Below are 121418 nucleotides of genomic sequence, written 5' to 3' on the forward strand. Positions count from 1 at the left end.
ACCGGAAAGGGAGAGATAGGAGGGATGAACCATCAGCAACACCTAAGCTGAAGTGCCATTTACAATGACCTCATCGCAGAACAACAGTCTCTTCTCACTCATCCCTAATGGGTGAGACACCGATGGCATGAGTGGAAGAAACACCACAAGGAAATAATACTTACAAATCTCAGGCATGCGCTCGTCAAAACCAGAACGTCCAGTCTGAAGGAGAGGGCGATGATGCCGTCGTGGCGCGTTCTACGACATCTGTTCTCCGCAGCCCTGCTTTGCACGTCTGTATCCACATTAAAGAACTACTAATCAACTCCTGGCTCCTGCTGTTTGATGCACAGCAATAATGTGACCATTTAGGTCTTCGTGTGGAAAAGTGAAGGCAGGGTCTAATGGTACACAGCCTGATGACTCTTGGGAATGGATCTGACAAAACACAATCCATTTGCCATTTAGAAAGCAATATAGATAGCACCATTAGGAAAGGCGTACATGCAGCTCGTAAGTGAATTTGATACTAATGGGATTTCTATAATGGTGCACCAGTTCTAATTAAATAAAGATACAATCAATGGCGATAATCAGACAAACAACTTTGATGAGTTGTTTCCATAATGACATCTTCCCAATATTTTATTGGTTAGACAGGACTCAAAATTTGCCTCCCCAGGATGTCAAACAGTAATGTCACGACTTTCATCTACGGCAGAATTAGAGCCCGTGAGGATTATTAACTTATGGGTTTGGGTTCTCTCCTACAAGACAGGGTCATCTTTTTTATAGGAAGATGAAAATTACACAATTTGAGTCATGATCAATGTGTTCAAAAGTGGACAACATTGGGTTATGGACAGGTGACACACGACATGCTCCTTGCCCACTGATTCACATCGTCTGTGTGGTGGGTAGTTAGTTTGCACTATGACCAGTCTGTCATTTGTATTTAAAGAATGATAACCTTTTATAAAACAAATCTTTATTAGATGAAAAGTATCTTCTGTGAGGTCAAGTATGAAATAGAATATACAAATACTTTACATATCCCGCTTTTCATTGAAAATGATAACAAGACAACCACACAAAATCAAAACAAAGAAATCGAACAGGGGTTGACTCATTTACAACATGGGAAATGGAAGAATCTAATCATGTTCTGTATGATGGAGGCTTAAGTGACACTGTACAGTGGCAGTTGTAAGGGTCACACAGAGAGGTACACTGAGGACCCAGAATCACAGTGACACAGTGTTACACACCCTCAAACCTTGACCTTTCACCCCTGACCAATCACAAACCTGGATTGAGACACTTAGCCTGTTGAACAGATACGCTACCACCAGCGACAAATCAAAAAATCACCAGAAGTAGATTCAGGAGTAGTGATCTTGAAAGCATAAAGGCTCAGCCAATTAAAGGCTCCAGTGAGCAGAGGCAGTGCTGAATAGTGGAGATGTTCTTGCCTATGTAACCTTTTTGCCACAAAAGCTTATCAGCTAGTGTATAAAAAAGGTATATCAAGATAATTGGTTCAGGACTGCCACAGGGCAACATTCATTTCCAGCCCCAGCCAACTAGGTGAGTAGACAGCTGGATTTTCTCTTTTACGGAGGTTGAATTTGGGTTAATATTGCAGTCATTGGACTCACCGGCTCAGTCACCACTTCTGAAGGTACTCATAAGGTATGGAGAGAAACCATACACCATAGGAAAAAAGGAACATGTGAAATTGAGGAAATTCTGAAATCTAATGAGACACATTCAGGAGTCTAGTCTTTCTGCTGGTAGCAACATGTACCCCATAGAATGGAGAGGAAAAAGAGGAAGTCAGAGTACAATATCGGTTTAGCTGCAGGCTTCGATTAGCCGTTTTCAAACTCTTTGGCATTTCTGACCAACGAATTTAATAATTTTTTGGAACTTGTATAAAAGTTGTCATAGAAAAGCAAATCCATGTAAAAACGAAATTATCAAATTTGATGTCTGACGTTTTATCGCGCGATAAAATGTCAACACTAAAGTGTTTCATGTCAATAATTTCTATATCAAACCTAAAAATTATCTAGCTCTACATGTACACACCATCTGCTGCTAGGGGACTCGTTTTTTTTGTTTGTACGACACATTCACTTTGTTACAGCACACATTCATACCGCATACTAACTACACACACACATTCCCAAAGCACACAGAGATAAGAGTTAGGATCCACAGGTACCACATATTCAAGGGGCTCGCTGGGATCATTCCCGTCAACTGTGGGTCACCGAGTCTCTCTCTACAACACGTCCTCCGCGTCACATGAAGTCATTGAGCTCTGCCTCCAGGGCGGCCGCCATCTCGTCTGCCTCGGAGCTGCTGCCCTCCTCCTCGTTGGAGTCCTTGGTGGACTCGTCCACCGAGTCGCCCGCCTCCTCTTCTCCTTTGGCCTCGTCAAGCTTTCGTTTGTGTCCCCTGGAGAAATAAAGAACCCAGCGGTTAAAAAAGGGGAATCGTCACCTTGCCAACTGACGTCGTTCATTATGTTACAGCAGTATTTGGGGTGTGAAAATAAAGAAATGGTGGCCACATCTGTGTGAATGTTCTGGTGTGAATCCAGGCAACCGGTTATGCATTAATCACACATAAAACAGCCCAGACTCAGGAACTGTGTTTTTTACATTTTTAATCAAAGCAGTCAGCGTCAACCTTCAGAAGAACAAAGTGTTGAGCGAGAAACTCTGAAGCAGGAGCCTGCAGTACACTTCAGTGAAGTTATGAGAAAGAAAAACCATCTAACAACCAGACAAGGTCCTAGCTGAACACGCTTAGGGAGGGGCTCATCACAACAGCCTTCAGACAGAACTGAGCTGCCTGGAAATCCTGGCGTTCTACAGGAACATGTTGGATTGGCAGTCTCCCAATCCAACATGAGAAGGATTTCACCCCAAGAAAAACCCTCATGACTGTGGCCTGCAGGGTCCCCCTCCCCCCCTCTGGAGAACAGTGAGATGAACTGAGCAGAGCTCTGTTCTACACACACAATGTCCTGGTGCGCTTCTGTTCTCCTCCTCCTCCGACACCATTCATGAAAGGCAGACAGAGATGGGAGGCCTCTCTTCCCTGTTGAAAGAGTCAAACAAAGTGCCATGGTGATGAGGGAGGGAAAAAAAGGACAAAGAGCTGGCAGAGCTGAAGAAGTGAAATGAAGAAGAGAAATGGCATTAAAGGCGGTGGCGGAGGGGGATTGAGCTCAAACCAGATAGTAGGAAAGAGGATGAGTTAGTCAATGAATCAGTGGCTCGGGAGGCCCCCCCCAGCCCCCCCCCCCCCCCAGCCGTGCCCAGACCGGGCTATTAAAGGTCAGGTGTCAGGCACCACGGGGCTAATGGAAGGGTAGCGCGGTGAGAGGCCCCCAGATCGCAGAGTCTTTCACAGTCTCTCTCTGAGAGTAACAGCACAACTGGGAACCTGAAGTGACCGTGGAAGGTGTCTCTCACAGGTAGCTTCATGTAGAAGGAGGACCAGAACTCTCTAGTGCATTTTCAAACCCGTGCAGCCAACTTATTAGCAGTTTATAAGGTCGCGTGATCTGAGATTGACACTTTATGAAATTAGTTATTTAGCTCTGTTAAAACTGCAGGTGCATGTGTATGCAAGGGAAAAGCACATCCAGTGTGTGTAGCCTCCTAACATGAACCAAGTGGGAACAGCAGTGAGTCCATCACTTCCTCACTAATCTCAGACGCAAGAAGGTCCGTGTATTAATGACACACACGCACGCACGCACACAGCTTTCTTTCTACACGAACATCAGTCTGACAGAAAACATCAACTTGATCACGTTCTATCAGACAATCTGAAGAGACTGGGCTATCAATTATAGTGGAGTATTTGCCTGCCTTGTTATCTGGTAAAGGGGAAAAGACTGTATACACGTGTTTAAAAAAAAAGTATATTGTCTGCCATTTCAACCCCCCTCCCCCAGGGCCACTTGGGACTTGCCCTTTTCAGACTCTCCCACTAGTCTTTGGGGAACTCAAACAGTGGTGGTGAGCTGCTTGAGATTGCCGGTGGGGAAGATAAGGTGTTCTGCTTAGTTGACGGCACCTCACCAAAGGTCAGGAGCTAAACTACCGTCGGTTCCTCGGAGGTGGAAACTCCAGTCAGGACAAGCAGAGAAGAGTTAACTCAAGGTCATATCTGAGAGTTCAGCAACAAATCTACAAAGACCAACAAATAAATGGGGATGTTCATCAACACAGATGAGCGGATTCTACCAACAACTTTGGAAAGTCGTAGGAGCCGAAGGAGGAGAGACACCAAGACTGGTGGAACCACGCAGGCAACACTTCACAGCCGTCACACGTCACACATTGAGAGCACTTAGGGAAACGCACTAAGAAATATTAGGATATCACATGATCAAATGATTCTTTCGGAGACAGATGTGAGCATTCTGATGACCGAGGCCCACAGAAGAAAACGAGTACTTCATTAGCATACACTCGTTAGCGCTTGGGGGTCAGCCAATGGCAGAGCCCGACTAGCCTAATTGGATTGTGCTGCGGGTGCCTTCATCAGGGAGGGAGGAATTCACAGAAACGGCTTCAAAAGAGCCAAATACTAGACGCTGGAGAATTCACTGTGCAATGCAGCAAAACAAATGGACTCATATCTCTTCATAAACGCAGACAGTGGGTTCTGTATTCTTCACTGAGAGGAATTGAGTGTGGTAGCACTAGCGGGCATTGTTGCCCCCCCGACAAAGAGAGGGGGATTGCGAGAAAAACAGAAAGAGAAAAATTATATATTACAGTAGCCACAGGCCCCGTCGGTCTAATGAACACTTGAGTGGAATCATTACCATAGTCATTTTACTATTAAGTAACTATTACTTAACTATCACTATCTTACTCACTATCTTACTTAACTACAACTATCACTTCTCAAATGTGTTTCATTCTTACACGACCCTAAGGTCAACAGCATGGCTATTTGTCTCATAAATAACAGACAAATCACGCTAAGGAAAGAAGATCAATGAAGACTCGAGAAAAAAAAAAATCTAACCTAATTACACGTTGCTCCATTCTCGGGTAAATAAGACTTGTGGCACTCATTTATTTACTAATTAAATGTTAACATGTTTCTTTCAAAGACTAACTAACCAGGCAGAGGCTCATGGGGTAAGGTGGTGGAGCTGGGCCCGGAGAGAGAGCAGGAGAGCTTGTTGTGAGGGATGTGTTAGAGCTTTGGTTAGTCAGGCTGAAAACACAATCACACCTCCGATGGCGGCGCAGGGAAATGGAAAATACAGAAATGCAAAACCGATGCGACGACGACTAGGCCCTCTTCCCTGACACAATACATCTCCCCGCCACCTTCACACCGATTGGAGTTTAAAAAAAGAAAAAAGGACAAACTTCAACTGTTATCCTCCCTCGCCCAAACAATTTTTGTCTCCACCGAGGCGAAATAACCAAAGGAGTTTAAAACTGCTGACTTTGTGTTCCGGGAGCTGTGTGTGAGTCAGTCACAGCACTGTGTGTCACACCAGTGTGAATCAGGGTGTCACCGTCACTTAGATCTCTTTCCTGCTGCCCCCCTCTGTGTCACTGTCTCAGAGAGCGACATCTGATGAAAGCTCCCTGACTTATCTTCATATGGCCTGGATCCCTTCTCTTGCCCCCTGGTAGAGCGAGCCTAGCCCGAGGCCAGGGAGGCTCAGGGAAGTTCTGAGCCGGCGCTAAAGGATATGGTGCTTGTCTTTTCCGGGACGCGAGCCAACAGGGCTGAGAGCTAGACCGATAGGCTGATGGGGGTTGAGAAGTGGAAACCAATTTCTTTTACTTAACTTGAAATTACAAATATGAAGCTCATTGATTTAGCCTTTAACACACTCAGTCGTCGAGGCTTAGAGGAGGATAGGGCACCCAGGGGGAAATGCCTGTATGCTTTACTGTTTATCAGGAGGAACGCTTGACACAGCACAGAGACATTTGTATACATTTGTCAGCTCAGAGTCGTCACCTTGACCAATTAATTTTTTATCGTTTCGGTTTGGAGATTTTTGATTTAGAGTTACATGGCCCAAGAATATGCATACAAATGCCCATATTTCCACTATCTGCTTGACTGTGAGAATCGTTATTTAATTCTGCACTGGAGCAATTACTGCTGTAAATAGGCTATGTACACAATAAAATCACATTGACCAAGCTATTAATGGGGTAGTTATCCTATAATGTAGCACACAATACAGTGTGGTTTCTGCTTTGTTCAAAGGGTCTTTGTTCCATCACAAAAACAACACAAAGCAAGATGCTCTCCTCAAACAATCAGCCTTACCCACAAACCCCAGGAAACGAAATGAATAAACAACATTGTTCATTGTACACAAAGATTGCATTCGCTCAATGTTACACGCACAATTCACCCCCTCATGAGCGCCGATCAGGACAGACATCAATAGTCGAGTGTAGATGTAATTACACTGAAACATTTTTAATCTCCCCCTTTCTTTCTCTCCCTCTGGAGTTCAGCAAGCCAATCGAACCTGGAGCTTCTGAAACCAGCTGTGTTAACACAGCCCTGATGCACAGGCCTACCCTGGGCATTAGGCTTCATCATCCTGGGGGAGCAGTGCTGGGGGGGGGGGGGCGTGGACACAACGCATCAGACACTCTCAGACTCTTCTTCTGAACTAATGAACTAATAGGTGAGCAGGTGGACGAGCCTAACTTCTTCTTACCCCCAGCCTACCCCCCCAGTACCTTGTGAGGGGCAAGGAAACCCCTTCCTGTCAGCTGGGGAGAGACCCACTGCCGGTATATGATATGCAGACTGACCCCATGCTGCCTCTCAGCAGCATGGGGTCCCTGAGAGTGAAGGACAGCCTAGGGTCCAAACAGCAGGCTTCCGCTTGGGCCCAGCCAGGGAGCCCTCCCCCACTGACCTGTGGCAGGCTGCATGCAGGGAGGCAGCGAGAACAGCAAGGGCGCCGGAGCGCTTTGATCGCACATGAACGCAAGAGCCGCTTCCCCCTCCTGAAGCGCTGGAGGGGGAAAGGCGACGTGCCGCACGGATCTCACGAAGCTCCAGCGATCACCAGAGGGCTCGCATGGTCCCTGGCAGGGAGGGGGTTACAGTCTGGCGGAGCGTAACCGCAAGGGAGAACTCCGGTCAGGGCTGGAGACAGGATCCCTCCCTCACTCCGCCTTCCCCACTCCCCCCCAGACCTGGGATAAATGACTAGGAGTCTCCGAGCTCTCCTAGCTGTCCCTCCATGGTCAGCTAATTGCCTCTGAGTGATGGGACTGGCTCTAACGAGGCCCTGACAGGCCCTCCCCACACAGTAGGAGCCAATGCTCTGGTGGGCAGGCTGAGCGGTTATCTACCACTGCTCAGCTGTGGGGGAGCTCAGCAGCCCATGGTCCCTGTTACACACACACACTACTGGAACATCGGCGATTGAGTTGGTGGATGTGTGTGAGGGAGTGTGTTTGTTTGTACGTACGTACATGTGTTTGTGAGCGTGTCTACTTTCGCGTATATGTGTGTGTATGTTTGCGTGTGTGTCTGTGTAAGTTAATGTGTATCGGACCACAGGAAGTCAGCCTGCCTGCCAGACTGGGTCCTCCTGACTGTGCGCGCTGCACAGCAAGATCGTTGTAGGAGTACGAGGAGGAAACACCGAGCAAACGAAAACTGGGTCAGATAAACTTGCCGCTTTTCTTTTCCAGCCCCCCTCCCCCTCTTCTCCTTCATGTTTTCTTTTCTCTTCTGAAAAGCCTGAGTAAGCACCCCTCCCCGTCCGTCCGTCTGTCCGTCTGCACTGCAGCACTTCCTGTCTGTGGGCAGCCCCGGTCTGGTGAAGCTCTGGCCCCTCTCGCTTCATCGGAGACGGACGAGCCTGCTGTCCCGCTGCCCGGAGGCGTGCCACGCTCTTAATCGTCTCTCCCCCACGGGACGCCGTGTCTCGCACCGCTGGCAGGACCCCTCGTCACAAGTGTCAGGATCCGTTCTCAGCCGGACGGAGAGACGCCAGACGTCCTGCTGACGCCTCCCCGGGGCCAGGCGAACGCTTCCCCGGCCTGAGGTCTGACGAGATGCCGGACCGGCGCTGGGGGGGCGCTGCTCAGCGAGTTCACTCACGTCGTGCATGCAGAGATGCTCTTGACTGGTGCGCGCCGAGACAAGCACACACGCGGGCCATGGACTGACGGCTGACCTTATAAACCACCCGCCCTTCGCCTGAGGGAAGTGCTGTTCACCGGGCCGACAGCCGTACTAAATCAAGCATGGCGCCACGGGGCCACCGACGAGTGTTTGCACCTGACAAATCGCATCATCTCGCCTCGCGGCTCTCGCCGGCAGTTGGGCGCAGTCGACATACGGAGAGCAGATCGTGTGCGTTCACAGGCTGAGTCGTATCAGGCGTCGCAATCGCCACCGTTCTGCCAGGCAGACACGCAAGCATTTTTATTTGTTTCCGTTTTCAGCACTTGCATAATTATCCTTTTTACCGCCGAGCGTTGAATTAATCTCAGTAATGCCTCCCAGTCAAGGCGAGACAGGAGCCACAGCGAGATATGAGCGCTTCCTCCGCAGAAGAAAGAAAGCAACAGCAAATAAAAACACGGCCTTGAGACAATAAACCATCATGCTGTTTATCTTAGGAGCCAGAAAACAACTGCTTTCATAAGTGCTAATAGAATAATTTGCGCTCTTGTCAGAGAATTACAGTGCTATCACAGTGGCCTAAAGGGGGTGGGCCAGCTCTAAATACAATTACACACAAGTTGATAACACTCGGGCACGGTTATTGGAAGTGGTATTCTACTTGATATAACTTACATGCAGATGCTTAGCATATTTCCATACCATATGAAATCCCCCAGCAGACTTCAACTCCCTCCTCATCTCACTAAACATGCCACCATGTCTCAAAGCTTCTCTCTCAACAACCTTACTGGAAAGAAGCATACGGAGAACTAACGTTCACAAAGACTGCTAACGGTGTAAGGACTACGATCTGTCACATCCTCAGACCGCCATAGTGGTGTGTGTTGGTTGGGGGGGGGGACCACACACACCCTTACTGAGGAAGCATCAGGGGGAGCAGAACCGAATACTGCTCGGTAAAGAGATCACACGCAGCTGAGGGCCAGCACTGATTGGGTTAGGCTCTTCTAACACCCTTCTATGGTCCTCCATCGCACCGCCCGCCCGGGAGGGCATTGGGACTGACAAATTGGAGAAAGTCTGAAGGTTCCACCCACAAATCCGACCGTACAGATCCAAACTACCTACCCAGAGAACCCTCTCAACTAGGAGGAAACATAACCTTTAACTGCCGGTCCAACTTGTCCAATCTCAGAGCACCACTGATGGAAAACTCACACACCAGCAGAGCTGAGCACAGATCCTGATAATGACTTCATTCAGAAACACCCCCCGATGGGACATGAAACAGTTAAGACATGCCCTGAGCCATGTGCTCAAGCACAATGGCCACCCGGCAATTATATATCAGAAAACCCCCCGGAGGCAGTCAGATTTCACGTGTCAAAATGAAGGGATGAGGGAGAGAAAGTGAATGGAGCATTTTGGGTTTCGGCGACGTTCCCTGAGAACGTGTGGGCTCAGGAAGACTTGTGTGCTAATCCCTGATGCAGGCGGCAGGGTGCCAGGCAAGACACCATACTGTACCAGCAGCACTGCAGGGCAGATTAAGAAAAAGAGCGAGGGAGACAGAAGAAAGACAGAAGAAAGTGGAGAGGGGGAGAGAGAGAGAGAGAGAGGGAGGGGGAGAGAGAGAGAGAGAGAGAGAGAGAGAGAGAAGGTAGAGGGTGTGACAGAGAAAAAAAAAAAGAGAAAAGTAGAGATCCTGAGAAAGGAAGAGACCTGAGTTCTACAGGAAGAAAGATCGTGTTCACAGCGGGAACATTCTGGGAAACGTTTCAGACTCTTCTATCTAATTCAGATCTAGAGCCGACACCGTCTGACTTAAAGGCAACAAAAAACTTTGAGGGGGGGAAAAAAAGACAGTTCCTCCATGTGCTTCAGTCCACCTCCTCAGTTCCAGTTCTAGTACGACTAGGCTGGTTCTAGTACGGTTTTAGTTCTATACCATCTCTTTTATCTTTGTGCTCCAGTCCAAGTACGGCGGCATTTTCAGCCCGCCTCTAGTCCGAGTCCGGCTCTTGGGGGAAATCGAATGCTGCAACAGGATATGAATAATCAGATACCTCAGGAGTCCGATTCAAGCAAAAGGCATGAATACCCAACATTTCATTATGGGTGATGATGGTACATGAATCATTATCCCATGCTTTGTGTTAGGCTCTATTCATAAGCTCCGAAATATCCTTCGCTTCGGATGTAATTTTGATTACTAACCAATGCAGATGTAAAGGAATAATTGGGACAGCTATCCCCCCCCCCCAAAAAAAAATGCTGCATAACACATCCCAGCGTTACATAACACTCCAACGCCCCTGAGGAAACACCCGAGGCGTCTGGCAAAACCCCGCAGCTTAAAGCACCCTAAATAGAAGACAAAGCAGAACAGAAGAGAACAGGACAGAACACAAGGCTGGGCTCAGCGCGGTCCACCCCAGTCTTACTCTCTGATGAGCTCATTCTGTCAGGATATTCTTGTCATATTTGGCTTAGGGAAGAAAAAAAGTGAATAAATAAATACATAAATAAATCATCCTTATTCCTTGTTCTTCCTGCAGTGAAAACATGAGGAAAAACAGAGGATTAGAGGTACGGGTGATAGCCATCTTCAACATCCATCTTTCTGACAAGGTAGGTAATAACGGAGAGGATTCTTGCTCGCCGTTTCCCTGGGTCACTTGAGCTCTCGGTACTGACTCTTAGCGCCGACTCCCTGAACAACGCAGAGGGACTCGTTTAGCGGAGCGCTAGCCACGCCGAAGGGGCACCGTGACGGAGCTGTGAGACCCGTCAAGGCCTGGTCGCACGGACCCAGCGGTCGGTACTGTTCCGCACGCACACCTCTGTCAACCGAGTGAGAATACTTTTGAAGGGCAGATTATTGATTCAGCGTGGAGCGGAAGGGGCGCCGTGCTACGACAGAGAAATACCAAAACGGGAAGCCAGACAGGCCTCGCACACAGCGGGTCTAAAACGCTGTGACGGGAGCAACAATGCTCAAGGCCAGCGCAATTAGAAGAACGTCTTGGGTCTGGCGCAGAGAAAACACCCCCACTCACAAGTTAGGGGCGGTCTGACACCCTTCTCTTGGAGGCAGAGAAGTCCTGAAGAGACATCTCAAATTCTTCTAAAGTCCTGAAGAAGTCCATGATGAGAAGGGTTAGGGTGGAGGACAGGCTGGAGGAGCTTCAGAACGTGTATGGAGCAGAAGACAGAAGGCCCGTCTGCCCTGTCCTGCTGCACCAGCTCACACCACAGAGGAGAAGAGACCGGTCGGTATTGGCATGATTTGAAATGAAATGGCTTCGGCTTACCACAAACACGGGGGAATAGGCTTTTCGACAGCTAGGTGTAACTACAATACAATTCACTCCTACTGCAGTGCTAAGGATCAGTTAATCGTTTTTGATATCAAACACGCACCTGTAAGGCTTTCTGACTAGCTACCACAACACTAAGGATTACTGGTCTGTAAATGGCTTCACTCTCCGAGGCTCTGAAATGAGGTTGGCCTTTGGCGGCAGAGGGAAGGATGTCTGTGAGACAGCAGGTGTAGTCTGCAGGAGAACCAGCAGGAAGAGACAAGTGGGCATGTTGGAGCTTACTCGTCGCCGTGGCAACTCGTCGGCGCCTCGGACAGCTGGGATTGGAAACTTGGTGCACGTCACCTGACACCCTGCGAGTCGATGCACTGCATCTTCTGTTGGCGAGTCTGCTGAGTCACACACGCACGCACGCACGCACACACACACAGTGAGAGCTTTTTGAAACTGGAGATGCTGGAAAACAGAGCGGTAGCCTAACTCTTCTGCAGGCCTGGAGAGACCGCGGAGAGAAAGCCAGTGATGGTGAGAAATCTCAGCCCCTCTCTCTCAAACTTATCTGCAGGAGGGCGCTCACCACAACTCCACAATATCTAATGCCTCAGGGAACCAAATGCTGTCATAAATGTCCTTCTCGAGGATTTGTTTTATATCCCAGGACAATGACTAATGAACTGAAAGGAACTTCAAGCCACGTTTTCCATTTGTGTTCTAGTGTAGTTCTTGTTCCAGTGTGTGTATGTGTGTGTGTGTGTGTGTGTGTTTTAAGAGAAAGCAAGACGAGAGACTGGGTGAAACAGAAAGACAACGCAAGAGAAAGAGACTGAAGGGAGATCGGATGGAGGGAGAGCTGAGAGAGAAGGGCCACAGCTAAGAGCCATGGCTTCGGGGACCAGAGTCAATTATCCTGCATGCTTATTAGCCCGGTGTAGAATTCAGCTAAAACGAGCGCCTAAGTGCTCCTAACGGGGGAACCCTCCACTCTGCAGCTCTGTGCTAACGGGTCTCCAGCCAGGGCCTAGTCACATTCACACCCTCCCTGTGACACGTCGTACAGCCTTTGGTGTCAAACAAGTACCCCTCCTTCAAAATATGCTAACCATAAACCAGTGCACTCCAATCCTGCTCCAGCCCTATCCTGTGCCCTATGGCACACACTGATTCCTATTACTAAAAAGGTCGACAAGCTGAGTGCGATGAGTTAGGATTGCTGCGACTGTTGACGGGAACAGAGCTGGAGAGCCCAGCTCTACGACAATCTATATCCAGTTGAGAACAAGCCCATTAACAGGCCACATTCAACTCAGCGGAGAGCTGAGAAATATTGACCGACAACGTGAAACTCTTAACGTCCCCTCTAATGCATGTTTTAGAGAATAACCTCTGTGTGAACTCCCCCCTCTTGGCATCCGAGAGCACCAGTTAAACTCGGGCCTTTTACAGCAAACCTTTTCCCGTGTGGCTGCGAAAAATAATAACGAAACGCTTTTTCCACATGACGCTGTGGTTTGTGTTCCATTGAGCTGAGGTCTGCCGTGTCCACCTGACTCATATGCGTGAAACAACAGTGTCAATATCCATGAATGGGGGGGGGGGGGGAGAATAAATAACGGTCACGCCATAAAAGCGGTAGTGAGGGCAGAGGGAGGGACACTGTTAGTGTGGCAATTGCGGGCTGTGCAAATGACTGTGCAAATTCAGGACTGGGTTGAATAATCGTCAAGTGCCTGCCTCACACTGGGAACTAAATTGGACGTCTGTTTTTGAGATCAGCGAGGCGCCAAGGCCATGCAATGTCCCCTGCTCTGACTCCATACTGACTTGAACCCCACTTCTGTACACCAGTGTAAACACACTCAAACACAGTAGACACACACACACACACACACACACATCTTCCCATTTTTAAACACAACAAAAGAGTGGTTTTGATCAGAGCTACATCATTCTAACCCACTGCCTCTTATCTCTCAGCCAAAACCAATCTGAGAGGACTTGGAGGGGTGGGGGTGGGGGGGAGGAGGTTCATAGCGAGAGGCAAATGCATTATCAAAATGGAGCGCCATCATTATCTGTAACCTTCAAAAGGCCTGCCGGTCAGGCCCCGGGCCCCAGGAAAAAGCCCTAATGACTCCGGGGGAAGAAGAGAAAGCCACGTTCCACATCGAGTCCTCATTACCCGGATGCCTTCCGCCGCTCCCACTGCAGCTTGGCTGGAAGCTCTGCCAGACAGCCAGGCAGTCCTGTTCTCCAGACCTGCCACTAGAGACGACGCCCTGTCGGGGGGGGGGGGGGGGGGGGGGGGCGAGAGATGAATGATCCTTGAACTGCACGGGAGCTAGCTACCCTCTTCCCTGCGGTCCGCAAATACCGTGGCGTGGGAATCCACTGCCTTGATAGTGGAGGCTGATGGTGAACCCTCCTGTGCTGCTGAGAAGGTCTGTACGTGTGAAACCATGTGAGCGGAGAAACATGAGTAAAACGGAGGGGCAGGGAGAGAGCGCCTCGGTTGGCCCGGTGGGATTTTCTGTGATTCATTTTTAATTTCTCCTCATACTGTAACACACCTAGTGTGCTTTTGATATCAGCAAGCGGTCGATCCGGATGAAAGGGCGTTCGAATTCCAACATCTTGGCATCTCAGCTCTCCTGATCATGACCGCAGGCCCCTGCTTGGCCAAACAAGCTGGAACACAGAGCGAACATAGACTGCAACAAAAACATCTAGATCAAATATTGGTTTCACAAACGTAAAAAAACAAGAATCAAATCCTCTCAGGGTGCAAGAAATCATTGCTGCGGCCCCCTTTATGGTGGACCTCGCACGACAGCGTCTTGGTGTGTTTGAAATCTGTACGACGGTGCGCGTGGAGACGACGCCTCGGGAGACATGGCCGCGTTCTGCGTGTCCCTGATTGGAGTGTGGCGTGGTTGGACATGGGTGCCACTCGATCCCCTTATCTCCCCGTGGCTTCAAACACAGGGCCTGCTCAGCTCTAATGGGATTAGACAATCATCAGGCCCCAGCATGGTTCCACTCCTGGGCCAGGGGGCTCCTCAAGCCCGCTCACCAGCTAGTTCCATCCACCCAACACCTCTGCCTTCTTCCTTCCTGCCGTGGGTTGTGTAACGTCTTTCAGAGTGCGTACACAGGAACAGAGCGTCCAATTGTGTTTCGCTGGAGTGTTTTCCTAACGATTTTGTCTAAAGGTGTGTGTGTGTGTGTGAGGGGGGGGGCATACGTGTTGGTTGGGAGTGTGGCGATGATCCTGTGATGCTGTGAGGCAGCGCGGTGTGAAATCTGGGACGAGGGCCGGAAAATGTGGGAATTGCTGGTGGGGCCCGTTTACTGAGGCGACGTTGCCGTGATAAGAGCGCGCCAAAATCAGAGGCACGCGATCTGACAAGCGAAAATGACGGGAGGTGGTAATCAACTCCCCTTGTGTATCGAGTGTAGGCGCACACACCCACCCTACACACAAAGACAGACACACACACACTTCACCATCACAGTATCAGCATCTCACCAGATGGTAAAATCATTGTCCTTTTTCCTTCCCGGATTAAAACATCAGACATGTTGTGTGTAATCTACACAAATGTGAGGGTCTGATCTGCTCTTGTACAGCCTTTAAGCATGGCCCATCTTCCTTCAAACACATGCATAGGAAAGCCGTAACAGTGGAGTAACAGTAACGGAGGGAAGATTTGTGAAGAAAAAAAGAATTGTAGAAGTTTTTTGAATTCACACAAAGAACTTTAGGTGTGAATATGCGGATACATGAATAAAGCTTTAACACTTTCACACCAACTACAGCGACAGAGCCGCCATGTTAGGAGCTATACATAGACATCCTGTACAACTCAGTTTAGAGTAAAACAAAAAATGAAAATACATCCCTTCTGCCTTCTCCACTTCATCCCAGTTCTAATAATACACTCATTTAATGACTGTCCCCCAGTCCCACTTGGAGATAGAAACACTGAAGAGGTCCATAGAGAAGGAAAAGGAAATATAGCTGCAAGCAGCAATGGTGCGATTCCTACCCCAAAAAGGCAAATTCTTAAAAAATGGACTCAGTAGATGGTTAGGGTTAACCCCACCCTGACGGAGGAATCCTAAAAACATGTCTCTTTCCGGCAGAATCCAAAGTGAAGTCCTTAAGTTACAAGTTTCTGTCACTACCAATTGAGCTATGGCGACTGCTGTTCAGATTGAAGTTCTGTTTCTGTATTAAAAAAAAAGAAATAGTTTCTCCTAATGGCTAGCATTGTTAGCATTATTTGTTTGGGTCAAATGTGATCCAAGTTCACACAGTTCCCCCTACAGGAGGAATCCTAATGAGCATTTTAAAGGTTGAGGGTGAACATCACAAACAAACTTAATTCACTCTGATATGCCTTGCCACGATGATGAACAGCCATGTTCAACTCCATTGGTTCTATGACAAATGTGAGGCGAGAACTAAATAACTTGAATGGAATGAATATGCAAACTTAATTACAGTTTAAATGTCAACAACAACAGCTGCACCAGTTAAGTGACATTTTCAACAATTTACTGTACAGTAGGTACTGAAGGAACAGGAGCGAATATGCTGACTCGAGAGAGAAGGTCAGAATTTCCTTCTCAGCATGTGGAAATTAGGATTCAGGACAGACATAGGGAGAATCATAATAGCTAAGCTCATTTTTGTTTATGTGGCTTAAGAGAAATGAGTATAGTTCTGTCCTCAGCATGTAGGGTAATCTCAGCTCGAAGACTAAAACTCAAGCTAGAAATATATTAAGATGCTATAACCCTTCAAGACAAATCCATAAACATGGATTACTCAAAAAGGTACTACATTTGTAGCCAAACCAAAATGTTTGTACGTCAACTGACTCCTTAACAGCAAAACCGACTTAGTAAGAGGTTGCGCCACCTCCACTCAAACAGCTGCTTTGCTTCCGGAAGGTTCAGTCCAATATTGCTTCCTTTATCTACCCCATCAGCATCACAGGCAGGGGCAGCGTCAGGTCCATCTGGAACAAATCGCAGGTCTCCATCACAACCGGCCCAAAACACAGACCTGCTGAAGAAAACCTGATGTGGGGATTAAACCACTCCACATGAGAAGCCTGCCACAACAATGTCCTGGAGTGGAGGCTGATTGCAATCATGGAGGAATGAAAAGATGTGGGTTGTGGAGGTTAATGATGACGATAATGACGGGGGGGTGGAGGGTGTTGAAGTGGTGGGACTGACACGTCTACGCGAGCCCTCGCCCCATCCCTGCCGGCCAATGGCACCTCTTCCAATTGAACAGGTCGTCTCTTAAGGAAGCGGGGGGGGAAAACCCTGCTGCTCACCATTAATCACTATATCAATCACTGAGGAAGTGGAGCTAATGACCACCAACGCACCATCAGTGGGCTGAAACGGCAGCCTTAAGAGGTTTTTTTCTCATTTCTGACGCCATCCATATAACACGCAGGGTGACATTAATACACTTCAGTGTCAAGTGTCCAGAAAGCAGTGACGACTGACAGCAGCTCCAAGGTTTGGGGTTATTAGAGGTCAAAACTTTTTGATTGAAAACGGACCATCATTGAAATGTATCCCCTTTGCACAGTGGTTAATTAGAGAGCACAGTCACGTGGCTTAGTTCTTCTTCTCCACACTGAAGGCTGCCATGGAAACTGACCATGCAAAAAAGAAGAACTATGAAGCCTGTCTGTCAGCCATCAAGGTCAGGGAGAACAACATAAAAAGGAGGGTGAAGTAAAATGACTGAGATTAATAAATGAGCCTAGCTTGAATTGGCCCTGACATATCAAGGTATTTGAAATGAAAAGCAAAACAGGTAAAAAAAACAAAGAGAAAATCCTTCCATCCTTTTCCCTACAGTATCTAATGGAACAGAAACATCAGATGTCACACAACATTCTAGCTCCCCCAAGACAACCAGGAAGCAAGCGGGGCTGCAGCAGAAAACTGATGTTTTGAAGGGCTCAGAAAGAGAAGTGGTTTCCATGGAGCTGTGCATCTACTGTAGCTTAGCAACTGCTTTCTGTCAATGCTGGGTCTGAAGATGCGGAGGGGAGAAGGGAGCTATGGGATGGAGGAGAATTACTCCTAAATGAACTCCGGTCTCCAAAGAGCCATGTACGTGCAGTTACTTTTCATTATGGTTTACAGGTTACTATATTTACCAAGTTCTGTTAAGTGGAGGTTTGATTTTTTCCAGGGCTGAAAAGATGTTCACATGGATCTAGTTTTGGTACTAGAACCTTCCACTTCCCATTCACAACACCCACTTATCCCTGACATCCCTCCCACATACCGTCCCATCCTGCACTTATCTAATAACCCATACTAATAAGATACTACCATTTAATTACATGGCAATTCCTACAATGCGTACTTGATTAATGGTTGCTATGTAGTTACATGGTAATTGACTGAATGTTAACTTAATCTGAACAAATGGCAAACCCTGTATCCTGGTGTTCTTAAAAATACTTGGAATAGAAAGTAGCTTTAAATGAATCCTAAAGTGAAAGAAACAGAGACAAGGAGAGAAACGGAGTAATTCAGAGATTTGTGCAGATCGCAAACAAGGAAAGCTAATGCTACCAAGTCAAGCCGTTTCTCATTCCTCGTCTTTTAATGGATTTAATTGACATCCCCATCAGCAGGGAGGCTCTGTGGAAACAGTGACTGAGTAAACCACTGTTGTGTGTGCAGTGCCGTAAAGGGATAAATAGTTGGAAATTCAACTCATCCGTTCTGCATTTGCCTCTCTCCCTCAAACACAAACTGCGGTAGTTTGTAGAGGCAGATTTACTGAACTGAATTCAGAAACTGCGACATTTGAAAGGTACACAATGGAAACTTTATGCTCTCTGCTTCTGGTGCCTTTAACAACTGTGGCATGCATGGTATGCTTAAATGTGGACCCTACAGCATCATAAGTCCAAAACAAATTGTCGAGGGATGAGCATGAGCATTCAAAACGTTGTACATGGATGGAGCATCATGGTCAATAAACGTCAGGGACTTCTTAGGAAAGTATTACTGTAATAGTATAAAGAATGTATTCGTATGTCAGCTTTCAATGATTCAAACGCTTCCAGAAACCCACCAGGGGTTGGCTTTGACTCTGGATAGGTACGCAGCAAACACCTGGTGGTGTCGATCAGCTGCTGCTGGCTACCTACGAAACACAACATGTTCTCAGAGGGAGTGAAATTGAATTGACCAGGTGCTCACCAGACCACAGATGCCTGGTGGTGAGGAATAAATCCCCATGCCCTGGCGGAGTCCGCCTGACCAACAGCCCTCAGACCTCCTGGGCTGGACAGACGAGTGGGATGAAGAAGCGGATGTCCAGAAGAGGAGGAGGAGGCGGAGGAACATTAGGGCTACTGTCAAAGAGAAGTGAACAAGTGGGAGCCATTCTTTGTTAGGACTAACGGATGCTGTCAAGCTACCGCAAGGCTTTCAGCTGCCTCTTGCTCCACTCACTTGCTTTCTGTTCACAGACGGTGGTGATTGGCGAAGATCCAACCATTATACCACAAGGAATAGACAAAAGAACACCAAGCTAACATGAACCCGGACTAATGCCTACTGAAAAGAAAATCCTTTTCCAAACAACTGTGAGCCAGGTCTTCCAAAATATTTTTCCCTGTTTAATTTTCTCATCTAAAAGATGACCAGATGACAGAGGGGCTAGGTGCTTTCTACCCAGCCTGGCTGCTCTGTGCTGGGAAGAAAGAGCCCAGATGGAGGCATGTCCTCCACAGCCCCCTCCCTGGGCTCCAGACGGGGCCAGAGTCAGAGCTGGGGCATGCCAGACATCTGGGAGAGGGAGCTGGGCAGAAGAGACAGATTTCTGGGTGTCTAGCAGCCCAACCTGGCTTATCCGGGCCCCCGCCTGGCCCACTTCCAGCGCACTGGGACACTGGCGCAGGGCCATAACCCTCCGTCTGGTTGAATCCATGAGAGTCCATGGCGACGAACCAGGCCGACGAACCAGGCCAACCACTGTGTAGGACAAGAGGACTGAGTGGGGGTGGCAGTGAAACACTAGGGACCATGGAAGTGAAAACATGACGTCGCTTCATACTTCTGCGCCCCCATCTAGTCACTAACTAACGTTATATTGTCAGGAGTGCTAGTGTGTTGTGGGTACCTTGACACATTGTCTGCCGGGCTGCCCTCGCCGCTCCATCGTGTCTCCGTCCTCTCCTTGACGACGGTGCCGAGGGCCTGAGAGCCGTGCTGCTCTCCCTTCGGGGTTCTCGACGCGCCCACCTGTGACCGCTCTGCCTCCTCCTCTTCATCCTCCTCTTCGCCGAGCTTCTTCCCCCGCTCCTCGCTCTCATTATCGCTCTCCTCGCCCAGAATGTCGTCCACCTGTTGGAAGAGGGGAGAGTGTTGAGTGTATGCCTGCTCAAGGACTGAGTAGGACAAACACACACACACACACACATCTTCTCACTTCTGGGTTGGTTGTCTAGGACATCTGGCAACAGCCTGCTTTTGATGTGGCGTATCTGCAAATGAGGCTACATGCTAGCTCTTAACATACGGATCACTCTGGCCTGTAACTGAGCTTAATTACCCTCTCCCTCCAGGGAAAACCCATCAGATGACTTTCCCCCTCCATTATTTAGAGCAGGAAATGAAGCGGAGAGAGGGTAGGAATGGCATATTCCATAGGACTGAAATAGAATAGGCTACGGAGATAAATAAAAAATCCAGATTAATTTAATTATTTTAAACAGTAATTTGGGTGTTCCATTAAAATTTTACCAGAGGATGTCCCTGACACATCCTATTATGAAGTATAAAAATGAATGTGTGCTCAGGAAACACATTTCTTCAAGGCAGATTACCGCCAATGAGATGCCACAATCAACAAACCAAAACATTTCAGAAAGTAAGCTAAAAAGATGGAAAAATCTTGGACAAAATGCAAAAAAACTAGACAGTTGACATCTTTAGAACTTCAAGTCTCCTCTTTTACAATTCCCTATACCACTGGACCAATCCCAGTAGGCCTGCCTCCATAACACGAGAATGGGCAGAAATAAAGGCATCTAGGGTGTATCCCTCTTGATGTAGCACATACCTTCAGTATTACCTCAGTAAAACCAGCCAGAGGCAGGCCAAACCTGAAACAGTAAATCTGGGATAACATACTTTTTAAGATGAGCTCTTTCTTGGCCATCAGTAACTGTCCCCAGTAGATATTGCTAGTATTTGTGGGGAGTTCTACAGCCTACCTGCACTTTGGTATAGCAACCCCTGAGCAACTTATGATTCCCCCCCATCCCCTCTTTGAAGGGTCAACCATAATAACAGGATTTACTGGCTCTTAGTTTCAGTCAGAGCTTTTAAGTTAAAGAACTAAAACACTACATCGTATCTCACGAATGGTCTGCTAGCTAGGCCACCCTACATCACAAAACAACAGCTGGATATATTGGTTTGGCCTTCAACTACAGCATTCATCAGTATAGGTGACTCTGCTATGTATGGTTCCTGACCACAATACTTATTGATTATTACACTGTTTCAGCAATACATCTTGTGAAATCTAATTATTATGTAAGCAATATGCATGTCCGTCGGGATGGTCAACTTGACAAAATTCGTTCAATTCATTAAATCCAAGCCCTCCACGTCAATAAACATATCTTGTTGTGAAGTCCCTGGAAAGCAACACAGTTTGAGGACTTCTCACTGCATGAATTTGTTAAAATATAAACAAAACTCATCTCATTTGGGACATTTTAGGTTGTAGACATGTCAAATAAATTGGACAGGTACCCAATGAAATAACAAACATGGGCCTGTGTGAACAGTTTCAAAAAAATTAACTGAAATAGAAACACTCCAAGAGCAGCAACCATAATAGCTGATAGTTTCACAGTACTAACGTGTACTATATGTATCCTGTCCTCCCAGCATGAATCAAAGCTATTGCTCTCAGCGAGTGGCTAGCCGTGGATGAGAGATGAGGGCATTTGGGCCTTGCCTACCTCGTGATGGTCTCAAATCACTTACCCTCACCCAGCTAAACCACGGTTCACAAAGTCGAAACACTTATAGCCTTAAGCAGCGAGACAGTCCTCAACAGGCCCCCAGAAACAGCACGACTGCTTTCTTCAAGTTGCCGTTACTCGTCTTGAATAAGAGGCCAGGCAGACAGAGCCCAGCATGGGGGCCTCTCAGTCTGGTTAGAGCAGAGCTGGTCGGGAAGTTTGAAACATTGATGAGCCACGGGGATAAATAGAAAGTCCAGTTCAGTTCTTACTACTTACCACTATTTCGGAATATAGGAATTCGGTAACACGTTATATACAGGTGCTTGTAATAAGTGTTATTTAGTAGGTAATAAGGCCTTGATACAAGGCCGATTTTGTTTCTCTCAAATCGCTTTGAGGTAGTGGTTGCGGATCTACGTACACAACATGCAGATATGAGTGAGATTGCTTCATATCCACGTCACTATATATCCGGGAAGACGGACATGATAATTGACAGCAGGACATGAGAATCACTAAGGCAGACACACGCAGCTCTTTCTCCATCCTCTGACGCATGCTTCATGCTTTCCCTTTCATTCAATTCATTTCTGTCCGCTTTACTTCAAATGAAAGAGATGGATGTGAATCGTGTGCTGTTGAAACATGAGTAAAGTGGATTCCTCTATTGGAGAAACTATTGTCTGTTATCTGTGGTAAAGGAGCAAGACCAGCGGGAATGTATTTAATATGTTTGTTGAAAACATTTCTATCATCCGAGACTACAGGGCTTTGAGCAAAGTCTCAAAGCTTCTAAAAGTGATTCAGGGACTGGTCATATAACCAACCAATCAAAATGACTGACATGCAAAACCCAGACACACATGGCTGTCTAATCATTTTTAATAAAGAGCAAATACCTTAAACTAGAAGAAAAACAGCCCAGATTCCACGTCACTCCAAATCATGACCAACAGCATTAGCTTCACATTGAATTTGGAGGCATATTTTGGAGGCAAATCTTTACCTGAGGCAAAATGCCCATATCAGGTATTCTGTTCACAGGAAGTTTAAGAAAAGCTGACCTTGGCTGTAAACTCAATTACTATATCTTAAGGGTGGTCATATCATGCTTTCACATGGAATAATGGAATGAGTCCTTGTTCTAAACCAGGAACTTCAGGGACAATGTAATCTTATAACAATTACTGGTACCTTCCTACAATGGCTTGTTTAACAAATAGTTTGGCACGTTTTGTAACGGAGTGGTCTAAACACAGCCTCCTTGGGCCTCGTCACTCATGTCCTGTGAGAACAGAACAAACCTACCTCATCCCTCAAAACCCCAGAAAGGAAGGCGTTTGAGACAGCGACCTTAAGAAAGATTGGTTGAGCTCAAATCTGTTGTTTTCATAACAGTATACATGTATGAGTTAAAAATTGGTATTGAATGTAAAGATGTTAGTAGGAATAGAAGAGACAACCTTCAGCAAGATAGTTTGGAGCTTGAGCAGCCATGACGTGTCCTCTATAGACCTCAGTGGGTGCACAGTGTGCTAGACACTCAGTCACATATGATTGCTATTGCCAGACTTATTATCCATTTAGTGTCTCAGCAGTGGCAAGGGTCACCTACAATGAACACTAAGTCCATAGCAAAGGTATTTCTAAAGGGTTGTGTTTGAAATGGGGGACAACATAAATAAATGCTTTCAGAGCATATATGTTCATATATACTGTATATATAATACACAGTGTATGTGTATATACAGCAGTGTGTGTGTATTTATTTTTGTCTAGCAGGTCTTCTGAGGAAGAGGGGAGTTGTGAGTGAAATACAGTTGAAAGATAATTGGTCCGGACAAGGAGTTGGATGATCTCCCTGGACTGTGGGAGGAGATATCAACACGAGGTGGACTAAGGCAGGCTCAACCAGAAGCTGGCAGACTCCCTTCACACGAGGAGATCACAGGGTCAGTCAATAGAAGCTCACTCTCCTGACCTACTGCTGTTTGCTTAAAGTTATTGAAGAAAGAACTCCAGACGAGTCCACACCAAAATCCCACGAGGAATGGATTTGACACCCCTTATTGCCAACACCCATCTCTGACTGTGTTAGCCTGTCAGGAAATCATAGGTAGTCAGAGCATAGATTATGGCTTGAAGTTGTCGAGCGATGCAGGTTTATAGGCAATAATGGTTAAAAGCTTGTATTTGCAAAATAAACAAGTCTTGCTTGGGGGAGGTAATGATGTGTTTTAGAGCGTGTCTGTCCCTTTAATGAGGACAGCCGAATGAGAGCAGAGGGCAAATCAGCATGTGATCAACAAACACAGGGGGAAAACCGGTTGATAAACAAAACTACATCTGCTACTACCCCCCCCCCCCCCCCCCCCCAGATCAGTGGTTCCCAACCCTGGTCCTCAGGGCACCCTGTCCTGCCTGTTTTAGATGTCTCCCTGCTCCAACACACCTAGTTCAAATGAATGGTCATAAGCAGGCTTCTGCAGAGCTGGATAACGACCCATTCATTTGAATCAGGTGTGTTGGATCAGGGAACATCTAAAACATTCAGGATAGGGTGCCCCGAGGACCCGGGTTGGGAACCACTGATCTAGATAACAGGGGTACAACTATCTATACACACACACACACACACACACTTCAAACTTCAACCCTGACAGACATGGTGCACTTCTACTCAGCCATCATTGAGTCCATCCCCACCTCCTCCATCACCGTCTGGTACGCTGCTGCCACTGCCAAGGACAAGAGCAGACTGCAGCGTATCATCCGCACTGCTGAGAAGGTGATTGGCTGCAATCTGCCTACCCTCGAGGACCTGCACACCTCGAGGACCCTGAGGCGAGCGAGGAAGATTGTGGCCGACTCCTCCCACCCTGGACACTCCCTGTTTCAGTCACTCCCCTCCGGCAGAAGGCTGCGGTCCATCAGGACCAATACCTCACGCCACAAAAACAGTTTCTTCCCTTCCGCTGTTGGCCTCTTCAACAAGGCCAAGGGACCACACTGACTCTAATGACTTCTTGCTTAAAACACACTGCTTTTTGCACTGCATTACAAAATGGTATCTTGTACATTTGTATTTTTTGTAATATTTGTATTTTTATATTGTAATTTACGGCAACTTATATTTTATTTTATTGTATATTTAATTATATTCTAATCCCACTTAGTACTGCTAGTTTATGTACCCTTAGTATAGATAGTCCACATATTTAAATTTTAGGTATATGTTTATTGTATGCACCTTCCTGCCAAAGCAAATTCCTTGTCTGTGCAAACTTTCATGGCGAATAAATCCCATTCTGATTCTGACATGACAACTACTTGAGGTCGTGGAGGGAGAGAAGGAAAGAGAGGCTAAGTAACAGCCCCACAGCGGCGGCCTCTCGCATGCCACTTCCTTTCCAGCCTCCAAGCTCTCGCATTGAACTCAAGGGGCACGAGCCAGATCAAAGGCCGTATGCTTTCCAATGTGGCAGACCCCCGCCCTACCAGACTCTGCAGGCAAGCAATTACCCTGGAGGAAATGTGAAACTCATCATCAGGCACCCTTCAGAAGGAGCTCGTGGATGCCTCCTCTGGGGCACTACTGTACGAGTCCTCTCCTTAGCCTTCAGCTCTCAGGTACAGAATCAAAGAACATTTTAAGGGGGACAATCAAAGGACAAGTAATGGCAGGTACAATTTCCAGAAGAGCCTGAATGCGTGGATGTATGGATACACCCTCCTCCACGACATTGGCAACAATGCAACTGAGGTCATTGAACTACTGTTTCTTAAGGGTAGGGTTTTAAAGGTATATATATATATATATTTTTTTTTTTTTAAGGACATTTAAATAAAAAAAACTGTCTGGGAACCAACAATAACAATAACTTTGAACAAAACACCATGTGCTTTTAAAATAAAAATACATGTGGGTTTGTCGTTTCACTGAAGGTGGAAATCTGCACGTCCACTAATCAAATAATTGTTCCCATCCACCTCTTGTCCTTGATATAAAACACGGGGGAAAACGTGGAAACTGAGTAACACAACTCCAAATAGTTCCCCCACTCCTGGTGAGTTCCTCTGACAGTTTAAGGACTGAGTGTAATCCCTGTCAGGCTGCCAAGGACTGTGTGCTAATGTAAGGCTGATCAAGGGGAATATTCATTGGGCTCCAGGTTTGGGGACAGATGATAGTCAGGCTCAGGTGATGAACTGGCTGGTCCAGGGATAGTCCATTAGAGGCAGTGTCAAGGAGACCGCTCTGATGCCCTCTTCAAACTCGCAACAGAGAGACAGTAGGGACTGGAAGAGTACAACTAGTCTTTGTGCTCAGAAAAACCCTACAGGACAGTCAGTGTGTGCCATGCTTATACCCATGAGACTTGCTGAAGAGTGAACTTAAACCTTCATGTACATCAGACCGAGCTGCAAACTGGCAGCTAGGATGTGCCTGGATTCAGCACCATGGACAGCGCCACACAGTAGTGCAGCTGGTTCACATTATTATGACTGGACACACTGCTCCCTTCCGCAGCCTGAGAAAACGTAGAGGAGAAGCTGAGACGAAAGTGCTTTCAACGGTTCATGGGGGGACAAGTATTGGTAAAAAAAAGAAAAGCTGTCTGTCGCATAACAGGCCTTGTTTTTTTTGTTTTATTGTCCTTGTCAAATACGATACCATTCAGCAGACTCCAAAACCCTGACCTGGGGACACCAATTCAGTCGACTGCGCTGTACACGCCCAGACTCTAACCTCCCTGTGAATGGACGAGGTGGATGGGGTGAGCTCCTCTTGAGAGCTGTGTGCAGAGCGGGCGATGCCCAGGGCTGTTTGGGGCCTTCCCGGGTCAGGTGAGTCCTGTGTGAGGCAGGGGTGACGGCCTGCAGAGCTGTGACATTTCTGAACCCATCTCTGCAGCGATCCACTCTGACGGCCGCTTTCCACCAAAGGTCATTGTGGGAGACAGCCTGAGCTTGTCAGCTCTGTCAGGAAAGAGTGCAGCACGTGTTGGTGGTGGTGGTGTGGGGGGTTAGATGGTGCTGTAAAAAAAAGTTTTTACGGCTTCTGCTGGTTTCAAGTTATAAGTTGGAGAAAACTCCAAAGTGAAGATTAATAGCATACTTCTCGGCTACGCCATCATCAGCAATCCTTTTCTAAAGCTTAAGCTGCATGGCATTCATTCAGTGCACAGGAAACCAGAGGGCCGTTTTGGCTAGCCACAGTCCCAAACTCATTCGAAAGGAAACCCACTGATTATACCGAGTATACTGTAGCCTTCGGAATGACCAAAATATGGAAGCGCAGCTGCCCTTATCAGGCCTTGCAGCTGGGTCTGCACAGAGGGAGGCTCGGAAATCCAGAATGTACACTGAGCTTGTCTGATTACCGGCAACCACACAGATCCTTCTAGGGATCTAACATTCTCATCAGAGGGTCCTGCTCAGGACCATCTGTGGTTTGAGGAGGGGGGGGAAGTAAAGTTTTTTGTTGTTGCTGTGAGCCCTTACCCACCTTGCCTGGCACGGTGTCCAGCTCAAGGCCAGTACGCAGGATAGAGGGCCTTAATCACTGCCAGAGGTAGAGAGGGCTCAGAGTCTGGGACTGGGAGGACGGAGAGGACTCCCATCCAATCTGTCTGATGACAAAGATTACAGACAGAGCTGAACACAACCCATTTTTGAAAGAAGACATTCTGCCACACACCTTTTCAGCCTCTTTTCTAGAAGGGACATACTCAACTGAATCCTTTTCTGTCCCCTACTGGCTTTTGTCAAATGTGATAACGGTATGTTTTCCTCTAGCCTCGCTGTTCTTGGCACAGAGAAGATGGGATGAGAATAACAGGGGGTTCAACACATGGAATCTGGAGCAGGCCATCACAAACAAAGCATCTTTGGCACTCTGTTAAGCGGAGACTGAAAAGATACACACACAAGGCCAAACAAATAACGCTTGTCTCATTACTTTCCACTCTTCCACTACCGATTGGCTGCATCCAGTGGTGAGGATGTTGACAGCGATTTCTTTAGACTGCCTGTTGTATAGAGAGAGGCGAGATGAGACACAATAGAACTCCAATCTCAAAGATAAAGGGGTTTGGTTTGGCAAAGAGCCGGATGCTTTTCGAAAGTTGTCAGGGACCAGAGCTTTGGTCATGTTTGCCTACACTGCTCTCCCCGGTCGTGCTGAGCCTTTGTTGTTGAATTGAAAGCCGAGAGCAGAAAGCATGGCCGTCTATTAAAGCAACGATAATACCGTTAGAAAATCATTATCCCTTCCTTCGTCTGTTCATTGGTTTAATGGTGATTCTGTCACACTACAACAAGTAACAAAATACTCTGAACACAGTGCATCACACAGAGTAAGATCCCTGCCCTTCTGTATCCAAACAAACACTATTTCTATAGCAACAGCTCACCATATCACCACACAGTTAACATCACCATGCACATCCCACTCCAGGGTCAGGCCCAAGGACACACAGCACACTTAAGATCTATGAGATCAATGCAAAGGCCCTCTGGGCTGCATCAGTGTGACGGATGACCTGGCCAGATCCCCTGTGATCCAGGGCTTAATGAGCCGGGCCTCAGAGAGGGGGCCTTGCATCACACACGTTCGGTACAATCCCTGGCAATATCTTCATCAGCACCTTCCACCTGTTCCCAAGGCAGAAGGGAAGTTAAACTAACACAAGCAGAACTTATTACATCATCAATGTGCTTGATTAGCAGTATCCATTCCAAGAGGTAATGTGGCAGTTTATCTGGTGGAAACATGGGATGAGTAAAGAACACTGTGATGGGCCTCTACAACGACATCATTATGTTGTGTGTGAGAAGGACAGCACATGCAGAACATTAGAGTGCATTTAGCTGCCATGGAGTCAAGGAATCATGGTACAAGTTCAAGACGAGTCAACCTATAGGGTCACCAATACCTTCATCACCATCCAATCATCATGTTGGTCCTGTTGACTATAGGAGCAGAGCGATGTGTTGACGATGCTGTAAACGGGTTTTGAGTTTGAGGAGAAATAGGCGGATGGTTGTAAATCTAGAGGCCAAACAAAAAACAAACCAGGATCACCTTTTTTATTTTCCCTCTTCAGACTCTAAACCCCCCCCCCCACTCCCTCGCTGTGATATTTATGAACAGTCAGCTCCCGCTAATATAAATCTCTGGAGCGCAGCTTTAATGCTGATCCGTCCTGGCATGCCGAGTGAAAGTTATTGGGAGCAGAGCAAATTTACACCCCTGGGCCCTCCCTTTCATGATTTATTCAAGGAGGAGAGACTTTCTTTTGTATAGTAAAGGAAAAAGGGGGGGATGGGGGGTGGGCGAGGGCAGGGGAGGTCCATTAAAAGCATGGAATTGGAGCAAACTGAATAAATGAGGGTAAAAGAGGGAATTTTGGCCTAATCTGCCCTTCTCTTTAATGGTGGTCCAGAGCTTCTCATGATGCCGAGGGGCAGAGGGTCAGTTGGTGTCTGTCTACATTCTGCTGAGGTGTGACGGGCCGGAGAGAACCCTTGTGCTTGAGCTGAGAGGAGCACTGCCCAAACGCCTCGGCCTGACTAAGCAGGCAGCTCTTCCCCACCGCTGTACACAGGAGGAGATTCATTATACAGCAGGTCCAGTAGAGGCTAGGCCGTGTGATTAAAAGAACTCTGACTGATCTGACATCGTTCACAGATGGAAACCCCGTTGTCGTTCATGCTGCCGCGCAGCTGGGAGGGAAGGCTTCTCTACTGTGCTGACCCGATCCAGGGAACGCACTAACGAGCTCGCGTCGGAGTCTTACTGTACTCGCCGTTCGTTTGTACAGTTGAACGCCTTTGATGTGGCTGTGCTGAAAGCTTGAACAGGGAAAACCCTCGTGAGGATGTCAGAGGGAGAGGTGGAGCCCATGGAGACGTGGAGATCAGACTACCCACACAGACCCAACAGATGCTACACTGAGCATTGCTAACTGGGTAGAGTCATAGCTAGGAGTTCATGCAACACATGAGAAAGCGGTTTTAAATGGGTCGGCACCAACGGTTTATTGTTCACTGAATGCCAGCTACCACAGCCACGGGTTAGACAGCAGCAAGCCAGACCCAGGACCCGGCCCCAGGACTCGGCAATCGGACCCGGCCCCAGGACTCAGACTCTAAGGGCACTGGAGATCCTCATTTCTACAGGATGGTGGCTGGTAACACAGCGAGTGTTACCACTGATCCTGTGACAGAACATCCCTCTTCTGGTTTTTCCATATTGTTTCATGTCACAATGTTGTCTGGCAACCGAAGACAAATAAACATTGTTTTCTTGTTTTAAGATAACAAGGAGATACTGTGAGTTCTAGAGAAAAGAGTGGGTGGAAGGATGCGAAAAGTTCCCCTCTCGCAAAAAGGCGGATGGGTTCATAAAGTTGAATCCAGTTAAGACTTCATTCCTCTGACACAACCAGGCTTCTCTAAACATGTTGCTGCTGGTGATCTGACACTTACTACAATAGGTTGAAACCAGTTATGACATTTAAATGTGAGCCTGTCCACCTGACTGAGATAAGCCCTAGCCAATTAAGACAGATTCCCTTCTACACCCACAACTTTTGGATTGTTCAAGAATGTCACGACAGCCCTTTTAGCAGAGGCACACACAGTGGAGGGTGACATTTTAAAAACACACATTATCTACAGCGAACCGTCCTAGAAGTCATGCTGCTTCTCTTTCCTGGTGTTCTTCTCTGATTGGGTCACTCCTGCTGGATGTGTTCCGTCCTTCAACCATGGGCGGTTTCTCTCCGCTCCCTTAGGAAGCCGTAAGCCCCTACAGCGCTACAACACAATGCACCGAAACAAATCCTAAACAAACAAAATGTGTATTTTTAAGGATCCAAGAATAAACCCCACATCATCACACCGTTGAGCAAAAGCTGAAGACTTCATACAGTAAGATGAATTACAGCTCCTTAGCAACAACTACACAAAAAAGTCATCGGATATTGTTTTCAGGAACCTTTGGTTGTGTATACACACACAAATAAAACAGAGGATGAAGTGGTTTACGGTGCTAATGTCTCGTTAGCCCATCTACAATCCATATCTGAACTATCTGATCAGCCTGCTGTCTCAGAAAGGCCTTTCCACAGGATGGGTAATCAACCAAGCCCAGTGAGCCTGATGGTTCTGGATGCTCAGACCCAGATCTGATAACTGGACACCTCTGAATCTTGTGGCCAGCCAAAATGTCACATTTACACAACAAACGCTTCTGATCTTTGGGAACAATACGCTGATTCGACATTCCCCAGAGCATGAATGGACCATCAGCATAGACCATCTTTGAGAACACAAGAACTCCTTTAAGGTGGAGAGACGGGCCTCCGAGCTACAGAGGGAGTCTAATGGTGTGGATACTGGCACGAGCAATGATGCGATCCTTTTAACAGGCAAAAGGTCTAGACCACCGTGAAATACGTTGAAAAGACCGCAAACCCAAACACCGTTTCAAGGCCCAATCTGAGCATTGAAAGACAAGACACCAGCCCTGACCTTTAGCACACATGAAAGGACTCGCCTTCGTCTCTCGCGGGGGGAAAAAGCTAAGCAAATGGCAGCGCAAATGGCAGACACGACGTCCTGAACCCATGGATGTCAATTGTGTGCGCTACGGCTGGTCTTCATGTTCCAGACCCGGTGTGAATCTTCCCACTTTAGGTGGTGAAGGATGGTGGTAGATTGATCGACCAGTCTCTCTCAGTAGAAGCCCACTGAAGATGAGTAATGACCACATCAGCCGGGCCCTTCATCAACTTGTCTACAGCTGAGCACTAGTAGCACATGCGCCAGGCACACACATAATAAATGTGTGTGCCCCCCCACCTCGCTAGGAACTACAAGTGATGGTCATTTAGGCGATAGGGTTTCGAGAAATCATTACTATTTTGCATAACACAATCATTATTTGTGGACAGGCTCCAAATCTCAGCACAAAATATTGCCCGCGTTAATGAAAGCATGGGTAAATCTCCTGGTCCTGTCTGTGACGGTGAAACCCGCTGACGTATTGGCACACGTGTCCTGAATTGATTCAAGATGACGATATATAACCTTGCAACTCGCAAGTTGCAGGGTTATACGTCTGATGCAAATTGCATCCCTCTTTTCTAATGAAAGAAGGCAGCAGACCTACGCCAGTGCATTTCCCCTCTCCACAAGAACCAATCATCATGTGCAAGGCTCCTGATTAATAATAGAAACAATTTCTGCAGTCACAATGACATCTGACAGGAACATCAGGGGTGTGAACAGCAGCGGTGTTAGGAAGCATGGTAGATGCTTAAATACTGCACTCATATGGGCCACATTGATAAGAAAAGGGCTGGCAGCGCAGCCAGAAAGAGGTAGCCTACTGGGATGGGCGATGCTTTAATGGTCAGGAGACGTGGTAGAGAACACTGAAGAGTGAGAACGTGGGCCACCGCTGGTAGAGAACACTGAAGAGTGAGAACGTGGACCACCGCTGGTAGAGAACACTGAAGAGTGAGAACGTGGACCACCGCTGGTAGAGAACACTGAAGAGTGAGAACGTGGGCCACCGCTGGTAGAGAACACTGAAGAGTGAGAACGTGGGCCACCGCTGGTAGAGAACACTGAAGAGTGAGAATGTGGACCACCGCTGGTAGAGTACACTGAAGAGTGAGAACGTGGGCCACCGCTGGTAGAGAACACTGAAGAGTGAGAACGTGGGCCACCGCTGGTAGAGAACACTGAAGAGTGAGAACGTGGACCACCGCTGGTAGAGAACACTGAAGAGTGAGAACGTGGACCACCGCTGGTAGAGAACACTGAAGAGTGAGAACGTGGGCCACCGCTGGTAGAGTACACTGAAGAGTGAAAACGTGGACCACTGCTGGTAGAGAACACTGAAGAGTGAGAACGTGGGCCACCGCTGGTAGAGAACACTGAAGAGTGAGAACGTGGACCACCGCTGGTAGCAGAGGGTTAACCACATCAAACCCTGGTCATATCACATGGAACACTGGAATGGAATTAAATGGCTAAATAGCCTTTCCGCATCAATATCGTTTCTCTTTAATGTGTGCTATAAAATGAAAAAACCATTCCACGCGAGTTCATGTGTAGCGTAGGCCTAATTAAATTGTAATTAAACAAATAGCCCATATTAGTTGGATAAGACGACAAAAGTACAAAGAACCGTTTTCTGCGTCAGTGATTTACAGATGGTCTGCAGCACTGCACTTCCGAAGAAAACACAGGAAACAGAAATGTGAATTAAGGGGGGTACTTTCTCCCGTTGAAAATCCACAGCCCAAGGCGACTAGTTTAGAGGAGCTTATATTCCAACCAATAAATTGAACTAATAACCCGACAGAGAGCGCCTCGGCACAGTCTCCATCACTCCAGCGTGACCAATCGTACTGATAACTAAATCATTCAATTAAACCTCCAGTGACTCAATCCCATCTGCTAGGAGACAGTGTGAACTGTACTGCAAGTCAAGGTCATCAGGGAAGGAATCAGGCAAGAAGACACAGAGACACACAAACCTCATGAAGAGCCTAATAACAGTGACAACAGTCACACAATTTATGGCAGTAATAAAAACCACAGACAGGATAAGGCTCGTAACACTTCTCATTCTATTCTTGGGTGACACCAGAATACTGTACACTGAAGTCACATTACACTAACCCTTGCAATGGTTGGTTATGACTGGAGGAATATGTAAAGTATCAAAAGCATGTTTAATGTGCTGGGCGGGTGATGAAACACGTCCTAGATGAAACTAAGGCAGATTAACACTCCGCTCTTGAAGACATGAAAAATGATAATTTTGGCAAACAAACAAACTGCTGAAGCATTTAGTAGTTCTGGCTATGGACTAGGCAAAGATGAAGAAGCTGATTGGCAGCAGGATGCAGACTTGAGCTGGGAGGAGGGGAAGGGAGCTATAAGCATGGTTGAAAGTGAGTGAAACTTCAGAGGCGTGGCTGCATGATTCAGGCCATATTAATTAGCCTCACCCCCTTAAAATCTTTGTGAAGACTCTCCCTAATGAGGCAGATGTGGGAGGCCACAAAGTTGGGCTCCCTCGTGAATTAATTACGCCGCACCAACATCCACAATGCTCTGAGCACAGTCACAAACAAGTCACGGCTGTGCACACTGACAGTGGGCCCACTGCTCCCAGTAGGTTCATTAACATCATCATCTATTCTACCCATCCCTCCCGTTTGTACTTATACTGGGGTGAGTACTATGGGGTGGTATGAGAATATCCAAGCCTGCATAAGCAGCAATGCACCACACACATAAGTCAATGCACCACACACAAAGTCAGACCGTTTCAAAGTCTGACTTTGAAACAGGTGTGAACTTAAAGGGGACTGCTCATCATGTTGACCAATGTGCCACTTATTGGACAGGTTACAAGCGCTCTCTCCGGGGCATGGATTAGGACGGCCCTGCTGACAGTCAGGGCTTGGCAAGCACCCAGGCACAGGCGCTGCGCAATTCCCCGTTGACGCATTAGCAGCCCTCCCGACTCCATTAAAGACCATTATGCGGAATGGGGGAGCAAAGCTGATGCACATTAGAGTTCATTACACCTGTCTGGCAGTCATTCGAGTGACACGGTTGGAGCTGTGAGAGGGATGCGAGTTGGGATGACAGACAGCATGGGCAGGGGGGGGGGGGGCAGGGGGGCGTGACTCGTGGTTGGACGCAACGGGAGAGATGGGACATCAAAAGATGCTAGTTCGGCAATGTTGTTTGTTTTTCTAGGCAAATGCACGACTGCATGTCTCAAGTCTGCAAAGACATTTAGGAGCTCCAAATAGCAAGGCACAGCAGACGGCGTACCATGTAATCATCACACATTAGGCGGTGCACATGGGTTATACTCCGCAAGAAAGTCCCATTGATATGGAAATTCAACCGATTCAATGGATAGTCAACGTCATTATCAACAACTTGGGTCTCTCATCGATAGATCGTAATGTAATTACTGCATTCAAGTTTGTATCACGTTCAGGTTCCCAGGAACTTGTGGAAACATGCTTTGGTAGCTGTTCCCTGACACCCACCTCTCTGTCCATGCTGTCCAGGTCCTCCTTGCAGAGGGTGTACAGGGGCATGCTCTCCGACATACTGGGCTGACGTTTCCTGCGAGACGGCCCCGGCTGCTCGTCGTCTTGGCTGGACCCCGCCACGGCCCCATCGCCCTGCTGCTGAGGCTTCTGGGAACCCCTGGAACACACGCATACACACACACAAAACCACACATTCATTTCAGATGATCAACAATCCTAAAAGAGGCGTGATACAGGTTGTCTCAGTTGGTGAGAGGCAGAGAGGCATTGAGAAGGCTACGTGTCCGTGTGTGTGTGTGTTATTCCTTCACCCGCCAAGATGACAGTTAACATTCGTCTGGGCCTTGGGGCATGGGTGGTGTCCATTAACTGTGAGGAGCCAAGGAACAAAGTCTCCTTGTGTCCGGAACACAGGCTCGTGTTAGCTGGGCACTTCCTTACAGCTATCTTTAATTAGTGAGCAGTTCTTTGATGATTCAAGTCTAATCTAAGTTTATGTAACCCCCCCCCTAAAAAAAATCCATTGTTCATGTACTGTATGAATAATGCAGTATGATGCTATGCTAGCCATGCTTCATTATGACTGGAATTAAACAGACATAGCCTATCTGGTTCAAAGAAAATTTAGCCATCAGCAATTGTAATTGTGTAGTACAGATGGCAGCTAGAAACTACCCCTGATTTGAGCTGAGAAACTTTCTTAAACTTTTAAAGCATGATGCTTGTTCTACTTTCACTATAATTGAACGGTTCTTGCTGCACTAGCCACTTTTTTGTTAACTATTTCTGGTTTCATAACGGCAACATCCGGTTATTTATATTTCTGATTGTATCCAATGTGTCAGTTTTCTTCTATTATGTGGGCTACGCATAAGTACATTTCCACACAGATTTTAGCTGTTGCTGGGTAACCACCACTTTAAAGGTTTAACAGGGACACCAGCACTCATACAATCTCTCTTGCCTGTCAGACAGCACCTCAAAACAAAAACCTGTTTGCTACAATAAATCGTATATAATAATGGTACAGATGACACTTCCACAAGCCTCTTCTCATGATTTCTAGAATGTAACAATGTGAGCCTTGCCATTTCCCAGGCTCAGTGTCTTGCAGACTCAGTGTGTTGTGGATGGGACCCTTTACCCCCTAGTGACTTTCATGCAAACGATGAACAGTCAATCATTAAAAACCCAGGCTGCAGATTGGCCGCGGCTGCATTTATATTATTTCCCGTTCCATCATTTCTATGGGAGCGTGTCAAATTTGGGAGGATGTCTTTGGGATTATGCAAGCAGCCACTTAACACTGGGAAGGCACAAAAAAGGGAAATATCCTCCTCTTAAAGAGCTAGCTTTCCTGTTGTGCTTGGCATGGGGCTGACAACCTGCTGAAAAACTAGTAAACACACACACACAGACAGAGAGAGAGACACAGACAGAGACAGAGACAGAGACAGAGAGAGAGAGAGAGAGAGAGAGAGAGAGAGAGAGAGAGAGAGAGAGAGAGAGAGAGAGAGAGAGAGAGAGAGAGAGAAGCTCCTCATTAGCATTATTGTGACTGCTGATTCTAACGACAACTGAGGTGGAAGACGAGGCCGAGGTGACTCATGGACAGTTTCTCAGTGTTCTTGTCAACCACGGAGAGATATGAAAACAAAGGGCAGCTCCCCCTTGCACATGGAAATATATGCAAACACAGCAAATACACGTCCTCACATAGCAGCTATTAAATGATTTCCAGACCGTATTTTCTGTTATAGATTGTGGTGCCAACCTGACTCGACAGTGCTCTCAGACTTATTTATTTTGGAGTTCTTCTTTTTCCTTCATCCAAAATCGACTTATCAGCACTAACCTACCAATCTATCTTGCTGCTGAACTGCTCAACGGGCAGAAAATCACCTCGAATTTTGTTAATCATTCCTCGAGTACAATTCCAAAGCTGCCAATGCCCCCTGTTTTATCGCACACATTTTTATTTAGAGCTGTGGATTAATGTCGAGAGGGGTTCCTACGAGAAAATCCAATTTGGCTAGGGAGAGAGAAGGGTCCACGCAGCATGTAGGCTGCAGCCCTCTCAGGTCCTGGCATTACTGACAAAGGACTTTTATCTTAGCAGCCAACACATACATTTCTACAGAGAGAACCCAGTGGGTCTAGGGTTGGGGGGGTTTGGGGGTAGGGGGTTAAGGTGTGGCTAGGTGGGTGCCAAAGCAACAGGAGGGCAATAGAGGTTCCCTAATGGGACCGTGATCAAGAATTCTGTGGAGTCACACTGTCGTAGCTTATGCTGTGTCTCCACGTGCATGCGTGTCTCCATAGGGACACATTCGTAAAGGTTATGAAGCAGTAACTGCCTTCACCACCTGCAGGAGATTATCTTACCTAGCAAAAGGAGAGAACCCTTCAAGCCTATCCGAACATACATTACAGTGAATTTTAGGGAAACACTTTTATAAGGGCCGTGAAACCTAAAGAAGCGGAATGAATGGCCTTTTCTGTACCTGTGAGAGGACGGCTCTCCGTGAGCAGGCATCGACAAACACGAGCCCGGGGCCTGGAAGTAAGATGGTGGACGAGAGGCCTGAGGACCCCTGCGGATCAGTTTCCCCGTGACGGGGTCGTACGTTCGGACCTCGGGCGCAGAGGGCTGCACTTTGTGGTGGATGGGGACTGGGTGGTAGAGAGGGTTCTGGAAGGCCCCGTGAACGTCAGGGAACGTAGCCGGGCTGCTGCTCCTTCAGACAGACAAGAGAACGAATTGGATTTTCAGTAGAGAACACACTTTTTTTTCTGCTACAATAAGTGTGGCTGACCAATATCAATAAGGTTCAGAACAACCTTTAAAAGTTATGTTATAAACACATCGGAGTCAGACCTGGGCAAAGTGTCAGTGTGTGTGTGTTCCTACCGCTGTGTCTTGGTGTAGTCCTCCTTCAGCGGGTACAGCACTTCATCCACACGCTCCCAGCGCTCCAGACAGCCCCACAGCCAATCAGGATTGACCACGTGGAGGTGCCTGCAGCCTTGAGCCTGACGCACCTTCTCTGTGCCTGGGCGGGGTGGGGGGGGAACAGAGATTGAGGAGGCAGACAAGTTAACAATGAGAAATTTGCACACCGAGTCGATCAATGTATGTGTACAGGGTTGTTTCTGAGACCTTCTGAACTGCTATGCAAAACAATGGTCAGTGCTGAATGACATGTCTACAGTGCTTAATGACAAGTCTACAGTGCTGATACTAAACGCAAATCTTTGATGAAAGACTTGCCATTCAGAACAGTCGAAGTAGAAATGTCCTTAGAAAAGCCCTTCCAACAACCCTTTTAGTTTCCATTTAGAACTCAAAGAAGCACAAACTTGTTTTATTGGCATTAGCTTGGTGCAGACGAGATACAACGCCGTCGACTTGACTCGAGGCTATTGATGTTTAAAACAAAGACAGGCAAATTGGATCTCACAGCACAGTACCTCATTAACACTGGGTTATTGTGCGGCCACAGGGCGACGATCAAATCCTTGTTCGGCCATCGATTGGCTCTCGTTTCGGGCCACATTTTCCTCCAAACTGATCTGCCGTGTCCGGCTCTGGTTTGTTGGCAGCGTGGCTACATGAGCATGGGTCGGTTGCAGAACAAGGTCAGCCTTGACACCGCATAGCAACAGCGGCTAGACAAATCCCAGATACGATTTGACTGCCAACGCTACCGTTTGTGAGGGCTGACAAGACAGTGGGGCGAGGGGAGCAGAAACAGCGGCAGCCAGAGCGCCTGCAGAGCATTTCTGATTATCCCCCTGTCTCCCCAGTGATGTTTTGAAAGACTGTAGGGAATATTTCTTCCCATGCAACTGCTGCTGCTTGTTGTGTTTGTTTGGACAGAGTACACCCACGCCTGTTTCTCAGGTGAGGGGAGAGAACCTGGAGGGTGAAAGCAGGGCTTAGCCTCCCATGGGCGTGATGTCATCCACTGCTGTCCAGAGCCAGGCCACGTCGACTCGGTGGACACTGGGGCAGAAGCACCCAAATCATGCTAAGTTCTTAAGAGGAGCGCCTTACTCTGTGCCGACCAGGTCTCTAGCTAATTTATAACACCATCAATCTTCTTTTGAGGTCATGAAATGCTACGGACTCAGGAATAGTCCGGAGGTTAAAATAGGCAACTGTCTAACATCCTCTCCTCACAACAAAGAAAAATGACCCCCCCCCCCCCCCCCCCAAAAGGAACAATAGCTTGGGGCGAACAGTTTTCAATTCACGGAGCGCCCTGCTTGCTCACGGCTGCCTGCCTTCTCAAGTGTTCCGTGTTCCGCTATCTCGTGGTGTCGACTCAGCCCACCTCTCTCCGGCAGACACGCATTGACCAGCCGTGCGTAGCGTGATGGAAAGGGACATGGATTTAAAGGCTCTTAATCTTACTTCTGCCTGTGGCTGACAAAAACCCAGTCCCTATGCCTCAATACACCACACACCCTGACAGGCAAAAAAAACATGATATGACGCAACAGACCTTTGCTGAAAGAGGGCAGGACTGTAGAGCAGACATCCAGGACAGAACCTGTTCCTTCACAGAAGTCATGACCACCAACTATTCTTTTATACTATATTCCGATAATGAATTACTTATGTGAACTGGACATGATTACTGCCTAGCAGAGGGGCCTTTGTACCCGCTACCCACACAAAGGCACTTTCCCCTGTTCTCTCCAGATGAAGTGGGCTGTTGGTTTCACTGAGTGCTCAGCGGTTGATTTCCCCCTGTTCAGAGGTGCTAGGTTGCTGATTGCAAAGTGCTCCTCTCGGAGAGCCGCTTCCAAGGCAACGGTGGAAACTTCCTGTGCTTGATTTCTGAGGGCAGGTTGGAGGAGGAACAAAGCTATACCTGCGGAGACCGGGCTCTTCAGAATAGCGTCACTGAAGTCAATGAGTTTGCATGAGCAGGAAGAGGCCACTTGTGTGACATTTCCAGCGTCTGGGAGGCTCTTCTACCTGTCGAAGCTAGTCGACGTGACTGGATGTTATGAAAGGCCACGTGTTGGCCATCTAATCATGTGAAGGAGTCAGGTGGCTGAGCGGTTAGGGAATCGGGTCTGCTAAATGAATAAATGTAAATGTGAAGGAAACGACCGCCTAAGGCGATGCACACTAATGCGGCCACAGGCACTCTGTGGTTTCCATATGGCCTGAAGTGTGTAAGCCCAAAGGAAATCAATGCAATGGACGCTGTCTGAAGAGACATGGGAAACAAAATGACTTGGAACAAATAAATAGCCTGACAGAATAGTCGTCAAGCAATGATTTGCTGAGATCTTTAGGGGCCAAGCATGGGCCCTTATTCACACTCATACTTCACTTGTCTGTACCACAATCTACACTCCATTATTTGTGAAGGGCCTCTCTCGGCATGAACACAACAACCTGTTTTAAGTTATGCCAATTGAGTGATTCACAGAGCATTAAAAAGACATAGAGTGACCTGGAACACAGGTTAGCCTCGCTTTTATGCTCTGACAGGTAATTTCTTGTTAAGTGACCCATTTCTGCCCTGAGAGGCTGACCTCTCAGTTATACAGCGTGTGTACAGCTCATCAAGTCTGTTATCATGACGTCTCTGTCAGTTCCAGCTCATGCTTTCAACGCCACGTCGTTCGGAAACCCTTTTACTTGTGTTAGAATGCCGCAATCAGCAGAGATGAACCACACAGGAGTGCCCAGCCTCGCCTGAAACCTATTGGCCCACGCGACTCATTATACAACATTACAACAAACGTTTGTTTTTTGTTTTTTTTCCAGATGACATTACTCTGGAATAATCACTATACTGGTCTTAATAAAGTGTAATGTTTTGCAGTTATGGACGGAAAACCCTCAACTACACATAGGCCTAAGCAAAACACAAATAGGGATAAACCCTTTTGAACTGTGGTATAAATTAATACATAAAGGCATGCCCTCCAATCCAATTAAAGATGTGAACATGGATTAAACTCCTTTAAAGTGGGGTTTGGCTAAATCTTCGTTATAAACACCACTGAAAATGACTGAAGAACAACTCTGAATCTGAGGTTCAGAGTTGTATCAAAAAGAGGCTACTAACAGCTTGCATCAGAACCCCATCAGTATTTGTGTTTGTGCTCCTAACAAAACCAAAACCTTTTTAGGTTTATTTATTTATTTTCATAAGGTCATTTGTACCAAGATTAAAATCTAATAAAGCAAAGTTCAGATGTTTTAATTAGTTTATTACTTGGGGACAGATCAAAAGATCTAATCAGTTTCAAATTGCTCATACAGTTTTCTTTCTCATAGAGTTGCAGACGGATAGTACAGAGAGATAGTGCTTTTTGAGCAAGGAATTGTCTTTGTAATTGGACAAAAGTCCCCTCCCATTCAAGACAAACTAATTAGCCATAGCTGCTCACGTTGAGTCCTTTCTGACTAAATGTTCATAAAGGACACAAGCTACAATCTAAAAACGAGGCTATCTTCTATCAGCCCCAGGTCAGTCGGCATCCTACTCACCAGCACGTGCAGCGATGAGATGCGTTGTGCTTCCGGACTCCTTGGAGCTGAGCACGAGGCCCTTGCCGATCTTGGCCCCCAGAGCCTTGGCATGGTAGCACTCGCGCGTCCTCTCCATGGGGTAGTTGGTAGGATAGAGGCCGCTGAACACGATCGTGGTGCCCTCCAGAGACCTGCTCTTCAGCTCTGGGACGATTTTACGGATGTCTGGGGTCTCGGTGTTCTCCTTCCTCAGGTAGGCCTCGTAGCGGGCGTAGTACTCGGCGTGGATCCTCTCCAGAACCCCCTCCAGGTAGATCAGGTGGTCGTCCTGGTCCACATCGGCCTCCTCTTCTTCGTCGTCCTCTTCATCCTCCATGCTCTGGTCCAGGGACTCCTCGCCCATGGTGACCCCGGACTGCTCGCTGTTCTGGGACTCTGTCTCGGCCTCCCTCCTGTCTGGCTCGGAGCAGCCGTTCCCCAGCTCTGGGTCCGGGAGAACCACTCCTGGAGGTTCCCCCGCCTCGGAGCTGTTCTCTCCAGCTGCTCCGCTCCCGTTGTTCTCCACCTCCTTGAGGGCAGAATCCTCGGGAACCCCTCCCTCCACTTTGGGTATCCTCGAGCGGCTTAGCTTCCCCTCCACGTCGCTGTCTGACGAGGGGGGCTTGTCCCTGGGGGAGTCGCTGTCGCTGTCGCTGGAGAGGTCAAAGTCCAGGTTGTTGGCCTCCGGTCCTGGATCGGAGGCTTGTGCGGTTTCCTCCGTTCCCAATGTCCTGCTGCCGTCCTCTCCTTTTGCATTCGTGCCGTCGCGTACCTGTGCCATGGCGCTCCCCTGCCCGCCCTCTGCCTCGGCTCCCGTGCCCCGACTCGCCCCGTCCTCGGCGGACTCCTCCGGCCGAGTCCGTTGGTTGGCGGGTGCTTCCTGAGTGGTTGGGGGTGCGGCCGTCTCCTCCCTGCCGCCGTTGTTGCAGTCCTTCCCCCGTTTCCTGAGGCCGTTGTTGTGCTCCTCTGCTGCCGACGTTCCCGCCGTCGCCGTCCCCGAGCTCTCTGCTGCCTTGCTGGCCTGGCCTCCACCTGCAGGAGGCGCCACACAACACACCTTCACAACTGACAACCACTTACAACATCCCTTTTCAAATGGAACACCCACTGGCATGCTGCGGACCTCGACCTGACTCCCAATCCGTTGTTACTGTGTGTCTATCTCTATGCTCAAACCCATGGTCAGGTCCAGAACGTGCAACCTTGCTAATTTGCTCAAAGGTAGGAGCCCTATTAAACTCTATGGGTGGAATGCAAGCCCCTCAACACTTGAATGTACTCTATTAAAAGGAGCTACTTCCCCTTCTGTTATTGACCCACTGTGAATAAGCCCCACATAGGGCTCTGGCAGCCGTCCATATGGGGTGATGTCACCACATTCAGAGAGGCACTTCACTAATTGATGGCTGAGAAGAGCGTGGGGGTGGCGAGAGGGGCCGGCTGACTGGAACACTGGCCCCCTAGGGAAACACAGCTACAGGCTCTGTATGATAAGTCAACCCCTTAGCTGCTCCCCCTAGTCTCCTCTGATGCTCATCAACCGGGTCTAAGGTCATCTCCTGGATGAGAGGTTGTTCAACATCAGCAGGGGGCCACGCAGTGTGTTCAGATGCATTACGGTCCTGAAGGGAGCTCTTTATCTTCTGTGATGGGGCATCTCTGACATAGTGTGTGATGTATGCCTGCTCAGGAGAGCAACTGAGCCATGTGGGAAACCATGACGACTCTCTCTTTATCTAGGGCTCTGACCTACTGCGGGATCCATACCACTCACTTCGACCTCAATGATTCACTGCGCCCTGCACAGCTACTACACACAGACGCCTCCATCCTCCACCTTGATTGACAACCAACCAACCATTTACATTTCATGCGTACATATGCAATTCAAAGTCTTTAAGGTCTTTAAAAAAAAAAAACAGGAACTTAGAAGAGCAGACATGTCACGCTCTCAGTACCTTTTCTTGCCATCTGTGCCTCTCGTGACCCTGGAGGGGCGTTGATGTCCCCTGTGCCCTGGAAGTAGATATACTTCTTCACCGTGATGAGGTTGGGCGCAAACTTCCACACGTCCTCGCGGTCGTCAATGATGCAGACCATGGAGTCGCCGCAAGGGAAAAGGTTCCTGGCAGAGAGAAGAGGGGAAAGGCAGGGAGAGGACACGCATGGTGAATGGCAAACATGAGACGCGCGTTGGTGCGACTAACACTCTCTGGGTAGCGAGGGCACTGCAGCGGCTCTTCAGTCCCCTGCTACAGCAGGACATCGCACACCCAGCCAGCTCTGTCACTCTGCTTCCCTCTCCAGCCTGCACGGGCTTCCTGTCCCCGCCCGGGGGGGCCCACTCGTTATTTGAACATTGTGGCCACGGATCAACTTTCTCTCCTCTCACTGAATCTTTGATTTAATTCGAGGGAGATATCGCCTTGGCATCGTTTCACAGGATGCACTTATTTGAAGGCATTTGGCATCTTTAGTCCCTTTGCTCAGTCACAGCACAGTCGCCCCAAGTTTTGGCCGGAACATTTCCATTGCGTAACAACGACGGAGACAACAAAGTGAATCTGGAGGGTTTGACTGGTGCCAAGTTGTAATCAACACAGGTTTCAGGGGTCTCAATAATTAGAACTTGAGGATTAAGCTCCAAGATCATCAATTCAATTATTTCAGCGGTTGCCAAACCCCACCTCCAGTCAATAACACCAACTGGTATTCTGAAGAAAAGGAATGTTGTGAATTTCTCTCTTTGGTCACACCTGTTCACATGATAGGCCGCGAGTCTATGATCCGTTAAGACTTCAAATTCAACTTTAACCCTTGTGCTGCCTTCGGGTCACATGACCCAAAGGTTCATAACGAACCATCGTTGTGTTTACCCAATTTTACCCAATACAAAAACAAATAAAAATAATTTTCTTTTAACCTTCGCAATGTGGGGGGTCTGAGACAGCCCACCGGTTAAAAGAAAATGCTTCACTTTGTTTTTGTATGTGGTAAAGTTGTCGCAATACAACGGTGGGTCACAATGACTGATGGGTCAGAATGACCCGAAGATAACACAAGGGTTAATGAAATGTCCAGAGATTGCCTGAGGTATAAATGGCCTCCGGTGGACCCTTGTGTGGATTGCGGTGGCTTGTCTAAAGCAGTCCTGCTACCCACACTGGCAGAAACCGGTTCTCACCTAAGGTTCCCCGTCTTGGAGTAGGGGTCGATGCACTCGTCTCTCGAGAGAATGCGGTGCGAAAATAGTTTCTTTTCTGGGTCCAAAAAACCTGGGAAAAGGGGAGACAAACAAACAGACAATTTGAAAAAACACAACAGAAACAAGACTGGAGATCATGCTGTGCATACAATCAGGAGAGTTTTATTGAGCTGCACTTTCACTGCTTTTGAAGCATGGCGGTAGGTAATACATTTGTGGAAGTGGAGGCACCTTTGCCCCTTCGCGGGACACCATCATAGTTTCTCATCTGTCCTGGAGTAAAAGATCCAGTAACAAAGCAAGAGGCTTTCATGTCTGTTTCCAGCTATTTCACTTGTAATTGCTTTCACGACTTTCCATCTGGCCTGTTTGGTCCCACATTTCTTCAAATGTATCTGAAATTGCATTTTAAGCCCCTTGTGTGATGGACTTGGACACTCATTGTACATTCTGGGGGTTCTCATTAAAACATCCATGGGAGAAAAAGTAGCGTCCGCGCCTTATCAGTGCTTCTCCTAAAGGAATGCAGAGCCTGATGTCTGGAGAAGCAACAAAGGCATCCTTTGATGGGAGTACATAGCGGCTTTCTGCTGAACCAGACAGGACAGAGTCCACACAACAAACCCTTCCCTACCTTGCAGGAGCACAATAGAGATGCACAGAATAAATACATAAAAATCTGGTGGTCTACAGAAAGAGGCAATCCCAACTGGGGCTGGTCAAATTATGCACAACCGAGCGCAACGACAGTGAATGCCAAACAGACAAGGCAGCGTGACCTGATGATGCGACTTGCTCACGGCTCTTGACCTGCTATTAAGCTTTGCATTTCGGTAGCACGCACTGTGACAAATGCAAAGTGCTGGTAGAGTTGGGAAATAAAGGTATATGCTGCCCTCTAATGGTTACACAAGCAAGACAACTGACTGTTTGAATTTGAAGAGCCATCTGCGGGCCATGCTCAGCATCAAATACCTACAATTAAAAAAATGTCTTCTTCAATCACTGAGATGACAAGTTGAGCAACCAGCCCAGCCATAGTACAAGATTCAGGAACTACAAGTAATTGGCGAATGTAAAGGCAACAAACTAGTCAATACTTTCATTTGGTCATTACATAGATTCATTTCAACGTTGGCGATGCCAAACATGAGAAGACTGCAAAGTACCTGCAATGGTATGTGCATACAGGCGGCTCCCAAAAGTGAAGACATGCAACTCATAGAGCTTGGCTATTTTTTCCAGGAAGTCCTTGCAGTGTGGCCGCAGTCGGGTGTGTAACATGGGCTCTCCGCGCCCCAGCTGGAAGTGGAAGATTCCCTGTGGGACACGTCACGTACGAGGACAGATATGAGACAGCAGAACCAAGAAAGCCTTTTCACCCCCAAAAAACATCCAATGGAATTCTAATCAAATAACTGTAGATTTCAATCACCAAAATCATCAAGTTTAAAAAAGATCATGAACTGGGTTGTGGTCGGTGTAATGGCGATTGTTGCCGCAGCCGTGAGAGCTGTACCTTGTTGGACATTCGCTGGCAGTGCTGTTCGGTGGTGTGGATCAACGTCTGGTCCAGATCCACCATCAGAACCAGCTTCTTGTTCCTGTGCAGCCGCTGCTGATCCTCTCTGCCCAGCTGCTCTGCTTGCTGTGTGCGGGGACGGAGGAGGGAGGGTGGGTGTGTAGTGCATGCAAGTACTCTATGGCTGTCAAAAATATTCAAACAAGATGATGTTCTAACGTCGCAATGTTAAACGTGAGAAGCACCACACAAGTTCTACAGCGAAATCCCACTGCCCTGCTGGCCATATTTTCAAGGGGCCCATCACAGGCCTCACCTCTGAGCTGACCATCAACTCGGGCACACTGTGCACCATAGAGACGGTTGCCGTGGAGATGTGCGCTTGCTGCTTCCCATTCTTGTTCTGTAGCCTGAGAGAGAAAAGAGTGGGAGTAAATGTCTTTAGCAATGGGCACTCTTTGGACCTTGAGCATGTTGTATGAAATCCACTGTGGTATTCATTGCTAACAGGAGGTTATGTCTGTGTGTGTGTGACCGCTTACTGTGTTAGATCCTGTCCACATTCAGCACACAGCCCCTTCATCACTATGGGATGACTGCATTCTTCTATTCTGATGATGACACCACTTGAAAAAACAGAAGAGCAGAAAAAACGATTGGCCACAGACGACACAGTGGTTTGTTTGGGCCTGGCAATTTACTTGCTCCAAGAGTGTAAATGTAGGAATATTGTAGCTTTCTAGGTTCAAACTTGTCTTACCAAACAAACACACCTTTGAAATGTTAGTCAAATGAAGCACATTCGGAAATGTTGGTCATATTGCTTTTGTGTCTCGTGTAATAAAAGCATTAAACGTATGCATTAATGATACAATACTAGGCTTTTGAATAGTATCCCTGCTCAATGTTGCTAAAATCTCTAGCACTAGGCTGTTAGCGTTGATTTGCTACGGCGCTTTTATTGTCACTGAACAAATGTTTTTTGCTATATATCAGGATATATTAACTTGTTAGTATGTCAATTCAAATTCAAAGAAAGAATAGATCAACGCATTGGGTTATGTTTTAAAATGTCAAAATTGAGTGCCCGTAAAATATCAGATTGAATTTCATAAGGATAAAATCACGCGTAAGCAACCAGGTTCCACTGTTAATCCAGCTGTTGTGCAGATCAGTGGCCTTGACTAGCACATGCGCGACATAGCTGGCTTGCTAGCTAGCATAACAAGCTAACATTAGCAAACCTATTGCTAACACACCGAGATTTTAGGCAGAATACTAAGTCACAAAGACAAAAGCAGCATTCACACTAACAGTTATAAAGCTCACAACTTGGCTAACTACGTTGTTAGTTATGTTAGCCAGCTTGCTTGCGTCGCTGACTCACCCTGGCGATATGACTTGCCCAAGTTGACAGCAGAGCTCCTTGACAACTCCAGCACGGTTTGATTTCAGCTTCTTTTCTGGCAGTCTTTTCTGCTGCTCTAGTGCATCGGTGCCGGACTCCTTTTCCAGCGGAATAGGAGCACATAGTGCAAGAACAGAGTCGACATTGACGAGTGACCCGGGTTTGACTTTCCACTCAAGCAACCGCAGAGGACGTGCACCGACAGGGCAGCAGATCTCTGCCACTTGCACCATGGGGCCCTCTACTGCACCGCCACCGCCGGAATCTGCAGGGTCCTCCATCTATTTCCTCTTCAAATTCCTTTCAACTTTACTCAACGGTCCAATTCAGATATATATCCCGGTCACCTGAAATTGCGTCTGTCATAAATAATGTCAACTGATAAGCTATGTTCTAAATAAAAACAACTGCGCGCTGAATATTACAGCATAACGTGCAGTACAGACCGAGCTTCAGTTTCTTTCGCTCTTCCCGCCCGTAAACAGGAAAGACACGACTGCAGCGACAGTCCTCGAGTATCCGGTAGACTGATGATGACAGAGGTCTCTCTTTCCAACTTAAGTTATTGATCACTTTTTTTTATTAAAAAGAACTTTGGTTCTTCGTAAACCATTAAATTCTGCTACATATTTGTGAGTGGTAAACTCCCTCGTTTTGTTTGGATCTAGGTCTACTTTCCATAAGCATCTTTGGGGACATCCCTGTAGGGTATTGTCATGATGTAACATGATGAAATACACAAATAACACTTCAAACTTAGTAATTGCTTTCAATGTTATATTTCGTATTGGTTATAATTGGTGGTTATAAAACGATCAAACCAGCACTGTACCAGTTTAAACTCACAAGATTACAATTTATATTGCTCAAATGATATTTGCTTTTATTGAAGTGTTGCAAATGCCATAAAATAAACAAATAGGCCAACACATTTTAGACACAATTAAGATATCATTTCACATATTTCACACTTTTCAGGTATAAGTGTCTTAATTAATCCTACCTGTCAAGATTGTCCTACCAGGGTTTGCTACGCATGCGCAATGCTGATAAATTATGCATAAGGTTAAAAACAGAGTTATTAACCCTATAGTTTATCGCTATGATCCACTAGTGGCTACAGCTTTAAAGTAGAAGCGGTGCTACTTTTCTCACCCTTGTTTGGTTATTAACTTGCTCATATAGCTAGATTTGATTACATCCAGATGCTACCGTGGACACTCATTTTGTCTGTCTGTCTTGTGATTCTTCACTTTTCAATCACTAAAGATGGATGCTCTGTAATAAGCCATGTCCATGATGATGTATAAACTTAGAATCAATTTCGTAAACAGAAGTCCTCGGAGTGGCAAAAAGGGATCTCATATGCCAATCTTCCTTGAGGACGGCAGCCGACATGATTCTGTGACCTAGTTACCTCCAAACCCCCCTGAAGACTGTGGCTCGCCTCGATCATCTTCACGTCTCTTTCATACTCGAGGTGATGATGTCCGTTATTGTTTCTCCCAACACAAGGCCCTGGTCTTCAACACAAGCACGGTGGCAGTTCTTCATTCTCGGCCAACACCATTTTTATTTCATTTTAGAAGCTGTCATTGTGAACGTTTGTTTTTCTTGTTTTACTCTTTTCCTAAATATTCTAAAGTTAGTACTGCTTAAGTCTGTAGTGTTGGCATTTGTTTATTTAGTCTGCTGTTATAGTTTACCTCTATATAGAGTTAGTAGCCTACTCTTTTCCTCAATCATATTCTTAGGGTTAAGGATAATATTGCCTATTTAATACTCCAGCATTCTTTTTTCCCACCTGTGTTTAAACATATTGTTTTACCGTTGTTAAGGCTTAGGTTGTTAAGCCTTACATAGTTAAAATAGCTTTAAAACATTGTTCGTGTCATTAATAAATTACATATTGCTTTGCGCAAATTAAATGATAGGCTTTAAATATTTAATTATAAAAACGTTAAATCTGTCGTGACGTAAAACGGTCCTTTACTTCCGGGTAACAAATCAGGCGGAGTCGGATGAATCAAGAATCGTGTACTGGAACTACAACCTTGTATACCACTTACAAAAAGACTCGATACCTAACACTTTTCATCCATCTCACCCTAAGGATATCGAGGATCGAACATGGCAAGGGAGACATTAAATACGGTAATGTATAGTAGCCTACTACTTGTTTATCTGCCTTCCAGCTAACCTAAACTTGATAATAATTACTGGCTATAGCCAGTAAGGTGTCCTTGCTTTAGATAGCTAGCAGCAATCTGTGTACATGAAGTTATGTTAACTCAGGACAATGTAGGCGCGCAGTAGTGTAGTTATGGACCTGTGTGACACATTGCCCAGCTATATCGTCTCTCAATCCATATAGCTACCGTACCATACCACAATGACATGTAGTACAACTAATCTTTGCGATTTGGAGCTAGCTGAAGGATTTTTGTACTTGCAACTAATGCTTTCGCTGTCAGAGGAGGTCAGAAATACTTGATTGGAAACCGACAATCATACTGTTATGATGCATTTAAATTAATATAAATGTCACCTTGTATGTCAACATTCATAGCCATACAGTGCCATTGTAGGCGGTACTATAGTTGGTATAGCTCAGTGGTAGAGCATACAGATTAAGAGGTTGCGGGTTGTACGGTGATACAAACCATCGGTCATTAAATCAATAAAAAACTTGGTTTGTGATTGCAACTTTAGAGAAAGTGTCTGCAAAATGTACACATTAATAATAGTATTATTATTATTACTAACTAGAAATGTATACTGTAACTTTATGAACGTCATAATATCATAGAGCCTGTGACTTTAAACCAACCATTCAGAATGTAAAATCTGTTTTCGTAATAGTTATGTGGATAGAGAGTGAATAAATGATGACGTGTATGGTCAGGTCCCTGACACAGAGGACCCCTATCTGTAAATCAACTCGTTTGTAGTTACAGCGTGTCCTCAGATCTAGACAGTCAATGAAAACAACAAAGTGTCCGGGCCTGTCACTAGTGGCCTTGATGTGAGAGAGAAACACCGTTTCAGCTTAGCTCAGCAGCAACACAACACATTTATGAACACACACACAAGTCTGCCTCACTTCTATGTGTTATTATTGTTATTTTGTGCTCTCCACAGTTGAAGTTATGCCGGCGTCACATGGCCCTGCTCCGTAGAAGTCCACATCCAGTCACACAGCTGCTGAGCAGGTCCTTGAGTCTTCACAGGTACTGCTACACAGACAACACAGTGTATTCCTCTTTGAGTGTGTGATGATGTGTCGCCTAAAGGTGAAGTCTTGTCCATTCAGGGCAGGGAAGAGTCGAGGGCTGTTGAAGAAAACTTTTCTCGGTGTAGCCATCGGAGTTCCGGTAGTAGTGGGGCTTCAGTACTCTGTATCAGAGCCTCGAGAAAGAAGGAGGCTTAAAATTTTGATAGAGGGTGTCGGCCGGTTCTGCAGGTTTGTATCGTCATCTTATTACATATCCAGAATGGGCAAAATGTATAATATTTTCTTGTACAGTCAACTCATCACATGGGTCTCTGTTTTCACAGGTCTATACATGTTGGACTCTCCATCTCGTTAGATTATTGGTGGACATCCAGTATGACACTACGAGGCGTGGATGAGGTAAATTGGAAAATCGAAGAAGCACATAAATATATGTTATTGGAGTTCTCATCACGCTGTATTGCTAGCCTATAGAGTAAAGAGTATAAGGATGCGATAAGATTAAAGGTACAATAAGTAGGATTTTTTCTGTAAAAATATTTTTATGGTCCCTTTTACACATGTTCTGTAAGCTAATGAGGCCCTCTAAGTTGTTTAGCAACACGACAGCTCAGTGCCAGCAGAATGTCAATTTATAATTTTTGGAGCATGCCGCTACTTTCCAGCCAATTAAGTTCCAGCAATCCTGTTCCAGCCAATTGCCTTCAACAAGGCGTACCTCCCTCCTTGACTTACCTTGTGAAACCATTGTCAATCAAACTCGAGCTGGAGGAAAGCGCTGAAGTTCAGACAAGAACTGAGGGCGCTGTTTCTCATAATTGAATAGTCTATAATTTGACCCAACCTAATGCAGTTTTAAAACTAAGGATGTCATATGTTTGTCCATCCCCTGCCAGAGCAGCCCATCCTATGAGATGGAGATGTCAGAGTGCCACCAGAGGGCAGCAAAGAGCATGGTGGATGGAGCTGTGAAGAACGGAGGGATCTACATCAAACTGGGTCAGGGGCTGTGTTCCTTCAACCACCTGCTACCGCCTGAATACATCCGTACCCTACAGGTCCTGGAAGACAAGGCCTTGAATAGGAGGTACAAAGAGGTGAGACCTGCAAGAATAAGGAACCAATAGCAAGGCTGCATATCTGTCTTGCATACATTTTCTCAAGGTTAGTGAATATTGTGTCTTTTTTACTCTGTGCCCGCTAGGTAGATGCATTGTTTCAGGAAGACTTTGACAAATCCCCTGACCAGCTGTTCAAGAAGTTTGACTATGAACCTATAGCAGCAGCAAGCTTGGCTCAAGTTCACAAAGCAGAGCTGCATGATGGCACCACTGTGGCTGTTAAGGTGGGCAAAGGTTAACCAACAGCCAAGACAACAGTAAACAATCCACTGAGTTATTTATATCTCGTTTGATTGGTTTCCAGGTTAATGATTTTGTCATGTATTGTTTGCACAATGTGTACTGTCATATCTTAGGTGCAGTACATTGACCTCAGGGATCGATTTGATGGAGACATCAGGACTCTGGAGATCCTTCTGGATGTTGTGAAGTTCATGCACCCAAGCTTTGGATTTCGATGGGTCCTTAAGGTCAGGGTCACTTGATACTATAAAATATTAATATTATCAAAATACTATCAAAACCTTGAATTCAGTTGTCAGATATCATCTCACGGGGCATGATTTCAAATGCGTTGTGGCCATTTGTTTGACATATGTAGGTTTTCTTTTTATTTGAATGAATTTAGGACTTGAAAGGCACCTTGGCACAAGAGCTGGACTTTGAAAATGAGGCCAACAACTCTGAGAGGTGTGCAGAGGAACTAAAACACTTTAAATTCATCGTCGTGCCCAAGGTTTACTGGGAGCAAACCAGCAAGGTAAGACTGGAACGCTATTCCTGACTACCGTAGATCACCCCCATACTATCTTTAACACTACCTGGGGTCCCAGGTAATAATGAGCTATTACCACTTAACAGAGAGTGCTGACGGCGGAGTTCTGCGAAGGCTGCAAAGTCAACAACGTGGAAGAGATCCAAAGACAAGGACTGAGCTTGAAAGATGTAAGTGTCTGTCATCACACCACAGGTATTACTTTGTCACAATCCTCATGATCCGACTCAGATAAACAGTGGGTTTCACCTTTCTGTTTTCCAGACTGCTGACAAATTGATTCGTACATTTGCAGAGCAAATATTCTACACAGGGTTCATCCACGCTGACCCCCACCCTGGCAACGGTAGGTGCATGTTACAGCCCTGAGGGTCAGAGGCCTGTAGGAGAGGAGAAATCTCAGTCTCATTTGTCCATTTTCAACTGACCTTCCTTTAACTTTGTTTTTATTTGCCTTATCATTTACTGCTCTGTAAATTAACTACAATATTTATTTGTATATATTGATACTTTTTATTTTAGCAGTGGTGTTGCTTAATTACAACAAAACCTAGTAAACTGGATGGTATCGGGTGATATCTACATGTATTTTATTGTGCCACAGTGCTGGTGAGAAAAGGGGCCGACAGGAAGGCAGAACTGGTACTTTTAGATCATGGCCTGTATGACTACCTCAGTGAAAGGTATAGTCACAGTTCCCACTTACTGCAATTCCTAAGTTCCTCTGGTTAAATGTTACAGCTTGAAAGCTGCGTCAGTAACTCTTAACACTAGACATTTGAACTCTGGATAAGAGCGCCTGCTAAAAATGACTAAATGTAACTTGTAGTGACAGGGTAGCCCTCTGCAAACTGTGGCGATCCATAGTACTGCGAGATGAAGCCGCCATGAAGACGTACTCCAATGTCCTCGGAGTGAAAGGTCAGGACAGATCGTGACCTTTTTGTTTAAGTGAAGCATGTCTTTGTGTTCTCATTCAGCACTTCACACATTTTCCCGTGTCATACGCAGACTACTTTATCTTCAGTGAGATGCTGCTGCAGAGACCGATCAACATGAACAACTTTAACTTGTCCAACATCTTGAGTCGGGAGGAGACTTCCTACATGCGGGACATGGCAGTCAACCGCTTTGATAAAATCATGCAGGTGCTCAAGTCCATGCCCCGCCCCATGCTGCTGGTCTTTCGCAACATCAACACTGTTCGGAGCATCAACATCAGTCTGGGGGCACCTGTGGACCGCTACTGTGTAATGGCCAAGAGGTGAGCATTGCATTGTCCATCCACTTCATGGGTAGTTCTACATTCAAACTGTTATGCATTCTTTCTTCAAACGGCAATCGTGAGGCTTTAACCCTTGTGCTGCCTTAGGGTCACATGACCCAAAGGTTCATAACGAACCATCGTTGTTTTTACCCAATACAAAAACAAATAAAAATAATTTTCTTTTAACCTTTGCAATGTGGGGGGGTCTGAGACAGCCCAACGGTTAAAAGAAAATGCTTCACTTTGTTGTTGTATGCGGTAAAGTTGTCGCAATACGACGGTGGGTCACAATGACTGATGTGTTATCTTCGGGTTATTCTGACCCAAGGGTTAAGATCCCGTTTCGGATCCTTGAGAGGTGACGTTAAGTATTCCGTCAACATTCGGAACCGTTCACTTTTGTTGCTGTGTTGCCAGTGCCGTGCGAGGCTGGGGGAGACTTCAAGCAGAGAGGCCAGGGATTCTGCCTCGACTCTGGGTGTTCAGCTGGAGTCGAAGTGTCTGGGAGAGCTTCAAATTTGAGTGTGCCTTGAGGTAAGGAGATATGAGTTGGATGTCCTCGACCAGGGTCACTGCCGTCCTGTCATCACAGGCAGTTCAAGGTGGATGACGATGATGGTTTGTCTTCCCAGGTCAGAGATGGCCATGATGAGTCTGACACGGTCACTGCTGACTGTGCTCTCCTATCTCGGGCTGGTGAATCTGAATGAGGAGGTTTACCAGTACCTTAGGTAGAAACCTTATTGGACAACCAAACCAAAACCAATATTTTGAGCCATCAACTTGCTTTAATAGGTTACATCAGTCAGTGGAATGGCTATGCAGAAGTGGTTTTACTGTCATGGGAGTTGCCAATTTGACTGATGTAGGTTTACAAATGGTGCTACAAGATCTTGAACCTGCAAACCACCAAATCAATTCAGGTAATGACAATGATGTCATGAGTCAAGAGCACCAGCCCCCTATCTTACAAGACTGAAAGTGAACAGGATGTCATTGAGCAATGTTGGTCCAGCAGGAATATGCATGGCTTATTTAAAATTAAAAAAACTTTTATCAGGGCACTATTTGTTTTTATATTCTATATTTTATCAGAGTAGACTACTGTACAGTGTCAGAGAATGGTATACATCTCTAATCATGCCATTTTATTTTGCATTTTATATGCAGGTCAACCTTTTTATTTTAATTAAGAGTAACCATAGTTAATACAGTTAAAATGAACGTAGGCAAATGGAATGTATGACAAATGTCCTGTACTGCAAGTGAACTAATAAAAATGTTTTTACCTCATCTACATGTTTTTCTGTTATAGTCTTCAACAGGATTTTCCCAGGACACACCTGGGATCATGGTACTGGGGTGATAAGGACAAGTGTTCCTGCTTAGCCCTGCAGGGGGGGCTACAAATCTTCATCCAGATTAGCCTTCAGTTAGACTTACATTACATTTACATTTAGTTATTTAGCAGACGCTCTTATCCAGAGTGATTTACAGTAAGTACAGGGACATTCCCCCCGAAGCAAGTAGGGTGAAGTGCCTTGCCCAAGGACACAACGTCATTTGGCACGGCTGGGAATCGAACTGGCAGCCTTCAGATTACTAGCCCGACTCCCTCACCGCTCAGACTCCTATCTGACTTACCTTTGTTAGTTTTCCACACTGACCTAACACTAAGAACCCCATGGCTAACTTGCTTCAAGTATTACAGATTAATAGATGTATGGAGTAATAAAACAATTTCATAAAGATATAGAGGTGTAAAAACCCAGCATGACACTTTTTAAATGATTTAATAATCATTTTTGTTTAGAAAATATTCTATGAAACATGATGAATTTCATATCTTGTCAAACACAAATAGCAAAACAACTGAGATCTCTTTTTTGTATACAACAATGTGTTACCAAATTATTCTTTTTAGTCTAACTGTATAAAAAAGATGAGTGACTGCCACCCGCTGAGGAGTATTGAAGCAGAGGGATGGTACAGCGAGAGAATCCTGCTCTCAGAAGTGAGCGGTCACCCTGTCAACGTCCAGAAGATCATCCAAGATCTACAGAAGAAGAAGAGAAAATGTTGTTACATTTTGCTATAGTACAATTATTCTGTTCAATTCAATCCAGGGGTCTGGCCCGTGTCAGGGGGTGCTGTGCTCACTATGTCAGATGTGGTACCGATCTTCTTGGCCAGCTCACTGCGCTCCATGGTGCTCAGGTACAGATACTTGTTGAGGAGCTCTCCATCCAGAATGTTCCGCACCGCGTTCTGCAGAGTGCGTCTGTCAGTGTGCGTCATCCTACAACAAAATGAGATGCGCGGACAGACACCCAAAATGTTACGCATTGAAAAATGAACCAATCCCAGCAATCTTCGCCAGTATGGCATAAGAAACTATATAGGAATCAGTTTCGGCCTTATCCAGAGTGGAATGTCGAAGCAGCAGGGGGGGGGGGGGGGGTCGAATCCTAACCTGAAAGACTTGGGGTTCAAGCCGGCATGGTGAGGCAACATGGTGTTGAGAGCGTTCTGCAACATGAGCAGTCGACGGTAAGTCTTCTCCTGCATGGGTAGAAGCAACCCGATGCCTCCATCCAAAGTAGCTTTCAGGAAGGGAGGAGAGCGAAGAGCATCAGTTCTCATTCATCCATCACAGCTTCTATCATCCGACAGCTGCCGTTTAACCTGAAGGTGAGATGGTCTGAACAAGGAGTGTGTCGGTGTACAGTAGACTGTGAACTTTGACCCCTTACCAAACCAGGTGATGTGCTTGTTATCCCAGGTCAGGGACTTCTTGTCCAGCGCCCCTCTGCAGGGCATCCTCCAGAAGGCGTTGACGTGGGCTCCAACGTTGAAGTCGGCCCGCCGCAGGAGCCTCATGCCCCCAAAACTCTCCTTGGCTGCGGAACAGAGTTCAGCCTTTATGGTACTGGGGCTCAAGAGATGGTTGTTGTGTTTGTGTTCCTGGAAATGTACTTTGGGACTGAAAGGTTTGTAGGTAGCACTGACCTTCTGGTAAGTACATGTAAACGGACAGGTTCTTGTCTCGGTCAGACACTGAAAGAGAGAGGATATGAGATGTTACAAATTGAGAGGTTGCGACCGTATGAACGGTTTTGAAAAGAGAGGAAGTTGATTGTGATGCTTCCTTCAGCAGTGTAACTTTACCCAGGAATCCAAGCTGGTTGTTATCCACCATGAACTCAACGCTGTACACCTCCAAAGGCTTTGCATCCTGTGCCCCAAAACAAAAACCCAGGTGTTCCATAAAATGGAAGTACCATTTGTACTTGGCAGGAGATTCTAACTGGTGACACAATAAACATTGTGTCAAAACGGCGGGCCGTACCCTGCTGACGAGGGACAGGGTCTTGCTCTCGGGCTGGTAGCGCAGCAGGGAGATGCTCTTCATCAGGTCCGCGGCCAGGATGAAGTTCTTGATGCTGTACATGCTGTGGATGTGGAGCTGCGTATCGATGAAGGCCATGCCCGTCAGGTCATTGTCCTTGAGGCTCCACAGAAAGATCTAGAAAAACGCCGTCAAACAAACAGACAACACACTCGAAAATGTAAGCGTGAGGAGGTCGAGAGGAGAAATGACGGAAGCGTCTTAAATGACAGTGAGGGATGTGGGAGAACGTTCTAGCACAGCGCGGTGGGAGACGTTACCTTCTGTCCGATGGCAGACACCAGGAACCCGCTGCAGTGACACAGGGCGGTGACGGGCCCCTTCTGCTCCTTCTCATACAACACCTTAAACTTGTTCTTGGTGAGAGGCTGTCCCGGCTCTGGCACCACCTCAATCACATCCAGGATCAGGATCTGGAACGAGGCACGCGTGCTCGGGTCAGATCTGGAACCGTGTGTGTGTGTGTGTGTGTGAGAGTGTGTGTGTGTTGGGAACTCACTCTGCCTCTACAGGTGACCTCCTCCCCCTGCATCAGACACGTTCCTGCTGCCACGTAGCCCTTCAGCCCCGACACGGTCTCCTGGCTCTTTAACGCTACGGTCTTCATACATGTTACGTGTTCCCACTCCTCCAGGTCAATCCTAACACACGCGCAAGTCAGCAAGGCACAATCGGGAGCGGAAGTTACCGTGTTTGATTCCCTAATGAAACCACCTTGATGCCGAAATGTGTTAGGTTGAAAGGTTTAGGATGACCGTGCCATGAAGGCATTTCCATTGTTTTGTGTAATTCAGTGGTTACCGTGTGTTGGGAATGGTCTCCCAGCTGACAGGGGAGATGAGCTGGATGGAGAACTTGTCCTGCTGGGGGTTGATGTAGCGCTCATCTGAGGAGGAGAAGGGGCACCATCAGTCACACGCTCTTTAAGACCGACTATGATCCGAGCCTGAGCAGATACTTAACCCTCGTGCTGCCTTCGGGTCACATGACCCAAAGGTTCATAACGAACCATCATTGTGTTTACCCAATTTTACCCAATACAAAACCAAATAAAAATACTTTTCTTTTAACCTTCGCAATGTGGGGGGTCTGAGACAGCCCGACGGTTAAAAGAAAATGCTTCACTTTGTTTTTGTATGCGGTAAAGTTGTCGCAATACGACGGTGGGTCACAATGACTGATGGGTCAGAACGACCCGAGGAGAACACAAGGGTTAAGATATATTTTGGGTATATTTTTTATTTACTTTATTTATTTGATGGACACAGTGAGAAAGTGCCAGGAAAGGCAGAGAGAGAGAGAGACAGGAGACGACATGGCCGGAATCCAACCCGGCCCTCAGCTCATGTGGTTCTACGGCTACCCAGTGAGCTTCACGAGTCAACATGGGACGACCATGTCGCAGGAGAAACGGCCCCCTGGTGTGAGTGCGTGAGACTCACCTCTTTCGATGTTCTCAAATTCCTTCTCCTCTCCGGTCATCCTGGGAATGCGAGTGCAGAGTTCCTTGACGCTGGTGCACACAGCGTAGACCTGAGAGGCATAGCAAAGCAGCAAACACAACTTCACATCAAAGACGAGTTCTCTCTCAAAACTCTCTCTATTGATTTCTTTTCTATCCCCCCCCCCCCCCCCCCCCGACGCACACTTTCATCACCGCCTTTGAGCAAAGCTCGGTCAGCGTGCTTGTTGTTTTGCCCTTAATCTGGGGGATTAAAAGGATGCTCAACGCAGCAGCTTCGACATGACTACCACATGCAGGCGTGGGAGAACATGCAGGCGTGTTCCCGTCTCGACGGCAGCCATGTTGCTTTTGTCTATATTTGAGTAGGAAGACTCTTTGACGCACGCGGCCGAGGATTCTTACCTTGGACTCTACATGGTAGGAGACGTAATGAGCCGTGCACCTCAGAGGGATCTTTCGGACGGGCCAGGGAGCGTCGTACGACAGGTAGGTGGGCAGAACACTGATCCTCAGCTCCCCCTGATATAACACACACACACACACATTTCTTTTACACCTTCTGTGAGAGGCAGGTGGGTTAAGTTTGCTGTCCGTGCTTTGAGTGTCACCTGGTCCCTACCTGCTTGTTGAAGTAGAGGAAGCCTTTGGGGCAGTTGATGTTGTGGAAGGGGGAAAACGACTCGATTGGGCCGTCGATGGTCATCGGGTGCAGCCTCATGGCTCCCCTGGAGGTCACCAGCATCCAATGAGGAGAGGGTCCGCAAATAAACACCTGGCACACACACACACAACCAACACAAGACCACGTGACTTAGTGATTGCGAGGTGCTTTTAGGGTGTGTGTGTGTGTGTGTGGGGGGGGCAGGATGTTTAAGCGGTCAATCTCAAAGATGAGAAACGTCCCGTTTCTTACCCCTGAGTACCCAGAGATGTCCTCAAAGTATCTGAAACGGGCAACCCGCCCTTTAACCACCGACCCTTCTTCCCCTGGACCCCCCTCGGTCTTTTTGTCTTTCTTTAGCTTCGACTTCTTCTCCCGGTAGTTGATGTTGTGCGGCATCTGGGCAGAGAGGGACATCAGCGTTTTTAAGGAACGTTCTGGAAGGTAACATGGTTGAGTTGACTGGTTCACTTCCGGTGCTTTCGGTTTTACCTTCTTGAAGCGCACTTTCAGGTTGCTTTGAGCCTGCTGGTCGTATGGGAAGGCCTCATAGATCAGGAGCTCCTGTTCAACGTGGACCTGAAAGAAAATTGGGTGAAATGCGCTCATATTCTGGTCTTCTTGTTTCAGCTTGATCACCACTGTTGAATACCTTCTACAACACAATCACATGGAGGAACTCACCAACAGATATGGCCGGCAGCGATTGTTGCCGAGCGATACCAGGGCCACCTCTTTGACCAATGGGATCTCTCCCTGTCGTGTCACTTCTTCTTTTTTACCCTCCCCCTGAGTTGCCGATTGGCCAGCTGAGCTGTCAACCAATACTCTCTGGCCAACTGGGAAGTTCTTCACCAGGAAGACCAATCGCCAATCAGGGAGCTGGTAGATCTAGACAACACAATGGGACACATCCTTGACGTTAACGTCTCTTTATATCGTAAACCTGGGCAGCACAAGGACATCGACCCCCTTCAAGTCTTACCTCCATGACACCATTCTCCCTGACCATCATGCACCAGTGAGTTGGCTCTGCCTTCCCCGAGCCCCCCTCCATGCCGGGGAAGCCTCCGGCCCAGAAGCCTCGGTTGGCTTCGTCCCTGGATGAGTTGGCGTCAGGGTTGGAGTCCCCATACAGCATCTCCTCTTCATCATCCAGCATGTTCCTACACATGAAGAGATGGGGGTGAGAGAAAAGCACGGGCTTCTATTATAGAATAGTATTATATTATAGTCCTATAGGCATGAGGAACATGGTGACGGTCACCACAGCGTGGGATCAGGAGACCATCGTTCGGCGTATCCTACCCCAGGTCCTGGATGATGGTCTCGGTCTCCGTCTCTGATTGGCTCCTGGCCATGGCTTCCTCCTTTGTGGAGCAGGTCACCTTGTTTTCCGTGGTGAACATGCCGCTCACGTCACGGTACGCGCACAGCGTGATCACCCGGGATTGCTGTGGGGAGACACCAATCGGCTTAGGGCTAGTTCAACTTCGACGAAGATCAATAAGGAGGCAAACAAAAGTTCTAAGGGAGACGCAATGTTGGCGTCCACCGGCTGGGTCGCGGTCTCCACATCTGCAGTTGTGACCCGGTTCCGAGTCGCTCACCGTGGGAATCTGCGGTTTCTGAAGGGCCAGTCGATGAGTCTTGCCCATGTAGGAGTCACTCTTCAGCACAAACATGGTGACGACTCCCTCCGCGGTCATGATGACCACGTACGGGTCGGCCACGGAGCACTGCACTATGGGAGAGCCCAGGTCCACGGGGATGAAGTGGAGCTGCGTCACTGGGAGAGGAGCCGGCGTGAGGGTTCGTTACCGAGAGAGGGACAATGTTCAGGATATCTGATTTGGTCAAGGGCGGACGCATCCATACCTCCTTCCAGCAGTCGGATGCCCATCGGGGAGACCTGGATGATGTATTTGTTGTCGCCGATGTTGCCCGCGAACACGGTGGGTCCCTGCGTGGCGAAGCCGCTGGTGTCCAGCTCCATGATCTCCTGGCCGGTTTGGAGGATCTGCCGGGTCATGCGCAGAACAATGTCAACAACAACAACAGCTCCTAAAGAATGCAGCGTCCCGACTCCAGGGAGTCGGCAGTGATAAGCTGCAGCAGGCTCTGGTGTAGGGTCGTGGGGCGGGGTAGCTGGGTGTGTGTGTACCATGGTAGAGTCCTCTCTGCTCAGAATCAGGAAGCCATGCTTCTTCTTGTCATCCTCCCCCACGGGCTCTGGCTTCTCCTCCTCCTCTTCCTCCTCTTCTTCTTCTTTCTCCTCCTTCCCTTCTTCAGCGGCTTCGCCCTCACCGTCCCCCTTGGCTTCTTTGGGTGGCTGATAGGGGCGACACAGGAAACAGGGGTACACGATTATTTAACGACTGTGTTATTGTTCATTGCTGGAGGGGGAAGTCTTTGCTGTACTCAACCTTGTCCTCCTTCACTTCAGGGGAGATGACAGTCCACATGTCATGGCAACCTGGCAGCTCAAAGGTGGTCACAACCTGGGGCCTGATGCTCCTCTGGTTTGGGGAAAGGGGGGGTGACCAGTAACCAGAGGAATATGAGTGAACAAACATGTAAAGGCAGTTAGAGCAAGTCTCTAAAGAAATGATCACTGCTTAAATACCGATGCCTATGGTGAGCATCAGAGGCCGTGGCTCTCTGGGAGTGTGTCTGGGGTGTTTTTAGGCTACTCCATTGATCTCTGAGGCAGCCCTGGTAAACCCAGAAGTCAGTTCGCTGTAGCACTGTCACTGACCCTGTGGCAGATGGGCCTCACCACCCAAGGTCTTAGGACAGTGCAGAAAATAGATTGACGGGTGCGCGATTCACACGCACTTTCCGTCGAGCTTTTACCTGAAGTACAGACAGCGCGCCATTCTTCCCAAACCCAGAGCACACCACCACCTCCAAGTCAGGCTCGGGGTTGGTCTGGAACTGTGGGCACAACACAACCAATGTTTTCATAGCAAAATCTAACTTCCGAGCAAAGCCTCGATTTTTATCAGCCCTTTTCTCATTAAACGAAACCATACGGGCTGAAGGATACGGGTGACCTTGAATAAGGTCGGAAGGTCGTCACTATACCTCTTCAGACAGGAAGGCAGGCTCCCCCATGGAGGCGTTGGCACAAGGGCCGATGTTTAGTATGCTATCGCACACCTGCATACACCGAACAAGAGCATCGGATTGGCATCTGGTAGACGGTAGATAAAGATGAGGAATGTACGCCACTGCTGGGGGTCCTTACCTCAAAGGAATAGGTGGCCAGCTGAGTGCCTGACTGGGCCTCACTGCCGTACACCTCAATCTCATCCACCTCGTCTGGGCCCTTGCCAGCTGGAGCAGAGAAAGGTATTCATTTATTGCTGGATTTATCTATTAGTGGTTCTAAAATAGGCTGAGTATGATACTGTCAAATACTTTGAGTAAGATTTATACGTATTATAAAGATTGTCAACGTACCCGTCCAGTTTGTGGAGGAATCAATTCGTTTCTTTTTACTGGGCGGTTCCTCCTGGATTGGTTACAGTATAGATAGGATTTATCTTATCAGAGTTGTATTTTGAACAGGGGGAGAGGGGGGTGGGGGTTGGGTACAGTGGCAGTCTGCCATCCAAACTGGACTTATTCCAAGACAAAACCAGCAACCATGTGCCAACGAATAGCTGTGTGGCATGACCATCCAAAACAAGTGCCCCCTTTCATTCACCCACTAATCAGATCCAAGTTTAACCTTCAGACAAAATGGATTCATATAGTCAGGAACAGATTTTGTTTCGAGTTCAATCAAATTTACACATATTCGAATGGCACGGACCACAAGACGCATATGGCGAAAGAAGCAAATGAACAACACACTGTTTTTTCGAAATGAAAACTCACCGGCTTCTCTTTCTCCCTGTCTTTCTCTCTCTCCTTGTCCCTTCCCTCCTCTGGCGGGGTCTCCTGCAGCTTCTCGGTGTATTTCAGGAGCAGGGAGTTTCCTAGCCTGGAGCCTAAGAACAGGTAGCCAGGCTCCATGGTCGTCATCTGGGGGAGCAGGAACTGAGGTTACAGGAGCCAACCAGAGACAGGGTCCTCCAGGTCTCAGTAGAACTTCCATGGTCAGGGCACTGGGAGTTATCCGAATCTAGACACAGCTACGTGCTCTTTCCAGGTGCCTGACGGGTTCGACTGCGAGTTGTTCTTGACGCACTAGGACTTTTATAATCCCCTTCCCCCTCTTTCTCTGTGTGGGTGTGTTTGCAAGCGATGCCAGGTGCCTGGTAAGGGCTTCTGTCAGCATGTCCTCTAACTGAAGGGGGCATATTTAGATAGTGGCTCTCCTGGGCACACACACCAAAGACCCAAAAAGGTCAAGCTCAGCAAGCTGTCCTACTTACTCCCTCAGTCCCTCCCTCTTTCCCTGCTCTGCCAGACACTTACACAGGTAGTCAGGACACTGGCAGCAGCCTTGTCAAAGTGGAAGGCCCGCACGCTCCTCATGCCGTCGGTTATCAGGGTCAACACGTAGCTGCGGACAAGAGACACGTTCAGCACAGGGTTTCAGATCCGACGCTCTGCAGAGAGGACACAGCTGCTCGCATTTGGGTCTGTAATGAGCGAGTGTGCCTGGCAGACGAAACACAGCGTTACACCAGCTGAGGAGCACACTCACATCTCTCCACCTTTCAAAGAGATGACCATCTTGTCGGATCCGATGAAAGCGGACTGGGAGCAATCTAGAGAGATTTTCACTTCATCCTGTACCCCTGAAAAGACCGAAAAGATAGGTTCTCTAGTGACGACATTCTCAAAAGGCCCCAAATCCCATGATTCCCTACTAGGACTTGTTCATGTACTATAGTACATTTAGTCATTTAGCAGACGCTCCCCATAGTAAAAAAAAAGAAAAAAAAAAGGGATGGAGAGTGGTGAAACGTGTGTGTGTTTTGCATGGACGCTTACTCAAGGGGAAGGCGGTGGTCCCATTTGTTTGACTGTTGAGCGCCACCCCATAGGGAGGAACACTCTGGTTGAGGTAGAGCAATGAATTGACAGCAAACACCACAACGCCACCTGCAGGACGAGAAAGAAAAGAGTGTCACGCAATCACTCCATACATGACACGGCAGTTACAAACCTGGCAGACAGAGCTATATTTATGTGCACACATTTCGACCACCCAGAGTGTCGGGAGTGGAAACATGGCCCTGATGCAGGTGTGAAAGCGGGCCTCACCGATGGGCTTGGGCACAGCCATGACCTGGGTGCAGTCGTAGGGCAGGTTGCTAAGGGACCATATGACGGGGTGCACCTTCTGCATGATGTTGAGGGAGATGGCCACTATGCTGCACGTGTCCTGTCTCACGGCCACACGCCTGGGGAGAGGACACGCCCGGTACACAGTCAGACACGACACAGTGGATGTTGTTGTGTTTTGCAGTCTAAATAAGGGAAGGGAGAATCGGACAGTAGCATAAAAGGAGGACAGGTGCTAAAAGGGGCGCACTGACCCAGGCCATGTCTGGTTGGGCTCATACAGAATGAGCAACGTGGGCTCGTAGTAGCCATGGAGGAACTTCATGTCAATGATGTTCAGTAGTTTCTCGTCCAGCTCGCGAACGTCAATGATGTAGCTCGGCATAAAACTCGACTTTGGCCTGCAGGAAAGATTCAATAAGGACCATGAGGGATTTAGAAACAACCACAAACGATACCCACTTCGTTCCCATTCCAAATTGAAAGAGGTCCAAACCTTTCTCCCACCATCCCTTCTTGCTCGTCTGTTAGGGTGTCTTTTCTGAATGGAAGCACAACAAGTTGGGTGCCGTAAACCAGCATTACAGCACAACGATTTTCTGGATCCACACGAACAATGGGAATATGGACATTCTGGACGAACCCATCCTGAAAAATAGAAAAACCAATTTAATAGTACAAATTAACTGTAGTTACACAGTAGTACTGAACGTTACTTAAGATATGTCAGCTAACCCTGAGCTCTGGTTCCTCAAAGAAGTGCAGAGAGAGAGATTTCAAATCGTGTGTCCCTGGATCATACTCCACAACTGACAGCTAGATAATAAAAAAAAAAACATGATTATTTTTGGGGGGTTGGAAAGTATTTGTTGGTAACGTGGCTGTAACTAATGCATACTATCGAAACAATGAGATGTGTTGAGTCTGATGGCAGTACCTTAGCATCTTTAAAGCTGAGCAGAAGGGCGTCCCTGTTTGCCCCTACTAGCTGCACACTGGCCATGGACATGACATTGCCAAATAAGGAGAAGGAGGCAACTTGTTCCAACTTCTCCTTGCGAGACTTGGAATCTGCAAAGGAGATGAACGACTAAGGAAGTCTGGTAGAAGTATAATAAACACAGATTTTCAACTAATAATACTGAACCTGAAACCTGAGGTGCACTTCAGACCATACCTGCTGACTTTTCAGTCTTTGAAGAGTTCTGAAATGAAATGATGAAAAAACATTTGCATAATGTTACTGTCAAAGAGAGAGTAAAGTCATCACAATGGTGATGCGACGTAACTGCCTTACCTCCACATCATGAATTATTCTGTAGACATAGAGCTGAGAAGTTCCTGCAACCACCAAATTTTCCTCCTCGTTGGATATAAAGTTGCAGTAGACGGAGAACTCTATTGCAGTGGGAGTGTGGGCTTGCCGGTAAACAGCATACATCCTGACAGCTCACCCTCACTGTACCTTGAGTGGGAAACATCTCACGTTACATTGTACAGTATTGGCAATCTATTAAGACTACGGATGTACCAAACAACAGTAACCAGCAACATGGACAAAACCCTGTATGAGCAAGTGAATAAGCTTAATAAGATCTTTCATACCAGTAATGTTTGTTGACAACTATGCGGCAAGCCTAAACGTTAGCTGGTACTAGCAGTAGCACTTCTACTACTAGCTTAGTAGCTAGCTAGCTGATTCGGTAAACTAGTGGTAGTCTAACTAGCTAGCCAGAAATGCATGCTAGACGAGATCTTATGGTTCGTCTACAACAAATTAACTTAATTGCTAACCGTAATCACTGGTAATTTTATTTGATCATAAATCCACCTAGCTTGTAGTCAACCTAGCATGCTATGTATGAATGACAATGGTGCCATGCTAATAGGCTACCAGCATCTTCTTGGTAAGTAAGTGGCTTGCTAGTTTTCGTATGAACATACCTATTGTGAAAGTGACGTAGGTGATTCAAACCTAGATATTCCCTCTATCTCAGTTGTAGTAAATAGCTAGCTCGAAAACTACCACATAATTCTATCGATGTGTGGTGGTATGGGCTGTTGTTTTGCCTCTTGTACTTCGGTTGTTTCTATGGTCTATGGTTGTTTCGCAGCGCTGCTCAGCGGGCGTCCCTGAATAAGATTCGGCAAGGAACAAGGTACATGGCCAACAACGTTCCTAGGCAACCAAAGTCCTCACATCTAGCCTTCGTCGAACAGACATCCTCACCATCGTCTCTGCACCATAGCCCTTATATAAATATACATACATAAAAAATGTCATATATTTGTTTATTTTTCATGCTAGGCTAGTTATAGCCTGGATGAAATTGTCAGAGGATCACTATAAACCACAGAAAGGAAAAGACAATTTAGTTCTTTAGTTAATTTTAACAAAACATATTTGACAGAATGATCCCATGAGGCACATATTGTAGTAAAGAAAGAACGCATAGATATATGCATAGAACCGATCTTATTATACTACTAACTGCAATGCATTTATTTGCCATTTATCAAACTCTTTATTTAGTGTCACAACTTAACAGGGACACTGATTCAGTTGACATTTGGAATAAGAAGCAAATAAACTTGAAGCTTCAACTTAAAATTTACTTCTACATAATATACCTTTGTGCTGCATGGTGTTGCGTGATCAAGCTTTCCAATGGCCATTATATTAGCCCTGGTGGTAACTAAGAAGTAATCATCATGTGGAACGTGGAAAGCCAGTCTTAGCCCATCTCTAACAGTTCCTTTACATTCTTAAAATATAAAATTAAAGCAGAACAAAATGTTTTCATGAATTTAGCCCTTCTTTGCTCATCATCCATCAACTAGTTCACAACCTCAGCGGTGAATTTTTTGACATGTAATGAGATATTGTGGGAAGGCTTGTGTGTCATTAAAGATGACAAACAGTGAGGGTTTCCTGGGATTGTCGGTTACACTGTCATATCTGAGGGGTATAGTTGAGTTCTCCTTCAGAGGGGCGGTTTTCATATCATGACTGCCCTTGGTGAAGTCCCCAGTCAGCACCTTGGTTACAAACACAAACTTGTGTCCATCTGCATTGGGGGGTGAGTACTGGTCCTGGACCGACAGGGCAGACTCCACAGCAAAGTAAACTCCTTGACCATACACAGTGGCTGCAGAGAAAACATAACAGTTATTACAGTCATGGAGGTAAAACACGATATGAAATAATAATTGGAAATATATTTCAAGCCTACAGCATCGTAAGTAAAACATGCAATACACTGTTCATACCATTCTTTCCACAAAAGCTTCGGTTGAATCCATGAATGCATATCTCCTTCACACTCGACTCACTCGTGCCATGGAACAACGTCTGCTCGACTTCCACTTCAGTTGCACTTTGTGAAATGCTAGCTTTCTTCAGCTTGTACTGATTAAACAGTAGTCTATTCATGAGCTTCTCCACCTGGACAATTACATTTGCATTGCAGGACATTACATACTTTAAACTTACAAGAGTATTACAGCAGTTGCTGTTATTCATATTGAAACAAACCTGATACTGAAACAAACCTTGATAATTCTTATTTTGTTGTGGAATTCCTGTATGCTGTCATAAAACTCTTTCACAACATCCTGGAATTCATCACACTCTTCGTTGACTCTGGATGTTTCTGGCAGGGTAGAGAGTAGACTGTAATCCTCCTCTGTTGAAAATAAGACAACACATTAGCACCTAAACATTCTGTAGAATCAAATTTGAATCTATATTCATATAGAGAAAATATTTTAAAATAAATCTGCCACAATGCCTTTACCTGGTAATTCTGTGAATAAATCCCCCGAACTCAGCATTTTCCTTGTGATAGGTACAGATTTACCGGTGGTGACGTTGTGCTCTTCCATTTTCTCGAAATTTATGATGTAAGGCTGATTGTTCAACACTATGTCAATCTTCTTCTGCCTCATCTTCCAGGCATTCTCGATAAACACAGTTACATCTGGAGCGTAAGGTTTCGTCGCCTTGGTTCCCTGGTCAAGCCACACCCACTGCACCGTCTTCAGAATGTCCACGTCCGACACCGAGCTGGAGATCCTCTTCATCAGCAGCTTCATGTCGGGCAGAGCCTCATTCACGTAGTCCTTGAACCCGGAGATGGTGGCAGTCGTGCCCTCAATCTGGATCTCCACAGCGTGCTTCCTCTTGATGAGCTCCAAGCATCTCATGTGGAACTCTGACAAACTCTTCAGGCTCTTGTGCTCCATTTTCTCCTCAACCTGCCTCAGGGTCACCTTCTTCCCTAGAGCGATGTCCACTCTGATGAGGTCACAGGAATAACCAGCAAACACAAAGATCTGGCCCGTGTTAGCTGCCTTGATGGTGTCCTGGAGGGACATGTGGACAGCCTTGTTCAGCTGGGACCTTTCAGCTACGGGAGTGGTGGAAGACATGTTGGCTGTCTCCATGGAAAATTGGATGGCTAAGGAGAGCTGGGCTTCTTCATCTAAGGTGCTGTACAGATCAGTGGAACCGTGTCCATCACTGGCCACAAGTGGCCCACTAGCTGCCACCTCTTCAACAACTAAGGGGCATGGAGTGTCCGCCAACTCTACGTCAATGACACCATCTGAGCCCTGGTCTGATGGGCTGGGAAGCATTTCTTCTTCTGCCGAGTACAGATCCTCTTGCTCCATGTCAGTGGTTTTGTCCACAGTCTCATCCATGGCAGAGAAGAGTTTCTTTGCATCCTCAATAAGACCTGTGATGAGTGCATTGTCATGAATAGATGGTACCTCCTGTTGTGTCGCCGATGATGAGAAACAATAGGAAGAGCTATATACTACCTCTGTCAGGATTGTCGGAATTGTCAGTGATGCTCAATGCTGATGTTGGGTCCTGCGTAGAACCATCCAACGAAACTCTCTGGTAGTTTTGAGGTAATGTCATCTTCCACGCCATCTCATAGATGTCCTATCAAGAGACAATAGTAGAAATAACCACTTATAATAGCACATTCATAAAATGCAGCAAATCTGTGAAAAGAACATTGTCTTTATAGCCTGGTATCGCCAGACCAATTTGCAAATGAGTATTAGTCTGGAACCTCTCAATTAATTTTCAATATCCAAGGGACATTATCAATGATGCAATTGTATAGAACTGAATAGATACAACCCATCAGAGCAATGAAACGCCATTTTGGTTGTTTATAAAAATGCCACAACAGCGCTGTACAGACATCATTTAAACTGTTCCATATCAGATAAACAGTTGTGATTGGCCCAGCACTATTTATGAATTTGAATTGGAAGGATGGCCACACATGTATTATATTTCATGAAATACCTCATTCTCCAGAGGTTCCCAGTGCACCTTCTCCAGGCTGATGTACACCTGGAACTTGGCCTGCATCTCCCCCAGAATGCTGGTGCCTTCCTCCTGGACCAGGAAGCGGGCCACACCCGGCTTGTTCACTGTGATGGTCCTGGTGCACACGGAGGAGATCACTTCTCTCAGCACCTCGTCGGCCATCTGACAGGACCCCACGTTGCCATGGATCTGTCAATCATATTGATAAAAATGACAAAGGACTGAGTATGTGGAGATAGAAAAGGAAGAAAGTGCATCAGATTGAGATAACACTCGTTCACAAATACGTACTCTAAGACCACAGATGTCCTCAGCCTCCAGAGGAAATATAGAAACTTGATCCATGTCAGCCAGCAGCTGATGACAATGGATCTGAATGTATTTCAGCATGCCTTGCTCCATGGGTATGACAGTCTCTCTTTCGATGGGTGTACTTAGGAACTCCACGACTTTGGCCTTTTTCTTGTTCTCCATCCCTTTCAGAGTCAGAACCTCAATCCCGTTACCTTTCTCTGACACGGTGGCAGAGCAAAAGTCCAAAGATTGGAAAAATACTGAACACTCTTGGGAGTACAGCGTACTCTCATATTTTGCATCTACTGATATGCTGAACTCAGATATTAGAGATTTTAATGCGTTACACGCCTGGCTTACTAAGTTCAGCGACAGCGACGATACCACAACAACACAATCTGTTACATTGTAAATACAGGGTGTCCCCTGATTGTTAAGAGTCTGTAGTAGCTGATCCTTCACTTTCTGGTCCTGGAGAAACCGGGCCTTCTTTGGGTCAAAAGTTAAATGCGCCTGAGCAATACCGCCAAGAAACTCCAGGATGGTGTTCTTCAGCTGTTCCAGACCCAGTTTCTCAGGCCCTGACATGTGCACACCATCATCTTTAACCTGCATGTTGAACCCGGGGTGGGCTTGCTGGATGTCTACTAACACCGGACTCATCTGGAGAAGGGTGAGCTTCACTGGGTCAGGGATGGGGATGTGACCGGAGAAGAGTTCTGATTCAGCTGGGAGTTCTTCCATGGTTACCTCTGCTCCTGCTTCTTCAGGCTCTGCAGAAGCAGCAGCCATCTCCAAAGCAGTCTGGTTGGAGACAGTCTGGTCAATGGAACTCGCCACTTCGAGAGAACTGGGCTGTGACTGACTGATACTCTCTATCTGTGTGTCCTCCATAACAGTGGGGCTACTTTCTGCTGTCATGTTTACAGTGTTCTCAGTTGATAGGTTTTCCTCAGGTTGGAGGAAGGCAAGGTAAGGCTTCACAGTCAACTCGGTGTCCTCCAGTTTGTGGGGTAGTTTCAGGACATGCTCCACAGCTGTTAAAGTAATAAGCAATAACAACTTTAACAATAACATTAGACAATGATGTTTTATCATTTAACTAGCTAAGTATATATATATATATACACACACATCATAACATGCAAAGCCTTACATTCAAAACTTTCAAAGGAGACTCTGGCCACGCCGTTTGGCATTATAGTGGCCTCCTTCACATCTCGGCCCCCGCCTCGCTTGCTCTCAAAGTAAAGCGTGAGCATGTCCTCAGTGGTGCCACTGTGTAAGTTCTCCACAAGGATGGAGTCAGTTTGCTCAATCTGTTCCAGAGTGATACTGCACCCATCCAAAGGCTTTTTATAAATATTTGCACTAATACGTTGAAAATCTGCATGTGAAAATGAAGACAATTAAACATACAGCCTATTTTGATGTTGTTCATATTTATCGAGAATTATTTTAGCCTTAACAGTTTGTCACTTGCCTACATTTTTCATACAGTTTATGTAATAAATAGACAAAATTAAACATCAAACTAACCTTTAGAAAAAGGTTGATGCAAGTGGATAAGGACCAAGTCTTTCCCGGGAAAACGTTCCAATTTGTAGTCTTCCACGTCCAACCCTATCAAATTCTCAACATAAAGCTCCACCAAGTCCATAGAAGTTGTGGGGTTGACCCCACGCAGAAGCATCCTCCCAGCATCCTTTGAGGCTGGTTTTCTCACCGTCATTTCAATGTTACGCAGAACATGGGGTCGTTTGGATAAAACCCTTGCTGCAGCTGTGGTCAAAAAACATGGACAGCTTGCTGACTGAATACAAAGGAATATATGGTTTCTAAATTCCTTATATTCCAAACATGAAACCTGAAACACCTTCATGACTAACTTGACTAACTGCCTTAAGTCAACCAGTCTTTACCTTCAACTTCCTCAAATACCAGCACAGCCTGTCTTCCCACCACCTCCAGTGAGATAAGAGTTCCTCCACCAGAGCGTCTCTTGTTGGTGAAGTACATTGACAGCAGGTCTTCATCCACTACTTCGGGGAACCCACTCACCTCCACTGTCCTCTCCTCTTGGCTTTCAACAGACATTCTGTCAGAAATAATAATGATGTAAATAATAAAGGTGATAAAGTCCATAGCAACTTACTTTCTTTGATGTATAGTGTTATTAATCATGCACAATACAAGGACAATTTCGGTTTGAGCTGGTATACAACTGGCTGGTATACGACTCAGGTGTATTTTAGTAGGCCTGTAGGCTTTAGAGACTACATCGTCCTTACGAGAAGTTAATTTGACAAATAGGAACTGTGAGATCGCCAACATATGTTGCATATATTATGCTTACATGTGGTGAGTCAGGGCTTTAACAACAAAATATGTACTTGGCTTGAAAAACCTAACAAGTTTTTCATGACAAAGAGTATTATCGAAGAAATAGAAACAGAAACTATTAACCTCCATACCAGGCGAGCACACCACTGCTGACACTTTTGTACAATAAAGATGAACAGAAACTCTTAGCCCGTACAAAATGTAAATTCCAGCATGCCTATAAATATCTATTTGAAAAGATATATGAACAAACACACTTTTTGAAGCTCTTACCTGAGATATTGTGCATTTGATTAAATTATGACGCTCACGTTGTTTACAGTGGTGTAGCAGTCAATCCTACTTCCTGGTTATGCGGCATATGCATCAGGTGGTGGCGTTGCTGGTGCGTATACGGATAGGGGGAATATAATGTCTGAGTTATGGAACGGGCGTGAAAAACAAAAGTTACAAATAATTCCTTCGTTGAACCAATTATCAATATCATTGATCTTTGCTGATGCTAAGACCTGCGCAAATGTTATGAGCAAAGACCCTTTTGCCTGTTTTCCCCTCTGCCCTCTGGGAGCCGCTATAGGAGCCTCCGAGCCCGTACTACCAGGTTCAAACAGTTTATTTCCCCTGGCTGTCACCAATTTGAAACTTGCCACCCGCCGAACCATTTCCCCAGTTTATTTATTTACACTTAGCTCTAGCTATATGAGGCCTGTTATGAGACCTTTTTTGTTCGGCATAGTTTATGAATACAGCATGCACTATTTTCCCGATCTCTTATCATAAACAACATAAAACATATTTATAATGCTCTTATATGGGCGTCTGCCCTAGTATTGCCCTCATCGTAAAATGTCGGCCATACGAAAAAACATGGGCTCCATCATTGTATTTTAAGTGTCCACTATATTTTACATTAAGTTATGGCCGTTGCTTCGCAAGGTGTCCGCTAGATGACGGTGTGTTCTCACTATAATCCTGTTCAGGGACTCAATGTATAGCATCACAGTCCAAAAATAAATACAGAAATAATAATAATAATCCGAGAAGACAATCTTGGTATTAATGCAATCAGTCTTGTATCAAGTCTTTATTCAAATGTTGGGTGAAGAGGTTTCTTTAAAAAAAATATGGCTACGTATTAACAGCAAAATGAGAAAAATTTAATCAACAAACGCAATTAGGCTAATTACTTGAAATAGCTTAATTTCAAGGCACAAGCACAAAAGAGAACATGGTAAGCAAGTACATTTGTGCAAAGTACCGTTAACATCCATATTTGGAAATGAGTCACTGCATGGCATTAGTATGGGAAGAAAGTCAAGTTTTGGTGAGCAATTATAAATATTGCACTGATCCCTCAAATGGTTAGTAGATACATCAAGCAAATGGCAATTCATACATGTAATTAATAGTGGTAAGAAAGTAATAAAAAAAATAGCATGTGGATAATAATCAAAAAATACAATTGCGTGCTGGCCTATTTAGACATAATACATTGAGCAAATTCCATGTATTTTTTACTCTATAAGAAACAAATTCCACGTAAAGGCACCTTGGAACAAACCCCCCCCCCCATCCCAAACCTATTCTAATGATATACTGTAAGAGTATCATGGATAAGGCACTTTTTATGACACAGATCCATATACTAATAAATTCCTGGTCCTTTTGATCAAATGACCATTATTTGTACTATTATAAATTAAAATATGTCATTTATGTTTAAGCAGCACTGAAAAATCAGACTTTATGTTCCTTTTCAACCCTGCCTTTTAATTTCATGTAAATCAGATTGGTAGTTTCACACATTCCCTGCCACAGCAGGTGGCTCACTGAGATAATGATATGTAGAAAAGAGGGATTCACATTTCAGTGAAAGCACATTTTGGCAATTTTTTTTGCACATTCACTTGAATTATATTATGACTGGATGTGTTCCCAGGGAAACAAATTCCACCATAATAGGAAGCAAAATGTAGTGAATGGATAAAAAGTGATCAAACCCAGAGGTCAGAAATCTAATTCATGTTGTATGTATTATGTAATGTGTAATACAAACATTCCCTATGACATTCCTTGTATGTTAACCCATTGGCACTCGTTGCAGGTTGCATGCTGGTTCCCATTCTGTGGTGGTGGCAGCATGTCTGTCATCTCCCACCCAAGTTTCAGGCTTCGTATGGATGTGACAGACGCTCCCACCTGAATTAATACCACCAGCCATCTGGAGCAGCCAGGCCACATAGTCAGGTGTGGGACAAGCAGCAATGTGACATCTAGTGAGGCACCTCTGCCATCCCAATGCTTACCTGACCTGACATTGTTGAACTGTAACCACACAAATGTTAAGATTTACATATAATGATTCCTCTTTGTTCAGTCAGTTTCAAACCGTAACAAAGAACAAATAAAAACACTTTTGTTTTGGGTACATTAAGGTGATATGTGGTCTAGGAAGGATGTTTAACATCAGATAAATACACCCTTAGTCATAGAGTTACTTATTTGGGAAAACTGTCCACAACTGTCTATTTCTTCAGAGTTGAGTTGAAGAAGTGTGAAACTGTTCTCTGTCATCATGGCGTTTCTGTGGATGAGGCGACAGCTCTGTTGTGAGGCCGGCCTTAGAGCTGCCAGCGTCTAGTCTTCAGCTCAAGACGGTTCAGACTCAAACCCCCTTAAACAGTTTAATTTTGTGTTTGTCTGCCAGCAGGAGGGTGACATTGTACTCATAATCTCCGTCGTGCACCCCAGTGTGACGGAAGGCTCCTCCCAAATGATTCTCTTCCCAATAGTGGTGCCAGTTCCCAAACTGATCTGCTCCGAACCCAAACACGCTCACCTACAGCCAAAACAGAAGCAACACGTCAGCTAAACACATTAACCCATAACTTTTGTTGCATATTCATTGTTGCTACCGGCATAGGACCTTACCTCATCACATATGTGAAGAGCAAACATCAAACTGAGAAAACCAGTGGATGGATACCGTCCGTGGCTTTCTAGCCATGTATCGTAGACATATTTGAAAAAGGTTGGGTTGTAAATTATCACCTGTAAAACATATGATGATATGTATATTTGGACATTTCCTAAGATTTGTTCAGTTCAGTTAAACACATTTGGACTCACCCTATACTTGTTGGCCTTGATTCTTGACATGACAGGTAAGTACGTTCTACAAGAAAAGTAAAACATCCCATTTTAGTACACTATTAAAACAGATCATGCACACAATCCATTCAACTGACTGATTAACAGCAATCTACTGTAACCTCAATCCATTACATAGTCAAGTGCCTGTTTAACAGAGCACTTACTGTTTGATGGTGCCTGTTGTCAGTGCACTGATGATCCATTGAAGATCCAGGGTTTTGAAAGGGATCAGCACCAGATTGGTGTTGTTTTCCAGGTCAATGGCACTCTCTGGGTACATGACATGATGAGTGGTCCTGCTGCCCACATCCTCCTCAAAGCCAGAGATGGGTGCCTGGTTCATTCTGGAAAGCCAGAGCAGGGAACACATTAGCCGCTAGAAAATAAGCAACCTACACACTTCCATACTGTACACTTCGAATAGTTGCTAGGAGTAAATGGAACACCCAGATTGCTGTGCTTATCGTAAAACAGTCTGTCACTGTATCTTGGAGAAGGATTCAATCTGGTTTCCACCGCACAGTGTGTGAGTGACACAGGCAGGGAAATGACAGAGCAGGTCCTCAGTCCCCCATGGAGAGTGAATTGATTCGCATCTGTTGTTTTCCCTATCCTTTGACCTACTCCTATCACACCACATTTCTAGATCCAAACTGTACTGACAGAATGCGGGTGTGGATTCAGCTGGTATCTTTGGAGATTTAACCATCCGAGGCTGAACGTGTGCGACAAACTTCAGAGTTTGAAGTCATTGTTATTACGAGCAGTTTATATTTGTGTACAAAAGAGAGCACACTAAGAGGACGAACGACTTAGTTTTTGCTCTGTCAAAGACCTCTTTTAAATAAACATGGGATCAGCATAATCAATTTCATCCAAAGACTGTGTATCTTTTCTGCTTAATTTAATCTCAGTTGGTCTGATATTAAAACAAAACATGTTTCAGAAATAAAAATTTTTAAATGAGATCTTCTGACTCTTCTGATGTGAGGTGTATACTGTGCCTATCACCTTTTATGGCTTTATCCAACTTCAGTAAGTTATTTTCTATGGCTTATCCCATTATATAAGGATAAGAATTGGATTGATGTTCAATTTATCATAGTGGGGGTGAATGATGTAAGCACCCTGGACATGTCATTATTTCTGAATAGAAGATACTACTGCAGCCTTGGCACCTGCAATACAGCTTTTATAGAATGAGATTAAATTGGGTCTTTCACTTTGAAAGCGGAGATGCGAGTGATGGGAATCCTGGTAAATATTAATTTTCATTATGTCAAACTGGATTGGGGGCACGGTTTCACATTGCGTGTGCTCTTGGCAGTGAGCTGTGCCAAAGTCTTTTTCATTTAACAGGGTTTTGGTATTGCCAAGATGACTTGAGGGTTTTCATTATTTATTTCAGCAGCGTTCCAATAGAAAATGTATGTATGTGTCATGTAATGTTGTAGTACATGATATGAACTGAACATATATGCCATGGCATGGATTTTCAGATTCTGCTCATAGAAAACCCAATTGTTTTGTCCTTGTCTCCAGGACACAGAAATGGTGTGTGATGAAGCTGCCAATGCAACAGGACCATATGTGCAGTATTTATAAAATAATACCCACAAAATAAACAATATATTAGCTGGGGATTCAACACAGGAAACTGCATTCGAGTCAAGACATTTTAAACAGGTGAAATCAAAAGTAGACAAGCCACCTGATGATGATGTTGTTGGAATTAATGAGGCCACCATATTGAGCTCCTTTCAGATTCCCTGAGTTCCCCACCACAGCGCAGGTTCTACAGCGCTCTGGGTTGGCGTCCATGTAGAGCTGCTCATCAGGGATGACTTGGAACAACTTTTCCACCACTTGGCTGAAGTTGGCTGGCTGCTTCTCTGACTGCAGCCACTGGTGACACAGCAGTGGGAAATCTCAGATTAAAGCCTGACTCCGGGCTACTGTAAGTAAAAGTGATTTAACAAGGGCAGCGCAAGACACAGAGCACATTTCTCAAACAACCTCTGGGGAGGTTATCTACCATGTAATTTTTCTTGGTCTTGCCCCCATCACCTGGCAGCCTTTTGATTTATAAAAAAAGAATAGCAGCAGGGGAAACTCTGAGTATGTTATGTGGTGGTGAGTAAAGAGGAAATACCTGTAGTTCACAGGCTATCTGTTGCTCTCGCACACACACACACACACACACACAATACACTCAGTGTGCATTCTTAATGTCTGTGTGCAGTATCTTGTATTGTACTGTTCCAACCGTAAACCATTGCTGACTGACTATTGTGCAGTATACTGTACAATATTGTATATTGCTGGATAAGACTAACACGTGACCTATTATAGATAGGAAACCTATTTATCTTGACTGGAATGGAGGCGTAACCAAACAGAACCTAAGGGATATCCAGTAGTGGGGGGTCTTTCTCCACAGCCCTCTCTCATCACTTATCCTGGGGTCACGCCCAACCTAATCCATCAGACTACACAGCTGTGGCGGAACCTTCCTGGATTAGAAGTGTTTCTCATCCCCTTGTGACAAGGGTCTTTATAAATGAGCAATGACATGAGCCAACCTTTCAGTAATTGTTCTACTTTCACCTTTAATTGGACATGGTGTGAGGTGAATGGGATAACCGCCACACCGTTGGATTGCTATTGTTGACATGACAGGTGAACGTGTGACACGTTGTTGATGCCGTTCTGCCGTTTTGCCAATCTGCAAAACATTCTTGGATTCTTGCACCTATCAATGTATCTTTTGACTTAACGAGATTGAATGCCGTTTGGGACTGCCTAGGTAATAGCTGAGGAATCAATTCTCATTTACAAGACAGTGTTCCTAACAGTTTTATACAAAGAGTAGATTAGAGTTTGATTTTTGAATTTAAACATGCCACAACAAGTGTCACAGTTGATTTGATTCTCCAAAGGTTGTAATTACACAGCTCATTCTTTATCATACTCTACCTGACCTTGGTTTAATTAAGTAAATAGCAAATGCCATGTTGGTCCAATAAACCACCCTGTATTGTGCTTGCGATGAAAGGTTGGGGGGAAAAGCTATATCTTAGCGTTAGAGTGTTTGACTGCAAAAGGTTGCTGGTTCAAATTGCCCAGTATTTTGCTATGGATAAAATTGCCTGCTAAATGAACGCATTATTGTAAACAAACAAGGCATAACCTTTATATGCACTACTATGCCATCATGGAAATCTACTGTGAGCAGAGTCTTACAGTACCTGCCACCACCTGAAGGTCTCTTCTGAGAGGACACTGTTCCTGGTTGTCATGAACGGGTGGACAGACTGGTTGAAGCGCTCCGTGAACCACGGGTCGTCATCTGGCTCTGTCATACAATGGTGACAGGCACAAAAGCCCTTGGAAAAAAGGCTGTCTGACCAGCGAGAAGCATATTTGTAGAAGTACAGGGATGGGTCAGGGAAAGTGTAACTGAACAGGAACGTTGAAAAGGTGATGATGCAAAACAACAGAGTAAAAGCTCTGATTTTCCTCATTTTGAATAGAGACATGGTGAATTCTGTCTGCTAGGATGCCTAGGACCAAAAGAACCTAATTGACAATTCAGAATTCCAAGTGGTGTAGGCCTATGAAAAATTCATTCCCAGGAGACTGCATGCTGAAAGGGATTTAAATATTCCAACAGAAAAACGGATGCTTGTTTACACCAAACAGAAATGTCCTTGTCATGATTGTGGAGTAAAAATGTGTTCAAAGTATTAGCACCTTCCTGAAAAAACAGGTCATCCTGTGCATACCAGTTTGTTCAGATAATAACTGGCGTTGGTGCAAATCCGACTGAGAAATACTTTGATGTAGTTCATTCGCTAATCCAGAGACAGGTCATTCCACTGTGGCGACAACTCAAGATGGCTTTGTCAACCTGATGGTAGCGAGAAAAAGAGCTTAAATCACTCTCCCACTGTTAACTTTGCGGGGTTAGTGACCGGTAGTCCATCCATTCTCCGCATAAACATCCACCTAAAAGCAAACAGGACAGATGTTTAGAGAACACACTGGGGTATGGTAAAACGGTACACATCTCTTTGATTAGCTTTGAATATGTGTTTTCAGAGTGTAGTTTTCTAGATTTCTCATAAAAACCTAAGGGAAACTTGCCTTTCAGAAGTGTCTGTATTTGATCTTGGTGCTCAGACCACTGCAATGAGAGTTTTACATAAGGTCTACATTTATCAAAGGCCATGTCAACATTCAAGAGGGAGACTCTTAACTCTTAACGTCAAACTCCAGCATGGAGTTCCCTTTCAGAGCTCACTTGGTTTTGTGCAAATCTCTGATACCAAGGGACAAATACTGCAGGTCTTTCTTTATTAAGAATCGACCAGTACATTGTGATCTGCCCTCAAGAGAAACTAACAGGATTGGAGTGATGGCTGAGTGAGAGAAAGACTGCTCAAGGTTTGTCTGCAAAAAAACATCTAATTTCCACTATCCTCTGAGCATGTCAAGAAAAAAAGTAAAGGGCAAATTACACATTGCATTCCCTTTTACTGAAGTTTTAATGGGCATATGGGTACACATTCCCCCAAATAGATGGCATCTTGCATATCAACTACATGCTAATTAGGAACATGTGGTTGGTTGTCATCCCAGGCAGGAAATTTGACAACGATGTAGGAGGTAGGGTTAATGGATATTTAAAAGAGTGAGGGGTCGTTAACTCAACTCTGAGAGCCTCATTTAAAAAAGGTTCCAGGTAGATGACAGAATGAACAGAAATGTTCCGGAACAGATGGTGCCCTCCCCGTGTTTGACAACACATGGACAATCATCTTGTTCTCTGACCTTGGCCTGCTGGAAGTTAGCAGCTTTGCATTGAAGTTTCCCAAGCTGAGACAGCAAAGACGTCAGAGAGTAAAAAAAAGAGAAAGAGTGAGAAAAAAAGAGAAAGAGATAATGTGTGTGTGTGTGGAAATGAGAAAAAACGAGAAGAGTGGTCTGTGAAGTTTTCATTTTCTTGCTTTCTAATCTCTAGCTTAGAAAAGTCAACTTTCAGGATGGAGTAACAGAATACAGCTCTAGTTTGTGTTCTCTGAAAGGTTTTTTCTTTTTTTAAATGTTTGCCTTGCTTTTTCGATACTCTGAGCAATTTCAGCCCCCAAACTTCAACAGCACTGAATTGTGACAATCTTTTTCATTTCTTTCTGAGGTCTGACAGTGTGTTTGCTATGGCGTACAGTACCCTGAAGACAGACTTCTCCCCCAAAACACCCCAAATGATGACCACAGTCCTTGAAATAGATGGGATGGTAGCCTCTCCGTTTCTGGATGTTTAAAACTCTTTGATATTAGGTGGATATGTCTGCTCACTAAGCATGGAGAGTGATATTGTTCAAATGAAACTCCACCAGTCATTTGATGACTTTGATCAGGCAATTTTACATGCCGTCAAAACCCTCACTGCTTTTGCTTTGATAGCAAATTCTGGCAGGGGGAAAGAATGCAAAGCAGTTCCACAGTGTTGACAGGGTTTTTCATGCATGTTATACATCTACCAAGGACTGGATGTTGCTCTCCCATTAATCATGTGGAGGAAAAGTATGGGATGCCTCTCATTTTAGCGAGGAGAGTTAAATGAAAAACTCCAGCAGTGGAGGAGGAATGCTGGTACTAGGACACCACATCCCAGCTCTGCGTGTGTACAGCATGCAGACATGGGACAGATAGCTGGACAAGAGGCTGAGGGAGTGGTCACATACTAAGTAAAAAAACATGTTTTCATTTGGGCAACTTGTGAGCTCTGTCAGTCAGCACTGGTTTACTGTTGGAACAAAGACATTCAAACGCCCTTCCTATGAATCCTGTATTTTTCTTGGGAGAGGTCAATACGTTTGAACGTGAACAATACTCAAAACAATTGTGTTCAGTGTGTGCTTTTACAGAAGTGATGTGCATGGCTGTGAAAAACTAGCTAGAAAAAAACTAGCTAATATTCCTCTCTACTCTTCTTTTCTGAGACTGCGTTTAAAACCAACCTGAACGTGTGAAAGAGATACCTGGGCCCCGTCTGAAAGAATACAAAGCTTTGTTGACTCAGCTGAGGCTTCCTGTCCATCAACCAAACACAGTCTTCTATACACCAAAGGCCCCAAACCCTCATCTGGTCCTCTCTTAAATGCTCTTTGTATTGCATTTTCCCCACAATCTGGAAAAGTCCCTTTTAGGCTACAATCAATATTGAACTATGAATTTAAATTGGAAGTAGCCCAGTGCTGTGGGCAAAAAGAGCCTTGACAATTTCAGGAGATCAACCATAGAGATGACAAACTATAAAAAATACATAAGAAAAAGAAGAGTAGGATAACTGCAGGAGACAATGTTTTGCATTAAATTCTATCCTTGCCTTGGTTCTGTTCTTGATCTCGTCTAACTGCAGAAAGGCTATTACCCTTTACAAAAACACTCTACCTCCCACCTCAACCTTCATTAAAAACGGTGTTAAAACTATTTATGCTGAGTAGACATAACCCTTCCCTCCCTTTATGAAAAGTAAACTCTCAATTGCCAGGAATGCTTGTGTGTTGCAAGTGTGGTCTGATGAAAAAACACAACTGAACCTTTTATGATCATCAAAACCACAATTACAGCACCATCATCAACAACACAGAGACCTTGAAGTTTCCCAGTTTCTTATAATTCCTGATATAAAGTAGCAGCATGTCCTGATATATTAAATAAGTCTACATACCTGTATTCATATCTATACATAGTGACTTGGGAGTCAGGTGGCTGAGCGGTGAGGGAGTCGGGCTAGTAATCTGAAGGTTACAGGTTCGATTCCCGGCTGCGCCAAATGACGTTGTGTCCTTGGGCAAGGCACTTCACCCTACTTGCCTCGGGGGGGAATGTCCCTGTACTTACCGTAAGTCGCTCTGGATAAGAGCGTCTGCTAAATGACTAAATGTAAATGTGACTCAACACAGTAAAACAATATGACACAGGATATTTATGTTAAACTCCATTGAGTTCATTCACGGCAACACATCCCATTGTTGTGATTTCACAACAATAGGGTAAGGCACAACATTTTGAATGCTGTTCCAAACCACAGAGTTTAAAGACACACAAAGCTTCTTGTAGACATTTGGTTTGAAAGCTGACAACAAGTTGATTGTTGCAGTTAACAATACAAAGAGAAATGTAGGCAAACAAGGCCACGTGTTCTTAAACACGGTTTTGGTACACACGCAAAAAGAACAATGCCAGATCTATAAAAAGAGGGATTGGGTAGCACTGGATGTGTTAAGCTTGTTCTTGAATTCTTCACACATTATAAGAACTGTGATATGTACAATGATAGCAATACAGACAAATATTTGTATTTGTCTGTATTGCTTATTTTCTTGTGCAAACTATTAGTTAGCAATGCAGCTAACTGACACCTTATGTGTGGATTGCAGAGAAGCACACAGGGTGAGAGGTTTGTCTAAAAATGGCAAGGAGAAGCACTTGTATATATTTAGGGTTTTCCTGTGCCATCTTCACACTTCTGGTTCAGCTTCAGTGTGAAAGAATCCCTGTCCTGTTCCAATGCTGCCATTTTGAGAGTCGGCAGACGTACCATGGTTCAATTCTATTCACAGAAGCTGCCTCCTTTTACTACCATGGCCTTCAGCTCTGCCGACCACACCTGGAGTGCTAAAGGCAAGGACAGGTGGTGCACAGCTTTGACTGCCAATTAGAGTAGTGCCCATATGATAGATTCCAGAGAGCACTTCTAATTAACAATGGACCTCTGAGGCATGGCAATTAGCCTCTTCTGAAATCAACCAGCAGAAATCAAGACAAGCGCTAAGCCCACTGAAATAGGGTTCTCCATCGAATGAACGCCACTGTCTATACGGGGAAGGCAAAGACAATTTGACAGTTTAACAACAATGACTGCAGAAGAAAATTGCATTTTCTCAACCTGACGATTTTAGTTTTTACCTCTGTATTGCAGGGAATTGGAAAGGTTTGTGTTGGGTACAGTATCTGCAGATTTAAAGTGAGTCATTCTACAGTGGGGGAAATGAAGGCATTTCATGTAATCTAAGGGTCTGGGGATGGGCGACCCTGTCAATATGACTAAAATGGGAACAAAAGGTTCACGAGGAAGCTTTATATAAGCTGTGACACAACCCTGGTGGCACACAGGGGAACAATTTCTGGAGAATGACTCAGGCAGACAACGAAATGGTGCAAATCAAGGATAGCACATCTGTCCATCAAAACGACGATGGGAGGGAAAAAAGTGATTTTATACAGCTTTCTACGTCTATGAAATGTGACGTCCATATGAACCTAGAGGCGCCATCAGAAGGGTAAAACATCTGCTGCTGTCTACAGTTTTCAAAATGCATCAGTCCCATCTGAAACAGACCAGCTGTAGACACAGTTTTACACATTATCTAAAGGCAACTGGCTGCTAGCATTGTCAAATGGATCTGCTTTCTCAGGAAGTATGGATCTGCTTTCTCAGAAAGTATGGATATGCTTTCACAGACAAAGTGTGACAACACATAAACCCGCAAGCCTAATTGTGAAATGCAATACACATATTGCATTTGGTAAACGCAGCAATCAATTGATGTGAAGTTGAAAGCAAAACAGTCATTTTGAGCTCTCAAATAAAGACAGCCTGATGCAATGACACAACACAAAACTGTGGGGGAAAAACCACCCTGAAATACAAAATCTGTGCACATGGGCACATCTAAAGAGTGGTGCTGAGGTGTTTTTGGAGAGCAGCCAGGCCTCTAAGTGGAAACAGAGGGCAAATCAAAGGTCCAGGGAGGATTCCAAAGTGAACACTGTGGAGGAAAAATAGAGTCTGTGACCACTTAAAGTGCTCTGAATGGAGACTCGAATTACTGGTGAAATATACCTTACACTAACTGGAGCCTACTTCCGATATGCTGCTGTGCAGACCACAGCTGTGGGTGTTCGGGTGTTCAGGGAACTGGGATCAGTCTTTTTCCATGGCCATGCTATGCTTGTTGCTTAGACCAGGCAGTATAATCATGCTGGAACCGTGTTGGTCTCACAGGCCCTGTGGTGAGGAATGATGTCTCCACTGTCTAGGAGCTGGAACACACGAGAGGACCTCACTGATTACCAGGGCTGGTACAGTCAGTCATGTCTCATCAACTGCCCCAAACAAAATATCAGTTGGGAAAACATGACAGATCATGGTAAAAAAAAGAGAAAGAAGCTTAGCTTTGTACAGTCGGTTCACCTACTTTAGATAAATGCATTTATTGTAAGTCGCTTGGGATAAAAGCTTCAGCTGAATGACCTACATGTAAATGTTAAATGCTCTGAAATGATTTGAGAAAATATCTAACAACAACTAATCCAATATTATATACAATGGTACACAATATTTCTATCCAGCCAACTGAATGGGACTGGTGGTGAAGGTTGGGTGATGTACAAAATGGAGCCTCATTAGACAACCCTGGCCTACCAGGCTGCAAGCCGACCTCTCCTCAATGGAAAGACCTACATCAAGGAAATCTGATAGATTTGTTTGATACCCAGCTGACAGAAGGCTTACAATAGGTTCACTCAACAGACTTGTATTGAGGCAAGATGGAAGGACTATGGGTTCGCTTTACGCTGACAGGACCTCAAATCATACAGTATTGTAATATCCTGCAGCAATTTATTCTGGTAACAGGTAATGAAAACCTTTATGAATGGACCCCCCATGCATACACTGAATCCCCTGCACCCATATAGACACAGACACAGTATTCCCCCCAAGGTCACAGCACATGATGTGCAAGTAATTTGTTGAGGTAGCAACACATATACCTTCATCACCTTACATATCTGTAATCGTCACAGGAACGTTTTAGTGTAAAAAGAGCCCCAATTATTCACACACACCATAATTAGCATAGGCCATGTCAATTACCCATGGCGGATATGCAAAATGGGAAATAATCTACACATTTCCACAACCTATAATAAACACTCTACAGAAGACATAGGATCTTTAAAAAAAAGCAGATGTGTATACAGTTGTGTGGTCAACACATCCAAATAATTAATGTATGCTCCATATAGGTGTCCCTAATGACAGATTTCGAAGAGTCAAGTTTTACAGTGCAGTGTCAAATTAATGGAGGTTTGTCAGATGCAGCTTTTTAAACGTGTAGCCTACTATGGTACTAAGGTTAAAAACCTGAAGGGTCCGGCAGATACAGTAAAGAACTTCTCAAGTTGAGAAAGACACCGTGGTGCACGTTGTGTACATGCAGTGTTGATTACTGAAAACAGTTTCACAATAGATTAAATAAACATACAGTCTAAATTTGTAGCCTATGCGATTACATGTTTCTCTTATTATTACAAACTTGACGGCAGGATACAGTAAACTTGGGCTTTTGACGATAACGTTTTGAATGGAATGTTTTATGTTCCATGTTTTATGCAGCATTGGTTCAAAACGGTACAGCCAAGTTGTAGCTGACACTGTTTTGTTGCTTAACATTGACTTCTAGCTCAGTACCTTACAGTATCAGTTAATGTATTGCATCAAATTGCACAAAGAAGACAGCTTTACGAAATTATTTATTTGTGCGTTTCAATACTTACTTTGAAGTCCGAACACTCAATCATGATAGGCAATCCGTTATTCCGTTTTCGGTCCGGAACATGATCTCCAAAGAAAGAATGAAATGACTCTATTTTCTTACTGACGGACTGAAGGTTACATTAGAAAAGGATATTTTAATTCGAACACATCATTGTGGATCAAGATTTTATATCGTGAAGCGGCTTTTATGTGAGCTATTTAAAAGTATCTATTGACGCATATGTTTCTGTCCAGTGCACAGCCCGCCTGCTGGCAATAATGAGCTTTAATACCCTGCCGCGGCCATGTGGATAGAACACACCACAAGTGCAACGCCCCTTTCTACTAAAAGTACTGTAGCTTGTATTGGAAGACGAACATGGGGAATGCGTGATATGCTCTCGTATCAATGGGCAAAACTTAGATGCAGGTCAGTTGATGACATCTTCAACATTCACACTTTAAACGAAAGCTCAGTCAACCGTGTCCATGAGCCCACTTCTATTACAAATACAGTATTTCATTCTTTCATGTCTTGCATAATTAGTCAATTTAATGTTCTCCTTTATTATCTAATTGCTATAATCAGACATGGAAGGTAATAAGAGACTAAATGAGGCATCAGTGTTGCCTTCAGGACTTAAGGACAGGCGCTAAAAGCGCTCTAGCATGACCGCACATGTGTCAGTTTGTGGATGCCACATACATCTTTTTGAGTGAAATTTGAAACATTTGTCTGCTGTGGGCATGGAAGCCTTCCTTACCAAGTCTAAGGTCAGGCTACCTCACCCGAGAATGCACATGATGCCGCAAGTGATTTTTTGTTGTTGATTTGAACTATATGTTCTACCATTTTGATTTCGTCAGACAATTTCATCTGACACTGACAAGAGTCAACTGGCCTGAGGCTTGGTGAAGGGGGCATGCTTTGCATAGTTAGTTAACACACGAAAATATAATTCCGCTATCTGGTGTGCATCTCAAAATGTGGTGGGCCTAATAGGAAAATCTAACAAGACTGCTCACGAATGATGACTGGTTGTGTTGATTACATATGTTTATCCATATGAGGACACCAGAGGTGTTCAACAGAAGTTTTAGGATAAACACTTCACAAATAGAACTGAATCGTGATTGCTTGCATTGTGTTTACAGGGAAGACTCAGTTACCTCACCTCATGACATTTTAGAGACAGACATGTTTACCCCAAGCACATTTTGTCAATTTATATATACTGCGCATGCTTGGTTTCAGCTGCAGTGAATGTGTGCCAAATATCAATGTCTCCCAGCATGAAACATAGCCCTCTGGCAATATCCTTCTCACAAGGAACCAAGGTCACACAGCTAACTGGGATCTCATCTTACAGTGCAAAATGATTAACATTTAGCCATGGAATCGCAGTGAAATCCCTCACTAGATACCAATTGTTCCTTATCAACATGCATCTCCCACTGTCGTGTCCGTGAGGGTGGAGATTTCTGATTGGTCCACCTTCTGGTCTGTATCAGCTTGGCCAGAGCTCCCCTCGTCTCTCTCACACAAAGTGTAACAGCATCAATACCTGATTAGACCTGGGTAAATCTTTGACATTCATGGTCACCAGGATCCTCTTCACTAGTTCCACTTGAGACAGAAAAGTTATGCTGATTGTGGATGCATCAACCACAGTGAAATGAAATGATGTATGTAGTCCAGACTTTTTTTCCTCATTCATTGCTTTTGTAGCTCTATTCCATTATGTCCACATATGTTCTGTCCTTCAAACCAGATGCTGTTTCCTGTATAACTGGACAACATGTGCATCTCTTCTCTGAGGTTCAAAGGGTACTTCAAAGACATTTAAATGGTGACCTTCACAAGCCTTTCTAAAATATCTGGCAGAGATATTGCTTCTGAGAGAAGGAGCACTCTGTTGGTATAGCTAGGAATCGTTCTGTCAGTTGTCCCTGATGCAGACCGGATTATCACAAAACCACAAACGTTGTTATCTCGAACAGCTTGAAAGGATGCAGGGTAAGAGAAACTCCAGTGGACTCCAGTGGATTTCTCAAACACGGAAACTAATAGAGAACATTTTAGGAATGCAAAGTCTTTATTTTGATGTTTACATGTTGTTTTTTTGTGCCTTGTGTTACCTCTGGCAATTAGAATTAGTCAGTGTGAGTTACAGCCTGTTGTTGTCCTGCAAATGTGTTTTGCCAAATTGGCAGGAGCTCTAGATGAGGAAGAGCACCCCAGAAGTATTTTAAAGAGCGGATAATCATTTTACCATTGCCAGTAAAGCAGATATCACTCCATTGGGAAAGGGCGTTTTTTCCAGTTATTCATCCAATTTTATTTGACCTGCATAGGGGAAGTCATTGGTGTGTATGTTGGTGGATGTGTGTGTGTGTGTGTAAGGGAAACTTGAAAGGTATATTAGCAGAACAGTGTTTCCCCTAGGTTTACAGCTTTGGGGGGGGGGGGCGACCATGTAGAGACAGAAATGACATACCGTCGTGTAAATAAGATAGATAGCATAAGGCCATGTAGTTTGTTTAATAAAAGAGCAAGCTATAGACCTGTTTTATAGGTAAGGTAACCTTAAATTACTTATTTTGTGATCTGGCGCTATATATATATATACATATATATATATATTTTTTTTTACAAAATTAACTTGACCTTCCAGTGGGGGCGGGGGGTGACGTTGGGGGGGAGGGGCACCACCTAATATAATGGTAGGGGAAACACTGCAGTATGAATGAGATAGTTTAGGGAAATGAACATAAAGCCTCTATTGTACACAGGTAACTCTTTGTAAAGAAACCTTTGTGACTCATGATTGCATCTAGAGGAGATGACAGATTGATCAATCAATATCAGAATATCACTACCATAGACCAGCCACATTCCATTGTTTCAAATTTAAGGATGAAATGTGTGACTTAGAATGTGTGATCTTAGAACGTAACAAAAAACAACACACAAAAAGCATATTCTTTAACATTAGTCACCAGATCATGTATTATGTTGAATGTGACTCCTGACTAGTGTTCCTCACGGCTCAGTGTTCTAACCTTAATTACTGATACATTCCAGTAATTCCAAATGTATTTACCAATATATATAAGTACAATATCAAAAAACATTAAGGTTATTGTTTTAAAAGGTTTTCCTTGATTCTTTGTAGCAATTGTTACAGCAATGTTTTCACAAGCGAGGGATATTGCATCTTTTTTTTATAGCATGAAAGTGAAAATAATTGGTATCATTATCTGCCATCAAAGATCAGCGCCCCCAGAGTGGAATTAAAGGTGTTATTTCATCCAAGAGAGAACTGTATTTTAACATTTAATGCCTAATGGGAAATATAAGGAACTGAAGGTGTGAGATGCAATTAATATTTAATGAATGAATATGTGCATTGTATTATCACAGAGCCAGATTAGCTCGAAGAGCATTACATAATTATAATTATTATGTATTATAACCCTAGATGCACCCACAGTTCAATGGAACCACTGCATGTTCCTCTACTGGCACAATTGCCTGCTGTGTGCATGATTAGACCATATAACTAGTGTGATGAAACTAACTTTTCTCAAATCTATTTGAGTGTGTTCAGAAATAGAGTCTATAGTTCTCACATTAGTCTACTTTCAACACACCATAGTTTCAATTCCAAAGAAAAACATGAAAGATCGTATTTTACTGGCATGTTGTTAATAGGAAGTGTCAGAATCCTCACCACTTTTCTCATATGCCTCCATGGAAGGTTTCTCAAGAGAGATAAAACCCAAGCAACTCTATTCCCATCAGCATGTTTAACACCAGAGGTAAGCAGCATCTCTCCCCAGGAATCGTTTTTGTCTCTGAGGAACACAAAATATGAGAGCTAAACTTTTCATCATCTGAGAATAAAGGGATGCTGCAGTTTTCTTTCTTCATACCGTCATTCTCAACTTTCTAAAAAAGACAGTCTCTTACTTGAAGCACGGTATTAATGCCTAAAACGCTTTCCTGCCCGACTGCTGCAAAACTTCAAAGTGTGTTTGGCGTGCACACACGGGAGGCACTCACTGGGTACATCTCATGCTGAGACCTCAGGAGGAGCCTTAAAAGCGTAGGGTGTATCTACACGATTAACATTCAAAGGAGCTAGCCCTCTTCTCACTTTTACATAGCCCCTTTGCATTAAATATGTGTCACCAGTCACAACAGCAGCAGTAATGTCGGCTATGCTCTTCTGGCTGGGCAAAAGACACGCCCTGCTCACAAGTTTGATTCATTCGAAGGGGATTGTTACCATTCACTATATGATTCATATCAAATTTAAATAAATATAATGCTATATTATTTATATACATACACTGTATATATACAGGTTACAGTACGTTAATACGGTGTATATATACACTCACACGCATAGTATGTATAGTACATACACATATTTATCTTCAACAGAGAAGACATATACTTTTGTTTACGGATCAAAGATCTGTAAGATTTCAATGTCCTCAAGGCTTTCTACTGTCACTTCATACATTTAAGTGAAAGTGTTTTCTTCCTCCTAACCACTTGACTCAACAAAAACATTTTCAGTTGAGAGAAATGTGATTAGCAGCAAGGAAATGCATTCAGATAATTTGTAATATGTAAACATGAATTAAGTAGTATGTTATCTTAAAATCAAAGCAAAGCAAATTTTAAACCAAACATAACACAGATTCAAAGAAAGTCACAAAAAGAAAAATAACTGCCTTCGTAATGCTTTCAACTATCCAAGTGATTCACTGCATACTGAGAGACATTTATTCTGTGTAACATGGATTCCTGATGGACCAGTGTTCAAAGCCATTCATCAATACATGCTTTAACAACAGGCTTTAGAAGACAGCCCTGTGTTGGATAGATACTTTCATGCTGTTTCTTCTATCCTCTCTCCCACAGTTCCTACCCATGCAAACAAACACAAGGAAACAACAAAAGCTTTCATAGATTGACGTTTAGTTATGTATTATATTCGAATTCACCATTAATCACTGGAAGGAATCACCCTTTGTGTCGCTTGTAGTGCTAATAGCATTAGCCAAGGGATTGGGGAAACTGACAGCTAGCATCTGTAACGTCATTGGGCCAGTGTGTTTAAGTAAGGGGTGATCTCCTTCACGGTAATGAGATCGGAAGCACAGGAAGAAAAGAGCAAGTCAGTCTGCCGAGTATTTGTGGTGAACGTGTGTGCGTGTCTGCGTGTGTGTGTGTGTATGTAGGCCTGTGTCTGTTCAGAGGTCAAAGGTTTGAGTGACAAGAAAGTGTTTTCTGGAAAGGTCAAAAGCAAATCATTATGACAGTGCATTTGGTGTAATTCCCCTTGTGTGTCAGTTCATGTCGCATTCTTCCAGACACAACCTTTCTCTGTTCTGTTGACTTAGCATCACCCTCTGCTACGTTTGACAGTCTTTAAATCTGGTGAGAATGTTATACACTTTTTTGACTCTGCACATGTTTTGCTTAAAGAGTATGAATCACATATTTCACAATTTAGCAATTTTAATTATTATCCTAACCTGGCTTTTGCTTATCTGCAGTATAATCTATGGCAGAACGGTGGCAAATAGCAAAACATACATTATGTGCCGTAAGTGTGTTGTTTACATGGAGCTACATTTCTGCTCAGTCTTAATCTCAAGATATTATTAGACCATCAGTCCACTGACACTCCATGTACAGGTAAACAAAGATTGAAATAAGTGTGTTGGCAACCGTCTTCCCTTTCATAGATGAGGTCTCTCTCTGTCAAATGCACAGCTCTACTTTTTGAAACAGGTTTCAAATGAAGAACGTGGACTTCCTTCTCAAATGCCTTGATCATGGGTGTGCTCATTAGAGCTAATTGGATTATTGCTACTGTGCTTATCTGTTAATGCTTCACATCTGTAGTCAGAAGAAATGAGGAGAGGAGATGAAGAGAGGAAGAGTTTACTGGGGATTTATGGGTGTCGCCTACCCCCCCCCCCCCCCCCCAAACTCCCCTGAGTCTGCAGGGGAGCTCTATGTGAGACTTATGTTCACTGTAAGTTTTAGCCTGTATTAAATGAGAAACATTGTGTCGCTAGTTGGATCATCTTTTTACAACCACCCCCCTTTCACGAAGGGGAATATTTTGTGTCGCATAAGACAAATTTGAGGGAGAATATAACAGAGGCTGCACAGTCCCACACATTTATTCCTTCCAGTCAGTTCTGTCTCGTAAAGAAATTATATTGATTGGGCACTGTGGGTGTCACTGATATATATGGATTGCTTTAATTAGCCAATTCTCTCAGTTTCAGTATCAATCATCTCCATTTGATCACCTTGCAAAATCCATTATTTTTCCTCAGGGCATTCAGGAGCCAGTGAGTTAATCTTTCTTAACTTCTTATCTTCACTTGTGCTGCCTTCGGGTCACATGACCCAACGGTTCATAACGAACCATCGTTGTGTTTACCCAATTTTACCCAATACAAAAACAAATAAAAATTATTTTCTTTTAACCTTTGCAATGTGGGGGGTCTGAGACAGCCCAACCGTTAAAAGACAATGCTTCACTTTGTTTTTGTATGCGGTAAATTTGTCGCAATACGACGGTGGGTCACAATGACTGATGGGTCAAAATGACCCGAAGATAACACAAGGGCTATTTAGCAAACAACTCATTTGTTTTGGTCAGCTGGTCAAACCTCAAGGTATTTTTATCAGGAAATCTAAGGTTAAGTACCTAAGCCGTACAAACTGCAGCACTCTGGTAACAAATCCACCTCACCTTCTAATCTGCCAAGTCTCACATGTGAATTTGGAATTCTGTTGTGTCTCTTGAAACTTCTGCATATGTCAAGCTGCAATGCCAGGGTGGTTTAATTGCTGGATGGCAAATAGTTTTGCTTCTAATCGCTAACTTCACACATGACTGCATTGAGCATTTTAATGTGCTCTGAAATGGAAGCATTCTCCTTTTTCCTCGGCCATCTTGTTTATTTTTCTCTCTCTCTTTGACACAAACGTTTGCTTTATTTTTTTGGCCATTTAAATATTAGACAGTATATAGAAATGCTGTATCCCTCATTAGTTGAAATCTTCTGCTTAGATTAATTATGCATTTAAACACAACCGAAAAAACTCATATCAGATCACTGAATTAATAATCTACATTTGCAAGATTGTCATGAGTGACCCACATTTTCCCACTGACATGGGCGTTCAATTTCTATGTCTTTCTAAAGACTTATTTCTACATAAAACATTCTGGGCCTCATTTATTAACATTGCGACCGCAGCTTAATCTGCGCCTTTGCCCAACCGCAAATAGCGCAGTGTATTTCCGCATTTTGCGTGGTATTTATCAAACCAGATCCTCGTTGGGCAATCAGCGCCTTACTCCACCCTTTAGTGTTAATTAGCGTGCCGTTAAAAGACGGGAGACATCGCCTGCATGTTACTGCCAGTGCCACCATGGGTGATTCGAGGAAAAGAAAAAGAAGGTTCAGCGAACAGGAGATAAATATTGGTTCACGAAGTTACAGCTAACATAAACATACAAGGAAGAAATACACCTCTCCTCCCATCTCTTTGCGGCACACGCCCACGGGCGCAATCCTGTTAGTAAATGAGGCCCTCTGTGTCTATATGTGCACTTAAAAACTGTCTGGTTATGAATTTCAGCAAGAGGAAGATAATACTTAGTCACTGGTTGAATCTCACACAGTACACGTTTGTTCGGCAAGTTGATATGAGAAACCACCAGCATGACCGAGGGAGAAAAGTGTGCTTGGAGATCTGGAGTGAACTTCCAGTTTTCCAGCTCTGCCAGCCATGCAGTTATCATCCTTTTCTCTTTCCTCACTCCTTTCCCACTCATTGTCAGGTATAATCAAGGTCCAGATCTATTCACATCAGAGTTCACTGAACTGACCTTTCTGTGAGCTGTGTGATCAATTTAATCTGCAGTGATTTCTCTGTGCAGAACACTGACATGCCCCTTTGTAATGTTGAAATTATCAGAGCTTGAAAGGTGAAGGGTACCAGGGATTTTTAACGACAAAGGACACTACAGGGAGGAGTTGGTCTTAATAGGTTGTAAGAAAGCGTATTATCACTTGCCTCTCAATATATATTGTTATCTGGGAAACCATGGCAGATATTGTCATGCAGTACAGATCACAGGTTAAAAGTAAGAAGCTTTTGGTTAAGAGAAATACACAAAGGAAACTTGCAGTGACACATCATCATCATCTGTGAAAGTGGCGTGGGCGGCTTCTCCTTTTATAAAGTCCTTTTGGCATTGAAAAAGGAGCACAATCAAGCCACATATCTGCGTTATATTCTGAGATGAGTGAACAGAGTGCTCTACATGTCTGTTCATCAGCAGAGTACCTTCATGAAAGGTCGAAGGACTGGAGAAAAGATTCACAGATCAAAAAAATATTGCTATTTTACCTCCACTGCAAAATACTGATTCAGTTAACTGGAAACCCTGCGACAGAGGAAACATCACTCAAGGCACTCATTCCATCCCACCATATAAATAGCATTTGCTTTGCTTAACAAGTCAGCTGTCTGTGTGCTTTGTGCTCCCCAGAGTGATGAATCCATTAACATCCGCCTGCTTTACACAGCCATGAAGTAGGACAGACATTTCTTACCTTTTATGTGCAATAGTGTGGTGCCTGACTGTCTCCTGTCAGTCCTAATGACATCCCTCCACATCTGTCCCGTACACCTCCCACCGCTCGCCCATCTCTAATTTAACAGCCGCAGTCGGCGTTGGTGTCGTTGTTGCCCGTCTGACTGATGAAATCTCATTAGTTATGATGATACTTGACAAACATTGTGATAGTTATTTCAGGCAATCCAAAATCTGCCATTCCTGGTGATCTTGGCCTGTTCGCTGAAATGATCTTTTTTTCAGATATCTTCCAGATTTGTGCAAAATATTTGCCTTGGGTGTTTTGAAGCTGTTATATTCCAGTAAAAACCAGAGCTTGTATACAGAAGGTTGATTACTGAACAATGACAATGCCTCTAAACTGGATTCAGTAGCAACTTCCAGAACTTGTAATGGCTCTTCCTTATACAACAGTGTACAGTTTCTGAAAAACAACAAATAACATAACAAATGGGAGGTCAGAGCAATGCAAAACTACTTGACATTTGGATTCACATTTGGTCTGCTATCTGCAAAACTGTAAAACAAAAATGTATCATACAACACAAGAACATTTCTTCTTATACGTACACTAAACATGGCATCAATCGTATTCTACACAAAACTTACAAAAAACAGCCTTTAATACTATTTGAACATTGAACATCAAGTCACCCGTCACTTTTAAACTGACTCTGTGTTATCTTGACTTGCTTCAGAATGACAGACGCTAAAATTAACACACTTGAGGTATACATACAGACCTCAAGATACCTCAGCCTATGCCTGTTTTTCCCTTATGGAAATTACAAATATTCAGTTCTCTTGGAAAACACAAAATTGTATATTGAAATTGAAATGCTAATGAAGAAAGAAACAACTTCCCATCCATGAATTTCTCTTTTCAAATTGTGCCTCTAGATGTCTTAAGAAGTGCTTTGCTTCATGTTTAATAATTATGAAGAATGTATCTAGCCAGGAGAGGATACAAAATAGAGAATTTGCTGCACCACAGGAGCAGAATTTCAGTGTTGGCTTCTGTGACTTCAGCCCTGTTTGTGCATTCAACATGTGTCTTTCATTTTTACAAAAAGAAAACTCACACAAGGGGGGGAATGGAGCAAGTTCTAAGATTCAATTTAAAGAAGAGATGGAAAGCCAAAATAGATGTCAGCTCTGAGAAACAGTTTCAGACAACTGAGAGAGGTTGTTGATGGGAGATATGGTTGAACATGGCTGATGGGTGTCCTTGACTTTCAGTTCAAAGCGACAGACTGTTGACAGCCACCACCTTCAATGCTTTATAACCTGGATGAATGCATTCTACAAACCTTTTTGTTGCATAAGAAATCCAGACAAGGGGGATACGCGCACAATCTAGAAAAGGGGGATACGTGCACAATTAGCGAATGCGGTTTATGTAGAATGTTGATGTCATTTATTCCATGATGACTATGATTCATCAGCAAAGCTATTAACTTAAGGCTGTGAAATATTATAGCATGCTAAAGGCTGTGAAATATTATAGCATGCTAGAGTCAGTATCTAAAATATGTCATAGAAAATGGTAGATCCAAGTCATATATTGCAACAAATTTAACGACCTTCTCACGGTCATGCTTGATGTTGGCACCGATATTCAACACAATAGGGTAATTTAACCCAGGTTCTAAGGGAAATCAATTTCATTGCTTTCTTTTATTTCAGGAGTCAAAAACGTGGCCTTTGGAGATTTCCATAAATGAAATGAGCAGTCTCAGGTGTGTGCTTTCCCCTTCAAAAATGTTTTCCCTGTCAAGGTTTGTTTATTTTTAATCTCTTCGTTTAATCTCTCATTTTCTGTCTCTCACCATCTTGCTGTTGGAGGGAGATATTTACCAGAACCTAATAACTCATTCTCCCACCAGAGGATAGACTAGGGAGGCTGCAGCAGCACTACATATCACATAGGCAATCCTCCCATGGTGAAAATAACTCAGTGTGCTACTACATTTGTAAAACACAAAAATCCACTGTGATGCAGTAAGCGCTGTTTTATGGAAGTAGATACTTTCGGTCAAGTGGTGAAAGCCGGTCATGTCATGGACATTTATATATTTCAGGAGCCTGTTCCTACTACTTATGCAGAGACATATGGCAGCTGCAGAGGATGACACAGGGAAGGATTTGTAATGCCTTTTCTGTTGGTTGTTCGAGTCAGTCTTTCTTCCTTCTTCAGTGTCCCAGTTCTGGCTAACATCCTGCTGTTCTACTCTTGAATGGTATGTCTTTGAGAGTCGGGCCACAGCAGTTTTTGATGAAAGGAAAATGTTTACATAAGTGTTATGTGTTAGACCATGACACTTGGCTAGGTCAGAGAGAATTACTGGTCAACAGTGTCCAGGGCTAAGGTGACATTGTTCCAGGGCATATCTGCATTGCCGTGTCCTATAAGGATTGAATTGTGGCATTCACACAAGAACAAAGCCTGAATGTTATCATCCTTTTCCACACACATTTCTTGGTTTGGCCCATAGTCCCCTGCTTGGATAGCATTGCGTCCTCCAGCCACTGGGCTTTGCCCTCCACTGTCTTAAGTGATAGAGTTATTATGTATATGGCTGCATCTCCACAAAGCAAGGAAGAGGGGTCATTAATCATGCATCAGGGGTGACTTGGCTGGTAAATAAGGTTAGCCACAACATCAGAATCTCAATAGCTCTATAGCGGTGTGGGTTGGGTGGGCAGGAATAGTTAGCAAACACAACAAATAATGAGGACACAACAAAGCATTTAGGATTGAGCATGAAAAAACTAAGAACATACTGTGGTACTTTAGCTGGGGAAGATCAAAACCCTTAGATGAAAAAGTGTACATAAAATATGTTTATATCATCCACTATTTAAGGTTGCAAGAGAAAACTGTACGATTGTAGCTATACAATCACTCGTTCAAAGGGATGCAAGAATTTGAAATATAGAGACGTTCTTTAGCTCATGTATAAGATAGTATAAGATTTTCTTTAGCTCATGTATTGAGAGCAAACAAGCAATTGCAAATATTATTAGCTCATAACTGTTGCTTAATAATTACAAAAGTATGCTATTAGTTTATCTACAGAGTTTTTTGAACCATACAATTTAAGTTAGGATGTTTTACATAAAGCCCTACATGAAATCAGAACTCGGAACATACAGCCAGGGACACTCTTGCATTCAATACCAGAGCAACATCAAAGCATTACCTGTCAGTTATTCATTAGATGTATTACTTGTGTCTTTGTGTAAATGTTGTTCCTTGTCTTATAATTCAGAGTCAAGGAACAAGGCAGAAGCTTTGCCACTATGTAGACATAGGCTCATGTGAACCAATCATGCTCATCTGGATAAATTAGACACTGCCGGCAAACTTTTACAGCTGTGAAGCTTGAATTAACTAGACATGCTCATCCTTTTTAAGAGCTGGCCTGATTACTTCTTAATTAGGAAAAGAGGAACAGTCTCTCTAATCTTCTTTTTCATGTGACATTTGTTTTGTTACAGCTGCTATCCACCTCCACAGCAACCAATTACATGAAGGCCACATTAGCGTGATGCATTTCTGACTGGCTTTTCATTAAAGGCATATCTGTAAAAATCTATCTTGAAATTGCAATAACAGTACCAAAAATCCCTGTGATTGGGCACTCTGGGGATTCTGAGAGGAAATGCATTATCTCCCTTTTATGTCGCTGAACCCCCTTTCATTACCGGCATGTTGTGATCTCGTGTTTTTCAAGCCCTGTGTTGAGAAAGGGGACCAAAAATCAATATTAGATGTGTCTGCAAAGCAAACATGAGTATTGTTGACACGAAGTACTGTCCACAAATGTAAAAAATGAACAAATAAACAAGTAGGCCTTCCTTGGACCTGTTTTAAACCCAGGTTTCATTGCATCATTAAATTGCCCGCAACAAATCATTGGACTTGGTACAGCTCCGTCTTTGTGAAAAATACATCAATAAACAGTGAAGAAACAAAGAACCTTCAAACCACTTGTCTGTTAATTTAAACTATAGTCTTCCATCCCTTGCTTTACGTGCAGCAGGCCTACAGTTTAATCATTGGCAGAAATAAGCTCCCAGAAATGTGTGTGTAATTAAGCAGGAGTCCTAAACGACTCCCCCTCTCCCTAGTCCCCTTGTCGGGTCCATTACATCTTATTCCAGCATCAACAGAGAGGGAGACTATTCAAAAGCCGTGATTTTTAAAAGCAATCTCCCAGCCCTGTCATAAGCCTGGAAGATCCATTATCATCTGGTTACTTCTCAACAGCAGCACAATTACCCTTTAATTGGACCTCCTTTCGTACTTATTTATGAGTCTTTGTGCAATTGAGCGCAAGTAAAGGTTATCATCCCAGCACTGCATCAGCTCACTTCTTACTGATGACACAAGATACTGAGCAGAGGGAAGCTCATGGGTTGTAACAATGTCTCTTGCTGCTGGTAATGTTGTTATTTTCGGAATGCATGAAACATTATAACATGTCCGTATGTTTTGAGGAGCCCTGCTTGTCAATTTTTATAGAAAACTTTCAACATTCATTTTATGTCTCTCAACACCTTCAGGTTTCAGAGATTTGTATCATGGACATACAGACGTTCACTCAAAAAAATCTTTGCATTTCATGACTTTATATTGATTCATAAAACCACCCGTTGGGCCCTCCATTCATACACATTAGAGCAGTGGTTCTCAAAGTGGGGTCATAGCCAGGGGGTCCACGAAATAATTTGCCATAAATTATAAAATTGTAAAATTGTGCTGTATCATTAAAAAGTGAAAAAATATATAATAATCTACAGATGGGTAACCATTTGCACCAATAAAATAAGCATACTGTGTCCATTTAAGAGCACAAAGGGTATTCTGAATGGGTGTTACGATTATGGGGGGGTCCTTGGAAAATGTTCTCCCCTGTAAGGGGTCCCTGGCCCCCAAATATTTGATAACCCCTGCATTAAAGGATATAATTACACACCACATTTTTATTGCCACTGAAATACTGTACCTCATGTGGCTAAATAAATATTGATTACTGGTTGCTGGCTGTTGGCACCTACGAAGATAAAGCAAGTATACAATCATGCTGAGATGAATTTGATCTGAGAGTTACCAACTGGACAGAACACACAGTACTGGGCACAATCAATGGAAACACAGCCCAAGCAGAAAGCACTTATAAAATATTTACAAGCACTCCAAGACAACATATCCAACCAGCATAGTATAGCACACCCTGACCTCTGTTTACAGTGCCTTCTGACTTCCCTCAACCCATCCATTGTTATCTTTTTTGACACAGTGCTAAGATGCAGAGGAACAAATTCCATCCAGATTGTGACAGCAGCCCTCCTCCATGCAGGTAACCCTGTTTCTTATCCAACCTGATTGCCAGGTGTAAAGAATGGGCATCCTAACAGACTCAGGCAGCGAGGCAGAGAGACGTCAACTGAGACCTTAGCTGGGCTCTGGGCTAAATGTGCTCCATAGATCAGCCAGACAGAAGCAGAGCCAGGACTAATAGACCGGGCCCCATTCTCCAGCTGAGCTTAAGGGATCCCACTCAAGCACTGATGGATGTGTGCGTCTCAGTGAAGCCTGGGCGACCCGCAGGTTGCAACTGGATGTTACATCACATCCTCGGGATTAGGCTTAGAAATCTGAGTTTCCCTCTCTGGAGAGGTGCACAGATTCTCTACAAACACCAAAACAACAGCTTGTTTTCCTTTCAGGATTTGTGGAGCAATTCAGCTGTGAGGCATAACATGAATACAAGATGCTGGTCTCATCATTTTGCCGTCCAGTTCAGAAATTCTTTCGTTGTTCCCCTGAGTGCTGGATGTTGATATTGCCCTGCTGAGCTAGCAGACAAGCCCCAGTAATAGTAAAACGAGTGTGTTTTAAATATGTAGCTGAGTCAGGCTAATGACTTAAAGATACACGTCTCACCTGCTCTGCTATCTATGCCTCATAGGAGAATGCATTAGAATTACCCATGTTGATACCTTAAACCACATTTTGTCCTTGAACAAAATTATACACATACTACAAAATTTGGTTTGAAAACAGTAAAATCTTCCATGGTAGCTTCACAGCATAGCCTGTCCTTCATGTGACAAGCTTGTTAAACCCATTCTAGAAAATACTTTTTTGGGGAGATAAAATGTCTTCCCAAGGTGATGCAGCGTGCCTTTCCCAGACTCACTGTCTGTGGAAACACTGAAGATCATTCCTGCTGAGCAGCATCCACCTCAGCGAGTTGAAGAGATCAACATAAAACACCTACCCAAGTAACAAGAAATAGCCCATTCTCCCAGATCGCTCTTATTGATTGATTTGTAGAGTCCGCCGTTAAGTATGTTGCAAACATTTCTCTTCCTGGACAACAGTCAAAAGGACAAGCCTGGGTCTCTAGCTGCATGTTTAGAAGAATAGGAGATTTATGTGGAGCCTCAGGGGGTTCCCAGTTAAGTCAATACCTATTCCATTTTCCATTATCAAACCCAATAGACCTGTCGAGAAGGTTTGCGTGGCTATGCCTACAAATAAAAACTTAACGTATTTCTGCCAGACTGTTGACTTGGTTTCAGCTTTGGGGTATGCATCCAGATTTGATACAATATGAATTCAAAAATGAGTTCAAACACAATAATTATTGACAGGTGAATTACAATTTAGAACAGGTAAAACACTTTGATGTGGTGCACTTACAGTACAAACTGGTGCAGTGTATACTGCTGTCTCCATACTCTGGTGGAGAAACGAATTCTGTCTGCAGACTCTTTGGAGAGTGACCCATCAGGTCGGCCAGGAGCATTTTAAACCCCCCCCATTCCCCTTGTCTGTCAGCTTCACTGTGGATAAAAGTTCACTTTGTGACAAGGCATTTGTGACATTGCTTGTAAAAAGGGGATATACAAATAGTTTGATATAATGATTTCACTTGAATGACAACTAACTGTCCCTTAGGTCAGACCAGTCAGTTGCTATTTTGGTGCAAGTAGAGAGAAAGGGTCCTCACAGAGGACAGACAGACATTGTTGTATATATCTATTTGAGTTATAAATATGATAATAATTCTCAGTTTCTCAACCATTAAAAGTACAAAATTTAAATGACAAAAACCCTCCTGTTGTGTTTGTTTCTTGTTCACTACTTTTGTGTTCCCGGTCAAAAGTGACGCCCCATTGTAGCTGACTATAACTCCATAATAATACATATATTATTAACTAATGTTGTGTTACATCTTTTTAGCAGCTTCAGTTCTTGCAAACATTACAAGTTTAAACTTCTGTTTGCCATTTATGGCCTGTAGGCCTCATTGACACAAGCGTATGCAACTAGTTTTTGAGTGAAAGAAGCATAATATATTGATTATTTTGAATATGTTTGCTTGGATGTTGGTCCGGTGTATCTCCTTCCAGTTGTCTTTGTAAACACGTCTACCCTCCAAGTTAGTCATGTTTATGACTATGGTTTCAATGGACTCTGTCAGGAACAGTTTGAAGCAGGATTTTATGTCATCAACCCGGGAGATGGCATATCTGGTTGGCCCTGGGGTCATCCTGATGACATTTTCAGTCGACAGTCAACCTCTCCACTCAAGTGGTGATGAAGAACAAACCACAAACTCCCATTCTTGGACAGGAATGTCACAACAACTTCAGCAGGGCCCTCTTCCTCATCACTAGATTGTTCAACATCGGTTGTCTTTCGTCTGGATCATAGTCTGTGTGTGTATGTATGTGTGTGCATATGTGTACTCAAACACCATGCATGTTGGGTCTGGGAGGGTAAGTGTGTCCATCTGTTGTATGGGTGTGTGCCTGAACCAAATTTTATTTAAAAAATTTAGTCTTACCCACTCATTTGAATGACCGGTCATTTGTGACCGGGAACACCACAGGTGTACAAAAGTTAAATAAAACACCCACATTTTTATGAAATTCTGTACAAAATGTTTTGGCTATTTGGATACCCTGTGTGGACAAAGTCATGGAACCTTATGGCAATCAGAATAAATTAACTACAATTTTTCAGGGAGAAAACTTGTAAATCGGTCACTTTTGACCGGAACACAACAGGAGGGTTATAGTAAGCAAATCTGCTTTATAATTAAGTACTGTCAACTTGTCAGGCTCAACTATAATGCCATTTGAGTAAAAACCTTAGGGGGCTGATTCCATGCATTTTCCTGACTAGATATAAAATGATCTAAACCACTGTATTTCTAAATCAGCACAAACATACCATCCTAGGGAGTGAAACACTACACATAGCCAGTAAAATATGAAGATGTGGTCATCCTTACCAAGGCATATTAAGGTGTTTCTCTCCCCTGTTTATGCTTGCTAAGAGCAATCTAAGCTACCCTTAATCACTTCTTAAATACATTTGGCATGGTTTGAGGGGTTTTAAATGCCCGGGGAGCCAGACAACATCAGAGGTGCAAGATAACAGAAGCTGTGGTTGTTGTGAGGGCATGCAACGCATTCATGTTCAAATTAACACTGGAACACAATTCCCCTGCCTGTATTAAAGGCATGCAGCAAACAAGCCTTTCAACATCTTTTGGTTAATATTCATGGGTGTTGGCATTGATGATTCACAGACATAGTACAATATACTACTGTACCAGAACACAGTCTGCTGGTCTATAGGCTGTAGGGAAAGGGTAGGAAATGAAATGTGAAGGAGTAGTTGAGTCACAATGATGGAACAAGTTGGAGACACACATATATGTTGCTGTTATACAATTGCACTCACATGTACTGGATCGGCAGTCAACACTGTGACATAATCTCTTGCAAAGGTGTAAATATTATACTTCAAAAACTGTGAATAAACATCAAGGCCAACACTTCACACATTATAATGACATACATTTTCATGACAACGAAACACAGGGAATAAAGCATAAGAAGCCATGAGTCGGTACCACTTGATAGCATCCCTGCCCAGTGCAATGAACGCATTTCATTCCTTTCCAGTTAATATCCAGCACTCTTAGCACAATTCCTGGGGGTCATACAATACAAACACGTTAGGTAGACAGATGTGTCTACCTTGCCTATGCCCCATTGTGGGTAATTCTCCTTGTTCCTGCTGGCAGTCCCTGCAGGGACCTGTTATTGAATTCAGCTGGATTCTACTCTCTTCTGACTTAATATGCGCATATGGCCTCTTATTGGATTTGGCAGCTACTGCAGCCCATTGATATGCACATCTCACAGGTAACACTCCCACTTCACATACACCTTTGCACTGATCTTCCCTGGCATTAGATCAATGGTTTTGTGCCAATCAATAAGGTGCATTTTGATTGGGTGATCCATGAGAGGTGTAATGATTCCTTCTGCCATCACACTGTAAATGAAAGCACCTTCACTCTGTCTTTGAACTAGTGAAACTAGCAGCTGCATTCCTTTAGCCAAAAAGAATTGGTTAGGCTATATGAGTTAAAAATGTTGTTTTGTTTTTCCTCATCAATGAACAGGGTTAAATATAAGTGTTTTTCCCTGCTATGACAAGCTGCAGTTTCATCAGTGGAAAAGTTGCCTCGTTGTTGAGGCATATGACAAATGATTGTGTTCCCTAGGCTGTGGTGACAACTTAATCAGTACTGGTGATAACATCATCATCTATCAGTACAGAAGAATCACATTATCATTCATCTCACCAAACCAATTACATTACAGCTCATCAAGAGAGTTCAAGTTCCTCGTTGGTGACCAAGAGTGACACTCTTACTTAATCCCATGCTGGCACAAGGACAGGCTTCCATGGCAACCACAAGCAGTAAATCACTGTACCATGTTTCAGACAGATCTCTGACCCATCTCCTGACAACTTGTGGGAAGCAACTGTTCCTACTGAGACTAATTCAGATATACTGTATGCGTGTACCTGTCATGTTGTGAGAAATATTCATACATGAGATGATTATCAGAATAAAAATCCTGAGAACTCCAGTTACAAAATATACATATAACATCTTTATTCAAGACCACACATAAATCCATCGACTTATGCAATCAGTCAAAGCTGAGAGGGCCCTTCTGCAGATATCCTACAACAAATTGGACCTTTCACATTGCTCTACATGTATAAATGGCCACCCGTTGGCATTGACATTAAGCATGGTGATACTGCAGACAGAATGCTTGCTTCATAATGATGGAGTCATTTTCAGCAGCAGCGTTAAATGAGAGCAATTTTCTTAATGGATGCTCTCTTATAAATTCCTTCAATTTTGTCTTAACAGAAATTAAAAAAAAAGTGCCACTGGCTGGCGACAGTAGGATTTATATATTAATCATACAAATCCAATTGGAGCAACCCAAGTGTCATAGAACAGTGAGTGTTTCATTTCCACTGAAATTAGAGACAGCCTCTGGGTGCATCATGACTGAGCGCATGATCCACACTTGACCTTTAAATTAACAGGGGGCTTACTGTAGGCCTGAACAAGGTACATCCAAGTGATTCAACTTTTCCTGCTGACACGTAAAGTGACCTCCAAATAGAATGACACTTTCTACTTTAGTCACTTGTTCAAGCCTCATTGACAGGAGGCAATGGACATTCCTCTCTTCATGCCAGAATGTATGATAGCCTGTAGGCAAAACAGCAATCTACTTCATGATATGTATACATATTATACGTACGTTCATATTTAGGATTCCTCCGTCAGGAAGGATTGTGTTTGTTGGTATTCTTATCATTATTCAATATTTGGCCCAATAACTCAAGATGTCTTTGGTCAAAGGTTTTGAAATTTAGCAAATTGACGGGCCATGAGTAACCCCCACACCAAGAATAGCCCACATTTGACCTTAGGGAGCGCCACAGGCCACGCCCAAATGTCCCATTCTCAAAGTGATGGCATTTCCACCTAATTTCTCAAATTCTTTTGAAACTTGGTGTACATGCCTCTTTTCTCATGGGTATCAAAAAATCCTCATAGACCCATGAGGTCTGCCAAGACGGATTTTGCTGTACAGTGAAAATTTGGACAAACCTACAAAATTCTTCTTCTCTTGAACTGATGGTCCAATTGATTTGAAATTTCATACACATGTAGAACCGATGTCTTTCCAATAGCTATTTAGGAAAAATGAATACCATAGAAAATGTTGAGAGAACTGTTTGAATGCTGTTTTGCTTGCAGCAGATCACGTCATTGTGATCACAACCTTCTGGACACTAGCCGTTCATTTGATACTATATCTGGAAAAATGTTCAGCCTTCTGGACACTGGCCATTCACTTGATATTATATCTGGACAAAATGTCAGCCTTCTGGACACTGGCCATTGGCCTCCGGTAGGAGGCCATTGCTGCTTGCAGCTATATTTAATATTGTGTGTTTGAATTAGACTATTCACTTAAGACTGGCTACAGAGTTCACATCCGAACACTGTCCAGAATATTTTCATTTATCAGAACCATCATAGTGGCTTTGATGTCGAAAATTCACACCGGCAAGCAGGTCCTTCAAGTATGGGATCTTCACAAAACATACATGGAGAATTACTTTGAAATAGAGCAATACTGACACCAAGAGGCAAGTTGCTTAAGGTCGGCCATCTAGTGCAGTGGTTGAGCCTGATAACGACCCATTCATTTGAATCTGGGTGGGTATTCCAGAAAGCAGGTTCATGCGACATAACCGGGTAAGTGAACTCTCTAGCTAAAACACAATGTTGCAGAATCTTACTGGCAATGTTGCAGTGTCAGAGAGAGTTCACTTACCCGGGTATGTCGCATAAGCTGCTTTCTGGAATACCCCCCAGGTGCGTGGAAGAGGTATACATTTTCGAAAACAGTGCTTCTCAACCCTGGTCCCCTGGTAAAATACACATTTTACTGGATAACAATTAATTATTCATTTGATTTAGGTGTGTTGGAGCAGGGAAACATCTACAATATGTAAGGCATGGGGTTCTGAGGACCAGGATTTGGAAAGGCTTGTGTGGGGCATAGCATTTCATATAAGGGATTGTGTATCATTTAAAAACAGTATAACTCTGCACTTTCAGTACTGTTAAAACACCTGAAATAATTTGAAAACTAGATATATTTTATGGTAGTATTGAGCACTTCATTGAATAACAGTACAACTAAAAGAGGTGGTTTCAATTTTAAAAGATAACAATAAAAGGATGTATAGGCATCTCAAATGTTAATACATTTATAAACATTGATAGCTGTAGTGTAGAATAAAATCTTATCTTTTCTGAGCTGGAACTACTTTTAGCAGAACAAGACTGACATCTAGTGGCTCTGTATGCATACAGCAATTTATTTCAATAAATTGGTCAATTTAAATAATTTGAATATTCATTATACTTGGTAGGCTGTAAAGAATTGCAATAAAAAGTTCAGTAAAGACAATCACGTATTACATTTGAGCATTTATTGATACAATGACATGGACATAGGTTTGATTTTGGTGGAGTGGATAATCTAAAGGGAAGCACTCCTCGAAGCTACGCATGCATACATGACATATGAGGCAGGGAGCAATAGATATATAATCCCCCTGGTGGATAGAACATAGAACATACAGACAGCAAGGGGGAGGAGGGGATGGTGGCAGCAGCACTGATCATACAACAACCGGGGTGAGTGTGTGCATATCCACACGGCCTTTTAAGGCCGTCTTATCGGACGTGGCCCAATGGGCTTGTGCTGGCTACCACAGGTGTGGTAATGAGCGGATGACGCTTGCTGCCCGATTGCCCTGCCTGAACTAGCTTCCCTCATTTTATGAAATTATTTCCTCAAGATTGATTCAAACGAAATATCCAACAAACAGATAAATAAATAAAAATTGCAGCGATAGTTTATTGTAAAAATGAAATATTTGAAGTAATTACAACATTTTGCAATTAAAAAAGCCAACAATTGATCACACCATAACAAAAGGTGCTCCAATATAAAAATGGAGCAATGCCATAAAAGCACTTTTGGAATTTTGATTGATAAATGCAGACGGGACAAGGTCAACAGGGTCATTGTTGCAGTTGATAGTTGGCGAGGCTGTGATGGTGGTGGCTGACGGCACTGATAGTTTAGTGGCATATGACCTTGCATTGACAGAACACAGTGCTGACACCGCCATTGCGTGTGAGTCCAAGCCAGTTAAAGTAAACAGCCTTCTCCCAGCCTCTGCTGCTAGGTCACAGCTGAGTGTAGGATGTTTACATTAACTAAAGTCTGATTTCACTCTAAGTTCTCATCCTTCCTGATATTTTCAAGCACAGACTTCAGGGTGATGTCAGAGATGTGGACACGGAAGGTTCTTATGTGATCCATCTTTTAAGCCACAAGGATCCAATGTGATGACCAGGACATTGGGATGCCATATAAACACACGTCCAGCAGTGGTCCAGCAGCATAGCAGCAGTGTCTGTTTCCTTGGAGCTAAAGGCAAGTCAGCAGCAGCAAACACCTGACTGAAAGCTCTGTTGGTGGACAGCTTCCAGTCGGGGATGTTTACAGCTCCAAACAGCCCAGTAAATAGCTAGACCCAGGTATTAGGAACAGCCTCAGGATGAGAAAACGACTATCCTCCCACCAGCCACAGCGACTGGAGGAAGCCCCAAGTTAGCAGCCACGTACATTATTTTTCAATTAAAATACATCAAAAGAAAAGGAGCTAGAATGATCTGAATTGCTGCAGCCATTTGAAACATTGAGAGCCGAGAGGCCTGCAACATTCCTGGAGAATGAGGAAGCCTTACAATAGTTAACATGCATTTGTTTCCTGGAAGAAACATGTTAATTGATAATCCATGTGTGTCCCTAGTAAGCATTTAAATAGACTACATTTCCTTCGTCTGTCTACCTCCAATTTGAAATGACTCCAGGCTGGATGAGTCGTGACGGACCCCCAAAAACAGTCAAATGTGTACATCCGCCCAACAGTATTTAGAGTCGAAGACAGTCCAATCTGAGACAAGGAATGTTTTTAAGGAAAAACTAATTAAATGTCAAAACAACATCCCTCCCTCTCTTCATCAGCAGTATAGGGACGAGGGAGAAGACATCCGTGGAAGGAAAATGGTTGGATGGGGGAGAGGCATTGAATGTTTCTGCTGGGTCAGGGAGGGTCAGCAGATCTGTTGTCGGATCAACAGTCCCTGGCGCTCCTTAAGCAGATGGGGTAAGCCCGTGCATTTGATTATCAACCTAAAGGCATGGTCCACTGCTGGATTTAGCCTAACAATGGGTTTAGGCAACAGTGCCTTTCCAAAGTTATTTTCCGACCACTGCACTGCCATTACAAAATACATGACACTGGCAGGATGTGAAGGGAGAAGAATGTTGATATAAAGAGCGATCTCTTTCCCATCACTCCTTTTTGGAGATCAGTGAATAAGCAGCAGAGTTTGAACACGGGAAAAGCGGTAGTCATGTTTTTTAACAAACGTTCTCTTCTTTAGAGCAAGACGCATAGCAAGCGTCCCGCGGGAACTGTCTCGACATTTAAGTTTCTGTTTCTGACATGTCTGTCCTTGTTTGGGACGCCTAGCCGTCAGGGGCAAGCTTAAATGCTGACAGGAATTAATTTGGCTAGATAGCCATGTACTCATCTAACCAGGTACTAGGAGGGCTACTCGTAAAATGGAAATCTGGCAACAATCAACAAAGTAAAGTCCTTGACAGCAGCTTGTAACACAAATCGGTGTACAGTAACAGTCAGTAAGCTACCTAAATATTGTTTCAAGCTAGGCCAGTGACAAGATTAGCCCACAACGTTCTTGGTTGAAACTCGAAACATTAACTAATTTACAAGATTAGTCAGTTAAGTCATAGTAATTTGTTAAAATAACAATTTAGCCGACTACCTATGTGTAACTACAAATTGTTCCACATTAAAAAGGAAATCCAGGCACTTGTTTTGACCAATAATACCTTCATAATACTAGAGCCTATTGCCCTGCTAAGCTAGAAAAAGGGTTCTGTTACTACCGCTAGCTAGCACCTGCTATCATGACAAATCTTCGGGAAACAAACGCCAACTCAGGCAGCAGCAAACGTCAACTAACTCAATCCAGCTAGATAACTTGAAGACGTACTATAGTGGGTAATGTTTAATTACAACGTAATATTCACTTCTACAACACTGTATTTATCAAGCAAGATAAAATCATCTTCAAAGATTAGGTAGCTCAAAGTCAAACAAAGTGGCTCGCTAGCTAGCTAGTCCTAGCTAACGTTGGCAACCTAGCCATAACGTTAGCCAGCTAGCTCTGCCCTGTCCGTCCTTGCTCGGGCGACATTCGTTTCCTTACCACAACACGAGCTTCAATGTCTACACCAAGACATTAACAACACGGTATCCTCTGCTAATTTCAACGTACATACTTTTCACTTCAACAACTCACTGAAAGAAAATAATAATGTTAGCTATTTAGCCGGCTAGCTAACTTCAAGCCCACCCATAACCTCCTCTCTCACTTTATTTTTTGACCTTTGGTTACCCGACACCGATGTTGACGTCATTGTCATGGAAACAAAGCCCCTCCTACTGTGTATTTGTCTGCTCTTCATATACCCTTGTCTCCTTGCGCACTGACCAGCAAAAACGAATTCTAGCGAATAATTTTTGTTTGCTTACTAGCCTATCCACTAACTCCGCAATATTTAACATAGATTATTTAGTGTGATTGACAATACAAAGATGGATGAGTTCAAATAAGTGATGGCGCGACATTACATGTAGGGACAGATAAATGTTTTAGTGTTGTACTCAATGTTGCCTCTGCTCCACTAGGCTGTATAAATAACCATTTAAATAGCATAAGTAAAGCCTATAAAAGTGTCATATTATTTAATTATGTAATTTAATTATGAAGTATGGATGAATTACTGCATTTCCACATTAGATCCGAATCAATTGGCAAGTCCACTGGCAAGCTTCAGAAGAACACTGAGCATAGAGTGAGCAATTCAATACCATTCAGAAATATTGTTGTTATTATGATTTCTACATGAATGAAATCATGACATTTTTACTGTATTACCAGAAGAGTTCTATAGAGGGCATTGTTACCCTCAATATCACCAATGGTTACTGCTTCCCACTCCTCTCTGAGATCACTTCATTATATAATAATGAAACAACTACAAGCTGTTGACCTTGGCAAAGGCCTTTCATTGTATCAAGCTTCCCCCAGGTTCCAGACAATTGGAATGAATGCCTCTCCTTTATGAAGCATGTAGATCAAATAATATGTCACCCAGAAATACAATTGAGATTATTGTTAAATCAGTTTTTGATTACCATGAACATATTGGAAAAAGAGTAGAATGTCATAAACGACAACCTGACGTCCACCCAATACAATTGGCCAATTTCACTAGAGGACAGATTCTGCATTATTGAAGAGGAAACTATGAGGCTGGTGGATTTTGGTTTCCTAGCTGTTTCCGATCACATAATACATTTGCTTTCACAGTGTAATGGAATCTGCCTGTCTATAAAAACACAATTTCCATGACAAAGCAAGCAATTTGGTAATATTGGTCATACTGTATGTCTTATTACCAGCATGATGACATGGTGACAGGGGACTGTAATGATCAGAGAAATATTCAATGCTGCATCATTCGGATAAAGTAAACCAACATTTTAGACAGACAGGTGTGTATTGATTCCTGAATATGTATTCAACAAGTAACTCTTCTGGATGCAGGTCTCCCGTGAAATAATTTTGGGATGTTTGGGCCATACCGCCCTAGGTCAGTTCTTTTCACACTTTTTAGAGGTAAGATACTCCACAACTCTTTGACTGTTTCTCTGAATCCGCTTAGTATGAAACACCATCAGCTCAGTTACTTTCTGTTAAAGTAAAACCTCCAGAGAATAACTTACAAAATAGCACAACATAACTCACCACAGTATTTATAATTGTTTTGCTTTGGAATGGACATGTATGCACCATGAGGGTTTCTTGGTAAGCGCGATTTAATAATTTAGCTCGACACATCCCACATATAGCCTGTGAAAAGACCAATGAAGAAAGATCCATCTAAAATATAATGGAATGAGACAGAGAAATTGATTCCATTGTCATTTTGTGTGGTCCATAATTGCCCTCAGCCATTATGAGGGAGACTGATTTTCTGTGTGCAGTGGTGTGGAACAGTGTGTCCTTGCACAGATCTGTGCAAGTCTGAACAGGTGGACAGAGCCACATCAGGTGCAGCACCGCTGGGCAGATGGATTCTCATGTGCTTTGAGCCAGATTTCTCTTTAGTTTTCCTTAAACCCACCAATGTGTCCAGGTGTTTGCTCTGAGGACTGCAGGTATGTCACATGTTGTTAACCTCCACCAGTCCAAAACTACTGTTTCTACATGTCTGGAACTCTTTATGATTGTAAGTAGATACAGTGGGAAATTCTTTAGCCAATAGTGCTCTGTATAATTAAATATTAATAAATCAGTAAATAGTTTAAGTAACTTGATCCAACTGCAAATGTTTGAAGGTAGAAAATAAACTTTGAAAACAATGGACCAAAGGTGAGAAATAACCCCCTCTGTCCCATCCTAGTATTCATAGTCAATGGCCTCGGAGGATTTATGTTTTGTGTTAAGTAAGGCTGAAGCTACTCATGTTATCTCACTCTATCAATAGCAAATACATTACCAATATCTAGTGGCTGCAAGCACACTATTAATTTACCACTCTGTCCCTACAGGGGCAGAGGGATTGTTGAAGGCAACGAGGTATATCCGCTTACCCCCCTCCCTGGGACACGGCGTCGCTGCTGGGGGATCAATGTCCATGGAGCAGAGGAGAACGGAGTCAGGCAGGCAGCCAGCCGGCTGGAGGAAGCCCTGGACTTCAGTTTGGAGTGCTGCATCTCGAGTGACGCTGTCACCTAAGAGGCCCCTGCAGACACAGCGGAGATGGAGAGGTACGTGCTGCACGATGCTGGAGCCATGTCCTTTCACACAGGGACGGACGATGGCCGTCACCCCTCAGAGGTTGAAGAGGACAAGGAGTAATGGATATTGTGGGTTCTCGTCTATGAGGTGGAAAGGGCTGAGACCTCTAATCACAGGTCACTGTTGAAAAGTCATTGAAATAGTCCATTTCAGAAGTTGCTCTTACTTGATATGGGTTTGACGGTCTGACCTTCAGCACAAACTCAGCGGGATTTGAAAAAAAAAGTGTTTGGATCCAGGTGCTGTACTTGTAATCATTGACATTGATTCAATATGCAACAGGCCACAAAAGTAAGAAAGATTATGGACAGAGTTACAAAACCTGCTAATAAAGACATTTGTCAGGTTGTTCATTACTAGCAGTCAAAAACACAAAAAAAATCTGTAGAGAACATTGAGAATTATCTTTACCCCTTAATGTTGTCTAATCCTTTGAATGCTAGGAATTGCTGCTAACAGCAAGTTTAGAGAAGCAAATGGGAGTCCGAAGCAAGCCTCTGGCAATGCTCTAGGTAGGATCAAAACAGACAAATCTGCAGTAAAAGTATGTCTTTTTCCAATAAATAATGATTTAATGGGGGGATGGACAAAAAAACTATAGTAACATACCCCCCTGCCACCCCTCAACCCTATCACCGACCCCCCTGAACCATTTGCAATCAAAACATCCCTGGTGAACTTAAATCTGGATATATGAAAGTAGAGTACAGATGAGAATGCTTTCATTACTGGTATTTTTGTTGTGTTCGATTTTCTTCAGTTTTGTGAGTCTGGTCTCCAAATATTCACTGCAATTTATTCTACTATTATTAGTAAATTTAAGCCCTCATTGTAACAGAGGTTAACTTTCCGGCCCAAGAAGATACACATCATTTTCTCCCTTTAACCTCTCCACCTTGATGAAGAAAGTGTTTTGTCCGTCTCTTCATAAACGGAGTGACTAAGTTCAGTTAAGTTCTGGATTTTAATAAGTATTATCAATCTGCAGATTGGGAGAGAAAACCAGACCCCTGACAATAAAATGACAACACGACACCGGGCTTAGGTCTCAATCATGTCTCTCTCAGCTCTGAAAGCCGGAGGACCATCTTTTATAGGGCACAAGCATGTAAACATACATTGTGACAGTCAGGCAGTAATGACGTTTCAACAGTCTCAGAGAAAGAGATTCACTGCTCCCAACACATGACATCTCTCAGACTAGAGAGTTCATAGTTGGAGCTCTCCTTGTAGTCATGACAAGGAACGTTTAGCCAGCACTTTCTCCTGACCCCGAACAGCTATTAACCCTGACACATAGACACAATATACTCTTATTAATAGCAAGCTTACATGAGAACGTACTAACTAGTATCCAATGACTAGTTCTATTGATTAGTGAATAATATAAGCACACAGGAAATCCCAATTTCTTCCACAACCTCCAAACAAACCCCCTTCTCTTATCATCCCTGTATTACAGTACAGTCTCTGCTTGGAGATTTTATCGTCAGTTTAACTCACGAAAGCAGTGCCTTGAAAAAGGTCACTGCATCAGCAATTTCTTATGCTTCCCGACTGTGGCCCTGCACAGGGGTTAAAGGTTAGTGATACAGGGGTGCCTACTTCTGTTCTGTGTGGGATAGGGAGTACACACAGCACATTTGTGGGATCTGATGGAAGGTGGGATATGGACATTTTAGCATGTAATGCCAGTAGACATTACAATAGTCACATTTTATCTGGCGCAACAATTTATTGTGAGCGAAAATCTAAACTTACGAGTTAGTAATAACATTTATAAGCCTGACCTTCGGGAAAAAGCTTGGGAGCTTCAAAACTTGTCATATTAATTAACGATCAGTCATCTCTGGGAATGATGTTTCAAATAAAGGAGCGATGGCTGAGTCCCACAAATCTAGTTGCTCAAATGACCTCAACAAACTTCAAATGATACAACGTGAATAGAGGGAGGGTCATTTTTGGATGAGAACTATCATACTGTAGTAGACCATGTACTATCAGAGAGATTATACTTTTTAAATCACTTGAATGGCTAATCTTCTCATTTACCCTGCCATTTCATACGACTTTCTCCCCTCAGTGCAACCCCATCAACTGAATTCCAAGTGGTCACAGTGACACAGAAGTCACAAGCTCTAGTCTGCTGAAGAGGTTGACTGCTGCCCAAAATGCAAATGTTCTTGCAGGGCTTTGCTTGCTGCTCCTTTGTCTCCTCTGTTGCTTAGAGGGGATTAGAATTCCTTGTGTTAAATGACATTTGAAGTGATTAAAGGGGCTTGTTCAGTGGAGATGACAGCTCTAATGGAGAGCAGAAGCCGATCGTCCGGCGTTAATGGCCAACCAGTCCTTCTGACAGCTGCCGAAAGAGCACTGCAATGCTGTGATGAACTAACTATGCAGGCACAAAGTGCCAGGGTGGAGAGCTCTTGGAGCTCATTTAAATATCTACTGTGCTATTGTTGCAGAGAGATAGAAAGAGAGAGAGAGGTAGAGAGAGAGGTAGAGAGAGAGAGACATAGTAATTATGACACAAACAGGTACAGTGTGTTTCCTCAAAGGGGGTAGTTATTTCAGGATGCTGTATTGGGATCTTAAAAAAGGGTGATGCCTGCAGGTAATTGTTTACAAAATATTCTACCTTGCACTGCACTCATAATGATCAGTTAGATAATAGATCCATTTTTGCTGAGACCAAGGTCCTTCAGTCCACCATGAAGTAACAAGAAATAACAAGTTGTTTTTCAAAGTTTTTGCAGGTAATTGTGACGTTATTAGAAATGTGCATGCGCACCGCACCCAAAACTCGAGCTGTCGTTCACCTGGGAGACTGGGCACCACACTGGCATAAACTTTTAGATCATTATCAATCTCAGTCTTGTCGCTGTCACTCACAGGTCGGCAGAGGGATGGTCCCTCTGTAATTGCTTGCTGCCGTCCCTGTGCTGACACAAATGTTCCCAGAGCTATAAGACCCCACACAGCAAGAATCAGACACCGGCGCCTCCGGGTTGGGAGGCAGCCGGGGCTATCAACATTCCTTTTTTTTTTTTTTTTTTTCTGCTCCTTTTCTATTTCCTCTGTTCTTAATGAGGCCTTGTGGGAAAGTGCCTCTGTCAAAATGATGTCCTGGACTGCAGCATAAGAAACATGGATAAAAAGAAGTTATTCTGTGAAATGGTCAATGGGTTTACTTGTATGCACAAGCACTACGCTGAACACTGGGTATGCTGAGTTACATTGCACTACAACACATGTTTTGATTACTTTAACAAATGATTAACAAAGGAGTAAGAGAGAGTATTGCCTCCATGTCAAAGGGCTGGATGGAATAAGGTATTGGGTCTGCAAAAATGTATGACATTGTGGATTACGTTTTTGTGACATTAAGAAACAGAATGACAACATACCAAACACTTGCAAGAAAAATACATTAAAAAAACAATGTCACTCTCTCCCTCAGGATCTCCTGAAGCCCTTGTCTAATTCTCACCTTGATTGATACATTGTTAAACAATGTCACCATCGCACTTTCACACCTTCAACGTGAAATAGGCTTCTCTACCTGAAATAGACCTCTCAGTTTAGATGTTAATGTTTTCTCTTTTTCAGATGAAAAAGGAACATTTTTGTTGCCATCTGTCATTGCCTCCAGAAATGAAATGTGTTTATTCCTTCAGGAAACATGAAGCATAGGGAAGGAGAAGGAAGGGAGTGCAAGTTGGGGAGTAGCTTTGTGTGGGCTGTGCACCATGTGGGAAATTTCAGCCGAGGTGCCTTATCTAAGGGTGGTGGGGGGGGGGGATGATTCTAAGGGCCCTGGTCAGACAGAGGGCCTAGCAGGACCCCATACTTTCCTGTGTGAATCTTTGATTTTGGGGCCAGGAGTACAAATTAGCTAGGAGGCCCAGAAACCCCAGTGGCACGCCTGAATTTCAGCACGCCTATTTGACACTGCTCGAGGTGATCGTCCACATGTCCTCTTTATGGTTTTCATTGGCAAATCTCCTTCCCTTTTTGTCTTTCTAGGACACGCAAACCTATGAGCGATTCGAGATATCTCTTGTTCTCGGGTGGAGGGCCCCGTAGGCCCGTTCCGTATCTCCGTTGGGGAGAGCCGGGTAGAGCGCGTGCAGCGTAGCGTGTCCCCGGCTGGGGAAGAGCTGGACGGGCGGTGCTAATGACGTGGAGGGAGATGGATGTAGCCGCCAGCAGCACTTCTCTTTATCCCCTCAGATCAGCTGTCTGTTGCTGGCAGGTAGAGCCTGTCTCCCCACCCTCAGCCCAGTAGCATCTTTGATCTCACATCACAAGGCCTGGTTGCCCAGACAGAAAACAGCAAGTCGTTGTGTGGGCTATGGTATTCCCTTTAATACATGCCGATGCTGAATAATGATTTTTGGATTGAACCACTCTCATGACGCGGCAGGAGGATGAGAAAGAAGGAAGATGCTGTTGTGTTGTTTTTTGACCTGACAAAACTGATCCATAGTTCTCTGTTATGAAAAAAAACCTCTATTCTTGATTGCTGCCTCGACCTCGGCGCAATATTTTGAGGAAACCATGAGCTGTACTTGCACGTTATTAGGGATATAAGGATGTCAGAATATGAAATTATTCTTAACAACAACAAAAAAGACGCAATATACTAGCAGTAATGGACCATGTGCAATTCAAGTGCCAAAGTGCAAGTGGACCAAGTGCATGCCGAACGCGATGGATGCTGGAGCACCCATCCAAAGTGTCTACCATTTACAAGCACTTTTGCACTATTTGCACTGGCAAATATTTATTGTGGAACTACTGAAGTGTCATGTCACTATTTTGGTAGTCAACATCATCAGCATCATCTCAAACAAAGAAATATGAAATACGTGGGGAACTATGGCAAAACTATGATCAAACATAATGATCTGAGAAAAGGTCAAATTTGGTGACGTCCAATCAAAGACATTGAACACCTCGGAATTTTCCCTCACTGAACCAAATCATGTATGCCCTTTAAGTTTCAGGACCAGAGCTCAGTACAGGTATGTGTTTGTGTGTATGGCTGTGTTTGTACATGTACCTTTGAGTATAGGTGTGTCTGTGTGTGTGTGTGTGTGTGTGTGTGTGTGTGTGTGTGTGTGTGTGCAGAAGGAGAGCGGTCGACCTTGGGAGCACTCCTGCCGGGTGCCATTGATTTGTTTACCTGTGCTCGGCTGACAGATTCTCATTAGGTTTCTTTAACACAACACTTCCAGGGGTGGAGACCAGAGTCCGCGCTTCACAGCCAGGCCAGGATGACTGTTCAATGCATCTGATAGATTGACGCTGGCAATACAATTCTATTGAACGGCTGTTTAGCGGACATGTGCAGGCTTTTGTTTGGCGTCTCCAAAGTTCCTTCTGTAACTGAAGAATCGTTGTGTTTAGGTAAAAGCATCAAACAAAAAGCTTACAGTAAGAAGAACGAGAGGTAAAATACGGAAAGGTTAAATTTTTTTTGAAGAAAGAAAAGTGAGAGAGAAAGACGGCGAACTGTTGACTCCATTTTGATTTTTTGTTTTTACTCAGTATTCATTCAATGGAACCGTTATTTGTGTTATAGGCCCAAACTATGTATTTGAAGTAAATAACAGGCTTTTTGTGATATTGTTCTTTCAATTTCCTGATAAAAGATATGTACAGTATATGAACAGTAAAATTGTACATTTGACTGTGGCTATCATGGTCACTAGGAGGCAGTACAGTCACTCAAAAAATTGCAATTATCCACCACAATAGTAGACTACATGGGCAAAGTTTAGGATCTCGTAGAAAACGTACCAGTTAAAGAATGTGCCATGATTTCCCCAAATCCCAATCTCACCTTTTTATTTGTAATTGTATTTTATTTATTTACAAATACCGTCATATCTACTGATTGAGATTGAAAAAAGACTGAAATGCCAAAGGGTGAAAATTACTGGAAGATGCAAATGTGAAATACTGCATATTCAACTTGTAACAAAACCTTCAATTATCCCCCCAGACACACCAAAATATAATCACTCCTAAGGTGAGAAAACAACCATTCGATCTACAAGCAATGGAATTTAATTAAAGGAGGTTGAGAACAGAAGACACATTTTTATTCAGAACACTTTTTTTTCCTGTTGTGCCTCAAGTAAGACAGAGAATCCTCCAGGCATGTGACCATGTTAACTCTCACTAATCTAAACCTTGTCTTCATTCCCAGTGGCCAAAGACGTTTCAGGACCCTCTCTGCATCTGCACCAAGCTTGAGGCTCTTGTCTTTCAAGGTTTTAACTAATCCATACACAGACTGTGCCAGACAGGAATTTGTGTTAAAGCTGGCCTCATCACATCATGTTACTCCTTTCTTTTCCAGATGCTTTTGACTACAATCATATAACTATTCAGTGTTACAATCCATCACGTAAATGAATTCCTAACTTCATCAGTTTGACAGTTCTAATTGTATGAGAAGGAATATGACACCTCAGGGTGCAGGGTATCTTCAGTCAGAAAAATTATCAGTATATTTCTGGTGGACTTTCTGAATTTAAGAGCCCTTTGGAGCAGCTAGGTGCAGGTAAACACACTATCGATGGAACATCTAATGATGAAACCAATGATTTATCAAAATAATGGCTCACCGTTATTTTGTACAGTCCCTAATAGTTCCCTACAATGGCACATTTCTCATAGCTTTGTTTACACAAACGATGCCTGCTGTTTTGGTTGCACAACCATTATGAAAATCACAAGCTATGGCTCTTTTTAAGAACAATTGATTTATTAATGGAATAATTGTTGTTTAATTGAAATTCTTTGACTTAATAACCTAGTGAAATGTGATATATGGCTTAGCTTTGCATGTAAGGGAATATCTGAGGCGTTCTGAAGATGACAGATGGCAAGCATATCTATAAATACGTCCACAAAGGTCTGAAAAGAGATTACTGTATTTTACTGCATTTGAGCCTGTTTTAATGGGGCATGAAAGAGATTAAATGGTGAGCTGTTTTATAACATTTTTTCTTACAGCAAAACATTAGTAAACAGGTGTCTGTACAGAATTGGGTATGTGTAACACTTGTAAAATTACAATAATATTAGGAATAGACCTACATAATAAACAGATATGAATCGGCTAATAAAATAGATCCACTAAATTCATTCCAAGCAGATGATTGGCTAAAGACAGAGCAGGTGTATTATTTGCAAATCTTGAACCGTTAAACCAGAAAAGTAGAATTTTGAACTTTATCAGATCCTGCGTTGTCAAATGTGAGTTTATGAAGCATCCTGTTGCCTTTTCCTTTTTCTCTGCATAACCCATCATTTCTTGCCTCAAGCAGTTATTTCCGACCACATTTCGAATTTTTAAAGGGACTAAACAGAGGCTCTCTCCAAAGCATTGAGCATACATATAAAACATTAATAAATATACATGAACCCAGCATTCTTGCATCTGGTCTCTCAGCAGCATCTTTTCCAAGTTATTGAGATGGAGACAAACCTTTGGTAAAACAGAGTTATGTAACTACACTGATAAGCCCACAGATACCACCCACCTAAGGCGCTACCCTTCCATCCTCCACAAATATCGACAGCAGCATCGTGTTGCCCACATCCTCCCACTAAAATAATGATTTTGTTTGAGGTTAGTGCCTGTTTCCAATACTTAACTAGCTTAAATTGTGTACCTTATCCACTCTTAAAAAACTTCTAGGCTGATTTGTGGTTCAAACCAGTGGTCTACTTATCACAATATTATATAGGAGCTGCAGTGAAAAAACAAAATCTGTCATGGATGTTCTGTAAAGCAAGGTGAAGAGACCATATAACATACATCTGTGTTCGATATGACCCAAAGCACATTTAAAAGACACCCAGGTGTTTTAAAAATCAAGGCATGACCTTTATAGGATTTCCTTAGAGCTTTCATCAGAGCTATTGACTGGTTGTCTTACAAGTGAAAGGAACCCTGAGTGTTCTTTCATTTAAAAAGTCTAGAGCGCGAAAACCCCCCCCCCCATTCCCCCCCCATCTCTAGGTATGAAAAGCAAACCAGTCTTCAGCATTATGCCTGAGGATTCCATGAGCTCATGATCTAGACTACATCCATTCTGGCATTTGCATTGGCTACTCTTCACAGATATGTGTTAGCCTTCAATCTTAGATGAGTGTGTATAAATCAGAGGATAAATATATGGAGAATGAGATGGGTTGAACTGAACACGGAAAAACCCTTCACATGTTGACAAAGAGAAGAGGAGTTGCCCATACACATCAAGTACAGCTGTCCCCTTAGGGTGCACACATCAAACTGTGGTCGACCATTTGGGATGATAGCTCATGTTATTTTGACATAGAGTAAAGAAAACTGCTAAGTAGAGGACTTAAGTTGCTGTCAGAAGTAAACTCAAATTACATACAAATCCCTCAGGTGGACCTTTGGCTTTCTTGACTAAACCTTTTGAAACCAGAATTCAATGTTATGTAGCCTATCGGAACTTTGTAAATCGCCATTCATCACTTCGAGG

At 44.3% G+C, this 121418-nt stretch overlaps 5 protein-coding genes across 8 annotated transcripts; 1 reads left to right on the forward strand and 4 right to left on the reverse strand.

Annotated features, from left to right (window-relative positions):
• Positions 1-2018: 2018 nt before the first annotated feature.
• Positions 2019-47816, reverse strand: ctdp1 (CTD (carboxy-terminal domain, RNA polymerase II, polypeptide A) phosphatase, subunit 1). 2 transcript variants are annotated; one of them, XM_062487020.1, is made up of 13 exons: positions 47279-47816; positions 46434-46517; positions 46208-46301; positions 45889-46017; positions 45539-45689; positions 44349-44439; positions 43123-43289; positions 41144-42196; positions 37535-37676; positions 37128-37355; positions 34618-34780; positions 19660-19883; positions 2019-2445 (listed from the first exon to the last, which is right to left on the reverse strand). In XM_062487020.1, the coding sequence occupies exons 1-13, from the start codon at positions 47578-47580 to the stop codon at positions 2289-2291; spliced, it is 2985 nt and encodes a 994-aa protein (XP_062343004.1). In that variant the 5' UTR covers positions 47581-47816; the 3' UTR covers positions 2019-2288. The 2 variants fall into 2 exon arrangements, with proteins under 2 accessions (XP_062343004.1, XP_062343003.1); XM_062487019.1 differs by having other exon boundaries at positions 37128-37361.
• Positions 47817-49308: 1492 nt separating this feature from the next.
• adck5 (aarF domain containing kinase 5) lies at positions 49309-54990 on the forward strand. 2 transcript variants are annotated; one of them, XM_062486847.1, is made up of 15 exons: positions 49309-49453; positions 50441-50529; positions 50613-50762; positions 50858-50933; positions 51431-51631; positions 51739-51879; positions 52012-52125; positions 52284-52415; positions 52517-52600; positions 52695-52776; positions 53035-53113; positions 53260-53351; positions 53442-53694; positions 54115-54231; positions 54330-54990. In XM_062486847.1, exons 1-15 carry the CDS (start codon positions 49430-49432, stop codon positions 54430-54432), a joined length of 1737 nt encoding a protein of 578 aa, XP_062342831.1. In that variant the 5' UTR covers positions 49309-49429; the 3' UTR covers positions 54433-54990. The 2 variants fall into 2 exon arrangements, with proteins under 2 accessions (XP_062342831.1, XP_062342832.1); XM_062486848.1 differs by lacking the exons at positions 49309-49453; positions 50441-50529 and having other exon boundaries at positions 50707-50762; positions 51436-51631.
• Positions 54991-55474: 484 nt separating this feature from the next.
• On the reverse strand, positions 55475-66611 carry cpsf1 (cleavage and polyadenylation specific factor 1). The gene is made up of 38 exons (XM_062486846.1): positions 66421-66611; positions 65774-65941; positions 65654-65681; positions 65414-65547; positions 65212-65292; positions 64973-65124; positions 64731-64877; positions 64456-64595; positions 64183-64293; positions 63893-63986; positions 63661-63748; positions 63118-63264; positions 62698-62749; positions 62483-62571; positions 62320-62394; positions 62089-62169; positions 61659-61751; positions 61397-61564; positions 61111-61252; positions 60843-61021; positions 60541-60686; positions 60218-60398; positions 59917-60123; positions 59725-59811; positions 59485-59631; positions 59191-59343; positions 58974-59090; positions 58549-58639; positions 57908-57992; positions 57606-57747; positions 57367-57519; positions 57047-57223; positions 56866-56932; positions 56707-56754; positions 56451-56597; positions 56171-56300; positions 55858-55996; positions 55475-55753 (listed from the first exon to the last, which is right to left on the reverse strand). The coding sequence occupies exons 2-38, from the start codon at positions 65915-65917 to the stop codon at positions 55706-55708; spliced, it is 4410 nt and encodes a 1469-aa protein (XP_062342830.1). The 5' UTR covers positions 65918-65941; positions 66421-66611; the 3' UTR covers positions 55475-55705.
• A 147-nt stretch (positions 66612-66758) lies between these two features.
• On the reverse strand, positions 66759-72852 carry parp10 (poly(ADP-ribose) polymerase family member 10). The gene is made up of 11 exons (XM_062487335.1): positions 72737-72852; positions 72043-72218; positions 71660-71902; positions 71277-71507; positions 70118-71157; positions 69803-70015; positions 69301-69427; positions 68274-69215; positions 68029-68162; positions 67747-67921; positions 66759-67625 (listed from the first exon to the last, which is right to left on the reverse strand). Exons 2-11 carry the CDS (start codon positions 72215-72217, stop codon positions 67327-67329), a joined length of 3579 nt encoding a protein of 1192 aa, XP_062343319.1. The 5' UTR covers position 72218; positions 72737-72852; the 3' UTR covers positions 66759-67326.
• A 728-nt stretch (positions 72853-73580) lies between these two features.
• On the reverse strand, positions 73581-86513 carry LOC134006680 (CMP-N-acetylneuraminate-beta-galactosamide-alpha-2,3-sialyltransferase 1-like). Of its 2 annotated transcripts, XM_062445631.1 has the most exons (9): positions 86249-86513; positions 84531-84730; positions 79422-79624; positions 78865-79369; positions 77328-77521; positions 75781-75960; positions 75593-75638; positions 75395-75514; positions 73581-75302 (listed from the first exon to the last, which is right to left on the reverse strand). In XM_062445631.1, the coding sequence occupies exons 4-9, from the start codon at positions 79153-79155 to the stop codon at positions 75129-75131; spliced, it is 1005 nt and encodes a 334-aa protein (XP_062301615.1). In that variant the 5' UTR covers positions 79156-79369; positions 79422-79624; positions 84531-84730; positions 86249-86513; the 3' UTR covers positions 73581-75128. The 2 variants fall into 2 exon arrangements, with proteins under 2 accessions (XP_062301615.1, XP_062301614.1); XM_062445630.1 differs by lacking the exon at positions 84531-84730.
• Between the last annotated feature and the right edge of the window lie 34905 nt (positions 86514-121418).

This window comes from Osmerus eperlanus, chromosome 20 (genome assembly GCF_963692335.1).
Source record: "Osmerus eperlanus chromosome 20, fOsmEpe2.1, whole genome shotgun sequence".
In the NCBI taxonomy this organism is placed as follows: Eukaryota; Metazoa; Chordata; class Actinopteri; order Osmeriformes; family Osmeridae; genus Osmerus; species Osmerus eperlanus.

Excerpts from the sequence above, each read along its gene's own strand:
- ctdp1 (XM_062487019.1), bottom strand. The coding sequence starts at position 47,580 with ATGGAGGACCCTGCAGATTCCGGCGGTGGCGGTGCAGTAGAGGGCCCC. Across the intron at positions 46,518-47,278 it reads GGGCAAGTCATATCGCCAGG|TGGTGTCATCATCAGAATAG; the intron begins GTGAGTCAGCGA and ends TGTTTTTTCAAG. Across the intron at positions 46,018-46,207 it reads AGTTGATGGTCAGCTCAGAG|CAAGCAGAGCAGCTGGGCAG; the intron begins GTGAGGCCTGTG and ends CCCCGCACACAG.
- adck5 (XM_062486847.1), top strand. The coding sequence starts at position 49,430 with ATGGCAAGGGAGACATTAAATACG. Across the intron at positions 52,777-53,034 it reads TGACCCCCACCCTGGCAACG|TGCTGGTGAGAAAAGGGGCC; the intron begins GTAGGTGCATGT and ends ATTGTGCCACAG. Across the intron at positions 54,232-54,329 it reads AAATTTGAGTGTGCCTTGAG|GTCAGAGATGGCCATGATGA; the intron begins GTAAGGAGATAT and ends TTGTCTTCCCAG.
- cpsf1 (XM_062486846.1), bottom strand. The coding sequence starts at position 65,917 with ATGTATGCTGTTTACCGGCAAGCCCACACTCCCACTGCAATAGAGTTC. Across the intron at positions 65,293-65,413 it reads TCAGCTTTAAAGATGCTAAG|CTGTCAGTTGTGGAGTATGA; the intron begins GTACTGCCATCA and ends TTTATTATCTAG. Across the intron at positions 63,987-64,182 it reads GACCACCGCCTTCCCCTTGA|GGGTACAGGATGAAGTGAAA; the intron begins GTAAGCGTCCAT and ends CGGTCTTTTCAG.
- parp10 (XM_062487335.1), bottom strand. The coding sequence starts at position 72,217 with ATGTCTGTTGAAAGCCAAGAGGAGAGGACAGTGGAGGTGAGTGGGTTC. Across the intron at positions 69,428-69,802 it reads GGGAACCTCTGGAGAATGAG|GACATCTATGAGATGGCGTG; the intron begins GTATTTCATGAA and ends GTCTCTTGATAG. Across the intron at positions 69,216-69,300 it reads TTCCGACAATCCTGACAGAG|GTCTTATTGAGGATGCAAAG; the intron begins GTAGTATATAGC and ends CACTCATCACAG.
- LOC134006680 (XM_062445630.1), bottom strand. The coding sequence starts at position 79,155 with ATGTCTCTATTCAAAATGAGGAAAATCAGAGCTTTTACTCTGTTGTTT. Across the intron at positions 75,961-77,327 it reads TCCAACAACATCATCATCAG|AATGAACCAGGCACCCATCT; the intron begins GTGGCTTGTCTA and ends CTGGCTTTCCAG. Across the intron at positions 75,639-75,780 it reads ACAACAGGCACCATCAAACA|AACGTACTTACCTGTCATGT; the intron begins GTAAGTGCTCTG and ends CTTTTCTTGTAG.